Source organism: Dama dama, chromosome 30 (assembly GCF_033118175.1).
Source record: "Dama dama isolate Ldn47 chromosome 30, ASM3311817v1, whole genome shotgun sequence".
Classification (NCBI taxonomy): Eukaryota; Metazoa; Chordata; class Mammalia; order Artiodactyla; family Cervidae; genus Dama; species Dama dama.
The window spans coordinates 25,592,627-25,736,805 of record NC_083710.1 but is presented as its reverse complement, the minus strand read 5'-3'; the positions used below and the strand labels follow the sequence as shown (position 1 = coordinate 25,736,805).

The following is a 144,179-nucleotide window of genomic DNA, read 5'->3' as shown; positions in this document are numbered from 1 at the left end:
CGGTTCCTAGGTGGCAGTTCTGGGAGGAGGTGGGACTGTCCAGTTTGGCTTCCCCAGTCGCATCCTGAGCTCCCTACCAGAGCCCCTCATGCAAACTTCTCTTCAAGTGAGGCCAAGGCCAGAACAGAGGAGAAGGTGGGAGAAGCCCCTGTCTTGCTCCCTGATTGGCTGTACGCTGGGGTGAGGCTGGAAACCACATCCTCAGCCCCCATGTTTGCGGCCACTGACCCAGGGGCCAGCCTGCCCCCAGGGGGGAACATCACCTGAAGATCAACTCTAACTCCAGCAGAACTCAGAGAAGCACAAGTCAAGTTCTTTAAAAAGAACATTTTAAGATTAAAACAACAGAAACACATAAATAGAAATATATGATACCTTCTTGTAAGATTTTTTTTAGGTCATTATTACAATCTTGTGCAGGATAAGCTCCCTGAGTGACGCTGCAGCCACAAATGACCCCACATTTAAAAGAAGCCTACATTTGGTTTCATATTCTACTGTCACCGTCTTGATATTCTTAATCATTTTGGCACAAAGAGCCCCACATTTTCATTCTGCACTGGAAACTACAAATCAGGTATTACAGGTATTATCAACACCTCCACTTTAGAGATAAGGAGACTGAGAGCCAAGCAGGTTAAATGGCTTCGCTAAAGTCACCCTGCTGACGAGCAGCTAACTCCTAAACCAGTATTTGTTCTGATTTATCAATGCAACGTGGTCATCTCTGGTAGCTCAGTGGTAAAGAATCAGCCTGCAATGCAGGAGATGTGGGTTCGACACCTGGGTCAGGAAATTCCCTGGAGAAGGAAATGGCAACCCACTCCAGTATTCTCACCCGGGAAATTTGAGGAGCCCGACGGACTACAGTCCAAAGGGTCGCCAAAGAGTCAGACGCGACTGAAGGATCAAACAGCAACGATAACAATCAATGCAGTACTCACACGGTGAGATGCCTGCCCAGGCCACGACCACGACAGTCCGTCACTGACCCCCACCCTCCCCAGGCCACGACCACGACAGTCCGTCACTGACCCCCACCCTCCCCAGGCCACGACCACGACAGTCCGTCACTGACCCCCACCCTCCCCAGGCCACGACCACGACAGTCCGTCACTGACCCCCACCCTCCCCAGGCCACGACCACGACAGTCCGTCACTGACCCCCACCCTCCCCAGGCCACGACCACGACAGTCCGTCACTGACCCCCACCCTCCCCAGGCCACGACCACGACAGTCCGTCACTGACCCCCACCCTCCCCAGGCCACGACCACGACAGTCCGTCACTGACCCCCACCCTCCCCAGGCCACGACCACGACAGTCCGTCACTGACCCCCACCCTCCCCAGGCCACGACCACGACAGTCCGTCACTGACCCCCACCCTCCCCAGGCCACGACCACGACAGTCCGTCACTGACCCCCACCCTCCCCAGGCCACGACCACGACAGTCCGTCACTGACCCCCACCCTCCCCAGGCCACGACCACGACAGTCCGTCACTGACCCCCACCCTCCCCAGGCCACGACCACGACAGTCCGTCACTGACCCCCACCCTCCCCAGGCCACGACCACGACAGTCCGTCACTGACCCCCACCCTCCCCAGGCCACGACCACGACAGTCCGTCACTGACCCCCACCCTCCCCAGGCCACGACCACGACAGTCCGTCACTGACCCCCACCCTCCCCAGGCCACGACCACGACAGTCCGTCACTGACCCCCACCCTCCCCAGGCCACGACCACGACAGTCCGTCACTGACCCCCACCCTCCCCAGGCCACGACCACGACAGTCCGTCACTGACCCCCACCCTCCCCAGGCCACGACCACGACAGTCCGTCACTGACCCCCACCCTCCCCAGGCCACGACCACGACAGTCCGTCACTGACCCCCACCCTCCCCAGGCCACGACCACGACAGTCCGTCACTGACCCCCACCCTCCCCAGGCCACGACCACGACAGTCCGTCACTGACCCCCACCCTCCCCAGGCCACGACCACGACAGTCCGTCACTGACCCCCACCCTCCCCAGGCCACGACCACGACAGTCCGTCACTGACCCCCACCCTCCCCAGGCCACGACCACGACAGTCCGTCACTGACCCCCACCCTCCCCAGGCCACGACCACGACAGTCCGTCACTGACCCCCACCCTCCCCAGGCCACGACCACGACAGTCCGTCACTGACCCCCACCCTCCCCAGGCCACGACCACGACAGTCCGTCACTGACCCCCACCCTCCCCAGGCCACGACCACGACAGTCCGTCACTGACCCCCACCCTCCCCAGGCCACGACCACGACAGTCCGTCACTGACCCCCACCCTCCCCAGGCCACGACCACGACAGTCCGTCACTGACCCCCACCCTCCCCAGGCCACGACCACGACAGTCCGTCACTGACCCCCACCCTCCCCAGGCCACGACCACGACAGTCCGTCACTGACCCCCACCCTCCCCAGGCCACGACCACGACAGTCCGTCACTGACCCCCACCCTCCCCAGGCCACGACCACGACAGTCCGTCACTGACCCCCACCCTCCCCAGGCCACGACCACGACAGTCCGTCACTGACCCCCACCCTCCCCAGGCCACGACCACGACAGTCCGTCACTGACCCCCACCCTCCCCAGGCCACGACCACGACAGTCCGTCACTGACCCCCACCCTCCCCAGGCCACGACCACGACAGTCCGTCACTGACCCCCACCCTCCCCAGGCCACGACCACGACAGTCCGTCACTGACCCCCACCCTCCCCAGGCCACGACCACGACAGTCCGTCACTGACCCCCACCCTCCCCAGGCCACGACCACGACAGTCCGTCACTGACCCCCACCCTCCCCAGGCCACGACCACGACAGTCCGTCACTGACCCCCACCCTCCCCAGGCCACGACCACGACAGTCCGTCACTGACCCCCACCCTCCCCAGGCCACGACCACGACAGTCCGTCACTGACCCCCACCCTCCCCAGGCCACGACCACGACAGTCCGTCACTGACCCCCACCCTCCCCAGGCCACGACCACGACAGTCCGTCACTGACCCCCACCCTCCCCAGGCCACGACCACGACAGTCCGTCACTGACCCCCACCCTCCCCAGGCCACGACCACGACAGTCCGTCACTGACCCCCACCCTCCCCAGGCCACGACCACGACAGTCCGTCACTGACCCCCACCCTCCCCAGGCCACGACCACGACAGTCCGTCACTGACCCCCACCCTCCCCAGGCCACGACCACGACAGTCCGTCACTGACCCCCACCCTCCCCAGGCCACGACCACGACAGTCCGTCACTGACCCCCACCCTCCCCAGGCCACGACGATGACAGTCCGTCACTGACCCCCACCCTCCCCAGGCCACGACCACGACAGTCCGTCACTGACCCCCACCCTCCCCAGGCCACGACCACGACAGTCCGTCACTGACCCCCACCCTCCCCAGGCCACGACCACGACAGTCCGTCACTGACCCCCACCCTCCCCAGGCCACGACCACGACAGTCCGTCACTGACCCCCACCCTCCCCAGGCCACGACGACGACAGTCCGTCACTGACCCCCACTCTCCCCAGGCCACGACCACGACAGTCCGTCACTGACCCCCACCCTCCCCAGGCCACGACCACGACAGTCCGTCACTGACCCCCACCCTCCCCAGGCCACAACCACGACAGTCCGTCACTGACCCCCACTCTCCCCAGGCCACAACCACGACAGTCCGTCACTGACCCCCACTCTCCCCAGGCCACGACGACGACAGTCCGTCACTGACTCCCACCCTCCCCAGGCCACGACGACGACAGTCCGTCACTGACCCCCACTCTCCCCAGTTCACAGTGACGACAGTCCGTCACTGACCCCCTCTTTCTATGACGAGCCCCTAGGCCTGTTTACACCACCACCTGAGACCACCATCGCCAGCCACACCTGATCCTGGCCCATCTCACTGACTCTCCCAGCATCTGGAACTGGCTCCTCAAGGGGCAGCAGATGGGGGCCAAAGTGGGGGCAGCCAGAGCGACAGTGGGCACAGAGGAACGGCAGGTCCAGGCACAGGGAGATCACAGGAAACAACCTGCACCTCCTCCCTCCCACGCCCCACCGGTGAGACTCCCAGAGAGATCACACGGGAAGGGCTCAGGTGCTGCCATGCAGTCAGGTGACAATAGTCCAGAAACCACAGGAAAAACTGCCTTTGTGACCTCACCTGCTGACCACGGGAGTTACACGAGGATAGCATGTAGTGCTTGTCAACATGTCTTATTCACACGGTTCTTAGTGTGTTTCAGACAACAAAGAATCCTGCTGCCAATGCAGGAGCCCCAGTTTCGATCCCTGGGTCGGGAAGACCCCCTGGAGAAGGAAGTGGCAACCCACTCCAGTATTCTTGCCTGGTAAATCCCATGGACAGAGGAGCCCGGCGGGCAACAGTTCATGGGGTCGCATAAGGGTCGGACACCACTTAGCGACTAAATGGCAACTGTGGCTTAAAATATATGAACTGGTATGGCGCTTACTATGTGCCAGGTACTTGTCTAAGTGTTTTACACAGATCAACCCATTTGATCCTCTTAACAACCTATGAAATAGATAGTATCACCATCCCCATTTTACAGGTAAAGAAACTGAGGCACAGTTATGTACCTCGTGCCTTGTTATGTACCTTGCCCCATGTCACCCAGCTAGTGCATGTTACAGCCAAGATTTGAACCAGTCCGGCTGCAGAATCAAGGTACTTAGGCTGCCCCTCAGAAGTATTATTCTGGCCAGCCTGAAATCAGCAAAGCAACAGGCAATTTTCATGATTATGTTTCATTTTACCTTTTCAGAACACAGTATCTCAGAAGTCTTTACTGTTTGGAACCAATGAGGCTTTTGAGCAGTCAAATGGATTTTACAAACACTGCACACAAATGACTGAATACTCAGTGCCTTGGAGTCTGCTCAACACCTGTTTACTAACACACTCATGCCCACTCACACACACACACACACACACACACTCACACCAATAGGTTTTGTTACCCATTTTCCAAGCAACAATAAATTAGAAAGAAACAAAATTCTACTGCATGCTGACAGCATCAAGAAAATAATACTAGGAGCTTACCAGTATGAGACAGAAACACCCTAAAAGCCATCAGAAGCCTTACCAAGCACCGCAGCTCGGCTTTATGTAATAACATTCGAACAGCCCTAAACTCTGACCCTCCGTCCCAACTTCTTACACAGACAAATACCTTTTTCTCAGTGTTTAAGCTGTTTCAGTGAATCTGAGCAAACTCCGGGAGATAATGAAGGACAGAGGAGCCTGGCAAGCTACAGTTCATTAGGTCAAAGAGTCGGACACAACTTGACAACTGAATAAAAGCTATTTCCAGTGATGCTATCTGTGATTTGTGGCTGAAGGTGTTCTGTTTCCAGGAACAACTGAGATTATTTTTGCTGTATTCACTATACTATATTTAAGAAGGCTTAGGACTATGTAAGACATTTTTTAAAGACCTACATCTAAAATGTCTACAATTTTTTTTTTTTGGCCTTGCCACCTGGCTTTCAAGGTCTTAGTTCCCTGTCCAGGGATTGAATCTGGGCCACAGCAGTGAAAGAGCCAAGTCCTACCCACTGGACTGTCAGGGGATTCTCTAAAATGGCTACAACATTAAAAAAAAAAAAAAAAAAAAATGGACAGCTTAAGTGGGTAGACCAGGGATCAGTCATTTTTATTTCTTGGTTGGAGGGTTGGTTAGTCTGGGGGAAGTGCTTGTTATTTGGGGTTGCATGTATGGCAACATTCTTTTTTAGTTTCTGCTGTCATTGCCTGTCCAAAGGGTCATGGACTCTCTGGTTCAATGCTGCTCCCATACTCCTTTTTTCAGTTGAAGTTTTACTTGAAGATAATTGGATGTGCACATGCAATTGTAATAAATAATACAGAGAGATGCCACATTCCTTGTACCCAGTCTCCCTCGATGGTAACATCACATCTCAACTGGGAGATCGATACTGGCAGAGTCCAGATACTGACAGTTCAATCATCGGGAGGATTCCTCATGAGCACCACCACCATCCCATCAATAACTCCATCCCTGAGCCGTAGTAAATGCTCCAGGCTGCCCCCAGAAAGCAGGCATGACCTTGGACCTGCAGATCCAAGAGAGGGACTCAGCGGAGAGCTGTCAGCCATCATCCCTTGGAGGCCCTGCCTTGCTCCCTTTGAGGACCAATCATACCCCTTCCTACATTAGACACCACTGCACCCTTACCAGGTGGGAGGCAGACAGTCTGATCTCCACAAGATTTTTGCATGATAGAGTGTCAGGTATCCTCGATTTAACCACACAGACTGTGAGTGAGGATGATCGGGCCAGAACTAGAGTCTCCACATCAGAACTGCTTGCCCCATTGGACAGTACATATTTCTTTCTTTTTTCAGTAGGGAAAAAAGCAGGGGGAAATTGTTAATGACAAAGTGAACACCATCTTCAGATACACCTCAGGACCTGGCAGCAAATATCCCATTAAAAGAAGACTGGATCCCCACTTTAGCTTCATATTAAAATCTCTGAGATACACCCTATACAGCAACAATAGCATCTTTGTCGGAGGGGTTTATTCATATGGCTCGATGTAGATTGCAGAAAGTAGCCAAGGTTCATTAGCATCTAGAAATCAGTAGAAGGACTTCCCCGGGGGTCCAGTGGTTAAGACCCTGGGCTTCCGCTGCAGGGGGCAGGGGTTCGATCCCTAGTTGAGGAACTAAGATTCCACAAACTGCACAGTCAAAAAAAAAAAAAATCAGTAGAGTAGATTGAGCAAGAGCTTAGACTTTAGGGTCTGAAACCTTGGGAAATTTTCCCAGCATGGTTACAAATGTACTGTATGAACACAGACTAGTAACTTGTCTTCTACTTGTCTTCATTCCTCATCTATGAAATGAGGGTACCTGACTCACAGAGTGGTGATGACTTAATGGATGAAATAGGGAGCCAAGTGCATGGTGAACACTCAGAACATTAGCCATCTTCATCTCCATCTTCATGATCATCATTATTAACATTACCAGGTACCAGCAACCACAAACTTCCAATCACTTCCTCCATTCAAAGAACTGCCCAAGGCACCGAAGAAGATGTTTCCAGGCTCTCTTAAGGAAGCATGTCTGAGAGACTTAAGAGGTTATTTATCACATATAACAATGAATTTAAATGTTTGCAAAATGACTATCACTATCATCACTTTCATGAACTACAAAGCAAGTTCTCTTCCATCAGCATTAGCTTTTAATCTTATAAATAATTCAAGCTAACTAGTTTTAAAAGCAGATAAGGGACTTCCCTGGTGGTGCAATGGCTAAGAATTTGCCTGCCAATGCAGGGAATACCAGTTCGATCCCTGGTCTGGGAAGATTCCACATGCCACAGAGCAACTAAGCCCGTGCACCACAAGAAGAGAAGCCACTGTGATGGGAAGCCCACTCACCACAACAAAGAGTAGCCCCCTCATGCCACAACTAGAGAAAGTCCTCAAAAAGCAATGAAGACCCAGTGCAACCAAAAATAAACAAACAAACAAATACATGCTTTTTTTAAAAAGCAGGTAAGAACAAAGAAGAGCCCATTTGCCTGGATATCTGTTAGCTCACTACAGGGCTGACGCCAGTTGTTTCTTAGGAGTTGACCCACAACCCCTTTGAATGAGAGGTTTAGAACTACAGTCATCTCACTTCTGCTCCTTTAATGTCAGAGTTCATAAAAGTGATATTATAGCTAAATGGTGGTCCTCATGACCATCAGCTATCACTTTTTAGGGAACTTTCAGTCACTGCTCTGGTCCTTTGTTTTAGGACATCCTCTCTTTTTCCCCCAAACATGGAGTCATGTCAACTAGACTTGCTGACCACCACGCAGCACAGCTCGTATCTCGTAATATAAGAAATATTCCGCCCTGTTGCTACAAGCCATTAAACTTGAAAGTACAGAATAGCATTCGTGTTTCCAGCTTTGGAAGAGGATAAAGCACTGACTTCATGGCCATTTGTCTCAGAAGTTACTCACATTACAGCCCTGGAAACATTCCACTGTTTTGGCCCAACTGGCTTTCTTGAGGGAGGAGTAGGCACTCAGAGCGGAACCACTGTGTCGATTCTCAGGGTTAACCGAGGTGCACTCTGGCTTTGGCATGATTCCCAACAGCTGGTGCTATGGGCCCCAGATTAAGGGTCATTACTGTCTGCTCCTCACCATGCAAACAGCAATGGACCAATTAGGAAGGAGCCACTGGAGGGCTTCATACTTAATAGATGTTTATAAGATTAGTAACAGAGAGTCGTAACATTTCCTTGATGTTCAAAGTACTTCTAACTCACCCAGAGACCCACGAGACAGCCGACCTCGATGTGTTGAAAAGCTGAGTGAAGGGAAAATAGATTTCTTAAGAGACAGAAGGTCTTGGAGCTTAAAATTAACTTACTCCAAACACCCATCCTTGTTCCCAGTCATTCACACAACTCAGCCAACACCAGCTTCCAAAGAATTAACAAGGAGCTGCCAGTTCCTTCTAGGTCATTCTTTGTCAGAACAGAACTCTATAAGGCTCCTATCCAACGTGCAAAACCCTAAGGAGAGGGGCCCTCTCCAGTGTCTTTACCACAGTGTCTTCCCACAAGACTGGCCAGCTCACCATAGATATTTGTGAAATGAGTTGAATTAAGGTAAGCCTCAGACTCCAGGGTGTGGTTTTCTGAGGAATCCCCCAAGTTTTTGAGGAATGGCGGTATGACCTGAACAGCACCAATCACAGCATGACTAGAGATGAAGGTTCAGTTCCACAAACACCCCACCCCTCAGCCCCACCAGGCCCCATTGTTTCCCGAGACCAGAAGTCAAGTACTGAGATGCAGGTTTTCTGGAACACACCTCCCTGGAATTCCCAGCATATGTTGATTCTGTGAGTAATCGGCAGACACTGGCTACCACTATCTGTCATCAGATAATATCCTTTTCCTCCCACTAGCCAACTGGATCATGAACCTGAAATACCCTTAGAAGGATATTTTCATTTCAGTTCGAGGTCTGGCTGCAGCCTCAGCCTGGCAGGCAGGAGGCAAGGTCACCACCCATCCCTCCTGGCTCTGGGAGGTGAAGCACAGACCTCTCATGGTCAGGGCCATGCCAGCCCACATCCACTCGTCACAATGACATCCGCCTTGCTCACCAGCCAACTTCCTCTAAACTCTATTATTTCAAGGTGCTTGGCTTACTCTTGTTCCTGTGGGGTGGCCTGAGTTGGTGACTGTCTTCCACATGTCACAAATGAAAGCTGTGTTTCATTTTCTGTTGTCTGGTATTTCTCATACACTAGCTATATGACCTGGTTTGCCACTTTCTCTTCAAGAATTTCTTTCCTGTGTAGCCACTATGGAAAACAATATGGACGTTCCTTAAAAAATTAAAAATACAGTTACCATATGATCCAGCAATTCCATTTCTGGACATATAGCTGGAGAAAACTCTAATTTGAAACAATACATACACCCCAATGTTCACAGCAGCACTACTTACAATAGTCAAGACATGGAAGCAACCTAAATGTCCATCAACAGATGAATAGATAAAGAAGATGCGGTACATACGTACAGTGGAATACTACTGTCAGAAAAAGAACAAAATAATGCCATCTGCAGCAACATGGATGGACCTAGACACTATCTTACTAAGTGAAGTAAGTCAGACAGAGAAAAACAATATCATATGTGGAATCTAAAATAATGATATAAATGAACTTATTTACAAAACAGAAACAGATTCACAGCCATAGAAAGCAAACTTATGGTTACCAAAGGAGAAAGGGAATTAGCAGATACAATTTACTATATGTAGATAAACAACAAGGTCCAACTGTATGATACAGGGAACTATATTCTATATCTTGTAATAACCTATAATAAAAAATAATATATAATATATATTTACATATATATATATGAGAAGGAAATGGCAACCCATTCCAGTATTCTTGCCTTGAAAATCCCCTGAACAGAGAAGCCTGACGGGCTACAGTCCATGGGGTCACAAAGAGTCGGACATGACTCAAGCAACTTAGCATGCATGCATATGTATATATATATACATACACATGTATACATAACTTAATTGTTGCACACCAAAAACTAACACAACATTGTAAATCAACTATACTTCAATAAAAAATAATCATTTGGAGGAGACTTCCTTGGTGGTCCAGTGGTTAAGAATCTACCTGCCAATTCAGGGGACACAGGTTTGATCCCTGGTCTGAGAAGATCCCACACGCTATGGGGCAACTAAGCTCCTGTGCTGCAACTACTAAAGCCCATGAACCTAGAACCTGTGCTCCGAAACAAGAGAAGCCACCACAGTGAGACGCCTGAGCACCACAACTAGAGAGTAGCCCGTGCTCGATGCAACTTGAGAAAGCCTGCGCACGTCAGTGACGAGCACGCGAACTGCAACAAAAACCCAGCATCAGCCAAAGATAATAGCAAAGATAATATTTTTATAAAGAAAGAGTCTTTCCTGAATGTGATTTCTAAATACTGGTCTCCAATGTGGGGCAGCAGAGGTAGATTTCTCATCAAAAACATTCCACTGGTTCACACTGCTAAAAGAGAGAGGCCCCTTGAATTCTCATGGTCTGCTCCCCTTGGAGTGGGCAAAGTGGGAGGAGAAAGAACTACTCCTGGGGAAGCAGGTGCTCAGAACAGAAGTCCATCCTGCTGGGGTCTAGGGGTGACACCAGATTTGTCCCTCTTCACTAATTAGAGCATCAAGAATCCAAGCATGTATCCATGACTTCTTTTCAAAGATCTTATCTTCTTAATGTCCTACCTCTTTTATTGTGATCTGAAGTGTTTTGTTACAATTCACACATTTAATATCAAAATATTTCTATGGACTCCTTATGCAAATGCATGAAAAATACTTTGTGGTGCATTTATATATAGGTGCTGTATTATCAAGTACATGCTGGATAAGAGAGACTTCTATTTTGACGAGGCATGGATAAGAACTGAATCCTCAATTTAAAATGATAAAGGAATAATTTATCATGACATAGCTTCTGGCTCCTTCCATTTCCAACCCTGATTATCTTCTGTCACCCACATATTTCTAGTGGCAGGTGCCTTAGCACCTGTTCTCCTGAAATGTCAGCTCATGGTGCTGGTAGGGGTCAGTACAGGGGGCACTGGGAGTATTTCTGGAAACCACTCCTAAATCAGAGTGGCCAGAGATACTCAACTCTACACAAGAGTGACTGGGAATCCCATCAATATATGCTTCTGACCCAAACTAAATGCTTACCCTACTCTACTTGCCTTAGTGTGGTCCCTAAAATGCCTGCAGTCACCAATTTAAGAAGTATATGGAGAAGAAGTCTTATGGAAGGTCGAAGTGGTATTAACCAACTAAAATTAATTTCTCTTCGGTGTACAAGTTTTACAAAAACACACGTCCATGGGAATGGACACTTGCCTAGAGCCTTCACACAGCTGTCAAAACAAAGGATTCTGAAGCTGAGACTTGACTACCTTTATGTAAATCCACTCTGGCAGCAACCAATCAGAACAGATGCTGGGTGTAAACAACCAGCTCCGTCATCTGGCACATACTGGAAGAATGAACAGCCCTGAATTCTGACTACTGACATTCATAAATATCCATGGATGATAAATGTCCATAAAGACCTGATTCTCATTCTAACTCATGAAAAGTTCTGGTTTGCTTTCTTTTCTTTTATTAGAAGTCAAGTGGGCCTTAGGAAGCATCACTACGAACAAAGCTAGTGGAGGTGATAGAATTCCAGTTGAGCTATTTCAAATCCTGAAAGATGATGCTGTGAAAGTGCTGTACTCAATATGTCAGCAAATTTGGAAAACTCAGCAGTGGCCACAGGACTGGAAAAGGTTAGTTTTCATTCCAATCCCAAAGAAAGGCAATGCCAAAGAATGCTCAAACTACCACACAATTGCACTCATCTCACACGCTAGTAAAATAATGCTCAAAGTTCTCCAAGCCAGGCTTCAGCAATACGTGAACAGTGACTTCCAGATGTTCAAGCTGGTTTTAGAAAAGGCAGAGGAACCAGAGATCAAATTGCCAACATCTGCTGGATCATCAAAAAAGCAAGAGAGTTCAAGAAAAACATCTATTTCTGCTTTATTGACTATACCAAAGCCTTTGACTGTGTGAATCACAATAAACTGTGGAAAATTCTGAAAGAGATGGGAATACCAGACCACCTGATCTGCCTCTTAAGAAACCTGTATGCAGTTCAGGAAGCAACACTTAGAACTGGACATGGAACAACAGACTGGTTCCAAATAGGAAAAGGAGTACGTCAAGGATGTATATTGTCACCCTGCTTATTTAACTTATATATAGAGTACATTTTGAGAAACGCTGGGCTGGAGGAAGCACAAGCTGGAATCAAGATTGCCAGGAGAAATATCAATAACCTCAGATATGCAGATGACACCACCCTTATGGCAGAAAGTGAAGAAGAACTAAAGGGCCTCTTGATGAAAGTGAAAGAGGAGAGTGAAAAAGTTGACTTAAAGCTCAACATTCAGAAAACTAAGATCATGGCATCCGGTCCCATCACTTCATGGTAAATAGATGGGGAAATAATGGAAGCAGTGGCTAACTTTATTTTTCTGGGCTCCAAAATCACTGCAGATGGTGACTGCAGCCATGAAATTAAAAGACACTTACTCTTTGGAAGGAAAGTTATCACCAACCTAGACAGCCTATTAAAAAGCAGAGACATCACTTTGTCAACAAAGGTCCATCTAGTCAAGGCTATGGTTTTTCCAGTGGTCACGTATGGATGTGAGAGTTGGACTATAAAGAAAGCTGAGCACTGAAGAATTGATGCTTTTGAACTGTGGTTTTGGAAAAGACTCTTGAGAGTCCCTTGGACTGCAAGGACATCCAACCAGTCCATCCTAAAGGAGATCAGTCCTGGGTGTTCACTGGAAGGACTGATGTTGAAGCTGAAACTCCAGTACTTTGGCCACCTGATGCTAAGAGCTGACTCATTTGAAAAGACCCTGATGCTGGGAAAGATAGAAGGCATGAGGAAAAGGGGACGACAGAGGATGAGATGGTTGGATGGCATCACCAACTCAATGGACATGGGTTTGGGTAAACTCCGGAAGCTGGTGATGGACAAGGATACCTGGTGTGCTGTAGTTCATGGGATCAAGAAGAGTTGGACATGACTGAGAGACTGAAATGAACTGAACTGAACTGAACTTTTATTAAACAGCTCATTCTTGCCTTCCTTTAAACTCTCTCATCTTCTGCATTCTTAAGTTCTCATTTTTTTATGATGTTGCAACTTCATCAGGGTAAACTAAACATTTTAAAATATGTGCTGTGATAAGGGGCTTTATAAAGGCAGGATCCAGAACAACAGGTCTCCAAAACAGCTAGGAGAGCTGGAAAAAGAGTAGCTCAAATGAAAAGGCAAAAGAGGCAGATCAGGTAAAGGAGGCTAGGAAGCAATAAATTGATGACCAAACCAACCAACTTATGGGGAGTCCTAGAAGCATTTTCCAAGTCATTGCCAGCCCTCAGATTGGGTCAGGGGCCAGACATGTCTGTTTGTTGGTTTCTGCTCAAGAAGAACGTAAGGCTGTTGAAGGCAAGGGTAGCATCCTTTATCTCATGAATCCAGCATGATACAATCAGATTTATTACTGGGCCAGTGGATGAATGATCCACTGGGATCAAGCAAGGGAAATGGTCCTTGTTTGTTGGTGGTTCAGAGTCACTGGAAACCTTGGCAAGTGTGATTCTGGCAAAGGTGAAGTAGAGGAAATCAGATCAGAGAAATTCCGGAAGAGTGTTGTTTATTAAGGAAGCTCATTGTGCATGCATGCTGCAGGATGTTGGGAGCGAGGGGGGAGGGGAGTGCAGCTGTAAACAGGGCCAAACATCTGGGTTTCATTTTATATAAGAAGGTGTCCAAAAAGAAGGGCTAGGACCCAAAGTAGAGGAGCGAGCTGGGAGGCAGGGGGCAGGGCAGGGAGGTGTCAAGATGAGGGTGACAAAGGGCCTTCTTAAACCATGACTTAATGTGTGTATAATGTAGGGTCCTGGAGCATCTCACATGCCTCTTGGCCCCTTGTGGGAAAGGGCTTACCTCAAGGGCCGTGACACCAGCACAACTGAATGAGTGCCCCAACGAGAATGAGTGACAATGCAGGAGAGACTGTTTAGCCTTCTCCTAGAGGAGGAAAGTGAGGTCATCAGAGATGGAGGAGACGGCAACACTTAACGCCTACAAATAGCAACAGCGGGATTAGATGCTTGAAAAGGTACTGATGGGTAATGAGAAGAATTCTAGCTCAGCCCAATGAATGAACACAATAGTTTTTTCAGACTTTTCTCTCATTAAAAATCATTCGTCCATTTTCTTCATTGTTCTCTAGGATTGCCATCCTCCCATTTCCACTCAGGATTCCTAAACGTGACAAAACTGTTGAAATGGTTAGAACCATGGCCACAAGCAGTGAGATAACATGTTCTGTCACCCAGTCATGTCCTACTCTTTGCGAACCCGTGGCCTGCAGCACGCCAGGCCTCCCTGTCCCTCACCAACTCCCGAAGTTTGCCAAAGCTCATGCCCATTGCATCAGTGATGCCATCCAGCCATCTCATCCTCTGACTCCCTCTTCTCTTTCTGTCCTCAATACTTCTCAGCATCAGGGACTTTTCCAGTGAGTCAGCTGTTCACATCAGATGAGGGAACATTACAACCTAATTAATACCATTTTGAATGTTTACTTTGCTTGAACCTGATCTTTTCCTCACCTTCTACCCCAAAGTTGACAATAGCCTTTCCTAAGATGGGTGAATATTTTACCTAAGTTACTCATAACCTTTAATTTCATCTCCATTAACTGGGTCTCCTTCACCAGCTGTCCCCGTCTATGTTGAGTAACTGTGTTAATGTAACTCTCCAAGGTGCCAGCTTTCCCAGACTAACACAGTGTTGCACGTAAATTGAATGTCTACCCCTCCACTTATTCGGGCACGAGAACCAAAAAGAAGGATGCTCATTTTCTCTTCAATGAGCTTTTTCCACTTTTTTTTCCCCTTTATGCCTATTTGATTCTTTGAGATAAACACAAAGTGAATAGAAATCTAGAAAGAGAGAGAAAAAGAAGTCCATGCTGGAAGGAAAAGATAGAGTCTTTTTCTATTTCATTGGCTGGCAGCAAAGCCTGAAACTCCATCACTACGTTGCCTGGCAACATAGGAAATATTGTTCTGATTAAACAAAAACTATCTGGAGTAAATTCACAATAAAATGGCTGAAAAGCATTATATCATTCTGCATTCCACCATTAAGATATTTGCAGCAGACACCTTGGGATGGTTCACTCACAAGAAAACAAGAACAAATATACTGACATCAGCAAAAGGTCAGGAAATGCACTGAACTGAGGTCAGAAGTCCTGGGCAAGGCTCATAACCATTGGGGGACTTGGTTATTTTGGGTTTTTTTTTCTTCATGTGCCTAAAAAACAAGTGGAATTAATGAACTGTGACATTTCCTGATTCAAAAGGAATAGTAAAAATGGAGAGCATAGTACCCGTCAGTTTTTGGAATGACAGTATTTACTCTACCTGTGTTGGTCAAGAACAAGGATACATGCCTAAAGAGTGAAAGGCATCATTTCACCTTAAGTGAAACCCACAGTGGGGAATGGTTGGTTTCCAATAGGCTACTGATGCTCTGTTATTACAAGAAACTCTCTTAATTTAGAAAAGCAGACGCTTAGCATTATGAAAACTGCTCATCTCATTAAGACAAAAATACCTCCTAGAAATTTCTTCAAGACTATTCTAATGAGCAATCCCAGTGACAAGGAGCTCTGGTGAAGTTAAAGCAAACTGTTTGTGGAAATCACGAATGAATAGATCATAAAGTTCTCCAAACAGAGATGCTGCAGTAGAAAATTAAAAATTCCAGCAACCACGCTTTGAAGAGTACCGTGTTTCAGTTAAGCAGCAGACCCTGGGGACTTCCCTAGTGGTCCAGGGGCTAAGACCCCACTGGATTGGAGCCGGGGGCCAGGATTCGATCCCTGGTCAGGTAACTAGATCCCACACGCTGCAATTATAAGAGCTCCCATGCTGCAATTGTAGATTCTGAATTGCATTCCGCAACAAAGATCGAAGATCCCACATGCCACAGTGAAGACCTAGTGCAGCCAAATAAATAAATAAACAAAATAAAAAGTAAAAAAAGCAGACTCTGGTTTTAAATTTCAACTCTACCACTTGTACTGGGTGAGCTGTTCTTTAAACTCTCTGCCTCTCAGTTTACCCATCCATATGTGGGTGTAAAAGAAATACACACCCCTTTTATGGTTATTGTAGAAATAAAATGAGTTAGTAATGTGTTTAGAATAGTGGCTGACACAGTTAGCTGCTGCTGTTATTTCTGGCCTGAGCCGATGATTGTTCCTAGCAGTGCTGGAGTCGGATGAACATGGATTTCAAACCCAGCACCACTGGTTCTTAGCAAAAGCCCTTCGGGCAAGCTTCTTAACCTCTCGAAGCCTTGGCTTCTTCTTGTGTAAAATGAGAATAATCATAAAGTACCTCCTGAAGGTTTTGTGAAGATTAAATGAGATCATGCTTGTGACAGGCACAATACAATGTAGCTACTGTGAATTATTACTCTCCAGGATTCATCAAGAAATTTCTCTGCAATTTCTTTAACTTCTCATTGGTGCTTTTTGCATGTCATAAAAACTAACAATGTATGCCAAGACATTTCAATGAGAAAAGAATAGTCTTTCAACAAATGATGCTGCAAAAACTGGGTCTTCATATGCAAAAATAAATGAGGTTGTGCCCCTTCCTCACATCATATATAGGAATTGACTCAAAACAGACCAAAGACCAAAAGAGAAGAGTTAGGGACTTCCCTGGAGGGCCAGTGGTTAAGGTTCCACACTCCCGAGACAGGAGGCGCAGGTTTGACCCCTGGTCTGGGAACTAAGATCCCGAGCTCTGCACATCACAGCCAAAAATAAATAAAATAAAAATAGAAGAGTTAAACTATTAAATTCTTAGAAAAAACACAGGCATAAATCTTTGTGGACTCGAATGAGGCAATGGTTTCTTAGCACCAAAAGCGCAAGCAACAAATAACAATTTTTAAATGGACAAATGTAAATCAGACATCATGTAAATCAACAACTTTGGCACTTGAACTGACACCACCAAGAAGGTGAAAAAACAATCCACATAATAGAAGAAAATAATTGCTAATCCTATATCTAATCAGAAGCTTGTATCCAGAATACACAAAGAACTTTTATAATTCGATAATAAAAAGATAAATAACCCAAGTAATACATGAGCAAAAGGTCTAAATAGACACTTCCCCAAAGAAGTTGTACAAATAAATGGTCAGAGAGTACATGGAAGATTCTCAAAATCACCAGACATCAGGGAAATGCAAATCAAAACCACAGTGAGATATCATTTCACACCAAGTAAGATGAATATAATAAAAAAGGAAGAAATAGCAAGTGTTGGTAAGGATGTAGAGAAACTGAAACACTGCTAGTGGGAATGTACAATGCTGCAGCCACTTTGGAAAACAGCCTGACAGTTCCTCCAAATGTTAACATACAACCCAGCAATTCTACTCTTAGTTATACACCCAAGAGATAAAAATATATCCACACAAAAATTTGTACACTGACACATAAAGCAGCATTATTTGTAATAGTCAAAAAATGGAACAGGGAGCTCAAACCCGGTGCTCTGTGACAACCTAGAGGGGTGGGATGGGGTGGGAGGTGGGAGGGAGGTTCAAAAGGGAAGGGACGTACATACACAAGGCTTCTTCATGTTGATGTATGGCAGAAACCGATACAATATTGTAAAGCAATTATCCTTCAATTAAAATAAACAAATAAAATATATAATAATTTAAAAAGTGGAAATTAATGTCCATCAAGTGATGGACATTAGGAAATCAACCCTGAATACTCATTGGAAGGACTGAAGCTGACGCTCCAATACTTTGGCTACCTGATGCAAAGAGCTGTTTCATTGGAAAAGACCCTGCTGCTGGGAAAGGTTGAGGACAGGAGGAGAAGAGGGTGTCAGAGGATGAGATGGTTTGATAGCACCACTTCTGGATTCCAGAGGTAGGAGAGAATACGTTTCTGTTGTTTTAATTCACCGACATTGTGTAGGTACTTAGTTACAGCAGCCCAGAAAATGACCTAAAAGGATGGATCAGGCACCACTGAACCCACAGAAGAAAGATATATCGGGAGACAATTCTCCATACCTCAGGAGAGACCTACCACACCTGTTCTACGTGTCCCAACCACGGGGCCTGACAGGTGAGAGGAAGAAGCAGGACTAGACTTGGGTGAACTTTCCATCGTCACCACTGGCACCTTGAAAAACTGTGGGCATGGATGACTGCCCACTTCTTTTTGTGCTGGGTCGTTCAACTGCCTCCTCGGTGGGCAGAGACCAAAGTCAGGATAAGGGCTATGACTACACGGACTAATGCAGTGGCTAGTAAACTCTTACTGCCATCGATCCCTTGGAGAACGGTGTAATCTAGGGATCTTCTCCCAAGAAATACATGCACATTTCCCCTCAAAGTCGCATAGAGTTTCAGAAACTTCACAGGTCCCCTGAAGCTTTGATCATCTAATTCATCTATATTGAATGACATGGCTAAATTGAAACGTACATAGTACACTTCCCATGGTGGTGAGTAGCTTTGTTTCTGTGTATGAGCACCAAGTACATTGGAGGAGGACACCAAGTCCTTGGCGTCAGACAGGTTTTGAGTCAAATCCCGGCACTCCCTTTCACTAATAAATTGATTTAAACATCCATTGTCTTGTCTGAAAAAGGAGGAGGAGCAATGCCTACCTCCCATAGCTACATGAGAATAAAATAGAAGTAAAGTTACTTACAGACTTCCAGGGGGTCCTGGCCCTCCCCTGAGTAGGGCTTTGCTCTCCTGTAATCATTCAATGGCTGTTGTTGGGTGGCTGTTACCCACAGTGGACTATAAGCTTCTGGAGAGTTTATTCACAACTGTATTCCCAGGGGCTCTGTACTTGTGGAAAGAAAGTTTTGCTCACACAGTGCCTGGTGCATGGCTTGATAAATGGTAGCTCTTATTAACATTTAGCTCATGCTGATAAACACAGGGACGCCTTGCTAGTCAGCTAAAGGTTATCTGCTGAGACTTTTGACCCCAGAAATACACTGAGAAAATAAGTGGACTCCACTGAAAAGGAACAAGGATTGTGTCCTGTGTTGCCATGTCTAATGGCAATGACTCAGAGTCCACCACCCCCACAGTCTACCGGGAGTCAAGCTCCTGTCCCCAGTTCTGGTCCACACAGCAGCCTTGAACCTCAGCCCAATCTGCGAGTACAAATGAACAAGACACCTACTGCTGAGTGGGAGGCTGTATCACCCAGGGTGGGGGGCCTAGCCCTTTCTCAACTAGGTGTTACTTTTGATTTCCTTCAAGTATGATCAAGGTGGGTGAAGTTGGGGGGCTGCTGGAGGCTGTAAGGTGTGGGCTGGCTGAGTCAGTGCTGGTCAAGTTTCCCTTGGGAAATTCCCAGGGGGAGGAGGTGGGGGACACACTATTATCAGCCGGGAAATTAATCAGGCATGACTTCCAGTTCAATGGGTGGATTATAACCTGGATCTAATGACTGAATAGAACATTGGGGTGGAAGTGAAGTACGTAGAATGAAGTCCTTCACCTTGACCCACTCTGTCTGCCAATATTATTTCCCACCTCTCTAGCTCACAAGAAATGTCATTAGCATAAATAAAATGAAATAGTAAAGATACATTTTTAAAAACTGAAAAAGTACTTATGATGTAGACAAGTGAAATATAAGCGAATTGGGTGGATTTTCATGTTGTGTTACTTTTATAAGCTAAAAGACATTTTAAGAAAAATATTACTGAAGAATCTTTATGTACAGCATTATGAACATTATTATTATTAGCCTCCACTTTACACCAAGGAACAGGTTCCCTCATTCTGGGGGATGGAGCTGAAGCCAAAGAATTAGGGTCCTTGGGTAATTTTTATGTTATTAGCCAACTCAAAGAAGCAAAAAAAAAAAAAAAAAAAATACAAGGGGAATGTAACAATTAAAAGATGTCTTAGAGGGACTTCCCTGGTGGTCCAGAGGCTCAGAATCCATGTTCCCAGTGCAGGGGGCCCAGGTTCGATACCTGGTCAGGGAACTAGATCCCACATGCTGCAACTAAGACCCAGCACAGCCAAATAAATAAGCAAATAAGTATTTTTTTTAATGTCTTAGAGACATTTTAAGCTTCCTCTCAAATTCTCATGTTTTAAAGTAACATGTATTTTAAATTCTTAACTCAAGCCCTAAAGAGTGATTGGTAAATAAATTTGCATTAAAGGATCACAGGTTAGAAGTTCCGGGTAATAAGGGGGCCCCAGGAAAGAAATCTCAAGATAAAGACTCTTTCCTCCCAAAGATAAACGTGCAGCGAAATCTTCTCCCACAACATAGCTATGGCTTTCTTGGTTGAGTGGCTTCTGTGACACAAGATAAAGGACTGTCCCCCAGGATGGGAAGACAAACAGCTTTTCATTAATAATGATTTTCTTTTTATCAGACATCAACTATGCATTAGATACTTCCCTGTGTGCATTATTTCTAACCCTCAAAACATGCCCCAGGTTTTCATTTATTTCTTTATTTTCAAAAATTTCAAAAAAATCTGAAAATACTTTCAGATTTTTTAAAATTTTATTTATTTATTTTTGGCTGCACTATTTCATTTTAAATACATTTTATTTATTTCAAATTTATTTTAAATTTTATTTATTTATTTTAAATAAATAAAATAAATTTTATTGATTTATTTATTTACTTTTGTTGCTGCGTGTGGGTTTCTCACTGCAGGGGCTTCTCTTGCTGTGGAGTGTGGGCCCCAGGGCTTGTGGCCCTCAGTAGTTGCGGCTCCCGGGTTCTAGACCCCAGGCTCAGTGGTTGTGGAGCACAGGCTTAGCTGCTCCACAACATGTGGGTTCCTAGTTCCTGGACTAGGGATCGAAACTATGTCCCCTGCACCGGCAGGCAGACTCTCCACCACTGGACTGATAAGGAAGTCCCAAGCCTCAGCTTTTAAATGAGTTTGAGAGGGTACAAAGGATATATGAGCTCAACATGCTTATGCTCATTATACTTAGGAAAGATCATTACATCATGGGAGGTGGCCAGGGTTTGAACCCAGGCCTGCCTGCTCAGTCGGCTTGTCCTTCCTTCAGCCACACTGAGGTGGTTCCCAGTGAGACCCACAGTGGGTGGCACCACCCGCCTTGGAGGATGAGCATCACGAGATGGGGTCCAATCGGGCGTTTTTGTGGTCTGGGCCATGCCTCCTCTCTAAACTAGGACACATACTGCCAGAAATCCAGTATTGAACCAGACAACCCCTGATTTTAGCTTCTCTCCAGTAAAAGGGAAATTTAAAAACCAGACATGAAAAAAAAAATGTTTTAATGTTTTATTATGGAAAATTTCAAATACACACACAAGTCAAGAAAGTGGTAAAAATTAACCCCCCGTACCACCATTGGGTTCCAACTACTATCAACATTTTACCATTCTTACTTCATCTATTCCTCTTATTTTCTGGGGTATTTTAAGACAATCCTAGACCTCATATTATATTACCTGTAAATTTCAGTGGTGGTCCTCATCCATGAAGATTAAAATTCAACGTAACAACAGATCCATTATCATTCCCAAGAAAGAATTACTTAATATTCTTTCTTTCTTTCGGCCATGCTGTGCAGCACGTGAGATCTTAGTTCCCCAACCAGGGATCTAACCCACGCCCCCTGCAGTAGAAGCGCAGAGTCAACCACTAGACCGCCAGGGAAATCCAATATTATTTCTTAATGTATTCTGTTTTCCCCAAACGTCTTCTTACAATTGACTTACTGAATTCAGTCCACACCTTACCAAATCTGCCTGTTTCAGTCCTCTCCAAGTTCTTTTTTGGGGAAAAATATTTCATAAACAAGGAAATCTTACTGTTAGGTGGTCAAAGATGTTCTTTCACAATGAACTCAGGAAGACAGAACTACTCAAGTCAAACAACATTATCTGAGCAGTGTTCTTCACGTTGGTTGTAATTATCTCAGTGTAATCAATCGACTCCTGTCGAGGCTGCAGGCACAGGGTGGATTTTCATTGGAAGGAATAATGTGTGGACCAAGGAGGGAAACAGAATGTGAGTGGAATGAGAAGCGAACCTGGTGATCTCCTGAATAATCTATGCGGTTGTCTGGAAGTAAAAGAACTGTATCTTAAAAATAAATAAATACGTAAATGCAGCACTAATGATCACTGCAAACCATCCATTGGGGGAATTCCCGGCAGTTTAGTGGTTAGGACTCTGCGCTTCCATCGCTGGGGGCCCGGGTTTGATCCCTGGTTGGGAAACTAAGATCCTACAAGCCAGCCATCTGGCCAAAAACAAAAGCAGAAAAACTATTCTTTGAAATGTAGGAATACTTTTTTAAATTAAGAATAAGTTTCATTTAAATTGAAAATGTAAAATATAATTCTGCAAAAAATATAATATATATATAATTCTGGAGTTTTAGACGTTCTTTTACTTATAAAAATAAAGCCATGGCTTTAAAATAATGGTAAAGATAATTCTTCTGAACTTAGCTAACCAGTTTTTCTCATATTCCCAGAGAAGTTACTACATTTTGAAAAGTAAGGTGATGCTATTTTGTCTGATACCTTCTTCTCTGTTTCTATTTCATAAAAGAAAATATTTTAACCTTTTGCATATAATACTTTATAAGTATTAAATAAGACAATGCATGTGGACAAAAAAAAGAAGAATAAATTTTACACTCTCCCTCCTTTAGAAAATAAGGCATCAGTGCTGAAGTCATGTTCATATTTTGTAATTCACATAAGAGAAAGTGAGAACAGATAAATCATGTTACCACTCCCTCTGGCCCTCAGTTTTCTTAGCTTCATGATGGTGGTATCCAGCAGGGAGGTGATGTTTTTCAAAGGACTCTTCCAGTCAACCAACTGGGGTAGAGACTGCCCTTCAACCCTTGAACTTTCTTTCCCCAGGATGCCTGTTGTTTTGGGTTCCAGGGGCTCACAGGTGAGTCCCTCCCCAGAAACTACACTTGACCCAAGTTCACATTCCCTCTCTGGGCATCAACCATGACGATTGTCTAGTTGATGTAGGAGGTATGAAGGTCCAGGCCTCAAGCCTCAACTGAGAAGACTCTAAAGGGCCTTCCTCTTTAAGGAAGGCTGAGAGTTCTGTAAAGAAACCTGAACACCAAAGAACTGATGCTTTTGAACTATGGTACTGAAGAAAACTCTTGAGAGTCCCTTGGACTGCAAGGAGATCCAACCAGTCCATCCTAAAGGAAATCAGTCCTGAATATTCATGGAAGGACTGATGCTGAAGCTGAAACCAATACTTTGGCACCTGATGCAAAGAACTGACTCATTGGAAAAGACCCTGATGCTAGGAAAGATTGAAGGCAGGAAGAGAACAGGGTGTGAGAGGATGAGATGGTTGGATGGCATCACCAACTCGATGGACATGAGTTTGAGTAAACTCCAGGAGTTGGCGATGGACAGGGAGGTCTGGCGTGCTGCAGTCCGTGGAGTCGCAAAGAGTTGGACATGACTGAGCGACTGAACTGGACTGAACTGAGAGTTCTGCTGGACTGTCTTACAGTCCAGCATCTTTTCCTGCTGCGCTACACCCAACAGGTCATACCTGCAAAAGCTCTCCCCAATCTACATCTCCCGCACAAGCCTGAGCATCTGGGTCTATGTCCAGGGAACTGACCCACAAGAGCCTCTGTGACTCCATGACCTGCAGGTCATCAGTTGGGATCCTGTGTGTGCTTCTCAGCCTCTTAAGGCCCAACATGGGCAGGTCAGGTGCAGCGGGGTGAGCAGCCAGAAAGGAGATGGCTCCCTTTTTGAATACAAGAACTCCGAGGCCAGTGAAGCTGAGAAACTACTCTAAGGCCAAGCTGGCAGCCCAAATTCCTCCACAGTCAGATTATTTGCACAATCACCTGCAGTTACAACTGTCATCCTCGATTGTGAACCCAGAAAGAGTTGTTAACAAAACTACCAGGGGATGACAAAGACAATGATATTTCTATGTAATAATCAACACAGCAGCCAGATTGAGCCTTTTAAAACAAAAATCAGAGACTTCCCCAGTGGTCCAGTGGCTATGACTTCACGCTCCCAATGCAGGGGGCCCGAATTGGATCCCTGGTCTGGGAACTAGATCCCACATGCCCCAACTAAGAGTTCATAAGCCACAACTAAAAATACAGCATGCTGCATCAAAGCTCAAAGGTCCCACGAGCTACAAAGACTTGGCACAGCCAATAGACATACAAATAAACATTTTTTTCAAAAAAAGGAAACTGGGGCATATCACCCCAAGCTCAAAACCCTGCAAAGGACAGCTATTCTTCCCATCTCGCTCAGAATATAATCCCACATTCCTACCTTGCACTCTAAAGTCTAACATGAGGCTGATTCCCTCTCTGGCCTCATATCCTACCACCCTTTCCCTTATTCAGTCTGCAACAATGAACACTGGCCTTCTTGCTATTTCCAGAACATTCCAAGACCACTCCTCCCCCAAAGCCTTTGCCTTTGCGGTTCCTTCTGAAGTGCTCTTCCCCTGAATAACTTTGTGGTTCCACCCTCACTTCCCTCAGGTCTCTTATTGAAGGCCACGTTATTAAGGATGCCTTCCTGCCTTTTCCATAGGAGGGTCTTCAAAATAGGGTACCTGCCCCCAGATATACATAAACTTCCAAGGAGCACCTAGGCACTTACATAGTTTTAAGGGAAATACTTTTCAAAGCTTCAAGCTCTTCCTTCATTTTATCCTAAACTGTTTGACTTGATGAAGGTCGAATATCTTACAAGTTCCCTCTTCTTACTTCCTCTTTCAAAAATCCTTCTCCCAGTTTACAAAAGAAATATTTACCTCTTCCTCATCCCAGATCTTATAATGATGCCTTGTCCAATACCTCCAGGTGGCCAGGCGAAGTTTTATTTGGAACGCTGAGGTCTGAGAAAGTGTAAACACTAATAAGTAAATAAAATATCTTCTTGCAGTTCAACTCATTTTAATTCATTGCTTTTAACAAAATGAAAGAAGCTCCTGATAGACTTATTCACTATATTCATCTAAAAATAATTTTTGATGAAAGATCCCCAAGTGATTTTGGCATTTAATTCAGAAGGTATTCAGAGAATTGAGTGACATGCTCTAACAGAATCTTTCCACTCCTATCTACTTACGTATGCAGACAAGATTTCTTAGCACTTACATCTATAAAATCAAAAATAGTAACAGAATTTATATTGAATGTTATATCATTCAAACAGTGTCATATTCAGCCAAGGATATTTGAATTCAAGTTATAGTCTTCATAACTACTAATGATAAAATTTAGAAGTTTAGTTAGAAATGGTGAGAATCAACACTAATGACCCTATAGACATTAAAAGAAATAGAGGAATATTATACAAAATTCTATGGCCACAAGTTTGATAACTTAAATGAAATGGACCAGTTCCTTGGAACACGACAAACTAACAAAATTCACACGAGGATAAATAGATAATCTGGATAGACTCATATCTAGAAAAGAAGTGGAATAATTACTAACCTCCCTAAAAAAAGAAAGCAGCAGGCCGAAATTATTCCCTGATGAGTGCTACCAAACATTTATGGAATAAATTATATCAAATTCCCACATCTCTTCCAGAAAAGAGAAGCAGAGGGAATACTTCCTAACTCATTCTATGAGTCCAGAATTACCCTAATACCAAAACCAGATGAAGATATTATAAGAAAAGAAAACTACTGAGCAGTATCTCTCATGGACACAGTCACAAAAGACCCAAAAAATAATAGCTAATCAAAGCCAACAATATATAAAAAGAACTACCACAATGAGGTGGGATTTCTGAACTGAAAATCTATACTCTTTTACCAGCCTCTTCATACTTCCCCATCCATAGCTCCGGGCAACCACTTTTCTACTCTGTTACCGAGAGTTTGACTTTTGCCATCCCTAGGTTCCACATAGAAGTGACACCATGAACTATTTGCTTTTCTGTGTCTAACTTATTTCACTCAGTAGGATGACCTCCAGTTTCATCCATATTATCACAAATGGCAGAATTTCCTTCTTTTTTAAGCCTGAATGACACTCCAGTGTGTGTATATATTAATATCTATATCACTTTTTCTATATCCATTCATCAATTAACACTGGAGTTGTTTCCATACACTGACTATTGTGAAATAGTGCTGCAATGAACATGGGAATACAGATAGCTCTTCAAGATAATGATTTCATTTTCTTTGGCTATATACCCAGAAGTGGGATTGCTGGATCATATGGTAGTTCTATTTCTAATTTCTTGAGCAACCTCTATAATGTTTACCATAATGGATATAATTCTGGTTTTCATTATCAATAACAGAGTACATCTTTTCTCCACATCCTCACTAGCATTTGTTACATCTCATCTTTTTGATAATAGATAACCTAATAGGTATGAGGTAATATCTCATGGTAATTTTTATTCACATTTCTGAGATTAGTGATGTTGAACACATTTTCATGTACTTATTGACCATTTGTACATCTTTTTTTCTTTGGAAAAAAATGTCTATTTAGGTATTTTGCCATTTTTCACTCAAGTTATTATCATCATCATTATTATTCTCTTGTGTAAATTTATTTTATATTATAAATATCGATCCCTTATTGGATATGTAGTTTACAAATATTTTCCCCTATTCCCTAGGTTGACTTTTCATTTTGCTGATAGTCTCCTTTGCTATGAAGCAGCTTTTTATTGATGTAAACCCATTTGTTTATTAAGACCTACTTTGTGGCCCAACAAATGATCTATCCCAGAGAATGTTCCATGTGCACTTGAGAAGAATGAGCATCCATCTTAGATTTAATGTAAACCCTAGGAAAAATCCAAGCAGATGATTTTGCAGAAAATAACAAGCTGATTCTAAACTTTATACGGAAATGTGAAATATAGTAACCAAAACAGTATTTTAAAAGAAGAAGAAAATTGAAGATTTATATCTCCTGACTTTAATACTGACTAGAAAGTTATATTGATAAGTATGGCTCAGGTGCAAACAATATGATACTATTGTAAAAACAGGAATATAGATGAATGAAGGAGAATTAAGAGTCAAGTCATAAATCTGATTTTTATGGGCAATTGACTTTGAACAAAAATTCCAAGGCAATTCAATGGGGAAAAGATAATCTTTTCAACAACTGGTGCTGGGACAATTGGACACCGACATGTAAAAAGATTAATTTAGACCCTTACTTTACAGCATACACAAAACCCAACCCCAAAATGGATCTAGGGCCCTAACTATAAAAGCTAAAACTGTAAAACTTCTGAAAAAATATAAAAGAAAATCTACATGTCCTTGAAGTGGGCAAAGACTTAGAAATCACACCACAAGTATGGTACATAAAAGAATTATTATATTTGACTTCATCAAAACTAAAACCTTTTGTACTTCAAAAGACACTGTTCAGAAAATGAAAAGCCAAGCCCCAGTCTGGGAGAAAACATTTGCAAATCCTAGATCTGACAAAGGATTTGCATCCAGAATATATAAAGAGCTTATGCAACTCAATAATAAGACAAAACAATGTCTAAAATCAGACAAATTACTTAAATAGACATTTCACCAAAGAAAATATGCAAATAGCCAATAAAAACTTGAAAAGAAGTTCAACATTAGAGAAATGCAAATTAAAACCAAAATGAGAAAGTATTCTACGCCCACTAAAATGGTTATAATCAGAAAGATAGGCTGGGAACAGGGCAAAGCAAGTGTTGGCAAGGATGTGGAGAAACTGGAACCCGCATACATTGCTGGTGGGAGTGTGAAATGGTACAACCATTTTGGAAAATGGTTTCCACACCTAGGTATCTGCCTAAGAGAAAATAAAACATGTTTGTATGAAGACTTGGATGAGATTTTTCATAGCAGCATTATTCACAATGGCCAAAATCTAAAAACAATCCAAATGTCTATAAGCTAGCAAATGGATACATAAAGTGTGTTATATTGCACAATGAAATATTGTCCAGCAATTAAAAGGAACAAGTGACTGATAGAGTGGAGGCAGAAAATATAATTATACAATCAGTTAGGTTCTCAATAAAAAACATTATGCTCTTGAGTTTGAATTGAAAGCAACACCATGAATTAAGATGTATTTTATCTTTAACACTTTTTTCTAGCTTTGTCTACTAAAAAATCCTAGTGAAAAATAAGCTTGTTATTGTTCTTCAGCCATCTCTGACTCTTTAGGATGCCATGGACTATAGCTCACCAGGCTCCTCTGTCCACAGAATTTTCTAGGTAAGAATACTGGAGCAGGTTGCCATTTCCAAGTCCAGGGGATCTTCCTGACCCAGGGACAAAACCTGCATCTCCTGCGTCTCCTGCATTGCAGGCGAATTCTTTCCACTGTGCCGCTTGGGAAGCCAAATGAAAATAAGCTATCCAGAATGCTTGAGGTTCCTAGTGCCCAGACTATGGTCTCTGAATACAATTTTCCACCAAAAAGAATAAGTTCTCCTTGAAGAAATGACTGACTCCAGATCTGTGGCACAAAATGTACCAAATGAGCCTGGAAATTTTTGTCATACCACCGAAAAAAAAAAGAAGAAGCTACCAAAAACTACAAGAGTCACGTCCAAAAGGAAAGAGGTGCCAAGTTGACTAGATTCCAGTGGGCACAAAATGGAACAACTGAGCATCAAAGAGGACAATTACCACAATAAACTGAAATACTTCCAGTAAGTCTGAATCTCTGACTTTATAATGACACTAAAAACAAAACAAAACTCAATGACTATCTTTGAAGGATGCTGGAGAATCAGCTCATTATTTTGAAAAATAATAAAGCAAAAAAAAATTAAGCATCTGTCTTGCCTTTCATATTCAAATTCATTCCTTAGGAGACCGAATGGTTTAAGAGGACAAGCTTATCTTACAGAAGTAATAAAGGCAGAAGGAAAATGAAATTAAAAGCCACCATTTTGCAATTCTAATGAAATAATGGACTTAGGCAATCATTATCAAAGGCTGCTAATGTCAAGAAGAGAGATAAATCACACACCTTGACACCCTGTTGGACGCACACTATCCCATTCATGATATAATTGAGCTAAAGAAAATAATTGTACCTGAACCTAAATGAGTCCCTACACCCAACTTACAGAAAATGCAGAAGGAAAGAATTATGTTAAATAATATCTCAATGATGCAGCTAACAAAACCCATTTCTTCACTTTAAAAAAAAAAAAATTTTAAGCTGATATAAAGGGCAAACCTATATATTAAAAGAGATGTCAAAGACATCACCCAAATAAAACAAAACAAAACAAAGATGACATCTCCCAATCACCATGTATTGGCCCTAATAAAATCATGATGCAAACAAACCATTAAAAATGTTTAAGTGTTTTAGGACTGAACTGAGGTGATGTTTGCACAACTGTACAAATTTACTAAAAATCAAGCTGCACATTTACAATGAGTGAAGTTTACAGTTTGTAAATTATACCTCAATAAAACTGAAAAAAAAAAAGTGTGTCAAACTATCAGGGAAATTTGAACACAAATGGATACTAAAGAATTACTGTTGATTTCTTAAGGTACGATTGTCAAATTGTGGGTGTTGTTTTTTATTTTTTTAAGAGCATCTTTTAAAGATTAATGCTGAAATATTTGCAGGTACAGATAATTCGAAGCATTTGAGTTCAAAACTCTCTGGTGTGTGGTGAATAAGAGCTATAGGTGTTAAATCTGAATATTAATACTATTCTACACTTGTGCCTGTTAGAAGTGTTCTATAATAAAAAGGGTGTGGTATAAAAACTTGATTTGAGAAACAAAAAGGAAAAAAGAAACAATGAGGAAGAGAAAGTCTTTTAATAAAATAGTTTTCTCTTCCTTATTTAGTTTAACTTATCTTTCCACCTTTGATATTAATACAAATGCCTTGTGGGAATGGATGGTATCTAAATAACACTGTAAACCAAGTCCCATATCCTCATAACTACATAAAGTATGGAACTACTGCTACCACCCCCATGCCCGTGGATGTTGCAAGAAAACTGGAAATCAACAACCAATACATGGACATGACCCCACAAATGATGGGTAATGATCTGAATTTGTTTTCATCATGGCTTACAGGCATCCCAATGCCTCACATAGACTTCACATAATTTACTAGGGTCAGGCTGATGAAGTAAGATCCCCAGACCCATTCAATGACTTTTTTTTTTTTTTAAGTACACTAAGTTCCCTACATAAGAACCAAGTTGTGAACTTTCAAAGATGTGAACGTGCCTGTATGCCAGCTATTGTACTGAACTTTTCAAAGTACCGTTTTGTAAGATTAAAGATGTTTTCTTTTTGTTGTATGTGTGTTTGCTTTTTATGTATTATTGGTGTGAAAAGTATTATAAACCTATTATAGTACAGTACCATATAATCAATGGTGTTAGTTGGGTACCTAAGCTAGCTTTGTTCAACTTACAAATTGGATTTAGGAACATGCTCTTAGAATGAAACTCATTCATAGGTATGGGACTTCCTATAAAATACTTCACACTGTTTCCAGAAAGTCAGACCTCTCACATCTATAAGTAACATTATAACAGGAAGATTCTGAGTAGAAGCGAGCTTTCCCCACAAAATTTGGTAAAATAGCCCTGTGGAATATAAAGATCTCACCACAGTTTTGTGTAATGGTTGTTTATTGGTTTATGTAGTTTATTTCAACTGCCCCCTTCTGTTATCTTTTTTTTTTCTTGAATCGTGGATTATTTGTTCCAGAATCATCAGTTCCATGAGTGAGTTCGGGGGGCATCATTCAATCCATAACAGTGTTAGTATGATAAACCTCCCAGGGGCTACACGAGGGGTGGCTTGCATTGAGTCACATCTGTCAGGTATGTAACCTGTTTTTCCATATCTGAACATAAGCATCACTCACCCTGAACACTCAGCCACAGAAAACGGCTAACATTTCTTCTCGACTTATGTGCATTCATGCTCAGCTGTGTCCAACTCTGAGACCCCCATAGACTGTAGCCCGCCAGGCTCCTCTGTCCATGGGATTTTCCAAGCAAGAATACTGGAATGGGTTGCCATTCCCTTCTACAGGGGATCTTCCTGACCCAGGGATCAAACCCGTGTCTCCTGCATCTTCTGCACGGCGGGGAGATTCTTCACCACTGTGCGGTATGGGAAGCCCATTGGATTTATCTGAGTTAGGTAGTAAAGAGCATGGCCTTCACCATTTAGATAGATGGGCTCTTTTTCAACAGGATGGAGTTAATTCTTACCTTTTCTAAGCTTCTGACTCCTCAGTAGGGAAACAGGAATGAAACACCTTCCTCTCAGGGTTATTGAGGGGTGGGGTCAGCGGTGTACAATGAGATAACACAGGGGATGCTTTCAGCGCCATGCCTGGCACAAGTGACATTGTAACCAACACCAGTCACTGTGATCACTCCTAACCGAGACTGGTGGAAGGTGGAATTGGAGATGGACCGTGCAGCCTGTTTCATTGGCAAAAAGTGAAAAATAAAAAAATAAAGCACTTGGGCTGCCGGATGACCTGGCAGGGCACACGTCTGATGAACAGATTTTTCCAGGGATGACTCTGAAATGGCAAAGACGTTTAAGAGAGCTTCAAAGGTCGGCCGCGGTCTCTCGGAGCCCACACAGCCTGTTGACCTCCGGACGGGGGCCCCTGGCGTGATGGAAAGAGCGAGGACTAGGGCGTCTGCATCCTTGGCCGAGCCGTTCACTTTGGCCTCCTCCCTTGAAAACGAAGATGGGAACATCTACCTCCTTAAGAAGGTGAAGAGAAACTCCCACAGGAGGAAGGGTGGGAACTCGAACTGCCAGGGACTGGGGTCCGTACAGGCAGTTCAAGGTCACTGTTATTTATTGAAGCCTCCAACAACCCGGAAAAGAACGCATCATTATCTCATTTCATCAGGGAGGAAAGAAAGACCCGGCTGGGAGAAGGCACAGGCCCAAGGTTACATAACTGTTGTGGGGAGGCGCCAGGATTTGACATTGAGGCTGAGAACAGATTCCAGCCCTTCAACCACCCCTCCCCGAGCCTCCCACTCAGCTCCCCGCCCTGGACACTCCGACCGGGACGTGGTTTTTTAGGTCTATGCTAATCCCTGTAATTTCAAGAATCCCTACCACAGCGACACGAAGGAAGGGGCGGCAGAGGCCCGGCTAATCTCCCTCCCGAGTGCTGCTCCCAACTCTCCATCAAGTTCGTTCCTTCCAGTGTCTGCAGTGAACCCAAGTCAAACCACCAGGCTCCCTGAAGACCCAAGAGATACTTCTTTGGTATCTAGAAGTGAACTCCTGGGAGGAGATCCATGTCAATTCATCTCTTCAGAAAATTAATTCATGGAAGGACTCCTGTCAGCAGTCTCCAGAACTGCATATGCAGAGAACTTAACGAGTTTACTTTCCTAAGAGCTGTCTCATTGCTTGCATTCTTTAAAGCTGAACCTCTGTCTCAAGACCCCAGGGTTAACCTAAGTCCAGAAGTCCCACAGTACCTGATCCACCTCACAGCTGCTAAGCTTTATAGCTGTTGTCAGACTGCTCAAACACAAGCCGAGCCAAACGTCCTCCCAGCCAGCACGGCCCTGCTCCTGAGAGGCATGTGTTATGGTTTCCATCACGCCTGGCCATAAAGTCCCACTTGAGCTTGTCAACCCAGGGAGCCGAGGGACGGCCCGTACCTACCTGGGTGACCCCTGCCTCCTCCCTTGGGACGGGGCTTCTCAGCAGAATGGCCACAGTCACTGGCTGCGATGAGTCACAAGTTCCCCAAATCTGACACCAGTCGGGGAGCAGAGGGAAACGGACAGCAAACAGGCCCAGCGGGGGCTGTCTAGCCGTGACCTAAGAGCCCAGCATATTTCTTCACGAACGTTCATGCCCGAATCCGCCCAGCTTTGAGGGAAGAGTATGTGTGTGGGGGTGGGGGGAGATTGCTCCAGAGACGGAGTGAGAGGAACAGGGCCAAGCCCCAGACATCCCCAGGGGACCTTCAAGATAGTCAACGTACCCACAGAACCTCCCCGACACCCCTGGACTCTGTGACTCTGTCAGGCCAGCAAGCTGGTTCCCAGAACGTGAAACAGTCTGTGAGCAGGAAGGGTCTATGTCACAACGGCGATTCTCCTGGTGCCAAGAGAGAGTCACAGAGCAGACAGGAGCCCAGGACAGAGACCCAGGGCCAGATCTGCTTCCCCAGGGACCCAGGGCTCACAGAACAGATGCTCCTGGGGACAGGAATCCCTGCCCACCTCTCCGCATACACTGGGACTCCCGTCATTCCCACACTGAGGCCTCCACCTCCACAGGGGCTTTGAAATCCACCATCTGTTCCCTCACACCTTAAGTTATTGTCAAAGCAATGGAGACAAGCTCAGACTGCCCCTAACCTCTTCAGCGGGTCAAGACCCCCATGCTCAACCAGAGAGTGTTCTCAGGGACCTCAGCATGGCTTCTGGCCCCCCACCCACCACCGTCTGCCATGGGGGCCTGGCCTCCAGCCGGAACTACCCACTCACCCTTGTCCTGCCCTCTCTTGCCCTTGCATTTTGACCCAGACCTTTTAAAAGCCCATCCACCTTAAAAACCTCACCTGCCCAGCCCATACCTGCATGTCAAAATTCCCCCAGCCTTTAAAACCCAGCCAAATGCTTCTGGCCCAAGAAGGCACCCCTGATTTCCCATCCATGTCCTCCACCTAGGTCCACGCCTCCCACCTGGGGGAAGGTAATTTCATCCCTCCACCCCGGGGGAGATGAACTGTTTCTCTTTATTTACCATTCATCAGTGGACCTTTCTACAGTAATTATTATATGATATTCCATCAGTCATCTCTATTTCCCTCATTCCTTCTGCATTAATTCATTAGGATTTTTCTGTAATGAAGAGTTGTCCCTGGGAGTTCCCTGGCAGGCCAGTGGTTAAGACTCCCACTTTCACTGAAAAGTATGTGTGTTCAATTCCCGATCAGGAAACTAAGATTCCACAAGCACAGCCAAAAAAAAAAGAGTAGTTGTCCTTCCTCCTTACATGTTTATTTCTTTATTTTAGTCATTTATACTTATCAGTATTAACTTGGGGATGCTTATTTTATATAAAAGCTAATATTAGATGTAATTATATTATATATTACAATATAGGATATAGGAGTACATTAAATTCTTTATATGTGCGTGCTAAGTCACTTCAGTCATGCCCAAGTCTTTGCCACCCTGTGGCTCTTCTGTCCATGGGGATTCTCCAGGCAAGAATACTGGATTGGGTTGCCATGCACTCCTTCAGGGAATCTTCCAAACCCAGGGATCAAACCCAGGTCTCCTGCATTGCTGGCGTATTCTTTACCGTTGAGCCACCTGGGAAGCCCCTGTGTTAAATTATATTCAGTATAAATTTATGTAGGGAATTCCCTGGTGGTCCAGTGGCTAGGATTTTGCACTTCCACTGACAAGGGCATGGGTTCCATACCTGGTCAGGGTATTAAGCATGTAAGCACCCACAAGCCACGAAGTGTGGCCAAAACAAATTTTTTAATTAAAAAAAAATTATATACAATGTTTTACCTATAAATTATATTAAACTATGCAAATTAAATATAAATACTATCATGATTTATTTTGTTGCTCAAATTGTTCTAGCTTTAACCATGGGGAACTCATGTGGATTGCTATAATTTGTTTTACTAGATTATAAGTTTTTTGAAGATAAGAATTAAATCTTACTTGTCTTTTTGTTCCCACAGCCCAAACACAACACCATGAATATAGTTGGTTCTCAATAATAATACTTAATATTTATATACATCTTAGGATTTTACTGTTTTCAGATCAATTATCTTAATTTTTACATGGTTAGAAGAATGTATACATGAATAAAGACCAAAGTAATTCATGAACAATTTCTGTGTATATCCAAAAAAGTTACCTAAACTGAACTCACTTAGAAACTCAACTTTTATCTGTCTTTCCCTATTTGCACCTAGAGCTGCTATTAGGCAATATACTTGGTTATTTTAGCTGTGTCCAGCTGTGTCCACTTCTGATGCAGACCAATTCTGTATATGGCTCTTTTGAGTAGATCTTAGGTTGTTTTTGCTGGCATGTTTGTGCTCAAGTCAAGCTGAATTTCCCCTGCCTCCCTGCTCCTCTGAATGATGGTGGTCTACTATGGTACACAGAACACTGAGATAGCTGTCTGAAATGAACAGCATCCTCAGCCATCACTCGCTCTTAATACTGTTCTTAATCGTTGGGCAAAAGCTTCTGGAGTATTATAGCCGGCCATGAACATCTGGTCTCATTTGGCAGGATGGCAATTCAGATCCACGTGGACAGGCTAACATGGAAACATGCTAGTTGCTATCTTCTTGCTACACTGGCTTGTAACAGGCTGCATCATGGTTGAGTGGAAGTGGCTTCAGATGAAAATCCATGTTTCCTAGTTATCAAAAGCAACAAGTCCAGACAAGAACAAGGTGGCGTTCTTAGTCTCATTGACCATATCAGAGGGACAGTCATGAAACACTAGTGATTCTTTTATTCAGGAAGAGCCAGGGGGCCATTTGCTCAGCCTGCTCACTCTAATCTTCATTCCCCCTGGCCTCACCTCCACCATTCCATTCCAACGGAAATGAATCACAGTTGATCAAGACTCCAAAAAGTAGGAACTAACTATCACTGATCATGAAACATACAAGAACACTTCTGTTTCACATTACAAGGACTAGTCATTTCCTTGTGCTCTTAAAGCTATATAGTTTTAAAACTTTTAAAGCTATTGCTATACACCCACAATCTTGTTTCCTGTTGGCATCTGAAAATTTGCCAAACTGATCCAGTTCTGCATCTTGATGTTGAACCATTTAAGTGTTTTTATTTCCTAATATTTCCTGAATGTTTTTGATATATTATTGTTATTAACATCTAGTTAACATTATCATGGACAGAAACATATATTTTGTATTATCATTATTTCAAGCCTTTGAAATTTACTGAGAATTGTTTTATGAACAAGTAATGGGTGACTACCAAGTAAAAGTAGGATGCCCCCAGGATGTACATCTAAACCAAGACACTTCTGAAAGGGAAATAGGATGCTATTAATAATGACAACAGGGTGACTAGCGTAAGTTGAGGCTACCCTGGAGGAACTGGGATGTATCCTCATTGTATGTAAAACAGAATCTCTCCCTTAAAGCAATGCAGGCTGGTAAACCCTTACTGAAGGTATCTGCATCTTTGGGAAAGCCAACAGCAGTCCTCAGTGAAGTTTGCAGGGAAGACAGATGGTCTCATAATGGAGTTAAATGGGCCAAAGGGATAAAAACTGCTGGGTATGTGGAAGACATTTTTGTGGAAGGGACTCAAAGGTAAGGAAACAGAAGGAGGAACGAGCAGTTGAATACACAAGAAATAATCTCGCTCGTCAAAACGAGAAAGAGAGTGCAAACCTCTCTGCCTGGGAACCAGCTGAATGGTGCATCCCAGGACTGCCATGTAGCATAAACTCATTAGTCTTTCAAATGTTAAACACATTCGTCTTTCAAGTCAAACCCAGTTTTAAGTATTCTGTTTAATAATTTCCTTCAAACATCTAGTCACTTAGATCATTTCCTCTTAAAAGACATGAAGCCATAAAGAACGGAAAGTGGGGGTCCTCACCAGGGAAGGTGTTTTCTCTGGGGGTGTTTTTCTATATTTATTTGGGAGCAATTATAGACTTCACCACCTATCCAAGCTGTCTCCAGTTGGTTTCTAGTAGGAAACACCTCTTTGGCAACAAGTCATGATCCAGTATTATTTTTTCCCATTCTACCAAGAAGGAAATGGAGCCTTTGTGAGGGGCAAATGATGTGTTTAAATTTCTGGCTTGAATCAGTAAGCAGCCAGAGTTGAGATTACTCATGCTGTAAGCCACAGCCCTTCTCTTTCAACTTTAATGGGAATAGTCAACATCTTATTATGTGAGTGTTTGTCCCAAGTTCATATTTCTTTCACACAGAGAAAGGCATTTAATGATACAAATCTTTTCAAACCTATAAAATTAAAGGAGCAGGAAAGTCTTTCACATGTCCATAACAGAGACAGTGGCCTGGAAGAAACCCTCAGAAGATCAGAGATGATGAGATAAATCTATTATCTTATGGTAGAAGCCATGAGGATCTCTGAGTAATAATTTCCAGCTCAGAATATCTGATGAGTGAAATACATTGAGTGCTTCCCCCAAAGTGCTCAGCATAGAATGATTATTATTGTTGTTGTTGTAACTATTTAATAAGCAATGACTTCAGCCTAAGGCTGCGGGGAAACTTAAATCTAGTGACGCAAGCAGATTAATAACTCTAGAAACATTGGCATTCCCAGAACTACTCAAGATAATGTCCATGGGACATCCAAAGAGTTGTTTTAAATATACCCTAGCATATGTAAGGTAGATAGCTAATGGGAATCTTCTGTATAATTCAGGGAACTCAAACAATGACTCTGTAACAACCTAGAGGGTGGGATGGGGTAGGAGGTGGGAGGGAGGTTCAGAACAGAGGGGACATGTGTATGCCTGTGGCTGGTTTGTGTTGATGTATGGCAGAGGCCAACACAATATTGTAAAGCAATTATCTTTCAGTTAAAAATAAATTTTAAAAAACCAAATAAACAAAAAGAGTTGTTTCAGGGAAGTCTCTTCATCGAAGGTTTCAGCTGTTGAGTTTAGAAGAGATGATGAAATATCATCATTTTATGACTCTAATGAAATAATAACAATTGTCAATGGCTGCTAACATTATACAAAAGAGAGAAAGTCAAATGCCATATACTTCCAACCCTATATACTCACAGAATACTATGAAATATTCTTCACAAAATTTGAACCTAACTATGATCACGCCTCTAGACCTAAGTATTAGTTTTCAGGATTAACAGGGGATGAGAAATATAATAAACAACCCCACAAAGATATAATCTACAAAATCCAAACCATGGGACACTCTACAAGACAAATAACCCAGTTTCTTCAACAGAATGCAAAAAACAGGGCAGGTGGATTGGGAGGTGGGAGATACATAGCTTAAGAGAGCTTCTCAGAAACATCAAAAATAGCGATATATGAATGTTATTTACATTCAGTTTACATATTAAAATCTGTAAGGAAAAAATATTTGAGAACATACTTGAGAAAATTTGAACATTGTGCTGAGTGGATATTTAATAATACTAAGAACTTTTTAATTCTTTATGTGTGATAATGGTATTGTAGCTATATATTTGTTATTGTTTTAGTTCTTGATTACATATATAAACAATAAAGTGATGAGAAGAAAACATAAGAGAATACAGAAATAGGTAAAGATTTCTTGGTGAACACACAGAAAGCACAAACCATAAAAGAAAAAATGAATATAAAGTGAACTTAAAACTACTACTCATCAAAAGACACTATCAAAAAATAGGTAGCAGGGGTGGGAAGTGGGAGGGCGGTTCAAGAAGGAGGGGACATATATACCTATGGCTAATTCATGTTGATGTATGGCCGAGACCAACAAAATATAATTAAGCAATTATCTGCCAATTAAAAACATAAGCAAATTTAAATTTAAAATGTTTTAAAAAGAAAAAAGTAATTAGTGGATTGGGAGAAAGTATTTACAACACCTATATCTGAAAAGATAGAAAGAAAGAACAAACAACACCTATATCCTTTTTTAAAATAAGGTATCTTTAAACAGACATACACAAAGCAAGGTTATGTATGATTGGTTGAAACACCTATGTCTTATATCCACAATATATAAAGACCTCCTACAACTCAATAATAAAAAGACAAACAATTCAATTTAAAAAATGGGTAAAATATCTGAATAGACACTTTTAAAAGAAGACATACAAAAATGATCATAAGCACATGAAAAAGGTTTCACGATCATTAATCATCAGGGAAATGCAAATTAAAATCACAAGGAGATACCACCAAACATCCTAGAACAGCTAAAATTAAAAAGATGAAAAATACTAAATTCGGGAGAGAATGTGAAACAATCAGAGCTCTTCACACATTGCTGGTGAGAATGCAAAATGGTGACAGTCACTCTGGAAAACCATTTGGCATTTTCTTATAAATGAAAATACAGAATCTGAGAGAGAACATATATAGTCACTTTGCTAACTTAATATTGTAAATCAACTATACTGAAATTTAAAAAGGATAAAACTACAACAAAAAAGGAAAATATATCTATGACCCAGCAATTTCACTCCTAGATATTAATTGCAATGAAAATATATGTACACATAAAAACCTTCTATAAGAATGTTTATAACAGCTTTGTTACAGAAAACAGTCTAGATGTCCATTAACAGAAGAATGGATCTGTACAGTGGGACAGTCCTCAAAATCAGAAGGGTTCAAGTCACGGAAGTAAGCAACAGCCTGCATGAATCTCAGTGTAATACACGGAGTGAAGGAAGCCAGGAGCAGAAAAGTAACGTATAAGAGCCCGTTTATATGAAATTCTAGAATAGGCCTGGTGGCTCAGACGGTAAAGAATCTGCTTGCAATGCAAGAGACCGGTGTTTGATCCCTGGGTCGGAAAGATTTCCTGGAGAAGGAAATAGCAACCCACTCCAGTATTCTTACTTGGATAATTCCGTGGACAGAGGAGCCTGGCAAACTACAGTCCATGGGGGTCACAAAGAGTAGGACATGACTGAACACTTTCACTTTCACTAGAATAGGCAAAAAATAACCAGTAAAAAATAGAAATCAGATCAATGGTTGCTTCTCCATGCAGGGAACTGACTGAAAGGGACAAAACAGGATGGGATGACAAAAAAAACATGCTATTCCCAGATTTGCAGCTGTCCAACTGGCTAATTACACAAGTTCTGAGGATCAGAATGCATGTAAACTATGTGGCAATAAAAATATTTTAAAATGTAAAAGGATTCTAATCTATATAACTATATATATACTTTTTAATATACACGAAATTATATGATATATGGGGTTTTCTTCAAAATAATCCAGAGTCAAGGGTGAGTATACATGAAACAAGTCTGACCATGAGTTGATAACTATTCAACCTGTGTGATGAGTATGTGGAGGTTCATGATACTTTTTATTTTCCCTACTTTTGTTTATGCTTGGAATTTTCCATGATTAAGAGTGAGTAAGAGAAAGAGAAGTGATGGGGATGAGGGAGAGAGAGGTGGAGGCAGGAAGAAGGAAAAATGGATCCAACCACAAGATCCACTTCATAGCACTGAGGATGAAACCGAAGGACTCTATGGGGCTTCTGGGCCTGGAAGTCTTTCTGTTCCCCATTTCTTGTTTGTCGGGAATAGACTCCAGCCTCCATGACCCTTCCTGAGTTCCAAAGGGCAGATTCAAACAGTTGCTAATCAGGGAGCAGAGGGGATGCAGAGACAAGGGAGAAGAAGCCAAGAAAAAATGGTGCTGCCTTGGAGCAGGGTCCTGGTTCCACCTCAAGGGAAAAACATGATATTGTTGGGTTCTTCTACAGAACTAGAACCCACTCTAGTACTAGAGGTCACCTCCTCCCCTCCATACACACACATACAACAAATGGAAGATATTAGCATTCTTCTTTCCAGAGAAGATCAGTTTGACAACCTCAAGAAATTCATCAGGGGACCACCTGAGGCCAGATTATAGAAACCAAAGAAACTCATCAAGAGACCTCCTGAAGCCAGGTTAAAGGGCTACAGGCCCTGCACACACTCTGATCCTTATGAGCAATTCTTGAACCGTTGCTGTAAAACTCCTCACCAAATCTTTCCAGGTTTGGACACAGTTTTGAGAGCATGAGCCCACTGTCTCCCCCTTTACCTGGCAAAGAAGTAAAACTATTCTTTTCTATTTAGCCCAAAACTCTGTTTCCGAGATTCAATTCGGCACCAGTACACAAAGTCCAAGTTTTCAGCATCAAGGACACCTCTGGACATTAACGGGGCTTAACCACAGATATGCCTGTGATGACCCTGAAAAGGTCAAGCTGAATTGGATACAGCTCTTTTTTGCAAGAGAGATTTATATCCTACTTTGGGAGATACTTTACAAACAAAAGAGAACAAATCCAGGCAGCCACGGAGGTGGAGACTTCCCATGATTCTGGAATGTTCCCGTGTCTGGGGCAGAGCTCAGCCTGAGGACACCACCCAAATGAGGCGTCAAGGTGCTATCATCACGGGCGACTGGCCCTGCCCCAGGGCCAAGGCTGTCGCTCCTCACTGGGGTTTGGAACAGAGGCTCTCCACCCCGGAGCGCTCTGCCGGGAGCTGCACAGGCTTGGCCCAGGGGCAAGGCGGTGTCTGCCCAGCCTGGACCACAGCACTCGGTATGGTAAGCTCATCTCAGAGACGGGACAACTGGGTCCAGCTTACGTTCCTTCAAAGCTGTTGCAGGATGACCTGTTTCTCTCACGAAGCTCTTAAAAAATAAAATTAATTGGAAAAAAAAAAAAGCTTCATTTCCAATGGAAAACAGACCCTACACAGACTGGGTTATTTTCCTCAGTCCCGGATGCCCTTAGCTCTGCCATTTGGTCAGTAGGGATCACATTGGCCGTGTTTCCAGTTCGGCCTTTTGGCTGAAGCTGCTTTAATGCCACTCCACAGTGTTACTCAGGTATGGAGCCCAGTGCTGGCAAGAGGCCAGCCCAGACCTGGATTTGCTAGCACCTCGAGGACAAAAAGCCAGTCTGCTCAACTAGTTCACTCGGCATGCCCAGCAGGTTAGGCAGGGGAAAGCTTTTGATGGATGATGGAAATTTTAGAGTTTTAGGACCAGTTATCAGCCCAGTATTTATCTGATTCCAGTAGGCTATATTTTTAAATATTTTATTTATTTTTTCCTATGCTGGGTCTTCACTGCAGCACAGGCTACTCTAGTTGTAGTGCATGGGCTTCTCACGGTGGTGGTTTCTCTTCTTGCAGAGCACAGGCTCTAGGGCACAAGGGCTCAAGAGTTGGAGCTCCCGGGCTCCACAGCACAGGCTCAATAGCTGTGGCGCACGTACTTAGCTGCTCCGTGACATGTGGGATCTTCCCAGACCAGGGATCGAAGCTGTGTCTCCTGCATTGGCAGGCGGATTCTTTACCAGAGCCACCAGGGAAGCCCCAAGTAGCTTACGTTTAAAAGAATACTTAGTGATGCCTATCTGGTGACTACACGTCCAAAGAGGACAAGGGACCGAAAGACTCTCGAAGGAAGACGATAAGCCTGTCTTGTGCACCACACAGGGCATTCCAGTCCTCTGCAGAGGACCGGCTACACCGGTGGTGCTCAGGAGGTGTTTAATTGCTGAATGAATGAATGAATGAGTATCAGTAAAGCAGCACCTCCATAGACGGGTGGTAGTTCTCAAGTTTTAGTGTTCACAGCAATCACCTGGAATAGCTAAAACGCAGATTTCTCAGCCACCACCCCCCACCGCCCAACCCAGCTTATTGCATCTATCAGTTCAGTTCAGTTCAGTTGCTCAGCCGTGCCCGACTCTTTGCAACCCCTTGGACTGCAGCACGCCAGGCCTCCCTGTCCATCACCAAATCCCGGAGCTTACTCAAACTCATGTCCACTGAGTCGGTGATGCCATCCAGCCATCTCATCCTCTGTCTTCCCCTTCTCCTCTCGCCTTCAGTCTTTCCCAGCATCAGGGTCTTTTCAAACGAGTCAGCTCTTCGCATCAGGTGGCCAAAGTATTGGAGTTTCCGCTTCAACATCAGTCCTTCCAAATCTATAGGCATGGTGAGAAACCCAGAAATTTGCATTTTTTTTTACAAATCTTCCCAATTATTCTTTTTTTTTTTAATTAATTAATTTGGCTGTGTCAGGTCTTGATTGCGTCACGTGGAATCTTTCATCATGGCTCGTGGATTTCTCCAATTGTGGCACGCCAGCTCTGAAGCAAGCCCAGGCCCCCTTACTCCATAGCCTGTGGGATCTGTTTCCTGACCAGGGACTGAACCACAGCCCCCACATTGCAAGGCAGATTGTCAACCACTGGACTTCCAGGGAAGTCCCCCTCAAATTATTCTGTTGCCCACGGTTGGTAGTTTACACTTGGAGAAACAACGTGCCTTACTTCAGCAAGTTTCCCCAGGGTCTCTAGGAACTAACTCCACCCAGGGAACATCTTCCCTAGAGTGTGATCCATACAAGTGGGTTTGCTCTGCTCATCTGAATTCAAAGGGAGGCTGAGGAAGAAACTTTGGCAGATGCCAGGTAACCTTTCATGGAAAGTATGACACATGTAAAATGCTACTAAGATCACAAAACCTTTTGAAGAAAAAACCTTTCCCAATAATCCACCCACTTTTCTTAATTATAGTTTTTCCTCCACGAGTCTTAGAACTGCCCTGGAAAATAACGTCGACTCATTCCTCAGAGAAACGCTCAATTTCAACATTTTCTTTGTGCTGGGCAATGACCAGCCTTACCGCTTTCAAACATTCCATATGTGGAACATTCCCTCTCTGGACTCTAGAAGGTGACAGGAGGTGTGCCCCTCACCCACATCGGCAGGAGGCCTGCAGGTGGGGACATGTGAGACAGAGCCAGGCTGCGTCTCATGACAGCCTCTTTGGGACCCAAAGCTGATTCAAACTTCTCTTTCCTCTCAAGAATATTAAGAATGTCTAATCCCAGAGGGAGTATTATTGTCCATAATAAAGACTTGAGTTTTCATTCATCAAATTGATAACACTCTCTTTGACACTCAGATCCAGCAGTAGGGATGATGGCTGGGATTTGAGCCAACTTCTAGAGCAAACTAAGGTAACTCAGACTCCAAAAAGTATTACACAACCAAATGCCCAAGCCTGGAAACATTCCGAAGCCTTTTTTAGTTACCCAGAAATGACAAAGGAAATTATTTACTCCAGGAAGGCTTGCAGATTGGTGTCGCTGAGGGATCCAAGAATGCATTTTTCTGATGTCTTCCTCCCTATTTCTACTCCTGTCAGCAGCCAAGTGACAACAGAATTATTGCTAGTCGTCTATTTTTTTAATCATGTGATTTTCTTACAAAAGACAAGGACAATTGTTGTTTAAAAAAAATAAAAAAGGCCACATGATGGTTACATGAGATTCCATACAGCTGTTAAATGCCTCCAGCCAGTCCAATCCAAGGTTTTGAAAATTATTCACGCTTTTAATGGAATTTCAATTAAGATAGAAAAAAGAAATCAAAAGGGACCTGGAACTTTAAAGATAATACTAATTTAAAATACAGCCCACAGGGCTCTAAGAACTGCTGAGATCTCATAAGATGCATTCTTAAGAATAAATGAAATTTTCTCTTCAGGGAGTGTTCCCTCACAACTTCACAAGTATTTCTAAACAGAATTGTCTGACTTCAGGAAACGTCTCCTTTTTACCAAGCCATTGTTTTGGTAGGTGTGGTGAATTGAGGTAGGAAAAGAACTGTTATCTTGTAAAGGAGAATAATTACCTCCCTTTCAAAATAATATTGTATTTCAAAAAATATTGGAATATTTCAAATTAATTTCAAAAATATTATTTAAAAAGTCAGAATGAAGGGGAAAAAAAGGCACACACCTATTTTATCTATTTCTATTCTGTAGGGGAGAAGTGGAAATAACCCAGTGAGATGACAGGAAGGCAAAGATTACAAATGACAGTGTCTTTCTTGGGTGAGGTTCTGAGAAAACAAATCAGCAACTACCTCGGGGTGACCAACTGTGTCTTTTTTTTTTTTAAATGGAGAAGCTAGGACTGTCCCAGGATTGGCACAACCTAACACCCAGCTCCGAGAAGGCAATGGCAACCCACTCCAGTACTCTTGCCTGGAAAATTCTATGGATGGAGGAGCCTGGTGGGCTATAGTCCATGGGGTCACGAAGAGTCAGACACGACTGAGCGACTTCACTTTCACTTTTCACTTTCATGCATTGGAGAAGGAAATGGCAACCCACTCCAGTGTTCTTGCCTGGAGAATCCCAGGGACGGGGGAGCCTGGTGGGCTGCCGTCTATGGGGTCGCACAGAGTCAGACACGACTGAAGTGACTTAGCAGCAGCAGCAGCTGTTTCTATAGACATGCAACTCCAATGTGTCTGGTACATAGGGCGGGAGAGATGAGAATGCCAAAGAAGGTCAGAAAAGACTGTGTACATTTCAGGCTAACTTACGCTATTCAGACACCAGGCTAACATTCCTTTAGAAGCAAAACCCTCCAGTTAGAGCCGGCTTCTTTCAGTAGGGCTCTTGGTACGTCCACCGTGAAATGAGGACTCTAGGTAAACAGAGAAACTGACATTTCAGTCTCTGTACTGGAAATTTTCAAGGTAGGAAATGAGCAAAAGGGGCCTGAGCCTGGCCCAGGAGCCCTGAGAAGAGCTATGAGGAGAAAGGATTGAGTAGCCCGTGGGGATGACCGGCTGGAAAGAGAGCCAGACGTCCCTTTAAGGCATTTCATCCTTGGTCCCATCCCCTCTCTTGCCTTTGAACTTCCCTTGGTTGAAGAAAGTGAATAGCAGCTCCAGACTTGTCCAAATACCTTGGGCTCCTTGGTCTGCTTTTAATTTGTTGGAATGTTGGCAGGCACAGACTGGCACACCCCAGAGGAATGCCTTTGGCTGTGTCCAGTGGCAAGCACTGGCCAGTTGCTTTAGGCTCACTGGGAGCTTAGTGATGACCCGTGCCAGCCAGGCCTGGTTCTGAACTTCCCTGAGATGGCGAGACGGCTGCCCGGGAAGGACCACTGAGGATGACTATGATGGAGCCAGAGCTAAACACACCACCCACATGCCTGCCTTTGGGAAAGGTGTCCTGAGAGGCATCCAGCCCACCTGTGCAAGGAATGACTCTCACACGAGGGGCCTGAAGGCTAGGAGGAGGTTAAGCTCTCCCTTGTTGACAAGGAAAGGAGGAGAAAGGCATTCCAGACAAAACCTTCCAGTCTGTGAAACAAGTGGAAGCATAAAAGGGCATGGTTGTTGGGTGTGACCGGTACATAGGGCAGAAGCAATGAGAATGCCAAGGAAGGGAGGAAAAGACCGTGTACAGCTGAGGTTAACCTATGCTACTCAGACACTAGGCCAACATTCCTTTAGAAGCCAAATCCTCCAGCCACAGCTGGCTTCTTTCAGGAAGGCTTTTGGTACGTCCACTGTGAAGCGAGGGCTATAGGAAGTAGTTCACTGGAAAACAGTCATTTGCTGATAGGGTGAACATATCATTAACCACCCCAGCACTTGACAAGAGCAGCTAATGATTGTGCTGGGCGCAATTAGCCCAAGCCTGTCTTGGCCAAACCAGAATGTCTGGTCACCATTATTTCTTGAGAACTTTCTGTGTGCCAGGCACCATGACAGGGTCTCAACTCAGGTCATTTGTCTCCCTCAGTAACTCCAGTTGAGTAGGTGTCACTATTTCCATTTGACAAACCATGACGAGCCCCCAGAGCAGAACTGGCACCGTTTTTCTATTTCTTTCCCTACTCCAGAATCTCCCCCTTCCACCCTCTTGTTTAAAAAAAATCCCTGTTGGAGAATTCCCTGTCAGTTCAGTCGTTAGGATTCCATAATTTCATTGCCAAGAACCCAGGTTTGACCCCTGGTCAGGAAACTGAGGTCCCACAAGTGTGGCCAAAAAAAAAGAGTAGTTATCCCTCCTCCTCGCATGTTTATTTATTTTAGTCATTTATACTTATCAGTATTAACTCAAGGATGCTTATTTTATATAAGGTTAATAGTAAATATAATTATACTATATATTACAATGCAGGATATATGATTATGTTAAATTGTTATTGTTCAGTTGCTAAATTGAGTCTGACTCTTTGCGACTTCATGGACTGCAGCACTCCAGGTTTCCTTGTCCTTCACAATCTCCCACAGTTTGCTCAAACTCACGTCCATTAAGTCAGTGATGCCATCCAACTATCTCACCCTCTGTCACTTCCTTCTCCTGGCCTGTCTTTCCCAGCATCAGGGTCATTTGCAGTGAGTCAGCCCCTCGCCTCAGGGGGCCAAAGTATTGGAGCTTCAGCCTCAGCATCAGTCCTTCCAATGAATATTCAGGGTTGATTTCCTTTAGGACTGACCAGTTTGATCTCCTTACTGTCCAAGCTGTCCAGCTGTTGAGAGCTGTCCAGCTCGCGAGTCTTCTTCAGTACCATAATTCAAAAGCATCAATTCTTCAACACTCAGCCTTCTTTCATATTCATTATAAATTAGGTAGGGAATTCCCTGGCAGTCCAGTGCTTAGGACCTCACCCTTTCACTGCCAAGGACCCGGGTTTGATCCCTGGCCAAGGAACAAAGGTCCCACAAGTCATGTGGTGCAGCCAAAAGATTATAACTAAAAAATTGTAAAAATAAAACCTCTGTTGACGCTGAGGGCATTCAGCTATTCCCCTGGGCACCTTTCCTAGGTAGGTACTCTACCTGCCACTTGACTGGTTCCTCCTCCAAATGAAGATTTTGGGCCCTTAAATTTGAGACTTCCTCTCCACCCCGTTCCTGCTATGCCTTTTGTTGGCTCTGAAGTCTATTTTGCACATCCCATGCAATCTTCAGGCTTCCTCTTCCCTGATCTTCTACCACTCTAGGGCCCCATCCTGCTTGTCAATCACTGACTATCGTGACCACACCCTAGACCTCGACACAGCTTCCTGTTCTCTCCTCCCCTCGCTGCCAACCCATGTTCTACATCATCCAAACTGCCAGCCTTTTAATGCCCTCGTTACACCCATCAGTGGTGCGCTGGTCAATGTTTAACATGCTCCATGGGGCAGCAACATATGCTGGCATGTATGTACGTAAGTTTATTATGAGTTTATTGATATAAAAAATACGTAGCACACAAGCATAAAGAATAAAATATACAATAGCCTTGAATGTAAACTCTATTAGGTGAATTGATTTTTGCAGCCAACATATGGTGGTCACGCAGTTCAGCTGGAATTTGACAAATGCACTTGCGTATCAATCCACTCTCTTCTCAAAAAGTTTAACTGACATGGGAATTCCCTGGCGGCCGAGCAGTAAGACTCTGTGCTTTCACTGCCAAGGGCTGGGACCTGATCCCTCGTCAGGGAACAAAGATCCCACAAGCCATGCAGCGTGGCCAAAAGAGAAAAAAACTTAACGGACATGATTTATTGTTAAGTCGTTTCCCAACCTCGTTCCAACTATATTTATTAAACTGAAACTTTGTTCAGCTTCAGCACCAGCAGTGGCAAGAACCCCATCATCAGATATGAGTGCAAATACCTCCAGAGTAGACAAGAGATGAGGACGTGATGAGTTTTGAGTCTTTACTACCTTTTTGTTATTTAATTTTTTTAGCTGCACGGCATGTGGGCTTACTTCCTGGGATCAAACCAACACCCTCTGAATTGGAAGCACAGAGTCTTAACAACTAAGTCCCACTACCTTAGTTTTTCAATGTAACTTATTTAGTAGTAAGTTTCTTTAAGTCAATTGCAAACAACAGTGGTTTCTGAAATCAGCTCACAAGATTCCTGCAAACTTCAGCATCACTTCCCGTGAACTGGCAGTCAGGCTCCAGCACACGACGAGTCCCCCTCAACCTCAGCCTGATCCTCTCTTTTCCTGTCTTAACAGGTCAGCCTGTAAGGGCACCTGGAGTTGGCAGTGTCTGGGTGAATATGACTGAGATGAGGTCAAGGTCAAATTGTCTAAAAATGTCTCTCAATTTTCTGCATATGGGTCCACAGAGGATTTCTTGGGAAACAAATATCTCAACTAGTTTAGACTGCGCACATAGCAGGTTTACAACTTAGTATGTATCAAGTATCTCTGGAGCGACCAAAGAGAGGTTACAGACTCTCCTGGAGTTTGGGTCTGGTAAGATGTCTACCCACTTCCTGCATAAGAGATGGAGGCCCACAGACAGGAATGCAGAAATATGATGGAAATGGACCAAGCAGTCTTTCCGCTTACCCTGCAGGGAGCAATGACTGTGCATAAGCCCACTAAGGAAACAGATCTCCAAGTCCTACCATGACCTATGCTGACACCAGCTCCTACACGGAGGCTTTTCCAGAGAGGGGACGCCATCTGCAGACATTATCTCATCCTCCAAACCTCACGTCACACCTGTGAGGCATGTAGCAGACAGTACCCTCAACTTACCTCACCTGTGGGGAAACTGCTGCCCAAGCATCAGACCAGCTTAGTGCCCTGCCAACACTGTGAGCGTCCCTGCCACCAGCACAGACTGAGTGGGCATCTCTAGTTTGTTCTGGAACCACTTTGCAGACAAAGTGCAAAGCAGACTGCCCTCTGTCCCAACTCATCAGGGAGAGAAATCCGGTTTAAAATGGCCCCGTGAGCCCTGTTCTAAGCAGCTAAGATCATCTCGAGGGAGTGGCAACTGTATCCACAGTAACATTACAGCCCTGAGTGTACCTGCAGAAACTCCAGCAAGTGGGTCACCATCCTAGGCCAAGTTGAAGTTTTATGGGAACTCGAAAGTTGCTTGTCAGGGGCTGGAGCTCATGGAAGGAAGGAGAGGTAAAGAATGACCACCAAGTTCTCATCAAGCTGCCCTCCTTCTTCCTGAAGGATGTAAATCTCTACTTCCCACCCGTGGCTTCCAATGCAAACAAGCCTCACTTTTCGAAGACGTGAATGTGCTAAAAGTACTAAGGCCAAAAAGTTTAGTTCTGCCTTTGAGTTCATGGGTGGGAGAGGCAAGTTGTTCCACTACCAGTCGAGTTGAGGAAAGTTGGCTTCAGAAAGCTGGCCTCAAGCTCCCTTTTTTCCTCCTTTACAGGTGAACTCCTTCCCAGCACAGAGCTCTCTCCTCTCAGGACCATGCTGGCAAGCCAAGGGTCTGCCCAGAGAGCCTCTTCTCCCAGCCACCTGCAAAACTCACAAGGTCTCTCTCCAACTTTCAGAGGCCCATGCCACTCTGTAGCTCCTCTGGTCAAAGGATCCAAGGGCCTGCTCAAGCTCACACCTCGGCTGTCTCCGTCTCAGATCCGGATGACCCACCACCACCCAGGACTACCTAACGGCCAACACAGACCTCCCTTTCCAGTTCCCAGTAACTTCACTTGTCCTCCAGGTAGTTAAACTGGTAAATGTCCTAGGAACCATGTATCTAAGTGATCACCAGGGTGATTTCCTACACCAAAATAACGAAATAGTACATGAGAATAAGGAAGCCTTGCATAAACACGCTCTCATCTTGGAGGTCACGGCCCAGCCCAGCTGCAGGCTCCTAACCCACAAGGTTCGGTGTCTGTGCAACAGTGATACTGCCAAGGCTGCCACTGAGAGCAATACCGCTCTTGGAGAAGTCTCCCGCCTACCTGACCACACCAACCGGTCTAAGTTTAACCAGCACCATCATTGTTTCGGTAGGTCACGGAGAAACAATAGTGAAGGCAAAGTCCTGGCAGTATGGCAGGTTCACAGGTCAAGAAACAATCGTCGCTCTCTGGTCCCAGCAGGCGCCGAGATACTGTCCGAGGAAGGAAGTCTCTCCCTCCATGTTAACCATCCAGCTCCAACCTCGCATCTGTCCCTTCCTGCTGTGTTGCTTCCTCTTATCAACGGACGTGACAACGTGGGAACCGGCCTTAATAAATGACACTTGGATGGTGTGATTTGGGGTACGTGCACGGCGGGTTTTCAAAGGAGCCTGTTGGTGTGTTCTGGCAGAGCAGTCAAGGTGTTTTCCTGCATTTGGACTAGATGGTTGTGTTGTGCTAGCTGCTCAGTCGTGTCCGACTGTTTGCGATCCCATGGACTGTAGCTGGCTAGGCTCCTCTGTCTGTAGAATTCTCCAGGCAAAAATACTGGAGTTGCCATTCCCTTCTCCACTGGATGAGATGAGTGGTTTTCAAAATGATGTGTGCACAAGCCCCAGGTCTGGGAGCAGATGGGGTTATCTGTTCTGCACTCTGGGCTTCTGACTATTGTTATTTTAAAGCAAGGGTTCCAAAGCTGAGAGGGAGGGAGGGAGGGAGGAAGAAGAAGAAGAAGGAAAAAAAACCTGAAAGCTGGACTGATCTTCCAGTGTCCACACAGATAAACACTAGAATGACCTCTCTCCTTTTTCCTACTCCAACTGATATGGACAGTCCCTTGCCTGGGTAAGAGAAGCATGGAAAGCCAGGACTTAATTCTGGTTGTGAGATGCATTTTAACCATTACTAACCTAATCCTGGATGGCTCAGCGGTAAAAAATCCTCTTGCAGTGCAAGAGATGCAGGAGACAACACAGCTTCAATCTCTGGGTCGGGAAGATCCTTGGAGGAGGGCAAGGCAAATCCCAGGGACAGAGCAACCTGGTGAGCTACAGTCCACAGGGTCACAAAGAGCCGGACAGGACTGAACTCACACGCACACACACACAGTCTAATCCTAGTTTATTCCTCAAGCGTTTTCTGAAGAAAAGCAAACATGGAAACCTCCACTCTACAGCCACTGAATGGAAGAACTATCCCCTGCCCCCGCTTCATGTGGCCTTGGGAAGCCAGTGTTCCCACCACACCACCCATCCCCGCTCGGTGACGTCCCAGCCAGGGCCCTCCCCACCTGACCTCCAGGTATTGTTACCTTCAGCTCCGCCTACGTCAGCACGAGCTCTCCCACACCTCGTCATTTCTGTGCTGAAGCCGTGTCAGACACAGACAGACAAAGTGCTCCAGGGTGCTTTGTTATCACGGACCCAACTTGCTCTCCAACCCTCGGGGACTAGAGTTTGGTCCCAGAGAGAGTGTTTCCACCCGCCCCCCTAAAGAAATACCAGATTTGAATAAACCATGGCACTGTGGCTGCCAAGGTTTTAACTCATGTGATAGCTAAACACGAAGGGGGGAAAAAAAAAACAACCTAATAAAGAGCTTACTCTGCACAACTAAAAAAGAATGACACCAAACCATTTAAACATGATTTATGTACATTTATGGCTTTATACAATAATAGCAAAGATTGTTCTTGTGTCTGTAAGTCCATCAGCATCATCAGGCACTTTTCATTGTATTGGAGCGGGAACGGAGGATCTGCACGGGTACTAAACTCGACTGGCCAAGGCTAGGTGAGTCTGTCTGCGTCCAGATGGGATGAACGTGGCCAGGCCTGGCCAGGCTGCCAGGCCGTCACCCCGCTCAGGGAGGAGGCCAAGAGTAATGCTAGGCTGTCTTGTCTGCATAAACCACACTGCGTCTTTTACTGAACGATTACTTGGTAATCATTCAGCTGGGGAGAGGGGTGGGGTGGGGAGATTGGTAACACATATCCAGCAGCTGAATTAAGTCCAAATCATATACTTCGGGGGAACTGTTTCCATTTTGAGTGTCTTTCTCCTCCTTCTTGGGACGTTCCATTGATTTACTGCTCACTGGGATTTTAATTTAGACTTTGTCAGTTTTTCGAAGAAGACCTTTCCAAGTAACACATCTATCACCTAAATATACTCCATACGTCTATATTACGGAAACAATACTTTATATTTAAAATATCTGAATAGCTCTATAATACAATATGCTTTTAATAACAGTACAAACCAGAGGAAATAAATCAAACAAGGCTGCATAGGTGATATCATTTGCACATTTCACAAAGCAATCATGTACAATAACTGATATACTCATTACTCCAGAAAGTCAGTATTCGTACAGAAAAAGAATTACCAGAGGTCACATAATGTTTGTTTTCAAAACCGACAAGGTGCCTTTCACTGAACTTCACTGTACCCTGGAGAGCTACCCAGGATTCCTGTTAAGAATTTCAACACACACACAAAAAAAAAATTTGAAGGGAAAAAAAAAGATATTTACACAGACTCAAGAGGAAGCAACATCTTTTTAAAAGTCACTCTATGAAGTAGTAAGATTTGAACAGTGATTTTTTTTTTTTTTTTTGTAGCTAGTTGCCTCTTCAGTGAACGATGGGCCTGATGAGGCTCAGTGTGTGCTGGTCGGGGGGCAGGAAGTGGTGGTCACAGAGGGGAACACGAGAACTGTGGCCCCAACGAGTCCAAGCGCATGTGCAGGGGGCACCGGTCAGAGGAACCAGGGTTTCTGAAACCAGACCTATTTTGGAGTGGCCAACAATGAAGATGGTTAGAGGGGTGGCTGTTTAATGAATTTTCAAAAGTGTGTAAGTCACTGTGGGAAGCATACAATAGAGCCTGCCTCCTGGAGGAAATCCATCCAGAACACTTGTGTTCTTGTTAAACATGGAGGAAAACCCAAGCCAGTAGAGACACAATTCTTGGGCAACACAAAGCAAGCGTGACGTGGGCTAGGTTCAAAGAAGTCAGAGCGTTCTCAAGAAGGCCAGAGGGACACTTTTGTGCACCTGTTCCCTTCATCGAGCTGACTCTGGGCATTCCACACGACTTGAAAACACTGATGGACTAAATGGGATGCAAAGCCAATTAACTTGGGTCTAATCAGTTACAGATAACTGGAAAATATTACAACATAATGATCAGAATTATAGTTTGGGTTGCTAAAGGGGAAAGAAACTCTCCAATTCTTAACTTATACAATGGCTTTCTAAATAGATCCAAAGGTATAAATTACTGCTGGCTTGTCGGTTTTCAAATTTAGTGCCTGAATTTTTAAGCAAGTGCTATTCTGTTTGGTAGCCATCTGTACTCATGAACACCAAGCACTTTAAAAATCACTCAAGTCCCATTTAAAAATTCCCCCATTCGACCTCACTTTCCACAGTGCACCAAGTAATCTGTAGGACAGAAGGGGACAGAAGGGGATATAATTCTCCAGAAGTACAAAGTCAACTTCTGCCTAGACCAGGAAGAGCACAGTGTTACGAGGGAAAACTTTTGCTGAAGTTCAACTCAAAAAGGTAAAGGTGATCAAAACCCCAGCTTGAGAAAGGAGCACTGTTTTGGAGGTGGGTCTCCCCTTCTGATCTCCAAATACTACGCAGCCTCCCCCCAGGAGTACTTGAAACAAAGTGCATACAGGCACTGATCAGAAAATTCAATGCTGGGTAGGGATGCCTAGTTCACAAGGACAGCAGAAGCAGATGGGATTTCTGTAAAACACATATACAAAAACAAATCAAGTTCTCAACGTGAAACACAAAATGTCCGTAACTATACATCACCCTCCTGCCAAGGTAGGGCCAGAAATGGTGGGTGTGCAAGTACTAATCACAAGGATTTTAAGATTAGTCAGAAAACATCACCAAAGAGCATCCCCAAGTATACAAACCAGTGAAGCATGTATAAAATTAGTACTAGTCCAGTTAGAAATACAAAAGGAAAATCACGGATGCTGCTTCAAATGTCTGGGATTCCACAAATTTACAAGCAGACTATGTAACAAAGGTAGACTCGAGTTTTAAGAAAACATTACAGTTCAGTATCTATTCCAAAAATGATCTCAAGTCCCAACAGTAACATCAAAAATCATTTATATGGAAATTAGAACCATTTAAAGTGTTTGTACAAATTTGCAAATAACAAAATAAACAAACGAAGAAGAAAAAAAATAGAAAAGACCTGTACAAGGCTGGAGTTTAATCTTTTTTTTTTTTTTTCCCCCAAAAGAGTTTTGATAAGTCCATTAATTCAGCAGATGGACAACAGGCTACTGGTTCTCCTGTGAATTATGCGGCGCCGTGAACAGATGCAGAGCTGGTCAGTGGAGCTGTAGAACGGACAGCTTGGTTCTCTGTGATTCATCAGTTCAGCAGAACGCAGGTAGTACAAAACCAAAGTTTAACTTACCAAGGGCATGAGACCATCACAGTATTACAAAAAGAGTATAAACTTTCCTTGGACCAAATGAATATTTAAAAAAAAAAAATGCACACAGATACAATTCTGTAGCTACGGCTTATATGTACAAAAGTTGAGAGCACACCACGATCCAAGTCTTTTCTGCAATTATATGGTGTAGTGAGTTTGGCACTTCATTGTAATGAAATTTCCAATGGCACAGTCCTTATCTACAGCAGCACATAACCTGCAAACATTGGGCAAACATCCTGTACAGGAAAAGTGTCTTCGCTGCCAAGTCTGACGAAAGGAAAAAAGAAATGCGTTTTGTTGGTTTTTTTTTTTTTTTTAAATCAAGAAAACGAAAAGGTAGGGTGAAGGACATCTTTGGACTGCTTGTCTCAGTTCCTGCTGTCAGACAATCTGAAGTACTTTTAAGTGTAGCCTAGGAAAAAACACACACACACACACAAGCATTGAAAACAACCCAATGAAAATCAATTCAACTTAACATATTAGGGTGACAGACATACTTGGGGGAGGGTTGGGCTTTCTCAAACAGCTCTGAAATCATTCAATGGGAGAAAATTCCACTTTAAAAACCCCTTCAGCATTTGATTTGTATCAAATGTATTCATTTATTGAAGAGTTGCTAAGAAGATGTAGCCGTCTGTCAAAAGAAACTCTTTAAAGCCATTAGAGGAAGCTTCCTTATGTTTCAGCTCAGAGGAGAATTTATATGCTGCAAAAAGGGCAGAGAATGAATGATAAAAGATGCCTCTCCACAAGGGGTGGCTGGCTGACATAAAAATGAGAAAGTCCCAACCCTGGAAGATACAAGGCAAGTTACTGGGCTCCTCTCTTTGAGTCCTGTTTTCAGGCCTTTTGGTATCAGGGTGGCTCTTACCTGCTCACTCGCTTGCCCACTCTCAGCCTGACACCCAGCTGTGTGTTGTCGTCTTGACGCTATGCGGGAAGCTTTGGTTGGGCAACACGTTGTCAAAGTTAAAATCCAACGTGTCTCCGTCCATGAGGTCGTTCCGAATGATGGACTCCATGTCACAGTCCAAGCGCTCGATAAACATGCCGTCCAAGTCACTGGGGAGCTTCTCCTGGTGGAGAATGCCCATCCGGCCGTAGCCATTGCAGCTGCTCACCGAGGAATAGCCCCCCAGGGCATTCATCTGCATGGGGTGGGCCAGAGGCACTTGTAAAGCTGTCTTCACCGGGGCCAGGCGGTTCATACCCGAGGTGTGGGGCATGGTGTTTACCGCGTGGGGCAAGGCACGCCCGTTGACTGCAGATGTTGACTGAGCGTGTCCGGGGTGGGTGTGGGAGCTGGGGGTCATCATTTTGTTGTGAGAGGCCTGGCCTCCGTAGGCCGGCATGACGGAGTTGGGGCCCATCAACACGTTCTGGCCGAGCACTCGGCTGTTGGTTTGAGCCACCCCCGGATCGACTGGTGTCATGATGTCGTTGTGCGGAGGAGAGTCGGACGTCAGCAGCTCCTTCAGGAGTCCCGGCGCACAGTACTGGCTCATGCCTCCGTAACTCGATTTGCTGTCCTGCAGCGTCTGCATGGGCATCTGGGGCAGGGGGCTCATGCTGGACTGGCCATACGTGTATTTTTGGTAGTTGGGGCTGGCTGAATTCAGACTGGTGTTTGGCGGCGTGAAGGAGTAGCAGGGCGTCTGCTGCATCATGGTGCCCGGTGAAGACTGGGTGGACACAGTTAATGACGTTGGTGACGAGAGAAGGTTGAGATTATCCAAAAGGTTCTCCATGTTCTCGGGGCTACTGATCTCGGACAGACTGGGCAGAGTAGAAGCCATCTTTGCGGCGGACGGCGGGTACACCATCGAGTGCACGTCCCCGTCTCCCAGGTCGTCCTGCTCGGTCATGATGGGAGAGAGCCTCCCGCTAATGGTACTAGCGTTCGAGCTGGTGCGAGGGCGAAAGGTACTCCAGTTGTCGAAGTCGTCGTTGCTGTGAGAGCCGGGGCTTGCGGGCCACTTGGGAAACTGCGATCCCGGGCTGTCCCCGGCACCCTCCTGGCCAGACTGCAGGGACGCTTTTTTCTTGGCAGCTCGGCCTCGGCTCTTAGCAAACTTGCTGTTGTTGTCCATGGACGCGGCTCTTCTCCTGGGGGACTTCCCACTCTTGCCTCCCTCTGGATTGAGCATCCACCAGGAGCTTTTCCCGGTTCCTTCGTTCTGCACGCGGATGAACTTGCTGTGCAGGGACAGATTATGACGGATTGAATTCTGTAAAGCAAAACACCAGGTCAGAAATACGAACACTGCTCCGGCTGGAAGATCCACCATTCCACATAGACATGTCTCACGTGGAAGACAGGTCATGTTTTCAAAGTTTATGGTACAGATCTGTACCATCACTACACGACTGCTCCAATGAGTAAAGTGGTACTGTATCTTAAAAACAGTTACCTGTATTTTAATTTAACAAGGGGACAGAACTAAACAGGCATCATTATAAACGCTTTCTTTTACATAGCTCTATTGTCCAGGGAAATTATAGGACCTGGTTTTTAAACCACTTAGATCTGCAATGCAAATACCACTCCAGTAACAGAGTACTATCAAAACCGCTATCTGTCCAATTATCCCCCAGAACTACTGCAAGTTCTCTGCGGACAGTGCATGTGCCACTTAACACCAAGTGAGAAGTTTTGTATTATGGGGTCCACGTGATCAACTAACAAGAAAGAAAGGAAGCAGATCATATTCTCAGTTGAAAACTAGTTAAGACCTGGATTCATTTACATTCTTTAAGTCCATTAGGCAGATACAGGTGAATAGAAGGAAAACGAGGTGGTGGTGGTTGTTTTAATTTTAGAAAGCTGAACTACCAAGAAAAAAAAAAAACTTAAATTCATTTAAGTGTTGCTCACGACCCTCTCTTCCCCACTTCTACTCGAGCCAAAATGCTGCCCTGGGAGGGAAGGAGTTGGTGCAAAGGGCAGAGAGCTGGTGTCTTTGACCCACTGAGTACGGCTCCATGACTAAATGTGACAGAAAACCAACTTTGAGCCCCTGGGTAGCTCTGCTACTCACTGGCTACAAACCCTGGGAAGCTGCCTGGCCCCTGCATGCTTTAGCCCCCTTGGCGGCTGGTTCCATGGGTTCAACGACACAAGGCATGCCAGGTGCTCAGCCACGCATCCAACATGGTAAGTGGTCTCTGGAAAGAAGCTGTCAGATCCCACTTTGGCAGGAGGACACAAGGCTCCATCCTTCCTGAGCCCATTCCCCTCCTCCTAGTCACTGGGGTGTGGGTAGGAGCTTAGTGGTATTACAAACACAAACCCGCGCCTCCGAACACCCTGTGACAGGAGCCAAAGACGGCGCAAGCCCCAGCAGAAGCGGTGGGGCCGGGCTGGAAGGGAGGAAGCCCGAGCGTGACCCCTGTCCTGGGGGAAGCGTGAGGCTGCCGGCACCTGGAGAGCCTGCTGTGGGCAAGGAAGGGGGCCTCCTGGGAAGCAGGGAGCATCCCGGCTGGCTCGGCCCCAGCACAGGAGAGGCATGTGGCAGCCTCTCTCTCTGTGCACTCAGCGCGCTCCGTCATCAGGGCCCGGAGCAGGTTCCGGGCGTCCTAGACTCCCAGAGCAGGACTGAGCGCGTGGTCCCCACACCTCTCTGGCTTCCTCTGCCAAGTGGATGCCTGGCTCGGCTGGACGAATCCCCGGGACCCCTGCGGCCCCTTCCCCCCGACCACGAAGCGGCTCTGGCTGGATCTGTGGTCACCCAGAGATGCAGCCACAGCGCCCACATCCTCATCGCCGTGGGACTCAGATGCTTGAGTGCCAGCCGCTGTGCCAGAACAGAGCCTCTGCACGGCAGGACCGGCCAGGGCGCCACGCAAACCTTGAGCTCACCATCTCTCTCGTTTAGGGGAGGCAGAAAACAACCTGAAAAAGAAAAAAAAGATCTCCCTTTCCAAAAAGAGACGCAGAAGTCAGAATGAGGCTGGGCAGTCAAGGCTGAGAAATCGACATTTCCAAACGCCCTTTGACCCTCTGTCCTACATTCCACGCGAGGATTGCAACACGGCAGCCCTGGGACAGCTCCTCGGCCAGGCCCAGGCGAGTGGGGTCGGTCACGGCCCTGGAAGGGGGCTTCCAGGCTGGATGCCAGGCAGGCGTGTACGTGGGTGGCGGGGCAGGGATTCTTCTGTTCCCAAGACTCTGTCCTCTTTCTTCCCACCTACAGACTCTCCCCAAATCCAGACTGGAGCCCCTGAAAGAGGCCGGGAGCTGCATCTCCCTAATATACTATTCCATCCCCGTCAGATTCTCCAAACCCTACAAGGGAAGGTTTCACTGAATCACACACACACACACACACACACACACACACACAAGGCCGGGAGCTGCATCTCCCTAATATCCTATTCCATCCCCGTCAGATTCTCCAAACCCTACAAGGGAAGGTTTCACTGAAACACACACACACACACACACACACACACACACACAGTGCTTTCCTGCTGGCCCACCAACCTACACACACACATGTGTGCACTCCAGCTGGGCCCCCAACCTCTACACACACACAAACAGGGCCCTCCAACCTCTACATCCCTCCTCAAAGAAGCAGGCCTGCTCCTGGGGCCAACCTGGAATGGAGCCTGTACAGGCTGGAAGTCTGGGCATTTTGCACAATATTCCATCATGATTATCTTGTTCTTTAAACACAATAGAAACACAGATAAGCTACGATGGAATCTCTGGAGCAAAGGAAGCTTGACTCCTGTCCCTGTCACATTTGGTTAATGATGAAGGGGGAAGATCTTCCTAGATAGTGGCTTCCTGGCTGTCTGTACAGCCTGGGGGGCGGGGGTGGGGGGGGACACAGCTCTATGATACATATAACTAGGTCAGATCATTTGTAACTGCAACTGGGGGACACTTCGAACAAGACTGCAGAAGCTGTTTAAAGATGGAATCTTTAAAAAGTTTAGGAAGGAAAAAAAAAAGGTCAGGAAGTATTCACTAGCCTGGGCAAGACACACACTGGCTTACTTACTCAGACGTACCAAAAACGGGGGTGGGGGGGAGGCGGCGCGGGGGTGCACATGGGGTGTAAGCAATCCCTTACTTATCAAAACATTATGCTACATATTTTCCTAAGAGGACATTTCAGGTCACTCTTTGAGTAACAGGGCTGTCTCTTAACTTTACCAACAATTAAAAAAATTTTTCCCCAAACAGGAAAAGGTTTGCTGTGCAGGCTGGTTACATAAATTCCTGTTTTTCACATAGCCAGCAGGACACTAAAGAAGCTATGATAATCCAGTGGGAGGAATTGGAGTGGGAGATGCTGAAGAGGTAAAGCCTGAAAAAATACAGGTCACGAGTCATGATGCTGGGCTCCCTGGCGGCTCAGACAGTGAAGAATCTGCCTGCAATGCAGGAGGCCGGGGTTCAATCCCGGGGTCAGGAAGACAGAGGGCAACAGAGGAAGAGATGGTTGGATGGCATCACCGACTCAACGGACGTGAGTGCGAGCACGCTCTGGGAGAGAGTGAAGGAGAGAGCAGGCTGGCGTGCCGTGGTCCATGGGGTCGCAGAGAGTCAGACACAACTGAGCGACTGAACAACATCAATTCATGAAGTGACGCCTGCAAATCCCAGCCGGATGCGGTGGACCCAGCCAGGGTGGGGCAAGCATGGTTACCTGTGACCTGGGCAGAGAGCCACACGCAGCCAGCAGGGCTCTGAGCTGTTCAGTTTTTCAACTGGAAACAAGTATCACGTGAGGAGAGAGGCAGGGTGTGAGGACAGAAGGACTCACGCACTGCAAACCACTCACCCAAATCCCAAGTGTTCGCCCAAGACCACCAGAGAGAAGGAGCCCTCAGCAACTCCCCCTCCACCCGCTGTCATCTCCACTGCATGCGCCCCTTGGCTGCCCGCCCCCCCATCTGTGGACCTGGCCACCCTGAGCGAGGCGGCAAGTCCATGGGGGCAGCGGCACCCTGGACCCGCTGGACCCTAGCCAGGGTGCCCCGGCTTGCTCAACCTGCTCTAGTGGCTGTTTCTAGCTCACGGGTTCATTCCATGCACTCTGCAGACCAGTTTCCACACCTCTTGAAGGGTAAGGGTCTTTTTTTTTTTAATCTCATCTCAAAGCTCCTAGAAGACGCCTTACACACAAGATACATTCAATGAACGGCTGTTGACCAACATCCCAAAAATGTCGCAGGGAAGGTGTCATGCCATCCACCTCTTTTCTCCGTCCATTCGTGCACGGCTCATGCCAAGTAACTTCTATTAACACTGGGGCTGATTTGTGCTGGGCGCAGTGGGCGACGTCACAGAGTCTGCCTTCTGGATGTTTTATGCTCTACCTGGGGAAGGAACCAGGCCACCTAAATGGCCACAGGAAATGTACAAAGGACTGTCCAGGAGCTTTGACATTTTCCTGCCAAAGGTCACCACTCCCACCCCACCCCGCTACTTCTGTCTCAGCCCGTGTCTCTTTCTGAAAGCATTTCCCGAGAACCCCATCCCATTCTGCAGCTAACACGGGGCCTGGTTTGCTCACCACAAGCACAACTCTGCTCTGCCTGGCCCCCACAGCCCTGTGAGCCCCAGGAGCTTGGAGACCTGGGCTGTCTTCTTGGGCACTGTACCCTCACAGCTCCACCGCCGAGGAGAGGAGACACTCAAGCATCTGTTGGATGGACGAACAGATCTTACATTTACAGGCTGTTTTCAAGATTAAATGAGATAACAGACAGATGCCCTTACCTCAACCAATATCAGCCGCTGTTTTGATTAGGATAATGGCTGTATTTCAGCAAATCATCCATATTACAATCATCAGTCTCCTCATTATTCCTTTATAACTACATTATTCTAATAATTAAATTATTCCTTTATAATGAGAATGAGACCACCACCTCTCAGCCACCACTCTTCACCCCAATTTCTGCTGGGCATTCTAAGACTACTCTGGTCTTTGTATTCAACCAAATATAAAACCAGCAAACTTAAAGCTGAATACATCCTGCTCAGGACCCCCTGGGCTTTCGTATTTTACACCTGGATTTTACTCTAGGGCTTACAAACTGCTTTCAACCCATCATGTCTCATTCAATCCTTGGAAGAGTACTGGAAGGCAGGTTATCATCGGCCCCATGTTGAAAATGGGAGCACTGAGGCTCAGAAAATGAATCTCCTGCAAAATGTCTCTGCATGCAACACCACTGCCAGAAAAACCATGTTTTGGCTTCACCATCATTAAGAAGAATCACAAGAACATATTTACTTAAGACTGAGGTTACCTGTGTGCATCCGTGAGGGAGCGGAAATAATTCTGTTTACAAATACTAGTTTAGAAAGCTTGTTTTCTGCCTCAACGGGTAATAAATTTACAAAGTATGATTTGCTTTTCATTCTAACTGGCTACTCGTCGTGGCAGGAAACCAGAGCAGCTGAAGTGTGAATTTCAGATGTGAGTGTTGCCTTGGGGAAAGCGTGTGCAAAGAAGCTGTGGGAACCCACAAGGAGAATGGAAAGGCCCTCAGAGGCCCCACGGCCCAGAACTGCCCATCGCCCTGCAAGAGGGTGGGTGTGAGCAACAGCTGGCCAGCCAGCCAAAGAGAACTTCAAACCCAGACGCTGGGACACATGACTAAATGAACTTGTTGTTCCAGAAATTCTAGAAATTCTTTCAAAAATGCGAGACAAACTAGATTTTTCCCAGAGTGTTTTATCTAATTCCTGTGAACTCTGTCCGTGTGTGCGATGGCTTCGTAGGCTCCCGGCATGGACTTGGCCCCTCCTCCTGCTTCCTTGCTTTTTACACATCCCTTCCTGCACTTCCAAGAGTAAAAACAAACTAAGGAGAAAGTAGGAATAATCTCTGTTCAGCAGAGTTCCCGTCAGAGGTGCTAATAAAACAACAATTCTGTAAAGTAATGCATGTTGCTTGCAAACAGGAGGGAAACGTGACCTTGTTGCCCATCCTTTTTTACAGGTGATGGTGACAGATGTATGTCACCAATCGAAGCATGTACATTCAATTTTAGAAAGTGCTGTAATGGTAGATCTGCTGCGGAGAGCTTGATCTACTACACGCGTGCACGTTAGGCTCCAGCACCCAGTTCTTCTGGAAAGCTGGTTTCACCTCCCCGAAACCCGTCCTTCTTGCCTGCCATCAGTGGCCCCCAGTCTGCACTAGGACCCGCGCTTCCCCAGGAACCTTTGTGGACAGAGGACGCACAGCCTCATTAAACTTATGAGCCGGAAAGTCCTGGGAAGGTCACCTGTCCTCACACCCTTATTTTGTATTAGGGAAAATAGAGTTCGGAAAGATTAAAATGCAGATGGAAAGCTCATTTGCAAAAGGCAGGAACCACGTGGTGCAGGAGCCCTAGAAGAACCGTAAAACCAGAACCAAGGACATGCAATGACTCCCCCAGACCAAACCAATCTCAGCTACACACTCTCCAATGGCTACAGGTGCACGTTTAGCTCCAAAAGCAGCTTTATCTCTGGCTCAAATCATTTCAAAGGAAGGAAAATATGACTACATTACATCAGCTCCTACTAAAAAAAAGCATATGGCAGACCATGCTTGCATGTGAAACAGAACCAAAAAGGCAAGTGCGACATCTCAGGAGAAGTTTCAGGTTTTCGGGAGGCAGTGGGGAGGCGGACTCCGAGGTCGGACCGTGGCTCCTGGTCTGCCCACGTCCTGACGCCCGTGACACAGCACCGCTGTGACACAGGATCGCTGGGGACGGAACAGCATCCTCTCCACGGAGAGCACTCAAAGAATCACCTGGCACAAAGCGGGGAAGTGAAGGTTGGCTATTTTGTGATAGGAAGCAAAGGGATGTATAAACAGGAATTTTTTGGCCATCATGAATGGTTACAACTTGATTAAAAACCATTCATCACAAACTTCCTGTTCAACAAGGCAGCCAGCCTTCCTGAGGCTGTTTCCATGTCCTTGCAACTGAGCTGCGACCCTTCTTTGACAGAGAAATTGTTCTCGCCCCCTAAGAGGACTTTAAAGGTAGAGATCTGGATCGTTTAACTAGCGTGCTTGGTCAGCTTTGGAGGTGATCCCTGTCAGAACCTGTGTCATCCACAAGGTTGTTCAAGGAGAGAGGTGCGCACGCCGGCCCATGAACAGCTTGTATTCGGGATGGCAAATAGGAGAGGACAACTTGCTTCCTCGTCTCTTCCCACACTGGCCAAGGAGGAAGCCTTGCAACAGAGAACCGGGTGATGCTCCACAACTGGCCTGATCTTTAATAAGCTCGTATTTGCCAAAAGCCTCAGTGTTTCAGGGTAAATCTTCAGCCACTAATGTCAGACACTGGGGACTTAAGGAAAAATCTTCGGGATGGAACAGAAATTTTACTTGATGATACTAAAACTATCCCAAGCTCTGGCTTCTCCGAAGGTTGTAATTAAAAAGAGGCACCGTGTTTCCCCATGCTGTGTCCCAAAGGAAAACTGAGTGTCACAGAAAGCTACATTTCATGGAAGGAAGGGCAAAGTCCTTGATTTTCAGGATGTGAAAACCCATACCATGTCATGTCCTGTGTTCTACACACAAGCAGAAACCAGGAACTCCAAGAGGCAAAGCCCCAAACAGCCCAGGTGAGCTCAGAGCCTCAGATGCAGGCATCTCCCGCTATTCCAGATGCCGAGGTAGGTACCTGAACCCCCCTGTCCAGGTACAGTCTCCACAAGAGCGGCTGACGTGGAGCCCTGCTTAAGCAAAGCCTGGAAAACAGAAACTACCTCCCACAGTCACACGCTTGGGCCGGAGGTTGCCATGGGAGCCAACGAGGCCACCTCTCAGGTGAATGTCATCACCCCTGGCTAGTAAGGTCCCAGTGGTGGGTATACAGAGACTAAATTTCATTTAGCTAAAATTCTTTTAAATACCTAAAAAAGGTGGGGGCGGGGGTGTGTGTGTGTGTCAGCTACTAAAGATTTCAAAGTACAGCTGGTTTCTCCTGGGATTAATTTAGTTCCAGTGCGGCAAGCAGGCAGCCCCGGCCCTTTAACCCACTCACTGCTTCCCCAGGGAGGCGCAGAGGCCGGAGGGCACTGCCAAGTCCATGGCGGGGAACCACCGCTCCCCACTGCCTGTCGGCTGACCTGAAGGACCCCTTCCTTTCCGAAAGGTCTTTTTAGTTAACTGCCCAGAATAGGGAGGTTTTGGGGGGGTTTTTTTTTGCTGCTCTTGCCTAATGACTGCTTCTAACACATAAGGCCCTACCAGAACAGAATATTAAGAGGAAACTCATTTGTTGAAGCGATTTTTCCATTTGCCTAATGAAAGTCTTTGTCTATTTTATAGGCCATACCATTTTTCGAATCTGCAATGGCTCCATAAACACGCTGCTTTACAAATGCAATTAACTACCTTACATATTTGGCTACCAGAATGAGGCAAAACAAAATCAAAACCAAAAAACAATACGTTAGGATTTACTTACTCTCTTCTGGTGAGGAACTTAAATCTAGCATACAGTGAAACTTCACATATATATAGCATGAGTTTGATCCATCTTAAATTTTTCTAAAGAGAACTAAGTGAATTTCAAAGTATTTGGTCAAAGTTAATGATGAGCCCATTAAACCTGTTCATGTTAAGTAAATGTTTATCCAAGGTGTGCACCTAAACTGCTTACAAAAACCAACAAAAAGCTTTACAAATGTAAAGGCAATATGCTGAAACTTGGGACAGATTAGAATCTGCAGGATAATATCCCACTGATAGGATGTACTGTCTTTAATTGCCTTTTACCCTAAATATGTTAATATGTTCACTGTCTAGAAAATGCTAAGAAAAGATGAATCCACTGAATGCATAATCTACTTACAAAGAACTGGTATGCATAGTAAACAGAATTACAAAGTACAAAATCTAGGTTTATACGGATTTTTTTTTCTATTTTGGAACTCAAATATGATAAATCTAGACTGCAAAATGAACAGCAAATTGCAATAAAATATGCCACTCTGAATCACACATTATTTGCAATGGAGCATTTTCTTGGTTATATGGAATCTTGAAACCAGCTTTCGGGCCATCATTCTGGCTAAGGAATAAAGCAACAGTGACTTCCTAAGTACACACTGTTGTGGGTCCACCCCAAAAAAATCCTTCAGAGCTTGTCCCAAGTCAAGCAGTTACAAGTATTCACTGACTGACCCAACACGAGCACCAACACTGGGCCATTTACTTTAAGATAAAGCAAAATTCCGCCCACCACGGGAGACTGGGCTGGCCAGAGCGGTCCCCACACCCTGCAGACGGCAGGGATCCACCTCAGTGAACAGACCACAGCCCTACTCCCCACACCTTCCTTCCTTCCTTCCAAAGGCTTCGTCAGCACCAGCAGGATCCACGCCAGTTCAGAGACCCCAAGCTGCTGCTGCTGAGTCGCTTCAGTCGTGCCCGACTCTGTGCGACCCCGTAAGACGGCAGCCCACCAGGCTCCTGTGTCCCTGGGATTCTCCAGGCAAGAACACTGGAGTGGGTTGCCATTTCCTTCTCCAATGCATGCATGCATGCAAAGTTGCTTCAGTCGCGTCTGACTCTGCACGACCCTATGGACAGCAGCCCATCAGGCTCCTCCGTCCACAGGATTCTCCAGGCAAGAACACTGGAATGGGTTGCCATTTCCTTCTCCAAGAGACCACAAGAGAACCCCCAAAACACATCAGAAATGCAGCTTTCAGTTAAGTTACCTAAGTGCCTACACATATAGGTCCCTCGGGGCCTTTCATAATGTGTCCACCCCCAAAGCCGCACCTCCTCGCCAGCACAGCCTGTCCCTACACGAGGCCTGCGCTCGGCTTGAGCAGCATCTGTACAAGGCGCTCCCGCCTCAACGTGGTGCTGCTCTTGTCTGTCACCTCTGCTGTGAACAGCACTGTCACCTCGGAAAACTGTGCAACTGAACAACGAAGAAGCTCGAGAAGCGGTCCCCTCACTTCTGCACGGTCACTGACACTCCACCAGAAGTAACACATTTATTAAGGGATGCCCACAAGGACCCGCAGCTTAAGTCAGCCCTCAGGTCAAGATTAAGGCCAGCTCTGGGAAGATGTGCTCCACCAAGACCTTCCTGGGCTCAGGGGGCTGGAAGGCTCCAAATTGAGTCTGCCCTGGAACCAAATTTAGATGACCTGGGGTCATCCTACCTGAAGAATCTCAGGAACGGGGGAGCCTGGTGGGCTGCCGTCTATGGGGCCGCACAGAGTCAGACACGACTGAAGTGACTTAGCAGGGGACATCCTACTGGGACTTCTGTGGATTCCATTATTTTTGAGCTTAGCCTCAGGATCAGGCTGGTCCATATTCCAGAGAGAAGAGAGAAAGAAAGTGAAGTAGGACAAAGTGAAATGAAAAGTGAAAGTTGCTCAGTCGTGTACAACTCTTTGGGACCCCACTGAGCAACTGAACTGAACTGGACTATACAGTCCATGGAATTCTCCAGGCCAGAATACTGGAGTGGGTAGCCTTTCCCTTCTCCAGGGGATCTTCTCAACCCAGGGATCAAAGCCAGGTCTCCCACATTGCAGGTGGATTCTTTACCAGCTGAACCACAAGGGAAACACAAGTAGGACAAAAAGGATCCCCAATTGAGTGATTGCAAACCTTGCCCATCTGGAAAGCTCTCCTTGTATTAAACCTTTTACTCTCACACTGCAATTTTAACTCATAACCTCTTTAGAAACATGAATGACAAAGACAAGAATTAAAAGCATAAGACTATGTTTACAAATCTCCAAAGACAAAACCTCAGAGCTACTTTTGAATATCATTTTTAGGAGGTGTTGATCTCTTCAAATGCCCTGGCTACACATAACCATTGTTTTGGGTTGAGAAAGCAAGGAGAGAATTTTGTACAGTTAAGCTCTATTTTAAATACTAGAGGGAAATGGAAAAAGAAAGAATGAATAAATGATTATATGAACTGTTTCTTAAGGTGAGTGAAACCAATGAAGAATGAGAACTTCTCGCCTGAGCCCAAAGTCTGTGGTGATACACCTTAAACTCATCTTTGGAACTTTAGTGCTCACTGTTCTCAGTTTTATCACTTTGAATTTTGCCCCAAACGGAACTGTGAATAGCAACCATTGTGGCTGGAATCTTGCACAGGGCACAAATGTTTTGTATCTCTTCTGAGCTACTGCATTCAAGCATACTCTGAACCACTGCTACAATTCACCACAGTATGTTAGTACATTTGGGGTGCCTTTTCTCCACTTTGTTAAAACTATGCATTTGCCAAAATGGTTCAGTATTAGGGTCTTCGCAGAAGAGTAAAGGTTTATACTCATGTCCAAGTTAGGTGATTTCTTCTGCATATGCATCTGAGCCAGGTAGATGACGTCCTATACTTTACCATCATATAACCCAAAGGAGCATGGTGAAAATGTAGTGATAGCACACTGGGAAAACACAGTATTTATTATTTAAAATGTGAAAGATGCTAAAAATTTCCATTTCTAGAAATCTTTGATCATCTAAAACAAAAGCTAGACTTCCTGGATGTTGTTGGGCCCATTATTAGACACCAACCAGTCCATCCTGAAGGAGATAAGTCCTGGGTGTTCACTGGAAGGACTGATGCTGAAGCTGAAACTCCAATTCTTTGGCCACCTCATGCGAAGAGCTGACTCAATGGAAAAGACCCTGATGCAGGGAGGGATTGGGGGCAGGAGGAGAAGGGGACGACAGAGGATGAGATGGCTGGATGGCATCACCAACTCGATGGGCATGAGTCTGAGTAAACTCCAGGAGTTTGTGATGGACAGGGAGGCCTGGCGTGCTGCGATTCATGGGGTCGCAAAGAGTCGGATACGACTGAGCGACTGAACTGAACTGACTGAAACTATGAGCAGTGAGTAAGTCTAATTTCAACTCCTCTCATTTTGTTCTAAACAACAGGTAGTGTCTTTGATATTAGTTTATTTCCTTTTTTTTAAATTACTTGGAAAAGTAATTGAGACAAATTCTGACAACCTAGTTAAGACTGTTAGCGAGATTAGAATTTTAAGTGGGTGAACTAAGTTTGAAACACTCATTCTTCACTGCAGCTCTAACCCCAAAGGTAAGAAGTTTTATATTTTAACCATTTTTAGAGTCCATGATATATTTCTATCAAATAGTTAATGAAGATAGGCCCCAATACATTGGACAATTATTTTGGTCCTCGAAGTAGCCATAAATTAGGCAGCAAGCAGCATGCAATTTTAGAACAAAATATTTTCTTTAAAAGTCTTCAAGGTTGGGTTATTCATATTTTTATTTAATTACATAGACACCCGAGTGTTTCAAAAAGGACCCCAAGGTCAGTCAGGGCTGGAGCAGGACATGTCCAGTCAGCTCTGCCCCAGTGGGTACCGGAGCAGTTTTGCTGTTGGGGGGATGGAGGGGGCCAGGGCACCATGGATCTCACAGGACCAGAATCAGTCATTTTTATTGGAAACACAAACAGAAGATAAACTCTTACCTTCATTTTTATCATTCAAAAGTCCATCCAAAATTAATCAAGATAATCAAGCAAAGCTTAGTTGAAGTGGGTCTACTGCAAACTATTTAAATCCAGACAACCTCAGAAATTAACTTATTTCCATTTCCACATCAGTAACATAAATCAGGGTCTTCTACAATGTCATTGTCATTCAGCAAGTATTTATTGGGCCTCTACTGTATACGCGATAGATACATGGAAAAAGCAAAGTAGCATGCCTCCCAGGCTGACAGCATGGAACGAAAGGTGGCACATGCTCGACACAAGAAGGAAAGACCCTAACCTGGAACTGGGGCGTGAAGAAAGGCAAGAGTCAGACCTTGGGTGAAAGAGAAAGGGGTTCTCAGTGTGAGTGCAGAAACAAGTAAAAGGTCACGGGTATACCATGTAACAGCTTCCCAGGTGGTTGAGTGGTAAAGAATCTGCCTGCCAATGCAGGAGACGTGCGTTCAATCCCTGGTTTGGGAAGATACCCTGGAGAAGGAAATGGCAACCCACTCCGTATTCTTGCCTGGAGAACCCCAAGGACAGAGGAGCCCGGTGGGCTACAGCCCATGAGGTCGCAAGAGTTGGACATGACTTAGCAACTAACCCAGCACCACCAGACTACATAACAAGTTCTAAAACCTGAGAGACCTGGATCCAAATCCAAACCTGAACAATCCTGGGCAAGTGACTTACAATCTAACAGTTAATATTTATCTTACTGAATCACAATACTAAAATGCTCAGTGTATACAAAGTGACCAACACCACAGTATACAGAGAAAAGTTTGTGAAAAGAATTAAAAACATGTCTGGAAGAGAAAGAAGGGGTAAGTGTGGCCATATTTTAGTTCAGACACCGAAAGAGCGGGAAGCAAGATGGGAGGTGACTCTTATTAATAAAAATGAGCTAAAAGCTTGTGCTTTATCCCACATGCAATGCTCAGGAGATCAAGTGAAAAATCGAATAAAGTTATGACACGAAACCTAGAGGAACGAGCCAACCTGCCTTCCCACGAAACAGAAGAGGAGGAGACTGTGTCCCCGCTTGAAAAGCAGATATTAATATTTTTGATTATCCAAAAACTTAAGAATGCGAGGGTACCTGTATTTTTATGTGCACATAAATGTTTGCTGATTAGCAAAAGTGTCTCGGGAAGGTGCTGTCTTTGGTATGGTTCTTCCTCGCCCGAAAGTGTGCCCTTGGTTCAGATCACCCCAACCTCACCACAATCGGAGGCAGCTGCAGCTTGTGTGGAAAGGCTGAGAAGCATCACCTCGAGGACTCCACGCATCTCTCTCTCTAAAGCTGCTGCTGGGCTTTTTCTAATGCTGCTTGGTGGTTCTAAGACTTGTGGCATGATCTCAGAAATATGACTATGTGTTTTTTTTTTTCATAGTCAGAGAAGGGCAGGATACTGGAGCTGGGACCATTTGTTTTGAAAACAAATTCTAAAAGTCGTGAAGTCTGCTGTGTTTTCATATTTTTATCCATCGTTCACAACATTTGGCATACGAACGCCCTTCTTACTCTTTGAGAGGTTTATTTTTGTTTCTTGAGGTCATTGTCTAGGCTCAACCATAACATCTTTCAGGGTGTTTTGAAAGGCTAAAGGGAAATTAAAGGAAATAATGCCCTACAATGTAACCATGGACTGTTCAACATAAACAGGGATAAAGTTGCTACAGATCACTCAGCTATTCAGTACCCTGGTGGGTGCATGTAAGATCCAGGGCCAAGACCAACCCGTGGCTGGACGGCAGTGGTGTGAGGATAAACAGATGGCGTTTTCCCCCCAAACACACTCCCTCGACCACACATCACCTCCATTACTGTGGTGCACACCGCCCCCCCCCCCCCACACACACAAAAGGTCTAAATCTTGGCAACTTAATGTTCAATGGCTATCCAGTCAGAATTTGACTATACAAGTACAGGATTCTGGTTAAAAACCCTACTCTCAGCAGATTCCACCGACCTTTCTTCTCCCACAGCCCAGGGGCCCTGGCCTCCGTCTACATCCCTTCCTTTCTGCTGCTGAGGAACACTTGCTAAGAGAAACACCACACCTTTCGTTATTAACGTCCCATCTATTGCATTGCACTTTCTCCCAACTGTGGCTCCTGGTGGGATCATTTTATTCTCCCCACCAAAACAAACAGAACCGAACTAAGCACTTCCACTGATTCAGAGTTTCTATCTTTTGGATTTTAAAATACTTTATGTGAACTTTCCATCTACATTCAACTCCTGGAACAGCTTAGCTTAGGTGGGGATGAAAGCAGGAAGAAGCTAAGACAGAAAGAAAGAGACCCAGAGAAAGAAAGGAAGGAAGGAGCGGGGGGTGGAGAACAAGGCAGGAGGTGGAGAAGGGGGCAGGGGGAGAGACACGGAGAAAGAAAAGAAAGAAAGAACATCACGTATACTGTCCAAGGATCAGGCCTCAGAAGTTGGACTTGCTTCCTTAGTTTGAGATTTCGGTGCAAAATATTAAATCATTCCTGCTTGGCTGGAACGTCTCTCAAAACAGAAAAGTTCTGCTAAGAAGCTCTGCTTCTCCCAAAGCAGGGGGCTGACTGACGGCTGAGAGGGATGTGGAATCTGCCACTGGCACCCCCACCATGCTCCCCACCCCCGCCCCCGCCCCAATCGAGCGATCTCTTGAGAGCAACAAGAAGCGGCCAAGCTGAATGTTAGATATTAAGGATGAGCTGGGGGAGGGACGGGCTGGGGGAGGGATGCTGACACGCGGCCTCCCTCGGCAAACGGGCCTGGTCAAACACCTGCCAAAAGGCAGCGGCACGCTGCTCTGGGTCCAGGTTTCTGTAGCCGGTCCTTGCCAAACAGAGCAGCTGTCACCCAGGCTACAGTTCATGAATCTTTACCTAACCACCCTGACACCCGGGCCTCGAGCGCTCATCCTGGTGACTGAGATCCTTCCTGCGTTCTGGTTCAAGTCCTGCTCCACACAGCTGCAGCCGAACTGCTGACGATGACAAGGGGACAGACAGGACTCCCCACGGCCAGCCTCTGCCTCCCCCCACCCCCAGGGAGATACTCCAGCCACTGCCCAGGTGGACTCGCCTCCAGCTCTCTCAAAGGTGAGGTTGTCCCTCTCCCCACGGAGGTCCCCTAGGGCACCTCCAGAGTAAACCTGGACAGAGCAGTGCATTCTGGCCCAGCAGAGTGTCTCCAACGTCTGCGCCAAAGAGCAAGGGTTCCTCAACTTACACTGGACTCCCAACTGCAGGGTTTTTAGAGCCTTTAATACGCTAACTTCATGTTCACACACAAAAGCAATGCAAAGCGAAACACAGCACCCTTCATTAACGCAGACCTTTTGTTTGTTTTGTGGGTGTGATCACGTGCACCCCCCACATCTCTGACACTTCCTGACAGACCATGCTGTGAAACCAATATTTAGCGGCAGGCACACACTTTGGGAAACGCTGGTCGGCTGGCAAGACGTGGTCAAGGGAGTGAAGGTCTGGCTCTATCTCCATATGGACGACTCGGACAAACGTCATCTCCTGTGTCTCTCCGCTCTGTCCTAACTCCAGAGAGGAGCTGAGACACGTACAGGGTCTTCAGGAAGCACGCAGAGTACTGCGCAGTCGTGAGGTCTCAGGATCACCAGGCTGGAAGGGCGGGCCACTGAAGGCTGCTGAGCTGCCTCCCAAAGAGCATACCTTTCCCAGGTGCCCGGGGAAGCCCGGGTGCTTGGTGAACCGTGAACCCTCCCTCTCTGAAGGATGCAGGAGACGCAGACTTCCCCGAGCGAGCCAGGGGACTCAAGACTGTGGGTCCCGCACAGACCCCTCGCCCACGACCTCACAATAAGAGCCAACATCAGTATCTTCAATGATACACATGGCAGACTTACCAAGGGGACAGAATGAGCCCACTCTAATTTCAATCCCAAATCCCTCCCACCCTCCTGAACGCTTCCGTGGGAGGAAGGCAGGCAAACACAAGGTACACGAGGAGGAAGAAAGGGAGGAGATGACGGGAGGAGAGTGTGATAGGCCGATCTGCTCAGCAGACAAGGGAACGGAAAAAATGATTTGATTCCTAAGAAGTCTCCTAGGTCAGGAAAACGCACCCCAGCCCCGGCCGTGACACCATACTGGGGAAGAACCATGATGTGAGCAGGGAGCCAGTTTCCAGGGTCGTGGAAACAAGAGTCCAGAGGAGAGGCACCTGCACACCGGCTCTCCTCGTTAGCACACAGTGTTAGCAGCACTACTGCAGAACCAGACTGGGCAAAAGCAGCAGCTAGGACTGGAGGGTTTATTTACACACATTTGACAATGAATGTCCACTATCATGTCCCGGAAGCCTCCAGTGAGTGCTATTTGCAGCTAATATCAATGGTGACCTTCACTGCCAGTTACATGGAATCTGTATGGTCAACTATTTCTTCTACAAGACAATCTCAACGAACATAATGATGTCTCTCAGTGGTGAAGGCAACGGGGATCTTTACTTTCTAGTTGTACATTGTCTTTTTGCTGCTGTTAAAAGAAAGAGCACGTACAACTTTCAAAATCAGAATACAGTTACTTCCTCCAGGGGGTAGACCAAAAAAACTCAGCCTGTTCCTCTTTCATTTGTTCATTCAAAAAAACTGATTTCCTATCAAGTGTCAAGACCTGTATCATACCACACACACACAAATATTTTCATAATCAAATAAAATGAAGTTCACAAACTATATCCTAAGATTTTTTATTTTTTCAGGAAACAATAGCTCTTTCCTTAAGCAGGAAGTAGAAAAAAAACAAGTTCTATACAAAACCAGTCAAATATGGTGGCTGGGCCAAAGAACCTGAGCCTGCTGTCAGACAAAACTAGATTCTAACAACCCAGTCCTGGCATTGAGTGAACATGTGACCTTGGATGAGTCACTTCCAACTCTCCATGCTTCTTTAATCGCCTCATCTGCAAAATGGGGACAGCAGCTGCCACTTCAAAAGAGTTTTCATAAGAATTAATATGAGATAATCACACAAAGCACTTATAAACACAAAATGGCAAGCAAACATCAAGCCTCTGAACACAGGCAAGGCAAATCTCAAGTCACCACCCTGCACAAATGCAAAGAGAACCAAGCACTGGTACTTTTTTTAGGCAAAACACATCCCCAGGCACTGGGTCTTAATGTTGATCCAACCACTATTAGCAGTAGCAACAGACGATGCTGTCACTGGAAGGTGAAAGTCATCCAGGGTATGATCAAGCAAAGTAAGCTCAGCCAGAAGCTCAGAGACACTTCAAGTTGCCAAACTACTCCTTACTTCTTGTCCACACACAGACACGGTGGCTCAGATGGTAAAGAATCTGCCTATAATGCAGGAGACCTAGGTTCGATCTCTGAATCGGGAAAATCCCCTGGAGAAGGGCAAGGCAACTGACTCCAATATTCTTGCCTGGAGAATTCCATGGACAGAAGAGCCTGGCGGGCTACAGTCCATGGGGTTGCAAAGAGTGGCTAACACTTTCACTTTTACACACAGACACACAAGGGTAATGTAGTTAGCGAGACATGGGCACCAACATTCTGAAACCCAGCAGGAGAGGGTGCTGGAAGAAATTGGAAAATCAAATCAAATCAAGCGCTTGGGCATGTCCTCAGAGAATACAGAAAGGCATCTGGGCTTTTCCAGAGTAAAAGAGGTGTCTGGAGTGGACGGAGCACCACGGGACACCTCAGCTGTGTTCTGTGACCCCGTCCTTCATCGTGTATAAATCCTGAGGAGAAACTGCTTGGAGGCATTTTAAAAAAAAAAAGTGAACAAAAATAGAGTCCAACAGCCCTCACACTTGTTGCTGAAACACATTCCTTCACCTTGGAAAGACAGTCAAAAAGAACTTGTGGAGGACTGTCCTCATACAATTGTACAAATTGTGTTTAAATTGGGAAGCCAGCTGCTCCTTGATCAGTCATCCTTTTTATCATCAACAGAACTTTAATTAGCCCCCATCTGCTTCCTGTTTTATACCACAAATTTTAACTTTCACCTGTCTGGAGCCAAACTGCAGTTAACTACACCCACAGTAAATAAAAACACTGAACTTTTCATACAACACTCAATTAATTTTCATTAAGTTGATACTGGGCTATTCAAAATAGTGCCTGATTCAAGTCAACTATTTTCCCATAAATGACAAAGTTCTATACTAAAAATTCAACAGAAACTCTGTCCCACCCACATCTTCTTGCATTTTTTCCATTAAGAAGGTTTTCAAGCTGTCTGGCTTCAATTTCCTGATTTTACTGTTAAGTATGGGGCCATGTCAGGTCATGTAATAACAATGGCTCAATCTCAAAAACACAATGCTGACTTAAAAAAAAAAAAAGTTGCAAAATGATACCTACATTGACAACATTTATATAAATGTAAAAGGGGTGGGGGTGACTATATAGGATTTACGGGCCCTCATACATTAGCCCAGCCAGGGGGCAGGCTTCTCTAAGAAAGCCAACACCCCACCTCCAAAACGATGACTGCCTCTCGGGAGACAGGAAGGCACGGAGCGAGGTAGATGTCATTTGTTAAAACCGCGCGGTGGCGAGTGCAATGTTGTTGTTTAGTTGCTCAGTTGTGCCCAACTCTCTGCAATCCCATGAACTGCAGCCTGCCAGGCTTCTTTGTCCATGGGATTTCCCAGGCAACAACACCGACTATACTAGCCTCTCTGCACTCCTAGATGTTGGGACTATTTCATACAGTTGTACGCCAAAGAGAAAGGGAGGGGGCAGCAGTCAGTAAGTGAAGGCGAGCTGGTATCCTACGCCTTCTGACCCCACTTGAGAGCTAGGATGGCAATGGACACAGCTTGAAAAAGCTCCCCCAAATTCTCATGCCCTCATCCTTTGGAAAGGCTGAGTAACAGTCCACATGTCTCAGGGCAGGGACCCTGCTCACTCATCTAGAAACTGACAGCGCTTACCTACCCAGTCAGGACCTGAGATGTGAGTTTTATCTGAGTTAAATCAATAGACAGCACAAGAGGATTTCTGTGCTGCTATTTCCTATCCCAATAACCAAGCACATCAAGCCAATTTACCTTTCTTGAAGGAGTCTGAAGAGATGATGAATGGTTACCACTCCTGACTAATGACTGGCGACTTCTAGGAAGCATGTTGAAAACTGAAGCCCTAAAGCCCGTGGCTCAGAGGTTGGGATTCAGCAAGTTCAGAGTGGGGCCCAGGGCTCTGTATTTTAAAAAGTCATAGTACTGGGACTTCCCTGGCAGTCCACTGGTTAAGACTTCACCTTCTTACACAGGCAGTGTGGGTTTGATCCCTGGTTGGGGAGCTAAGATCCCACATGTCTCATGGCCAAAAAAAACCCCATAAAACAGAAGCAATATTGTAACAAATTCAATAATGACTTTTAAAATGGTCCACATCAAAAAACTCTTAAAAAAATAAAACAAGTTATAATACTGAGCGTCACCAAGTTTGAGAACACTTGGACTAGCTTCATGTCCAACATTCTTTCAGTTCTAATATTCTAAGAAAATAACTCAACTGTGTCATTCCAAGAGATTCTGATTCAACAGGACGAAAGTGAAGTCCCAGAATACTCTTAACAAGCATCTCATCTGACAGGCAAGTTTGAGAAACACCGTGTTAGTGGTACTTTGCAGTCACTAACACCAAATAATATAAGGCAACTTACTGGTATGATGTTATTTCACAGATAGTTTAAAAAGGATGATTAAAAATATAATTATATGGTTATGGATAAAAGCCAGTATGTTCTAAGATCAAATTTTAAATCACTGTTGTTTTTTTCAGAAAGAAAAACAGAAGCATCATTAGTGAATGAGGACGTGTCAACCTCACCTTTCAATTTCCTGGAATTTTCCTCCCCCACTTTCCTCTTTAATATATAGTATTTCCTTTGGACACACACAGCCAACTTCACAATGGAGTCTTTACAAGATTAGGGCTGCAGATACCAACAGGCCAGCCAGGGACTCTGTGGGAGCAACCCTACTGCAGCCTGACTGCACCCGCTTCCAAGGTTTCTGCTCTGGCTGAGAAAGGATAATCACGCCTTATCAAACGCTGATAGCACCTAAAATTCCTTCTCCGTTCTGACACGCCATCTGACTCCAGAGTGGGGGCAGACACCACATCTGCTCTGGAAATTACCAGTGGAATGTACTTTCATGGGAGCAAAGGTTCTGTTCACAGCTGACCACAGGTCAGGAGAACCTCAGATTAATGCAGAAGAAAAGGAGCTGAAACCCCATCCAGCAAAGTGGATGCAAGCAGCTGCCAGTTTTCAAAGGTTGAAAGCAAAAATCTAGATGACCAAGATATCCAGAAAAGTTCAACGTTATCCTGGCTAGGATGTCACATGGGCTCACTTGGCATCAAACATGTAACTTAGCACATGCTTTTAATAAGTTCACGTATAAGATAAAACCAATCCAAAAAGGGGCTGTGTGCCCAAGGGAAGTGTGGGCCCCCTACTCCCGGTCCACAACCAAAGGCCATGTCTTTCATATATAGAGACATCCACTCCCCACCCCCAACTCCAAGGTGACTTCGACATGAAGGTCTTTTAAGAATAAATGTGGGAAAGCCCTCAAAACTCTGGATAACAATCCATAAAGTAGTGAAATCAATCTAGAGGGTGGAGGCTAGCGATTTTTTTTTTTTAATTAACAAAATAGAAAGCTTTTTTATTTTGTAAAACTCCTGTGTCACGTGTGTACACATGTACACTGAGTCATACTAGAAAATGGATTTCTTACTATGCATCAGGCTAGGGGGAAAAAAATGAGAATGCCACAGAAACAGTAAGAAAGGTACTCCTTCCTAGAGGAACCACTTTCCCTCTCTAGGAAAGGCCTAATAACAGAGCCCACTGAAAAAGAACACGGTTCCATCCCCAGGGCTTCCGGGAGATAATACCCTCAAAACCTTCAGGGAATGCCCACGCAGTGTAGGCAGCAGAAGGGCCTTGTCCCCGATGTCCTGTGAGAGGTGGCTTCCCATCTGGGCCTGGGAAGAATACAGGCAGGGAAAAGGTTGTGTGCTATCGCATTTGACTTCTGGCCGAGCTACTTTCTCAACAAGAGAACAAAACAGGTGCTAAACCTTCATAGGGTGAGATTTCAAAGAAATATTACTTAAGCTTCCATTTTTCCTTCAGGGAGGTGCAGAGTCAGCACAAGAAAACCACGGCTAGGGCAAGCAAGAAAAGTGAATTTAGATTATGTTTACAAGCCAAGGGAAGGAGAAAAGAAGACGCACTGAACAAACCCTCTACTGGAAACATTGCTAAAGTGTTTTGAAACTGAAGATTATACCACCACTTAAGATATTTTTTTCTCCACTATTTTGCCCAGCATATTACAAAACTGCATCTAGGACTGAAATAGCAGATTGCCTCAAGAGCAAATGACAATATTTGTACCAGAAATGTTGGCAACCAGCGGCACAGATGGGTTTCTGCACAGCAATCTTCAAAATGGGGCTCCGAGAATAACTCCACCTACTGCACCAATGCTAAATTGCTGAATCCAAAGTCAGAAGGGCTCATTACTCCATATTTTCTCCACCACCTCCTTCCCAAGCGCACGTGTACCTGCCTGACCTCCTCTGCCTGGGCAGAAGAGCTCAGAACAAAGAAGAAAAAGAGACAAAGAGCAGATTTGAGTGATAAGGTCCCCGGGCCCCAACAGGTGGTGCATGGTCAGTTATCCACAAGCCACAGGATCACGCAAATAATGGAAGCCAAACAGTTATTTACATGAACAGTTTTCATCCTCCCCTTCAAATGCAAGTTTTTTAAACACTGTACCCAAGTTTCATCTCCTCTCCAAGGCTGGGTACCTTGGTCAGATGATGTCATTTTTGTTAGAGAGACTCGAGAACGGAGCAAGGGACCAGAAGAATTACTAGGATGGTCCCAAAGCTGCCCTTCGGCACCTACAGCATAGCTCAGTGGACAAAAACCAAAACTCCTTCAAGTGCCCAAAGGAAACAGCCACCTTTAAACAAAGGAGTTGGCACCTCCACGTCTGCTCTGCCTGCCAACTACGACGTGCTGTTCTCTCCCTCCGTTCCTCTGCAATTTCTACCAAATGGTCTGGAAAGGCAAATTAAACAGAAGTCTTCACTTAAGGAGACATTAATTATGAAACCCATCCAATTAAAGCACTGTCTCTGGCAGTCACCCCATCCTTTCCCTGTCTCTGAAAGTGCCCAGGGGGTTGGCAGTGGAAATGGGTCTCTGCCTCTGCGCTCCGTAGGCTGACCTCCAAGCAAACCAGAGGGCCTTCCGCACAAAAGAGAAGAAACATAACAGACTTTTTTCCAGGTTAGGACAGTGCTTTTCAAGTTACATAATGCAGAGGGCAGAAGACGGCAGCATGTTCCCTGTCCGCACGCGGTCTGAGGTGGGGTGGTGCGGGAGGCCTGCAACCTCACAAAGTAACAAGGGTTAGGGGTTCAGGCAAACAGAAGCCCTACATTTAAACACTTGTTAATTTAATCCTAAAGAAACCAAGAGTGGAGGATTAAGAGAGTGCTAAATCTCCCACCTTCCTCCCCTCAGACAGGCTCTGATGATAATTCCATGCCCTATACTTCTCAGGAAGGTCAGGTATATGTGGAGAAAGGACCTCTCCTTTCATTATTATGTCTTGATTCAGCTAAAGCTGGATAAGCCAAGTGATGTCACAAGTGAAACAAAGTTCTCTGCCTTCCTTTTCATTTTCCAGAGTTATCTAAAATCCAAGTGAAAATGAGGGTGTTAAGCCCTACACAACTGCCACTAGCAGAAGCAAACAATGTTCACAGAATCCCGAAGTCCAGGGGAAAAAACTCTTTTAAGCTTTGGGATGGGATTCCCTGGCAGATCAGATGGTAAAGAATCTGTCTGCAATGCAGGAGACCCGAGTTCGATCCCTGGGTATGAAAGATCCAGAATTTTTGCCTGGAGAATCCCATGGTTAGAGGAGCCTGGCGGGCTACAGTCCATGGGGTCGCAAAGAGTCAGACGTGACTAAACAACTAACACTTTCATCTTATGCTTGAATGAGTATATCAGGTTTGGAGGGGAATTTACTCCAAGACAGAAAGTCACCCAAAGACGACACTGGCTAAAAAGGAGCTAGAGAGTAGTGTGATCATTTCCACCTAACTATCCACTGAATCTCCTCAGGTCACCCTGGGAGAAGGTAGGAGCCTCATCAGAAGCAGTCCTCAACCAAACCTGCTCTAGAGAATTCAGAATCCACAATGAAGGAGCCTCCCTTGGTAAAATAAAAGGCAGGTCCATCACTATCAACAAGACAGGGACTCATAAATGCCATTGGCACCAACAGCCCAGGGGACAATCAGTCAGGACAGATCATCAAGAAAAGACCACAAGAGTACCAGACACTAAAAGAACCCTCCAATATTCCCACCTATTCTCACACACAGTTTCATCCAGTTCTCATTCATTCTAAACAAGAAAAGACTGGCATGAAATTTACATTTTCTTCCCAATCAAGGCCATCCTCACCCACAGCAACATGGAATTTAAAAGAAGAGGGGAAAAAAAAAAAAATTACATAAGCAGTCAGGGTTATTTTTAGAAACAACTTTCATTTCCATTTCAATGTACTTAAAATTCAAAACTTGCTAACAATAGAAAGCAGTTCAGTGTCACTAAAGCCGGAAGCTGCTGCAAAATAAAATATGGTATATTTCAGAGTCAAACTCAAGGATCCCATGTTGTAAAATATTTGGTCTCTGTTACTCTTTCAGCATTCAATTTGTAAAAAGGAAACATGTTCTAGTCTGGTTAATTAACCAGTAACAGAAGTCAAGTCATGAATGCTGCTGCCTCCTAAATAAATCAGAATAGATAAACAGAACCCTCTGAGTTCATTTGGTTTCAGAGCCCACGGTGGCTCCGCCTGGAAGTTAAGAAAGAAGGCATGTGCTCCTGGGTCAGCAGAGGTGTGCAGGAGCGATCCCGTTCCCAGGACGAGGGCAGGCCGCCAGACTCCTGGGGCTGGTCACCGGGGCACGACTGGGCTGACAGCAGAAGCAACAGGTGTCTGAGGGCTGTGTGCAAACAAGGCGAAGATGCAAACACTGGGAACTCAGAGACAGACACAGGTCTCACTCTTCTACCATAATTTGCAATCAACAAGTTTGAGTAAAAGTCTGCAATTCTATCCCTGGCAGCCTCTCTCTGCCTACTGCTCATGGCCCCCACCCAACTCCTCCCAGTAGCGATGGTGTTATTTTACAACCCCTCCGGCAAGTCTGAAAAACGTAACAGATTCGAAAGCCATCCTCTGTCCCGGAAGAGCTATTCCAGCACAGTGGCAGAGAAGAGACTCTCTCGGGTAAGCAAAGAAACCTATTTTCACAAAACAAGGGATTGGATTTGACTAGGAATGGCTAATAAAATCTAAGACAAAGGATGCACACAGAACACCAGAAAGAGGAATTCACACCATGGCCTAGAGGCCGCACATGGGGAAATCTTCTCCTTGTTGAGATGCCCAGGTCTCTTCTTACATAATAACTCCTGGCAGTTACCGTCCCTAAAATAAGCTTTCTTTCCCAAAGAACCATCATCCAAATGTCCACTCTTTCCACAACTAAAGTCACTCAAGTTTGAGAGACGCATTCACCAGTCAATGGTGCAGGATGGAGACAAGACTGCCTTCCATGGGCTCTGCTGGCCAGGCAGCTGGGAAAAGGCACAAAGTGTCCAGCGGGAGGCCACTGAGCTGGCAGCCAAAAAGCCTGGCTCTGCCCAGTGTCACCTGCTGGCCTGGCAACTCAGACCCAGCCCGAACCTTTCAGACTCTTCAAGTAAACTGGAGGCCCCCAAACATCCTTCAGTTCCTGTAGTCGTCCGTGGATCTAAGAAAACTGGGCCCCATTTTGGTAATTCAGCCAACTCTCAGGAAACAGAGGGACCTAAGAAAACCCTACAGGGTGGATGTGAACTACATGCCAAGCTTGGAGATACCATGGTGGGTTCCAGACCACCCCAATAAAGGGAATGTGACAATAAAGTGGGGTGTGCAAATGTTTCGGTTTCCCAGTCCATACAGAAGTTATGCTTACACTATTCTGCAGTCTATTTAAAGTGTGCCATAGCATTATGTCCTCCCTCTCTCTCTCTCTCTCTCTATATATATATATATATATATATACACACACACACCTTCATTTAAAAATAATGTTGTTGAAAAAAATGGTGCCAGTAGACTTGCTCAACACAGGGCTGTCACAAGCCTTGCACTTACGAACACGCACTATCTGTGACGTGCAGGAAAACAAGGTATGCCTGTATCCCAAATGGGAACCTAGCCAGCTTTCTAAAATGCAGAAACTCCAAACCGGAACTAGTGAAATGTGAAGATGAGGCCAAAACAGCACAAACCCAGAAAATTCAACAGACAGAACTGAGTTTTCCATCCTCTCTGCACAGGTTAATCCCAGTAGTCTCAGAGTCTCAATTTGTTACGATGGCTCAGACTGGCTGTGAATGGAAGTGCGATGAGGATGGGGAGACACGATGAAATGCCTAAGCCAGTTTTAATAACACATCCAGAACTGAACTAATGCCTTCTGTGCGGATTTTTTTTTTTTTTTTTTAAGAAAATCAAATTGCTCTGGGGAGAGCAGTGGGCTTAATGTTAACTAAACGTTTTGCCTGGCACATGACAATTTTTCATTTAGCATTCCACTTCACAAGCTGCCCAGCAAAATCCTCTTTTACTTAACATCCACTCCTCCGCTCTTCCTTTTATTCCCTTCTGGTTCTCAAGGTGGTGTGTGTATGTGTGTGTTAACTGCTCGGTCGTGTCCGACTCTTTGCGACCCCAAGGCCCGCCAGGTTCCTTTGTCCATGGAATTCTCCAGGCCAGAATACTGGAGTGGGTAGCCATTCCCTTCTCCAGGGGATCTTCTCTGGAGATCGAACCTGGGTCTCCTGCATTGCAGGCAGATTCTTTACCATCTGCGCCACCAGGGAGGCCCCTTTCGAAGTGTTAGGTATTGCTAAAAACACCATGTGTAGGTTCTAGAGCTCTGTAGGGCTGGAGCATGACTAATGGAGACAGGATGAGAGTCCCAGGCAGAGAGGGTAACCACTCAGTGGGTTCGTCAGAAGTCCATCATTTCTGCTCTGCAAATCCACTGAGAATCAGAGAGGTCCTTCTGCCAACAAGCATGGAGGAGGGAAGGGAGCACGAAGAAGTTCAAGAGGGAACGCAGACTCTGGAAGAGGGTGGGTTGGCCCCCTGGTGCTGAGGGATGGCGGTGATGTAGACAGATTCCTTGACTCTCCCAGTTTCTGGACACAGAGCATTATGACTAGGTCCAGACATGGTCCAGCAGACCGTGGCTCACATGGAGAAGGTAAGCATCTCAAAAAGAAGAAACCATCCATGGCACTGAGCTGCAGCCACACTGGGCAGAGCTGCCAACTGGATGGCGGTGAAAGAACTGTGAGCAACCGAAGTCCCAGAACCAGCCAGGGGTAGACGGGCTGAGGAAGCAAGTACTGACTCGTCCTTCCCCAACAGGCCAACAGGGGAGAGCACCCACAACTGCTGAGCATGACAGAGAGCAGAGAGCAAGCCAGAAGAAATTTGCAGTTGTTGTTGCTGCTCAGCTGCTGAGTCACGTCCGACTCTTTTCTACCCCATGGACTGCAGAACACCAGGCTTCCCTGTCCTTCCCTCTCTCTCTGAGCTTGCTCAAAGTCACGTCCATTGGGTCAGTGATGCCATCCAACTATCTCATTCTCTTGTCCCCTTCTCTTTACGCCCTCAATTTTTCCCAGCCTCAGGGTCTTTTCCAAGGAGTCGGCTCTTCGCATTAGGTGGTCAAAGTATTGGAGCTTCGGCATCAGTTCTTCCAATGAATACTCAGGGTTGATTTCCCTTAGGGTTGACTGGTTTGATTTCCTCACAAGAGTCTTCTCCAACACCACAGCTGCCAATTATCAATTCTTCAGTACTCAGTCTTCTTTATGATCCAACTCTCACATCCATACATGACTAATGGAAAAACCATAGTTTGACTATATGAAACTTTGGCAGAAAAGTGATGTCTCTGCTTTTTAATATGCTGTCTAGGTTTGCCATGGTTTTCCTTCCAAGGAGCAAGTGTCTTTCAATTTCATGGCTGCAGTCACTGTCCGCAATGGTTTTACAGCCCAAGAAAATAAAATCTGTCACTGTTTCCACTGGTTGCTCTAGCTGAGTAATATTGTTAAAGCTTTGCAAGTAGATTAAATGCAACAAATCATAAGGCTGAATTCTCACACACTGGCATCTTCACGTGTCAACATTCCATGTCTACACACGCGTCACTCTTCTCAGCTGGATATATCACAGTGTGCAATCCCCATCTCATTTCATCATCATGCCACTCTCATCTCCTCTTCCAACAGCTCTCAGGTTACTAAACTGCAGACAAATTAATTTAAGGACGTGTGAACCTGCCACTGCTTTAAAAATAAATAAATAAACTTTTGCATTAAAAATCAAAACTCTGGACACAGGGCCAGTTGCTTCCTGCCCACTGCACAACTTGCTTTGTGAATTAAGCCTACAATGTCTTCCAGGGAGTTATCTTAAATGCTTAAAAGCAGCAGATCAATCTGTATTTCAAAGATCCAGAACAAAGAACAGTCTCTTTTTGAATAGCTGTAAAAGCAGAGAAGCAGCAAGACTAAACCAGAAGAGCGCCCGATGACTACATTCCTCCTCGGGAACATTTTCTGAATAGCTCCAATTCTACAACTGGAACTGCAGCATCAGGTGACCCCTGCCTTGGATGTAAGCTCCCAGGACTAAAGCTCAGTCTGACCCTGTCTTTCTGCAGTGCTCAGCACAGTTGGGAAACCAAACTTCTAATAACTGAGGAGGTTCTAAGTTACTCCATCCTTCCTTCCGATTTCAATGGTCTTAATTTCTATTTTCCAATTCTTTGTATTACTTTACTACTTAGCAGGGATGGCAGGTCCTTACTGTCTTGCCATGAAATATTAAATGTAAGGGGCATTTCGAGGTCTCATATTATTAAACATAATAAAAAGGCACATGGCTTATGATATTAACAATATAGTAATACACAATCACTTCACAACAGTTATGTTTATAAAACTTAACACTAATATTAAAAATATCTACAATGCCTCAAGAATAGGAGGCATTTTGAATGAGATCATTTAAAATCAAAGACTCCATTTAAAATCAAAGACTCGAGGAGGAGAGGTACTGAACCTTGGATCACACACATAATATAATCATTAGAAAAGAGTTCACTTTCAGGGTCTCAAGCCCTAGTGTTCTATCACTCCAAGAAGCTACTGTTTTCTACCTACATGATATGAAAAAGCTTTTATACAGACTGCAAAGAAAAGCTATTACTACAGGACAGTGTGCTCTAAAAATATATTTCAAGTTCAGATGTGCACTCTGGTAATAAATACAAACTACTGAACACCCCAACCTGGGATATCACAGGTGAAGAAAAGTGAAAAAATTTAGCTTTCTGTTTATTTCTTCAAACGGCAATTTATTATATGAAGAATCCTCCAGCTTCCAGTAAAATCTACCCAATATAACAAGAATTCAGGACTCTGGATCCTTCTTTGCTCCTTAATTAGATGTTTCATAGGCTTCCAAGAGAAACTCAACAACTGGCCCTGAGATCATCTGCACGTAGCCAGACAACATGAGCCGCCCCGTCACCATCCTAGAGCACTGCCTAATGAGGTTCCCTTAAACAAGCCTCACTTGACAACAAGCCACAATTTAGTTAAACACTGGAGTGATCTGAGATTTCCTGATTCCTCTGAATTTGGAGAGGATGTAGGGAACCCCCCTCCCTAAAAACGGAGGAATAGAGAGATAAGATTTCATGCAGGGGCATCTTCTGTTTGAAGGGCCCCCAAGAGAAAGAGCGCTGCATCGTTACCAAGTGAGCAGTGATATACACTCGCATGCATTCACGAGCTCGCCCCCCAGTCCCTGGCAGTATATAGACAGTGCACAAAAACCCCACGCTAGTCACCTCTATGCTGCTTTGGAGTTTAAGCAGGTCCGTGAACGTGGGAGGAGCAGAGTAGGAGGCAGGGCACTCAGGAGAGCAGGGAGGAAGAGCAGAAGGAAGGGGTGTCGGAAGCACGCGCAGCAGCAGCCCCGGGCCAGGAAAGAGCTGGCTGGAGAGGGTGGAGATGGGCTGGTAAAGGTCTCTGGCATGTCAGAATCCCAAGGCTTCATTTCAGGGGTGAGGAAACAGGCAGTAGTCACAAAGCCAGTAAGCAACAGGACTCATCCCGGGCTGCTCAAGTCTCCCTGCTGGAGAAGTCAAGATGCGTGGACAACAAAGGAAGACGAGCAAACCACATGGTGTGGAATAGCTTTCTACCTGTTCACCTCACACTCCCCTCCAAGGAAGAGCATAAGATGAAGGCAGTAAAAAGCTGTGCCCCAGGAGGAGGGGCTGTCTGGACCATACAGTTGGTCACTGGGCATCTATCTTCAGTGGTACCTCCAAGAGAGAGATTCATAATTGGGTTGTGGTTGCTATACTCTTAAGAGACCAAGATCAAATCCTCTCCCCAAATAAAGGAACACCCTAGTAACTCTGGGGCTTCCCTGGTGGGTCAGATGGTAAAGAATCCGCCTGCAAAGTGGAAGACCCGGGTTCGATCCTGGGTTGGGAAGATCCCCTAGAGGAGGGCATGGCAACCCACTCCAGCGTTCTTGTCTGGAGAATTCCATGGACAGAGGAGCCTGGTGGGCTACAGCCCATGGGGTCGTGAAGAGTTGGGCAGGACTGTGCTTATAACACTCTCACTTTCACTAGGAACTCTGAATTACAAACAGAGAAAACTGAGATGGCGTAATCAAGAGGTTTAATAAAGGTCAGGCTTTGCTACAAATGGCAAAATGCCCCTTGGGTGCTAAACAGCTGGACTTAAGAGTTCTGTTCTTTAGGGCCTGGCTCCAAAAATATGAGATTATATTCTTGAAACAGGCTTTGTAGAGAAGAGAAAAATCTCCATTCAACAAGCTTAACCATTAACTTTAGGGTGGGGTGGGCGGGGGGGGGGGGGGTGGAGTACCATAAAATCCAGTGCTTCTCATATTAACATGCACAGGAATCGCCAGGGATTTTGTCAAAATGCAGATTCTGATTCCGCAGGCCTAGGGTCAGGCCTGAGATTCTAACAAGCTCCTGGGTGATACTGACGTCACTGGCCCCGTCCATGAACCATACGTCAAGCAGCAAGGCCATAAAACAACAAGAGGTACGAAAACCACATTTCAACGAATGTTTATCTCACAACTCGGACTGCTGGCTACCAAACAGTGACATGTGAGTCTTTCTCCTTCTGATGAGTGATAGGCTCTGCAGAAATGTCAACACAACTTCTCGGGGTGGGGAGATGTTTCAAGTCCAACAAGTATACACAAAAGCATTCGGCACAGGGCACTGTGATTATTTAATACAAGAGAATTTGCTCTGGGTTTGCTGGTGGCGGGGAGGGGATCATAGTCTGTGTGTTTGTCATACAAGAAACAGAGAGTAAAGGCTGGAGACACAGAATCTGGTTTAAGTCCTCCTGGGTGGTCAAACGGACCATGTGTTCATTTGCATGAAAGCTAATCTCCCCCAGTTGCACTCAGAACGGACCCTGCTTTACTTCCCAGGAGTCCCACGGCTTCTGTGGTGACAGCCCTCAGGAGAGCCTGAGCTCACACCAGGGAGGGGGCTACTCTCACCCAGGCATTTCTAGAACACCTGACCCCACTTCTTTCCATGGTCTCATGCGCCTTAGTGGAAATGTAAAGCTTTCTGAAGACTGTCTTACAGTCTTTGCGGGATATGCCACACCTGAGGAATCCAATTTTTAAAAGTAGCCTTTAGGAAGCAAAGTAGCTTTGGAGATCTGAGATTTGGAGATCTGATCCAAATCCCTGACCGTGATGAGTTACATGACCTTGGGTAAATTATTCAAAGCTTTCTGTTTCCTCGACTATAAAATGAGGACGACAGCCACCTAGGGAGGTTTCAGTGAGCTCAGGCACCAGTGGCCAGCCTGGTGAGGTCCAGTGGCAGGAGGACCACCAGGGCCACCTTCTCCAGCTGAGCCAGGCAATCCCAATCTGCGCTGTAATAAACACACACATCTCTGGGGGGCTCTCCTCTCAGCGAGCTTATGCCCCAAGCCAGCAACATGAGTAAGTCACACCCACTTTTTAAACATCACGGAGAGCTCCAGATTCCTCTGTGCTCATCTAAGCACTGTGGTACGGTAGGACGGAAGACTGTAGTATTTATTGTCCCCAGTGCCACCTTCCCCTTGCATCCTCACCCTGTCGGAAGATAGCTCAGCACCCCAAAGTGGAAGAAGAGAGCCTGTCCTCTCACCCCGTCTCCCCACCATGTCCTCCCTGAGCCAACAGCAACTGGTCTACCCAGCGGGGTGTGAGAAGGGACGACCACCTTTCCCCGCCAGTTCAGCACTGACCACACGGGAAGGCTACTCACGATAGCAAGACCCTGGCAGACCATGATTTACAAATAAGTGCGTGGGATTAATGCTTTAAAGAAAAGAAATTAATGCTTTAAAGAAAGCCAAAGAATTGATGCTTTTGAGCTGTGGGGTTGGAGAAGACTCTTGAGAGTCCCCTGGACTGCAAGGAGATCCGACCAATCCATCCTAAAGGAGATCAGTCCTGAACATTCATTGGAAGGACTGGTGCTGAAGCTGAAACTCTAATACTTTGGCCACCTGATGCGAAGAACTGATTCATTTGAAAAGACCCGAATGCTGGCAAAGATGGAAGGCGGGAGGAGAAGGGGACGACAGAAGATGAGATGGTTGACTGGCATCACCGACTCCATGGACATGGGGTTTTAGTAGGCTCCAGGAGTTGGTGATGGACAGGGAAGCCTGGTGTGCTTCAGTCCACGGTGTTGCAAAGGGTCGGACACAACTGAGCGACTGAACTAAATTGATCTGAATGCTTTAAAGTCCACAGTATTCCAACATATATTATCTCACTCAAACCCAACAGTAACCCTGTGAAGTATTTAGAACTGCTCTTCTTATTACCATCGTGACAGATAAAGGCTTACAAAGAGTGAGAAATGAGACAAGTTCATGGCCACCTTCTCTCATTCTCTTAAGAGAGAGGTCTCCCCAGGAAGATGGTGGGGAGGACATTCCAGAACCATCTGCGTCACTCAGTTGCACACATCCTTCTGACAGAGACCGCTGGAGCCCACTCTATCAGCCTGAGCTGCGCCCGCTCTAGGTTATCAGGCTCAGTATAAACCGCAGCTCACCAGCTGCGGGCCCTTAATCATAGCCTGAGGTCTCGCGCACTGGAATGTAAATGGCAACGCTGAGTCAAGGGTGAAGCTGAAACCCTACATTTTCCCTTGGAGCAGGAAGGGCCCTGCTCTGTGAAGAACCTTCCCTTGAGCTCGGGATTCAGAGCCGAGCAGAAACAGCTAGCTGCACAGGCAAGAGGACAGCGCGAGGGCCTGTTCACCAGCGTGAGAGCTGCGTTTCCCCTCCCTCTGCCCACACACCCGTCCCGGGCTGAAAGGGCCTTTTCAAAGGCATTGGAGGTGCTAGAACATCTCCGCTAAGTAATTTAATAATGAGCGTCTGGTACTTGAGTCCCAAACAGAAAGGAATGTGCCCGGGAACTGGCCGGCGAGTCACATTCCTCCTGTCACCCTGCAGCAGCGGGCGGGTGGGTGGGTGGGTGGGCGGCGGCCGTGCTGAGGACAAGCCTTCTGACAGCTCCGCTTGCCCAACATCAAAGGGCCAGGTCGTGTCTTCAATTTGTAACTTGGGACGTTTTTTCTCAGTTGCAGATCACAGGCTGACAGAGGTTACAGGCTGACGGGGTAATAAAATCATCATGTAGCGAGTCAAGAAAATGACAAGCCAAAGGAAACAGCGGGATAAAAGAGGAGAAGGGGATGGAAATCTACCACACGAGAGGCAGAGCACCAAGCAGCGAAGCTGGCTCTTCAAATGGCACAGGGCACAGTGGTGGTGATTCTGCCAAGTATTGTTCGCGGAACAGAGTCACAAACGGGCAAGGGCTGTGTCCTACTGGTGATTTTTATTTTTTTTTTTTTAAAGGAAGAGCATTCACAAATGATTCCAAGTTATTTCTCATTTTCATCCCCCCCGGAAAATTCTGGTTGAATTCACAGTCATTTCCACTGATTACAACATTATTTGCCAGAGGAAACAAAAATAAATGCATGAAATCAACCAGTCTTGCCCACTAGTATTAAAAAAAAAAATCATATAACACCAGAACTTTAAAAGACGAGTCAATACTTTTTTGAATGGATTCTTTCAGGAATATTTACACAAACATGGTTCACATGGTCACTATCCACCCAAATGTGAGGAGTGGTTTTCATGGGCTAAGCTGTTCCTGTTTGGCCCTTTATAGTGTCACCTCCCTAAACCTGAATATGCCTCTGACTCTGTGCTAGTTAAAGTGTGGTTTGGGGACCAGCAGCTTCATCCAGGCGCTGGTTACAAATGCAGGATCTCGCCTGTGCCCCAGACCTAATGAGTCAGAACTATGTTTGAACAAGATCCTGGTGATTCATATATACATTAAAGTTTGCTAACCACCATCTCAAAAGATGTTTTATTATTTAAAAATCATTTAAACCCATTTTAACAGCCCTGCTAAGGAAGTCTTCCTTACACGGAGTTGTAATTTGCCCTCCCATATGTCCCATTTATAGATGCTTCCTGGTAACTAGAATACTCTTGGGCAAAGAATTCCAATCTTAAGCCTGTTGTGTGAAATACTTTTAAAATATACTCAAAGTTCTTTTTGTTTCTGTGTGCAGTGCATGAGAGAAGAAAAATCTCTAAATTCACTCTAAGCTATCCATGACACACCATACTGCCGCTATTCCTATTGAGGATCGAAAAAGTACCCAATAAACAAAAATAAAAGCAGGTATCCACATTAAATAAGCAGTATCAACTGCGCAATAAACACAGCAATTCAAGTGAAAAAGGTACCCCAACTGTCTCCAAGACAAAATTATTTGCAAAATTCGTCTTGCTGGGGAATATCTGCTATACAATTCAGAGTGAAAAAGACAGCTTTTGTTTCCCCTACATGTCCATCTCTGCCCTTAGCATTTTCAACACTACTGAATTTAAGCTATATCACAGCCTTGTAAGATGGATACCATTTTAAGTCTATGTTTTATTGATTTTTTAACTTACATACAGGCGAGCACTGCAATCTGCTGTGTACAGCTCAGTGAGTTTTTACAACTGAACACCCTCAGGTAACCACCACCCCAGCCATTCCCAGCATCAGGCTCCCAGCCGCATCCAGTCGGCAGCCCCTTCCCCACAGGTTAATCACTCATCTGGCTTCTAGCAGATACACTAGTTTTGATTATTTACTGAAAATCATATAAATAGAACTGGACAGACGTCACCTTTCGAGCCTGGCTTCCTTCCTTGAACAAGTCTAGAAGAATCTACCTAGTGTGGCTAGGGAAGGGGAATGACTTGCTGGGGGAACAGAGTGAGCAAAATAACTAGGAGGGAGGAGAATGCCCTGGAGCATGAAAGCGGAGACTGGTAGAGGAGTTTGTAGGAAGGAAGTTGGAAAGGTGGGCCTATTGGATGGTGGGTGGCCTTGGATGCCAATAGAGAGTGTGCAAGTGTTTGAAGGGGCGATTGATGTAATTAATGATAAAACTAAAGTGACATGTCAAGGAATCTGATGTCACAGGTTGCCCAGAGGCGAGTGAAGGAGGAGGAAACTGGAGGCAGTAAGCCCAGTGTGGGGACCCAGGTACGAGATGGTAATGACCACAGCGGAGGGGAGCGAGGAGACAGTCCAAGGGAGCTTCCGCTGTGGAGGCTGGAGTTGATGGGAGGAGTTTTCTCCATGGCTCCAGGATGAGACTTCTTTCAGTCCAGTGAGTGCTAGGTGCTACTCAAACAATAAAGAAGTCAGGAGGGGAAACCAGCTTTAGGGAGGAAAACACCCTAGGTTTAAGGCCACTTGGTCACACAGCTGGCTGACAAATGCGACTAAAGCTCAGGAGGAAAGATCCTAAGATGTCGTGTAGGAGGTGATCAACAAGAGAGCAAGAATTAAATGCTGTCCAGAAACCACGAGTTTGAATCAAGGCAGCTGAAGCCAATGAGAAGAGAGGACCACCACAAACAGTGTGAGTACAGGACGGCACCCTGGGGAAGACTCACAGCAAAGAGGAAAAAGGAGTGTGCAAAACAAGGACAGCAACAGGGCAGGGGTAGTATAAAAACCTGAAAGATGGTTAGAATATATTTAGCAGCAATTACCACAACAACACTGCATTTAAAGACTCTTTTTCTCAAGTATTTGTTGTTGTTCAGTTGTGTCCGACTCTTTGCAACCCCATGGACGGCAGCAGGCCAGGCTTCCCTGTCCTTCACCATCTCCCAGAGTTTCTCAGGTATAACCACTGTAAATCCTGAAACCAGATTCTCTAAGAAAACGCAAGGTGATTCAGAAGCTTCATTAACTCTTTCTAGCATCTTCAAGGTATTACTTTGCAAATTACTGTCTGGGTATGCTAAACTTAGTAAATTACTGTTTGGGTGAACTAAATAGTAGCCTAGCGCTCTGAAAGAGTTAATGGGGCTTTCAAACTGTCTAATTTACTCCTGAGGTGCTCGTCACACTTAGAACTCTAACTCCGACTTACATATCACCAAGGATGATTAAATCCACTAAAAAACTGGGCATTCGCATTTCAGTCCAAATTGAAGCTAACAGATTTTTTTATTTAGGCTTCCTAGTCATCATAACAACCAAAGTTCAGATGATTAACAACCAAATAGTGGTCTTTCATCAAGAAAATCCACTACAAATAAAAGCTGAAAAGCGACAGGAAAACAGAAAAACGCAGATCAATGTCTGCAAGGTGATGGTGTGTGGAAGCAGGAGCCAAAGGTGGGTCTGGTCTGGGTATATTAAAATCAACCCACAGGCATGGGTCACAGCTCACTGCCCCCGCCTTCCTTCTCTGCACTCATCTTCCCCCTTTCACCAGATGAAAACTGCTAAATCTGTTTGTTAAAGCCCAGTCTTTCGGAAATAGTAAGTTAAAATTCCTAAGAGCAGGTTTGTTTCTTTCTCTAAATGATGACAATAGATAACATAAAAGGAAGAATTCAGCTTTGGATCTAAAGCTTAATTTTTATCTGCTCAAATCACTTTCAGTTATGTTGCTAATGACAGCATTTTATGTTATTCACTGAATGAACTTACTTTATTAATCAGAAGCAAGTTAGCAAGTTTATAGATAGCATTAAGCAGAGATTTTTTAAAGATATTGCATGGAAAAGAAAAGCGGAGTATTACTAAAACATTGTTTTCTTTCATTAAAGAAATATGGCTCTTTTCCCTATTCTTTCAAATGTCTTTTATGATGTTTTTTTAAATTATAAATACAAAGTCGAATTACTTCACATCAAGTCTTCAAGCAAATCTGAACAAATCAATCTTTTGAGCTGCCCAAACACACTGAACACTGACACTTCACTAAAATGTGATTCTGAAATTCCCATTAAAATTCGCAGTGGTTGGATGGCTATTTTGTCAGACTGTCACTTTTTGGCACATGTTTTCAAAGCTGTTATTCTTGCTTTGCTATATAGAGCAATAACTAGTCATATCTTTATAAAAACACAGTTTTATCATTAACATCTTCATTTGAAAACTAGCTTGAAACAGAAGTATCACCAAAGACCCTCAGTTCAGACCAGTTATGAAATCTGAAATTAGTACCATGCTTTCAATTATTAGAGATTTTAAAGAAACAAGGTAATTGGAACCCTATAGAGGTACATATATTACTGTAATATATGTAATATACAAAATTTCATTATATGGCTCTCAGAGCACACAGAACAACAACACAGACCTTAGCAAAAAAGTTCTGTCCCATCATGGTAGGAACAAAGTAAATAAAGTTTTTTCAAACTTTTTTTTTTAAAAATTAAGTGCAAATCAAATGACCGACCTATGCCTCAAGTACAGGCAGGTTCGCTTCCTCTCTCAAACTCTCTGAAGATGAACCCGAGCAAAGGAACAGAGCCATGCACAGTCAAGGGACGGTGAGTCTCACACACTCTCTGGCACTGGTCATCTGCAAAGCCCTAAGCCTGCTGCACACAGAGGAATTTTCATAAGGAGTAGGTATGCGAGAGAAATAAAAGCTTTCAAAGGAAATCTGAAAAGCCTTCCTTCTCCTTCTCCCCAGTCTACCTCTTGAAGGACAAATAAAGAAAAACAATTTTTAACTTTTCAAAGCATAAAATTCATTAACACAGATCCCTAAGAGATTAAATGTGGAGGATGGGGGACAATGTATAACCAATGTCAAGTGTAAAAGAGAATGAAGTCCATACAAGCAATACAAACAATTATTTCAAACACCAAAGGAGTGAAAGTCACTCAGTCGTGTCCAACTCTTTGGGACCCCATACAGTTCATGGAGTTCTCCAGGCCAGAACACTGGAGTGAGTAGCCTTTCCCTTCTCCAGGGAATCTTCCCGGGATTGAACCCAGGTCTCCTGCATTGCAGGCGGATTCTTTACCGGCACCACTGGGAGAGACGTGCTAAATTTCGTGCTAAGTCTATTCAGTGGTGTCCAACTCTTTGCAACCCTATGGACTGTAGCCCGTCAGGCTCCTCTGTCCATGGGGTTCTCCAGGCAAGAATACTGGAGTGGGTAGCCATTCCCTTCTCCAGGGGATCTTTCCAGCCCAGGGGCCAAACCCACATCTCCTGAGGCTCCTGCATTGCAGTAGGATTCTTTACCGCTGAGTCACTAGGGAAGCAATGGAGAGACTTACCTTCAATCACTAATAGAACTTTTTTAATGCCATTGTTTTTCTAACAAAATCTTTGAATTCCGGGGGGGGGGGGGGGGGGGGGGGTACAACTTGTTTTAATTTCATCCTAAACAGTACATTCCATCTAGCAAGCATCATTTATTTACACAGCCCCTAACACACCACCTTTGGCTACTAATTGGCAATCAATCCTTTTTCAGGATTTGTACCAGAGATTCGGGAGTAGATTAACAATCTATTCTTTTCAGTTGACACAAGTAAAGATGAACCCAAATGCAAAAACAAAACCAAAAAACCATACTATGAAGCTCACCTACTCGATGAGCAGATCTTCTTTCTACACCTTACTCACACTACCATAAAACTGGTACAGAGGTCAAGGTCCCAGGCTAGAGGCAGTTCTGTGTGGGATGAGTAAGGGATGAATGTGAACACTCCACCCACAAGTACCCAGCACACGCTCACCCACACACTGCCTCAGTCACTCAGTAGCTACACCACTGTTAGGGCTTTTTCCCTAGTTTTAACTGAAGGCATTGGCAATAATCCTTCAAGTCTCTTTCAAAGTCTTACCACGCCTGGGCCTTTTATTTGCATTTCAGACTTTTCCTAGCACATTCCTTTTTTTTTTTTTTTTTTAATAAATGGGTTCAGCAATTAACCCACAAATTAATTGTATTTCCGTACGCTAACAGTAAACATGCAGAAACCAAAAATTTAAACACAATACCATTTATAATAGTTCCAAAGAAAATGAATTATTATATACACACTTAACAAAATTCACTCAGGATTTGTTTTTGCTGAAAATTACAAAATGCTGATAAAAGTAGCACATTCCTGAGATGATCTATCATTCCAACACAAGGTAATGAAGAAAAGCAAAAGATATCCCTAACAATGTGGCTTTTGGTGGTCAAAGTTTTTAATACCACAGGTTAAAATACATTTGTCACCCAATACAATCCCAGATCAAAACCAGAGTTGGCCAATTAATTTTTAAAAGGGAACATTAAAGTGCACAATTTGTTAAAATTGATATACAGGCCTTAAACATTAAGCTTAAAATAAATACATGCAGATGTGCGAGGTGAGGCAAAATCTTTCCTTTGAGACAGTCCCCATCTTCCTTATAAACCCACAATACACTGTCACCAAAGGTTTACAACACTGATTTCTTTAAAGTGGCTTCCCTCATGGCTCAGATGGTAAAGAACCTGCCTGCAATGTGGAAGACCTGGGTTTGATCCCTGGGTTGGGAAGATCCCCTGGAGAAGGGCATGGCAACAGACTCCAGTATTCTTGCCTGGAGAATCCAATGGACAGAGGAGCCTGGTGGGCTACAGTCCGTGGGGTCACAAAGAGTCGGACATGACTGAGTGACTAAGCACAGCAAAGTGGCGGAATCTACCAGACCACTGCAGAGCAATCTAACTACAGAATTCTTCATGCTTTCCCCCTTATTTTTCATAGGGTCTGACCATACCTGATTTATCAGCAATTTATTTCCAAAGTACCCAACTCAGTTTTCCTAAAGATGATTATTTCAATTCATATTTAAAGGATTCATTTAATGTTTAACTACTTTTATTATTAATTGGGAAAGTGATACAACAACATAAACATGTCTGATAAAACACTAATGAGTTTCAAGAAAAATGAGACCAAGCTGGTATACTAGAGGGCAGCATGAGCAGCCAGAGGAAGGGTATATTTCACGAGGGAATGGAGAGCACGGGTTCACGCGTGTGTTGCTCAAGCACCAGTTGACCACGAGGCCTGCTCCTGCATATGCTGGCATTACCACCAAATTGCACACGTTTTTTTGTGCATCCAACTCTTTGCGGACCCACAGGCTGTAGCCTTCCAGGCTCCCCTATCCCTGAGATTCTCCAGGCAAAGATACTGAAGTGAGTTGCCATTTCCTTGCACTTCAGAGAGGATCTTTCCAACCTAGGGGTCGAATCCCCGTCTCCTGCATTGGCAGGCAGATTCTTTACCACTGAGCCACCAGGGAATTCCCCTGTCACCAAAGTGGACCACAGACATTTATCTGCCAGATAGGGGTAAAGACAGGGAAGAATATGGGTTTTTTTTTTAAGGCTCAATATATGCTGAATATGACTGAATTAATCTGAAATGTTTCACTTCCATTAAAAAAAAAAAATACTTGCCACCCAAGAAGCACTAATATTAACAGATTAAATGTGTAAGAGTTGAATGTTACTTGTTCCTACAAGTCCATCTTCTGGAAAATCTGAATAGTGATACTATATATGTATGTGCATGTATGTACATGCTAATTAATGTGCACATACGGCTGCATGTAACTCAATTATCTCACAATTAGCTTGGTGCCAGGTAATTTTTTTTTTTAACTCTCCTGGAGTTGACATCCATGGTATGGTCTTTAGGGAGCTCTCGTGGCACAGTTCTCTTCCTTCATGCTGTCTGTATTAGAACTGACTCAGCGCCCTTTAGCCCAGCGTCACCCTGGGACTAGGCAAGACGTGCCAGCGTGGACGAAAGACGACAGATACACACTCAATGCTGCAGACACTGACGGGGAATGCCACTTAATCACCGCCAGCCTTCCTCTGCTGGAAACGTTCTTCTTCAGAAATGTCCTAACAGGCAATGTGGCTCTACACCACACAGCTCTGTATTCACTCACATACTTGTAAATATCACTATCATCCCTAAAAACTGGCCTATGTAGAACAAAAAGCCACCTACTACCAGGTTAAGATGTGATCCCCGCCCCCTCCCGGACAGAAACCCAAAGTGTATTTACTTAAGAGAGCAAAACAGCTGTATGTTAACTCTTTCTTTCTAAAATCCAGCTGGTTCCTATTGGATGCGAACACTTTCTCCTGGTTCTTAAGCTGCTTCAGGAATGCAGTTTCTGCTATGAATAATCACATTTATTAAACACCATAGAAACTGAAGCCTCTGTTTCCAAAATTTAAAAACTGCTAAGTATTTCTTTATTTATTCAAAAAAAAAAAAAAAACTGGGTTGTAATGTTCTATGTCACTTACTCCAGAAAAGTATGATTCTTTTTTAAACAAGACTTAGCATTTTTAAAAAACTTTGAAATGGACATGCTGAATCTGTAACAGTAAAGGAACTGACATTCCCAAGAAAAATAAGTATGCTCAGTTATATCAAAGTCCTTTTAATACAATTTAAACAGACAAAATTGGTAACTCAAAATTTCCAACAGTAATTAATATATATTTTTCTTGATAAACTATAATTCAGTCCTTATTTTTAATAAGCAAAACCACACACTATAGGGAAAAAAGTCAATACTGAATGAAAGCCAGTTACTGGTATATGACTACAGGAGCAAATAACTAAATAGAAAAATAAAACTCTTAATAACATGTGATCATATCACGTTATTCCTTGATCAAGTGGTTATTTTCCAGGATAATTCCAGTCTGTTCTCAGATGCTCAGACACAAATCCAAGCAATCGTAACTGGCACTTAAAAAAATTAATTAACAGCATTATTGTCAGCAATAATACGTATGAAATAGTCCCTTCTCAACAGCTCTTGACTCTCAATTACAAATGACGGGGACAGGACAAGGCCCCCACTTTGGCATGATCTCCAGGAACCCACCTCCAGCTACACGGCACTTCCCAATTCCCTTAACATACAGGCTCTCCCCCACCAACAGCCCCGTGTTCAGGCCGCTCCCCGCCCCCCGCCCCCCGCCACCTCCTCCCTGCTTGGCCCAGAAGCGGGGTCAGACTGCTGAAATTCAACCCGCACTTCTTCTCGGGCGTGGGCCATACTCCTCCTGGCGCTTCCAACCCCTGAAGCCCCAGTCTTCCCTGTCACATTTCTCTCGGGTCACTTGCCCTTAACACCTGTGCCGTCAGTAGTTATCTAAGCCCTGACCAGGTGTGACCTCTTAAGGCAGAAGTTGTATCATCATTGGCTTCACAAGGCGAAGGAATAATACCCCTGGTGCTCCATGGAGGGGCAGGCTGGCAAAACCAACCAACCAGTGTGTGGAAGAACGCCGCGAGTTACACCAACTGTGCTGTCAACACGAACCACTCAGAGATGCCTCTTACTATCAGCTGACAAGTACTTAAGGCTAGCAAGTATGAGCCTAATAATCTAGATGTACGTGGACCAAGCAATAAAAACATCCACAAATTGGAGACAACATCGAAAGACATTCTGACTCGACGCTGTGGTGGAATTTTCTGAAAGGCATGTTCTGCTTAACCAACACACCGTGAGAACAGCTCTTCTTCCAGGTGTAAGGCGGTGAGATGGAGCACACCTTAAAAACTGAAGATCAAAGAACAGCCATTACTATAGTGAACAAGGTGTTTTCAAACACCCCAAGGAGACGTTTTAACCAAACTGCGGTGGTATCAGCCTTCAACCCTGAGACTCCACCACACCCATCCTGTCACCTGAAGCTACTATCTAGCCTACAACAGCTGATTTCTAGGCTGGGCGACACTTCAAAAGCAGTACACCAGCTCCTATCAGCAGAGAAGAAGGTTTTCATCGATTGCACATCATGTTCTCTATTTCTTGGAAGGACGGCGGGATGAGGCGGGGTGCCAGCAGGGGTGGAGGAAGACAGTGCAGGCAGATGTCCCAGGAGACTCTCCCATCAGGTGGCCCCTGCCCCTGCAGCCTCCCCACCCACGAAACTTCCTCACGGCCACTCCTAGGCCCACTTTCTATAAAAGCCCATCTGCTCACATCCCTGACCCTGCTTCAAACCCCCCTGGCTTCCTTTTTCCACCAGATAAGGATCAAGTTCATGTAAGCCTCTCAGACCTGACCCCGCCTGCCTTTGCAGCCTTGTTTCACCCTGAATCTCCCTTCAGACTTTCTACTTGGACTCCAAAATGTACTGTGTCCTTTCATGCTTCCCGGAGGCTCTCAAGAGAAAGCGCTTATGTTCCTCCCCAGGGACAGCTCCCTCTCCCTTCTGACTGGAGGAAGGGCACCGCTCTCTCCTGTTTTCTTGGCCTGCACCCTGAGTGCTTTGCAAAATGCACGACGACAGAATAAGGAGTCCAAGAGTACGTGACGTCTGAGCACTGGTGTGGTCCTAGGACCACGGTAACATTCCCAACGCCCTGAGGCGGGCAACTGTCCATCCTAGTCATACAAAGGAGCACCAGAAAGCCTGTGCTCTCTTCTCAAAGACACTTTTAGGCTACCCCTCACTAATTTCCCATTTGAGACGTCTTTCCTCCATCCATTTGTTTCGAATGTGCGCTACTACAGGGGAGGCACTGCACCAGACACTACAAAGGAATGAATGGATGAAGGACAGACAGACAGAAAAGGCACTGTCTCCACTCTCAGGGAACTGAGTGCCTCCCGGGGGATTCTATAACCCCTCAGCACAGCAGTCAGTAACTATTTCACATTTTTACCACAGTACACATAGACAGTAAGCCTCTACACATTCAGTGCCTTTATTCTTATCCACTATTTAACCTCCTTTCCCTACTAAAGTCACCCTCTTACGCTCGGATGTTTCCCAAGTTTTACACCCTTATGACACATGGCAACATAAAGGTGGACTGGAGGTGCCAATAAATGAAACCTGCAGTTATAGACAGGGAATGAAATCTCAATTCTAGTGGTGCAGAGAACTACAGGGACTTGCCCAACATCTTCATTTTACAGAACAAGCGGCCCAAGACAGGAGACAAATTACCCAACTGCCTGGGGTCTTCCAACAGATTACAGCTAAACCTGACTTAGAATCGAGACTTCCTGTCTCAGCTCCATTCTTTTTCCCTCAACCGACAGTAACATGTCCCCTGTGATACGTTAGATTCAGACCACAGTCACAGGAAAAGCTGAACTGGTGTTTCTTGGAGGCAGAGGAAAGGACAAAAGCCAGAGGCAACCAAGTAGCACCAAAGAATCTGCCTTCAGCTGCCAGCATTATTCGAATTTGTGGTAGACAGAATCACTGGTCCCAATTGCTCCAATGTGGTTACTCTCATGGCCCCTTGCTCAAGTGTTCGTCTCTACTCCTTGATTTCAGGCTTGGCCGTGTGGCTTATTTTAGCCAGCAGGGGCAAGGAATGAACTTGTGAAGTAAGGCTCCCCTCTTGTGCATCTGACATCATCCCAAGAAGAATTTACCCCAGACAGTCACTTACCTGCCAGCCGGGGCCCCAGAGTGAGCAGCAGAGTGAGCTGCCCAAGACAACTTCACACAGGTGAGTGAGATGCAGAACAATACATGCTTACCGGTGGACAGCTCTGAGATGTCTGGGTGGTTTGTTACGCAGTGAAAGCTGACTGATACAATGTCTTATTCATCCTCAAGCCAAAAATGCTTACTTCTGGTTATCTGTCACTGTTGCATCCCCTCAGAGTATCCGCATGCTGTCAATGTAGAAACTGATTTTACTCTCTTTTACTTCCATTTTGCTAATTTCTTGAGACCATCTCTTATTTGAATTATCTTCAGAAAAGAATCTTGTATCCAAATTAAAGTGTTATCTCCGAGTGCTTCACTGATTCTTGTGATAGGTATTATGTAAGTGGAAGAAAAATGTATCCTTTCAGCACAATCTCATGACATGCCTTGTCTCCCTTTAAAGCAGTAAGATTTGTCACGATCACTATTAATTTAATAAAACGTAATTTTCAGCTCATTGATAGATCCTACAGAGAGATGGGACAGGAATACATGTATCTTTTGGTGCAGGTACTAAAAAAAATTTCAAGGCTGCTTTAAAGCCCTCACCCGGAATAAATGCTAAAAACACCAACTTAAAAATATATATGTATTTTTTAAAGGTCCTCTAAATCAGGGTAACATTAAACAATGACATTCAATGTAAATGTCCTTTGATTTAGCCATTTTCTGATTTCAGCACATACCCTGATGTTATTAAAACTACTCCAATTTCATTATCATTTGTAATTTTTGAAGCTCAGTAGACTTGAAATAGAATTACATTTGGATGACAAAAGCCATTATGCAAGAGAGTCATCTGGAGGGTAGAACACCACACTGGGAATCTAGGAATCTACAGCTTATTTCCTCTTCTGCTTGCCATGACAAGGTTAATTTGTTTCCTCTACTCTTTTTACTGTCCTGCAAAATGAAAAGGATATTATTTCTTCTGAAAGGACATAATTTCCACTTTATGTATACACATATAACATGTGTAATATATTCACATACTACGTATGCACAGTATTACACACCTGGAATACAGACAGAACTGTTGTGAGCCCACTGACGGGACACCACAGGTGTGAGGGTGTCTACCTTTGACTGTCAAAGCACTTGATGCTCTTAGGAAAGAGAAGGCTAGTTTGTCCATGTTGGACTGCAGAGAGTTAACTAGAATTTGACCAGGAAGCCAAAACTAAACATTCCTTCTTGTTCTGGAACCAACACCAGTAGAACAGCACTATCTTCAAGGAAGACTGGATTTGTATATATCAATCTGATGTCTAAGGACAGCCTGCAGGAGAGAAAAAAAAATCCTCAAGGGTTCTTAACCTGGAGCCTATGGATAGAATTCACGGGATTTAGGAAAACTTAGGTGGGGGCGGAGCGGGGGCAGGGGAGAGACATACATTTTGATATTTACTAACCAATCATTGAAATTTAGCATTTCTTTCAATTATGGAAAGAGCAGTGCAACACAGTATTAGCAGTACCTGTGACTGTGACACCAATGGAAATAGATCTGTCAAAAATTCAAAAGACTTTTTTTTACTTGTGATGAGTAATTACCTAAAAATTATGGTGCCTTGCCACTAAATCCTGTTATTTTAATGTATTGATAAAGAAGCACATGTCTTAACGAGTGACAATTCTGATAACTGTATTTGCTATAACTGGTTTTCTTTGCCATCACATGCATTGCATCCACCTACCACATCCCTCACTCCCTAGTCTTCATGCACGAAGGAGCCCAGGGCAGGGAGGAAGACAAGCACTCTGGGGAGGAGAGAGGAGATAACGACCTATATATGTGTCTATAGCAGCGAAATTAAAAAATGGTAATTATGATGAGGCATCTGTCTGTTTGGCACCATCTAAAACCGGCAAGCAATAATTGTACAACAAGGGGGTGTTTAGTGTGTGAGGTTTAGGACATTGTGCCAGAAAACCTGAAGCGTCCAAGTTGTAAAACACTGTAATAAGCAGGTAATCCTAGGCCCAGCGTCCCAAGTTTCTGCCCTAACCTGTTCCTTATGATTATGATTTTAAAACATCCCCGTGTCAGCAGGTTCACTGTGAGTCAGACCTGAAATAATAAATGGCTTATTTTCCATCCTGATGGAGGAAATACATCACGGCTCATTGTGGCTCACTTAACAGGCTGTTTTTACAGGAAAATGTAAAAATAACTAAGTCATTCTGCCTGACCACTGTTAACTTTTTTAATTAACAAAGCTCTTTACTACATCCACTTTAAAAAGAAAAAGCATGTTTTCAATATAAGTTGCAAAAACAATACCTCACAAACATCTAGAAGGAAAAATAACATAAACATTCAGAAAGAAAATAAGTTTTTGACTAACAAATACCCCGGTGGGCCAAGACAACCAATCAGATGCATTCACTTCATCAAGATAAAGTGTTGCTTATTTAAACTGTCAACCACGTGATAATGCTATTAAATGACAGTCAAAATCTCTCACCACCATTTGCTAAGACTGCCAGGTTTTCGAAAACTACATTTATTTATACACAAATATAGAGACACATTCCAGAACCCAAAGTCTCAGCCATTGCACCCTCTCAACTAGAAGCTGATGGAAAGGTGACATCGTCACCAAAGATGAATGCTTCTTCAATGACATCTATGCTGCAAGCAGACTGCCAAACCCATCATGTCTGTGGATAAAGTAACTACAGTGAGTGAGCAGTATGTTCTACGAACAATGAGCTGATTTTGTCCTGCATTTCAACACTTTCTGTGTGACCTTACAGAGTTCTAGAGACCACTGATGCCACCGCTTCAGAATGTCATCTTGTTTGCTACCCAAAACTCTGCAAGAGTAGTTCAGTACATTTGGGGGAAGAAGAAAAAAAGACATTGTCACTGCAGCCAACATGAGGTACAAACAGTGTGTATTTCAGGATCTGACCAAATGAATGAGAATTACATATGAAGTACTCGTAACACATCTGAAGACAAAATGAATTCACAGCTCTGCTGACTTATTACAAGGAGAGCGTTAACTTTCATTCCATCTCCTTGAAATGGTGCTGAGAGGCAGAAAAACCTGTTGGGAGCTCCCACTGACTTACCTGCCCATTCCCTTCTCACCTGTGTCCCTGAGCAGGGATGGGGGAGTGGGGAAAGAAGGCATGAAGGCAAAGAGCAGAAGCTTCATTTCAGCATGTTGTTGATCCCAATTTCAAATAAGAGTTTTATTAATAAAAGGCAGAAACTCTACATACAGTCCATCACAAGCCCTTCCGTCACTCTCCTCCCATCACAGCTGTAGTGTTATCAACAATTTAAAGAAAAAAAAAAAATCCTAAGAACTAAGGGTCTAGCTTTTGCCCTGCCTTCTGCAGCAATTACCAAGGGCAGGGTCCTTAGGTTTTATAGAGGCTTAGCGGGAAAAAAGCCTTGCGTTCAGACACTCCAATTCTCCCTGTTCTGTTTATTAGCTGTCTCACTGCAGAGACTGATAAAATCTGGCTTCACCACCTCTCCCACGGGGTCCCGTAAAGTTCACATGGGATAGACCATGGCAGGCACACAGCATGTCACACACTCAAATATCAAGAAATCACGCCATTTACCAGGGGAAAAATGTTACACAGGCTCCATGAATCTGTAAAATAAAGTATCAGGATGATACCTAAGGTTTTCAAACTTCAGGGAAAAATAAGAGAAGGGGTTTTTTTTTTTTTTTTTTCTTTTTTTGACCACACCGTGTGGCTTGTGGGATCTTAATTCCCCAACCAAAAACTGAACCTGGGCCCTCAGCAGTGAAAGCTCAGAGTCCTAACCACTGGACCGCCAGGGAACTCCCCAGAAGGAATTCTTGATAGATGTATCTGCTGTGTTACACATACACACACAAACAAGTGCAAGCATACTTAACAAAATGCCTTTCAAAAAGAAGGCTGACCCTACAATTTCTACAGCCAAGAATTGTTAAACTCCCAGGCACAAAATTTCTTGTTCATTTTAAGTCAATTCCATGACTGGTTTATCAACCAGTCTAGAATTTTAATGTCAACTTTTTAAAAAAGAAAATGACCCATAGACTCTGCTTTCCCTTTTCCCATATTCCTTTTATCATAAACATAAAGGCGAAGAACTAAACTTCTGCTAGCCACAATTTTCACAAACCTCCTATATGATCTCAAGCATTTGAACCTTGAGATCTTGCCTAAAAAGAACATTTAATGGGAATAAACTCTTATTTCCCCACCAGGATTATTACTAGGTCAATGAAACACAGCCAAGTATAAGAGTCCTCTTCTGGGGGACGGGGGGCCTGGGCATGTGTGTTGGGGGCAGGGTCTGTGTGCAGAACAGCTGTGAGAAGGAAGAGACAGCAAAAAGGTCAGTGGCCTGCCACCTCTCTCTTTCTGAGGCACACAAGGATGTGACATGCTGACATGTGGTTAGCAAGAGGCCTCTCCTCCCTTTATGATCTGCTTCTCTACCCCATCCCCAATCTAAATCAATTTTTATTTTCAGTTAAAAAAAAAAAAAAAACTTGCCACACACAGAGGGACTTTAAGTCTGAGACTGTAATCACATCAAAGTCTGGAACTTCAAAGATGCAGTTCCCACGGCAACAGCAGCTCGGCTCCCCTCTGCAGCGCGAGTGGTACTGTGCAGGCCTGCGTCTCTGATCGAAGACCCTGATGAGTGTGTGGGCAGCGGGGCCACGACACACGCACTGTGAATCTGGGTTTCCTGACCCTTGCTTGGCTGAGCTGAGGCGGGTGATTATGGGGCGTGAGCATCTGCATTTGAAACAGGTCCCCAAAGAGGAAGCACATTCAGGTCACTTGAACAAACACGAGCGCGAGTCACACCAGAACCATCTGACGGCCTGCCCCTTCTGTAGTACAGTCTTCCGGTCCCGTGACCAGGACCGATGCGACAGCTTTGACAGCATTTAAAGTTGGACCCTCATGGCTTGTACCATGAAATGGCTCGTTTTTCTAAGAGTCTTGACAGACAGAAGGGAAAGTAAATCAAGTAAAATCAGAAGGAGAAAAAAAACTAGCATGTGACCCAGCCATCTGAACTACTCGTGGTTACCTTGCCTCTACCAAGCAACATAGTGGTTTCCAAAGGTATTTTCCAGCAATTCTACTTCCTGATTTCAGTAGCCACTGTTTCAGGAATAAGAACAAAATTCAACACAGAGGCAAATGTTGGAAAAGCCCCAGGGAACTGACTCGGCCCAGTGGTTATGGGCAAGTTCACCCGGCCATGCCAAGATGCTTCCCAAAGCCCAAGTGTTTGCTGTAGGCTTGGTCCCCATCTGAGTTTAGGCGGGTTCCATCTCCTTTGGTGGCTGGAAATTTTGAGGCCAGATACATTCAACTACCAGGAAATGACACGAGATAAATCCACTTTAGGAAGGCAAGAGCACTGATGGGAATATGACCCTCTGTTTTACAGCATGATCCTGCAATGTGATGGCACCGCACTTGGTTCATCTGAAAATGATACCCAGGAAGTAGCCTAAGTCACTCAAGGTCACTGAAACTGTAAAAGACCTGTAAAAGACCAGTCAGTCTGGTCCACCTCATTTTGCAAACAGAAAACTAAGGGACAGAGGCGACACATCTTCAGGAAGAGGGCTTTCTTCCTGAGAGCGAGGCTAGACGATCTTTGGTGTTGCGCTGTCCGTGGGGGACACACAGGCCCTGGGCCCTGCAGAGGGAGGAGGGCAGGCGCCGCAGCGCTCCTCTTACCTGGTGGCCAGCCTCCCAACCACCTCGACCATTCGGAAAGCGTTTCTACTATTCAAGCAACTGTGAGTCAGAGAAGCCAGGGCAGAAGGAAAAGGACGGCAGTACTAAGCCACAGGGCACAGAGACCATCTGAGACCCTCATCCAGCACCTGCTGGGTCTAAATAACTTCAGTATAAAATAAGGTCAGTTATTTAGCACACTCTATTATCCAGGTTCTCCTGAGGCCTCACTCGATCCTATGTAGAGGACCATTTTCAAGGAGCTGGGGGACCAAAGAATGCACAGCTGAGAAGAGGTGCTTCAGTAGCCCCGGAGGACACGAAGACACAGGCGGGAAGTGAAACAGTGGATGTTCCCAGTGACCACCCCAGTCACACAGTCAGGCAGAGAGCATATGGTGACATCAGAGGTAGAGGGAAAGTACGTTCCTACGGCAAATGGTTGCTGGGCACGGACACGTCCTGGGTTCAAAGGAACAAACAAAACACACAGGCGATGCTTGTCCTTGTGGAGCCTGGGCGCTGCAGGGGAGATGGACAGAGTAAACGCAGTGGGTCAGGTAGCAATAAATGCTATGAGGGAAAATAAAGTGGGGGTGGAGGCGGCTATAATTATCAGCAGAGTGGTCAGGAAAGGTCACACGGAAAAGGTGGCATCTGAGCAAAGGAGGCGAGGTGAAGGAAATCAACTATTCAGACACTGGGAAGAGAGCGTTCCAAGCAGAGGGGAAGGACGGCACCAAGGCCCTGAGGCAGAAGGATGCCTGGCCTGCAGGAAGGTCAGTGTGACCAGAGGGACATGAAGGAGGAAATGAGTTCAGAGAAATGACTGGGGGTCAGGCTGGGGGAGGAACACTGGAGGAACCTGGGCTTGCACACTAGAGGGGTGGGGGGGTTTAAAAGAGGGGTTGTGAGCAGAGGACTACCCTGGGCCTGCTGGGAAGGGAAGCAAAGCAGAGCAATTCTCTGCTCACAAGCTCCCCCTGCCCAACCCCCCGGGGCTCCTTCCATGTGCAAGCCAAGGTTCCTACAGTGTTCCAGAAACCAGTAGGTGCCATGCCTGTCAAACTTACATTATCTGCATTTCTAGATATTCCATCCAGAGTAATTCAAGACTTAAGGACAGCAGAAGTACATGTACATATACCAACTCATAACAAACACTCTTCGCACTTCCAGTCTCCTGAGAGTGGTGTTTCATGCTACAGGATTAGATTTTGGTGGGTGACTTTCCTAAACTGGGTGATGAGGCAGAGAGAAGAGTGACTGTCATTTTATTGAAGAGCAGAGTGACAACTGAGAAACGAGCAGGAGCTTTAAAACCAAAAGCCTTGGAGACAGACAGACCTGGATTTGATTCCAGGCTGTCCTTTTCATTAACGATGTCATCTACCTAAAATAGCTAAGCCTTGATTTCCACTTGGAAGAAGGGGAACGGCAACATTACCTACCTTATATGGGTGGAATAAGAACTAGAATCGCACTCAGAATAAGTAGTGCTCAGGAAAATGCAGCTATCTCATTAGCTTGTCTTGATTTTTACTTCTACTGCCATTCCAGAAGTAGAAAGCAGTACAAAAACAGAGTTGGCTGCACTCCTTAAAGTCCTGAGAGATTGGTGGTTCTCTATATATGTGTGAGGCTCCTTAAAAGAGACTTGATGGATTAATAGTACTCTTTAGCATTATATAATTATTTGTATATAGTATTAAATATGATTTGTATAATTTCTCCTAATTAAAAGGCTTGGCATCTCTCTTATGTAATGGCCCATATTCCAGCAAAGATTTATCCTTCATTTTAAAATCTCAAACACACAACTGTGGTTAAGAGTTAGACTTACGGAAGGGATTTTTATTCAAAACAAAACCTTTGATTGAACTGGCTGAGTCTCAAAATGACACCCCGAGATAGCACTCCTTGGGGGATCCATGGCCAGGTCACCTATGGAGTTTCCTTCATTTTTGGCAGAAGGCAAATCTGCTTTTACCAAGTCCAAGATACGTAAACAAAAGTTATCAACCTTTCGTCAATTCCACATTAACTCTACTTTTCCCTAACCCATTTCCTCAACTGTGAATATGGTTAAATAGCAGGTAGTTACTTCAGGACTGCTGTGATGATTAAAGAAAGTAATTAAGTTGTATGCCAGGCAGAGTGATGAAAAACAAAAAGTGAGCTATTTGCTGTTATTACTAATATTACTCCTGTTTTTGTCCATTCTGCAAGAATTCCTAGAGCTGTAAGTAAGCATAGAGGAGGAAGGGAGTTCCTTGTCCAGATAGGCGACTCCTTGGGGCATTATCTACTTGGATGGTTAGAATCACAGATCCAAGTCTATGCCAATCATCTCTTAGGGCTCGAGTGGGCTAATGGTTAACACATTTATACAGTCAAATTCTCAGCTGAAAAAATACCTTTTATCAAGAATATCACTTAATCAAAACAAAACAACCTAATTTGCATTAATTTACCTTTCCACTAATCCTCCAATGAGAGAGTTAAAAAACAATAGGTAAAGGAGAAGAGGAACAATGGAAACGGGAAACTAACTGGCTTCTGAAAACTAACACAACCTTTATATTGAAATATATTTCCCCAACTATCAAAAATCTGACCATAAAACATTAACCCACTGGAAGACCACTCTATGAACACAGGCTTTCTTAAGTGGTACTGGGCATCATGTGGGACATTCATCCTTACTGGTGCTTACTTGTTAACAAAGCTTTTCTTACACCATGTGTATATCTATCGCACGATGAACCAGCAAACCCGCCAATGACAAGCAGCGAAATAAGATAAGTGAAAATCAACAGAAGAATTAATTTACACAGACAAATTAGAATGCTGGGCTAAAAAGTCAAGATAAAATTGAAAGTTCAACAGAGTTGTTAAAAAAAAAGACATGAGATAGGATATTCCTTATATGTGGAATCTGAAAAAATGGTACAGATGAGCTAGCTTATTTACAAAACACCAAACTAAAATAAATAAAACCCTGGTGGCCCAGTGGTTGAGACCCAAACTTTCACTGCTAAGGGTGCAGGTTCAATCCCTGGTCAGGGACCTAAAATCTCACAAGCCATGTGATATGTCCAAAGGATACATAATAAAATAAAAATTTTAAAACTGAGCCATTTATGTAAAAAACAAACTTATGGTTACTGGGGGGAAAGGTTTAAACTGGCTGATATACACACACTACTGTTTATAAGATAAACAATAAGGACCTCTGTATGGAACAAGAAATTCTACTCAATAACCTGTACTCACCAACCTAAAAAAGACTAGATACATGTGTACGTGTAACTGATTCACTTTGCTTTACACCAGAAACTAACACAACAGTGTAATCAACTATACTCCAGTACAAATTTTAAAAGATGTGAGAAACTGGGGGGAAATATGTTTGGAGGTAGTCAGAGAAATGTCTGCGGACTGTAGGCTTCAGACGAAGCAGCAGAGTGATACAGATCCTGAATAAGCTGTTAAAAGATATAACCTGCAGAAACAAAGTACAGTTTTCAGATCATAGGAAAGTCCCATGTGCTCAGAAGAGGCCATGTAACAGCTAGAGGACAGGTGAGCTCTTTATTATCACTTAAAATGCACACGAGAGTACCTGTCAAAAAGAGATCAGAGGCCAGTTCTGCAAACTCGGGTCAAAGAAGTCCTTACCTCTGGAGACAGAAAGGGACTAGGCGACCCTCTCCAGGAGATGTTGAGAGGGGATGCGACCCAGTCTCAGCTCTGAAATCATGCACCTGGTAACTGCTGCCGTATCACAGCCTGAGAGCACCATCAACAAGAAATAGATCAGTAATGTGATCAAAGCCATCAGCAGCTAATACTGCTGCTTTTAACACCAGACCACTCATTAAGCTCCTAAAACCACAAAGAAACGATGGACCTCAGGAGCTTCCCCAAAACTTACCAGAACCCACAGCAGTGCTTTGCTTTATAACATCTAAAATTGCACTGAAGAAGAACAATAGCCAAATACCACTTACCGGGTTTCTCCCACCCTATCCTACCACTGATAAACTTCTAGCACTGATTCATATTGTATTATGAGGATGGTACTCTGACTGAAGGAGAGGGTGGGTAACCATCTCGTTGTAAATTAAATGGGGGTTAGCCAGGCAAATGGCGGGAGGACACTGTGTATGAGTTTCAGTTCGGTTTAGTTGCTTGGTCGTGACTGACTCTTTGTGACCCCGTGGACTGCAGCACACCAGGCTCTCTGTCCATCACCAACTCCCAGAGCTTGCTCAAACTCATGCCCATCCAGTTGGTGATACCATCCAACCATCTCATCCTCTGTCGTCCCCTTCTCCTCCTGCCTTCAATCTTTGTCAGCATCAGGGACTTTTCCAATGAGTCAGTTCTTCACATCAGGTGGCCAAAGAACTGATAGCCCATTTGATAAAGAATCCGCCTGCAATGCAGGAGACCGTGGTTCGATTCCGAGGTCAGGAAGACCTGCTGAAGAAGGGATAGGCTACCCACTCTAGCATTCTTGGGCTTCCCCTGTGGCTCAGCTGGTAAAGAATCCGCCTGCAATGTGGGAGACTTGGATTTGATCCCTGGGTTGGGAAGATCCCCTGGAGAAGAGAATACCCACTCCAGTATTCTGGCCTAGAGAATCCCATGGACTCTATAGTCCATGGGTTCGCAAAGTGTGTATGAGTTTAATACTTTTTAAAACTTACCAACTCCACTGGAAATATTTTTTGGAATATTTTAAAGTGTATGGAATCACCCATTCTCCCAATCTCCTTGTAAACGTAAAAAGGAAGATATGATTACAACTTTCAGTGAGATTGTTTCAATAAAGGAAATAACTATCTCACTGAGTATGCCTAACAGTTTTTCATGTATATAACAAAGAATATTTCTGGCATTTCATTAGTTAGAAATTTTAATAATACCAGTATCAGCAGCAAATATTTGTGTCTATATTCTAAAGTCCCTTGCCAAACAATTATAAAACATGGATTTAAATGCTATTTGAAAAATAACAAAAAGTCTAGTAACAAAGGTTTTGATTGGATATATTTAAGTCAGAATTCATGAAAGTATTACTTATTGTGATAAAGTGGATTGTTAGCACAGACAAAATTGATTAAAGCTTTAATGCAATAGAATTACCACGGCGAACTGAAAGAAACACAAAACACAGTAAATTAATCCCACTTAAGCAAACAAACAAAAGGACTTCCCTGGTGGCTTAGAGGGTAAAGCATCTGCCCACAATGTGGGAGACCCGGGTTCGATCCCTGGGTCAGGAAGATCCCCTGGAGAAGGAAATGGCAACCCACTCCAGTCCTCTTGCTTGGAAAATCTCATGGATGGAGAAGCGTGATAGGCTACAGTCCATGGGGGTCACAAAGAGTCAGACACGACTGAGCAACTTCACTAAGCAAACAAAAGCGGGAGGGGGAATACAAGCATTGCCACAGACCATCATATACGTGGCATGTCGATAAACTCTTTATTACGACCTAGAACTAAGGTGACAAGGCACAAATGTACTTACGGTTAAGTACAAAATGTGTCATCTGAAGACTCTCACTCACAGGTCTCCTTCCTACTTATGCAAGATAAAATAAACGTGGCGTCAGCAATCTATACTGCTTGTAGTCCCCAGTGCTAACGGATCACTTCTCCAACAAACACAGCAAACTCTGACTACTGCTCAGTTAAGTATCCAGTTTCCCACCATTAATGCTCAGGATGGAAGAGTAGAAATCCAAGTGTGGCCTAACAGAGAATTTGAGTTTAGAACTGATGCTTCCAAACTGTGGTGCTAGAGAAGACTCTTGAGAGTCCCTTGGGTTGTGAGATGAAACCAGTCAATCCTAAAGGAAATCAACCCTCAATATTTATTGGAAGGACAGATGCTGAAGCTCCAAAACTCTGGCCACCTGATGCAAAGAGTCAACTCACTGGAAAAAACCCGGATGCTGGGAAAGATTGAGGACAAGAGGAAAAGGGGACGACGGAGGATGAGATGGTTAGATGGCCTCACCGACTCAATGGACAAAAATCTGAGCAAACTTCAGGAGAGAATGAAGGACAGAGAAGCCTGCTGCAGACCATGGGGTCACAAAGAGTTGGGCTCGACTTAGCAACTGAACAACAACATAATACTTAAATCTACATCAACTAAGGCTCAATTTAAAAGTCTAATTTTCCACAAAGAAAGAGAACATGGTTATATGATCTTGTGATAATTCCACATAAGGCAACTGCCTCTTTAAAATATTTTCGGTGCAAATTAAAGGAAAATACAGCTCATGATAGGTAATTATATGGGCACCAAACTTCCAACTACCATCTGAAGACAAGTCTTCACATGAACACCATCAAAAGCAATCCAGGACATGAGAGATTATCATCTCTATTTTAGAGATGTGGAAACAAACATGAGTGTCTAAATGACAAACGTGACCAAGGACCAGGGCGAAAAGCTTTTTCCATCTTTATTACTCTTTATTTTAAAACCTAAGACTATTTTAGAAAATACCTGGTTCTACGTGTTCTATTCAGATATAATAATAGAAAAATCTTAGCCAGTAGATAGTCCAATAGCAAGATGCATTTTAAACAAATCACACCCTTAAAACATTGTAAAAACTCTGAAGAAAATGATATTTCCAAGTCTCCTGACAAAGGAACCAAGGAAAATCACTGATTTTAGGCATTACCACAGACTAATGTAAGTGATAAACATTTTACCAAATGGAAAACCTAACAGTTTCTAAAGCTGTCCTGTCAGGGAGAGATGATCTGCCCCACACCCTGCAATGTTCTTTGCATTACAAGGATTATAAAAATAACTCTTTGTCAGTTAAGATTGCTAAATTTTCCAGACTCTACTATATGGAAGATCCAGAGGTAATGCCTTGCACTTAAGTGAACTATTACACACGCATAGAAATGATAACTAGACTACACAGGCTACATAACAAAACTGTCAACTCCACCTATGCCTCTCTCCATTCAAAGTCCATCCTTAAAGTGAGGCTCTGCATATGGTCTCTGCTGGAAATCTTGGCCTACTTTCACTTGCGGGGCCATGAACTACCCTAAAACTTGGTACACTAGACTCAGCCCAAGAAGACACCAGCCTTGACTCCTTAAAGCTAAGAAGACAAACTTCTCTCCACCTAAGGCTGAAGAGCTACCAGCTACCAACCTGTGCCCAAGGGTGACTTCACTGCACGGGCCCTTCATGCAAATAACTTAGATCTGGCCACAGGCCCTAAAGCTCCTAAGATTTCGCAATCTCTTTCTAAACTGGAGGTGTCACGGTGTCCATCAAGTATGCAGAAATGAATAGATACACCTTGGGGACATAAAAGTGCCTTTCCAGTTTTTCTTTTACTTCTCTCCCCGCCTCTTTCGTTATTTCACTTCTCGACCACGAGCCTTTCCGGGACACTGCAATGTGCTCTGCTCTCATCCAGGGCCATCTACAGCCAAGTAATTTCGTCAGTATCTCCTCCCCCTACTTGGCCTCTCAGAGCCAAGCAACAAGACCACTACTCTCAAGCCGCTCTGCCTCCCCCATGCATCTCACACCTGTTCATCCTCCCCAAGTCCAGAGGATCCTATTTCCCCACCTGCTCAAAACCCTCTGACACTCTATAAAAGTTGTACTTTTCCAAATTGTCAATCGCCTAAAAGATGAAAAATGAGGAACTGTTCAAATCCAAGGAGACTCAAGAAGGTGCTGCTTAAGTGCATATGTGCTCCTGCACTGGACCTGTACCATGAGAAAAAGAAGCCATGACTAAAGACATCATTGGGAAGCTGACAAAGCTGGAACACAGAATAAAAAAACAGGATAAAAAAGGCTGTACAACGGATACTAAAAAGCTTACACTTATTCTTTGAAAATATACACTGCAACATTAAGGAATAAAGCGACACCATTTATCAGCTACTCCTTTTAATTAATTTTTTAATTGGAGTATAGTTGATTTACAATCTGTTAGTGTCTGCTATACAGCAAAGTGAGTCAGTTATACATATATAAATATCCATTCTTTATATAAGCCACTCTTGAATAAACTGGGGGGAAATGTGTGTCTACTATATAAATTCACACACATTCATGCATATATACGGGACTTCCTGGGTTTTTCCAGCAGTCATGTACGGATGTGAGAGCTGAACCATTAAGAAGGCTGGATGCCAAAGAACTGATGCTTTTGAGTTGTGGTGCTGGAGAAGACTCTGAGAGTCCCCTGGACAGCAAGGAAATCAAACCAGTCAATCCTAAAGGAACTCAACCCTGAATATTCACTGAAAGGACTGATGCTGAAGCTCCAATACTTTGGCCACCTGATGCAAAGAGTTGACTCAATGGAAAAGATCCTGATGCTGGGAATGACTGATGGCAAGAAGAAAAACGGGCAGCAGAGGATGAGATGGTTGGATGGCATCACTGACTCAATGGACACGAGTTTGAGCAAACTCCGGGAGATACAGTGAAGGACAGGGAAGCCTGGCGTGCTACAGTTTCCAGGGAGACAAAGAGTTGGACACAACTTAGCAACTGAACAACGACATCAAATGCTTATATACATCAGAATGCAAGCAAATGTGGCAGATGTTAAAAACTGGTAAATCTGGGTAAAGGGTGTGCAGAAGTTCTTTATGCTATTCTTTAAACTTATCCTTTGAGGGGACACACAAGGAAACTTCGCAGTGATGGGTATGTTCATTATCTTGACTGTGGTAAAGTTTCATAAGTGCATATATGTGTCAAAACTCATCGAGGAGCACAGTAAATACATGCAACAGATGAATGTCAGTTATGCCTCAATGAAGCAGCTTCTTAAAAACATGTATGCACAGCCCTTTGAGGGTTTCACTCTTCGTGAGCTCTCTGACAAAAGCATCTCAACACACCTTGCACCGTGTGGCCCTCCCGTCCCTTTTCTGCACTTTTCACCCTTCCTTCCCACAGTCCTGAAGAACTCACTGTGCTGTCTGAGCTTGCCTTCTTCCCTCTTTTTGTTCATTCTTCTACTACTTCCTGGAAAAGGGGGAGTAGAACTTGAACTTACATGGCCTAGACTCAACTCTCATCTGTATCCAGTCACACACTCAGTTGGGAGCCCAGCTCCTAGCCTGAGAAATGGGGATTAAGACCACCTACAGTCCAGACACAGACGGGGGACTGGTCCAGTGGCTGAGGTTCCAGCTGAGTGAGGTGGAGAGATGAGAGAGCTCTACAGACGGAGACAATACACAACAGTGTCCAGGGTCATCACCTCCACACATTTGAAGCCTGCAGGCTCAACTCTCTTCCCCACGTCTTCTCCCAGGCACCTGCTCTGAAACAGACTCAACTCTCCCCTGAATTCACACAGCACTACAGAGACACTCAGTGAGGCCACCCAAGGTCGGCCAGGTTCATCACAAGTGCACGCCGTGAATAAGGCCCCCCTATCTCAATTCCCAAGTGTAACAGCCTCATCTTGATGTGTCCTCCTTTCACATCGGAAGAGCACAGTACCTCAATGCAATAATCATACTGAGCTACAATGATTAGATCCTGATCACTGAAGGAGCTCAACCAATAAATGGCAATGAATAATTGTAACAGTAAGTTCTGAACTGCCTACACCTTCATTCACAACGGGAGGATGTACAAAGTGGCTGGATGTGGGGCCGACCCACCCACCCGTGGCCCCCTGTTCTCAGACTGAGTTGTGAGCCTTGGCTAAAGCCTGCGAGGAGACCACAGATCCAGTTTCCCTGTGGCCATCTGGTTCCACCTGGCCCTTCTGAGGCACTGAGTTCTGTAAGAGGAAGCTATAAATGATGGGACTCTGACAAATATGCACTGGTGGAGTGAGTACACATCATTCAGAAAGCAGGGGACCTAGAAGGCGGATGGGAACTGGTGGTCAGGAAGCCTATGAAAGAACAAGGAGCCGAGTTAAGGCCTCTCTCAAGCTCAGCACTCAAGCTCATCAGCATGTGGAGTGATCGGAACCTCTAGCTACATCACATTTAGGATTTTTAACTCACTGCTCACTACACTAAAAACACTGGTATCTTCTACCTTCCTATCACCATAAGGTAAGGGAAGAAGGTTTAAAGTGTAATTACCTAGACCAGGAACCCCAGACTGGCCAAAACACTAGGCATTTTGTTCTAGGAATTCAAGTACTGTTAATTTCAACAGCAAGAGGAACCAAAACCCAGAGAATCTGATTATACAGAAAATCTGCATGTAGTATATACACAGACAAGCCAGGGGAATCCTCCAAAACAGCCTGGGCCAGTTTTATCTTTGTTCTTACTGAAGAGCAAAAATGATCAGTCAGCACTGGAAAAACCAAGAAAGGCTTGTCATTTAATGGTTGGTCTGGTAACCAAGAAAAGGGACTAAAACAATCTATTCATACCCGAGAAGTCCCGTGAAGGCTACACGCCTTGGCAACAGCACTATGTCCTTTTCTTGGGTTAAGTCTTCTGTATTTGTTAGAAGGGAGGGAAGCTGCCTTGAGGTGTAACACCAAGATTCCTCCTGGGCCCACTCTGCTGGAAGGTGGTTCAGAAGGAGAGAGGAAGAACAGAAGAGATGATGCCTCCACACAGGTGTGACTTCCGAAGCCCCGAGAGGCTTGCTGAAGTGTGGGGGGATTTTCTGCCTGACATAAATGATGCTGCGGGGGTAGATGAGAGGAAGAATGAATCCATTATGATGAATAAAAAAAAAAAATGAAGAGGATACAAAAATAATCACTACCGAAGTCATCACTCCAGAGTTCTCAATCCTGTGGGGCTGAGAGGCCAGGCCTGGGGAGCCGCTGCAGGTGGGAGTCACGCTGTGGCAGAGGAGGGCTCCCCACCAACACCTTTAAGCTCCAGCTTTGCAACACAACCCGAGTGGACCTCACAACTGGAGGGTAAGTTTAGCACACACCATTCCGTAAAACAGAATGTGACCTCACGGTACACACCAACATTAACTCCAAAGGGATCAAAGACCTTAATGGAAGAGCTAATGCTATTCAACTCTTAGAAGGAAATGGAAATGGAAATCTCTGTAACCTTGATTTAGGCAATGGGCTTTTTCTTTTTTTTATATTTATTTATGTATTTGGCTGCACCAGGTCTGCTTGCATCATACGGTATCTTCGTTGTGGCGTGCAGATGGTCTAGCTGGGGCAGGCGGGCTCCAGGGCACATGGGCTCAGTGGCTGCAGCCAGGAGGCTGACTTTAGTCGCTCTGCATCATGTGGATCTTAGTTCCCCAATCAGGGATCGCACCTGAGTCCCCTGCATTGCAAGGTGGGTTCTTAACCACTGGACCGCTAGGGAAGTCCCAGACAATGGATTCTTAGACAAAAGCACGAGCAACAAAAGAAAAACATAAATAAATTGGGCTTCATATAAATCTAAAATGTGTGTATTTGAAAAACACCACCACCATTTTCTACACCCATGTTCCTAGCAGCATTACTCACAATAACCAAAAACTGGAAGCAATTCAAGTATCCACTGACAGATGAATGGATAAACCAGTGTGGTACATACATAGAAGGAGATATTAGCCTTAAAAAGGAAGACAATTCTGTTCTACACAACAGTCTCTGTTTGAAAACGTTATACTAGGTGGAAAAAGGCCAGTCACAAAAGGACAACATCACATGAATCCTTTCATGAGGCACCTAGTACCTAGAGTAGTCAAATTCAGAGACAGAAAGGAGAACGGTGGTTGCCAGGGAACAAGGCTGGAGGGTATGGGGAGTTACTATTTAATGCATCAAGAATTTTTATCTGGCAAAATGAAAAGAATTCTGGAGATGTATAGTGGTGATGGTCGCACATTACGACAGCACTTAAAGCCACTGAACTACAAACTTCAGAATGAATTCAGATGGAAAATTTATGTGGATTTTACCACAATTTTTTAAAGTAGAAGAAAAAAAAATACCATACCACCACCAAGAAAGTGCAAAAGCAATCCACAGAATAGGAGAAATTATTTGCAAATCATATATGATAAAGGATTTATATCTAGAATATATAAAGAACTCTTAAATCTCAATAATAGAAAACATAAATAACACAACTTTTAAATGGATACAGAATCCAGGGAGTTCCCTGGTGGCCTAGTGGTTAGGATTCAGCGCTTTCACTGCTGTGACCAGGGTTCAATCCCTAGTCTGGAACTGAGATCTTACAGGCCACGTGGTAAGGTCAAAGGAAGAACAAAAACCTGGAATTCTTCAGGCAAGAATACTGGAGTGGGTTGCCATTCCCTTTGATGATCCCCTGGAGAAGGAAATGGCAACTCACTCCAGTATTCTTGCCTGAAGAATTCCACGGACAGAGAAACCTGACCGGCTACAGTTCACGGCGTCACAAAGAGTCAGACATGACTGATGATTAACGCTTTTAAAAAAATAATAAGTAAGTAAAGAATCTGAATAGAAATTTCTCCAAATAAGATATGCAAATGGCCATTAAGATGCTCAACATCATCAGCCATCAGAAAACTGGAAAACAAAGGCACAATGAGGTACCACTTCATATCCAGAAGGATGTCTAAAATAAAAAAGTAATAATGTCCAGCGTTGCCAAGGATATGGAGAAATTAGAAGCCTCACACAGTCCCGGTAGAAATATAAACTGATGCAGCCACTTTAGAAAAGCCCAGCAGTTCTTCAAAGGCTAAACACTGAGTTACCATATGACCCAGCTATTCCACTCCTCAGTATATATCCAATCCAAGGGAAATAAAAAGGTATGTCCACACACCAAAAACATTACACATGAGTGGTCCCAGAGCAACATTATTCGCAACAGTTTAAAGGCTGAAACAACCTAAATGCTCATTAACTGATAAAATGTAGTTTATTCATACAGTGGAATACTATTTGGCAATAAAAAAAGGAATGAAGTACATACTACAAAATGGGTGAATCTTGAAAATGTCATGCTAAGTGAAAACCAGTCACAAAAGATTGCGTATTATATACGAAATGGTCAGAATGGGCAAATCCATAAAGACAGAAAGCAGATGAACAGTCAGTAGCCTAGGGGTGTGTAGGGGGCACAAGTGTAGGGGGCAATGGAGAGTGATCAGACATGGTGACAGGTTTCTTTTGGGAGTGATGAAAATGGTCCACGGTTGACTGTGGTGATGGCTGCACAATTCTATGAATATACTAAAGATACTGAATTTTACTATTTAAATGGGCTAACTGTACAGTATGTGAATGATATCTCAATGAAGCCACTATGAAAAAATATAAATGTGAATGTCTATCCATGCCTTACCTAAAAGATACCGAGACACAGTAACTCTCTGAATGGCAAAGGAGAAAAGTCACCAGTCTCCTTAAAAATCAACCAGAGGAACTCAAACTACTGGCCCAGGCACACCTCATCAGTAGACGTGCCTGCTACATGTACTGTGCCCAGCATCCAAGGTCATCCGAATAAAGTGGCAAGGCACTATACCCAAGCACCTCGCTCACCATTCAGGTTGGAAGCGTACTCATGAGAGGCTCCTTTACAGTCTAGGACTTGACAGCAACTCCTGAACGTCAAACTGTCTGCCCACATGACAGACAGGTACGACAGCACACCAAGGTGTGATATTCCATAGCTATGACTTAACAGCATAAGATATAGAAGGCTCACTCTTCTAATTAAACTGCCCATGATAAAGTCACCTCAGACTTCCCAATGGCACCACAAAGTCTCGCCTTGTGTTGGGGAAATCTTCAGGAGAAGACTCAACAGCATAACTGGTTCATGTCTACGTGAGTACATATTTAATTATGTGGCTATATAAGCAGCAACAAATCTCACTTAAGACATAAAAAAAGTCCCATGTTCAATAAAATGAATATAAACTTAAGAAGTTGCAGTAAAAAACATATAATTTGTAAGTGACTGAATATCATCACTAAGAAAAGTGGCTCTGGTCTTATTTTTTTTTTAAAAAGTACAATTTCAACATCACTTTAACATCATTCACTAAAATCTACGCCTCTAAACATACCTCACAACACTTGTGAGTCATAACCAACCTTAAAGGGCATCTGGCATTGTTCTACATGCTTGAAATGAAATATTAGACATCAGAAATGTTTATTATTACAGAAGAGCCTTTCAATCAAGAAATCGTAAGGCCTACTTCCACATTAACTAACCAGAAAGAGTTTAGAAAAATATTGCTTCCCATTCATCCTGCTTATTCAATTTTTCCTAAGAAGATAATAGGGAGTGAATTCAAGGTAATATTTTTCTTTAGGCTATGTATAACTTTACAGAACCACTACATTGCAAGCTTCTCTTAATATTAAAAAAGAAAAAAATGTAATTACTTCTAATAAAAAGCCTTTTAACCCAGAAGAGCAACTTTTAAAGACTTAATTACAGTTTAATATTACAGCACACTGGACTGAGGAGGAGACACTTTATACATTGCCAGGGTTGTTTAAAAAGAAAAATCACCATGGCCAGTTTTGTTTTTAGTCAGCTTCATAATTCGCTTGTCAGGCGCTAGTGAAATTTTTGTAATCAGGTTTATAATCCTTAAACAAATATCTTGTTAAGACTAAAATGAAACGGAATCCTGCCAGAGAATTTGTATATAAAAAATCTTAAAGAAGACGTCATGTCGGGGCGATTCCCTGAACTAGATTTCTCACCTCTAACCACTGCCCTCTGCAACTGGGCAGGGCTGGTCCCTTGGGTAGGCAGGGCCTCTGGCCGACGGCCAGCCACACCCTGAGGAGGGAAATGGCTTTACAGAGCACTTCACTCTCCACTGGGGGCCCACCCCGCCCGGTCACGGGGTCTAAGACAGTCCTAGCCACCGAGATGCAGGGCACTCTAACTGCTGCGCCCTCCCTGGGGACGCAATATGTGCATTTCACAGGCCCAGAGGAGCACATGTCTGCAGGAAAAAGCTGTAGGGCCCATCCTACCTCTGCCACAACAAATGATACAATCTCAGGCAAAGTTCTCCTAACTCTCGGGGTCTCCTGATGATAACCCTTACCTTGGAAAGTTGCTGAGAGAACCAAACAACATCTCATAACAAAGCTAGCACAGTTCCTGTCATGAGGTACAAGCTGAATAAATGACAGTGATTATTAACTCCGACATTCCTTGAACAATGACTGTGCCAGGCACTGGTTTTTTAAGCACTTTACACATATTAACTAACACGGTTCTCAAAACAACCCTCAATCATTATTATCCCGACTTATAGATGAGAAAACTGCAGTCAAGAGGTTATGAATTTCACCCACCAGTCAGGTAATCTGGATTCAAAAATCAACAGAAGGAATATTTCCAATTTGATGGTTATCAGCCCGTCAAGTAGTGATGGTACATGCAACAGCTATTGGATCCTAGTGTAAAAAGCTTACAACAGGGACCTCTCTGGAGGTCCACCTGCCAATGCAGGGGACATGGGTTTGATCCCTGGTCCAGGAAGATTTCACATTCAGAGAAGTGACTACGCCCGTGCTCCTAGAGCCTGGGCTCTGCAACAAGAGGAGCCACTGCAGTGAGAAGGCTGTGCTTCGCAACTCAAGAGCAGCCCCCACTCACCGAAACCAGAGAAAGCCTGCACGCAGCAACGAAGACCCCGCACAGCCAAAACTAAAATAAATAAATTTTTATAAAAAGCTTCCAACAGGCCCACACCGGATTTCACCCTTGACCCAGATGTTCCTACCTATCAAACTTTACCTCAAAAAAGTCAGCCTCATCCTTCCTGCTTTCTGTTATGTTCTAGTCCATGCTAAATAATAGCTGCCATTTATAAAAGACACTTGTACATGCCAAACACTGCACTAGAGTATTTCACACTTTATTGCATTCTCTTAACAACTTAAAAGAGAGTTCAGTTCAATTCACTCACTCAATCGTGTCCGACTCTTTGTGACCCCTTGGACTGCAGCACGCCAGACCTCCCTGTCCATCACCAACTCCCGAAGCTTACTCAAACTCATGTCCATTGAGTTGGTGATGCCATTCAACCATCCATCCTCTGTCATCTGCTTCTCCTCCTGCCTTTAATCTTTCCCAGCATCAGGGTCTTTTCAAATGAGTCAGCTCTTCCCATCAGGTGGCCAAAGTACTTGAGTTTCAGCTTCAGCATCAGTCCTTCCAATGAATATTCAGGAATGACTTCCTTTAGGATGGACTGGTTGGATCTCCTTGCAGTCCAAGGGACTCTCAAGAGTCTTCTCCAACACCACAGTTAAAAAGCATCAATTCTTCGGTGCTCAGCTTTCTTTATAGTCCAACTCTCACATCCAGACATGACTACTGGAAAAACCATAGTTTTGACTAGATGGACCTTTGTTGTGAGCCGAGGAAGGGGGCCGTGCAGGAGAGGGGAGCACCACCAACTCCCACCACACATCCGTGCACGGGGACCAGCCCTGGGCGGGGCGCTCTGCCACCACACACTCGGGGGCACCTAGGACTTCAGAAGGCAGACACTGTCCTCAAGAAAACTCACTCCCTCTTAGACAGTACTGAAAACAACTGAAGCAAACTTTATATTCACACCGGACAGAGGGAGGAAGAAGTTCTGAAGTCACTTAATAAAACAACAAATGAGGCTTCCTCGGTGGCACAGTGGTCAAGAATCCACCTGTCAATGCAGGAGACTGAGGAAACACAAGTTTGATCCCCAGGTCGGGAAAATTCCCTGGAGGAGGAAATGGCAGCCCACTCCAGTATTCTTGCCTGGAGAATCCCAAGGACAGAGGAGCCTGACGGGCTACAGACCATGGGGTCGCAAAGAGTCTGACACGACTGAGCATACACAACAACAATAAACAACAAATAATGAGATTTTAGGGCAGGAAAAAAATAAAGGGGAATTTTACATAGAACAAGGCTTCCCAACCTCAGCAATACTGAGGCGTGAAGCTGGATGATGCTCTGCGGGAGGGCTGGCCTGGGTGCCGCTGGATGTTCAGCGGCAACCATGGTCTTTCCCCTCTGGGTGCTAGCAGCCCCACCCCCAATTGTGACGACCAAAAAAACCCCCAAATTGCCAAATATTCTTTGGCGGGGGGGGGGTGCACGCGCAAATCCCTCGCAGTTGAGAACCACTGACCTACTCTTTTTTGTCCGGAATGCAGAAATACAGACATGCCTCGGACACAATGCAGGTTCCATTCCAGACCACCGAGATAAAGCACACACGCAGTACAGTGGGTCACACGCACCTCTGGGTTTCCTGGTGCATGTAAGTCACGTTTACACTGTTGTTACTGCTGTTCAGTCGCTAAGTCGTGTCCAACTCTTTTCGACGCCATGGACTGCAGCACACCAGGCTTCCCTGTCCTTCACTATCTCCCAGAGTTTGCTCAGACTCATGTCCATTGAGTCGGTGGTGCCATCCATCCATCTCGTCCTCTGTTTATTAAGTGCGCAACAGCATTACGTCTCAGGAAATATATACATACCTTCATTTAAAAATGCAAACCGTCATCTGAGCCTTCAGTGAGTTGTAATCTGTTTGCAATGGTAACATCACAGATCACTGATCACCATAACAAATACAATAATGAATATGTTTGAAATATTGCAATAATTGCCAAAATATAACAGAGATACAAAGGGAGCAAATGCTGTTGGGAAAATGGCATCAAGAGACTTCCTCAACACATGGTTACCACAAACTTTCAATTTGTTTTTGTCATAAAAAAAAAAAAAAAGGCAGTATCAGCAAAACACAATAAAGAGAAGTGCAATAAAATGAGGTAAGGCTGAACTTAGAATATTTTCCTTCCTCTCCTCAATCTGAAAAATCTCTCCAGATAAAACAGATAAGAGGACAAGGGAGACAGTAACATTTGTCTTCTTACATAGCAACCCCAATCTCTTAGCCTTCACAACAATCCCAGGATGCAGTATTCTCATTTTACAGATAAGGAAACCTACACCTAATGTTAACCTGCCCAAAGTTCTGCTAAGTTCAACACGCCTGAATGGATCTGTGACAATACTCCAGGTTCTAAAAGCTACTGCTATTGCTTCTCGGCCTTTCGGGTAAGATCAAGTGTAAACATTACTGCTCCAAGGGGTCCTTTTACTTAGGTAAAGAGAAATTCCATTACCTAAATAAAATAAATATTAATAACTTTCTATAAAACCCCATACTAAATTAAATGGCACAAATCCTGTCCATCTATTAGGAACTACTTGTTCAGGAAAAACCTAACACGCTACCACTTCACCCAAGAAATACACACAAAAGCAGATGGGAGAAATAATTGCTGTGGGTTGATGCCATTTTTCAAGACTGTATGAGAAAGGTAGGGGGGAATGAACACCACTTGGAAGGAGGATCCGAAATTAAGCTTTATCTATCTCTGAAGCACGGATACCATATCCTCCAAACCACAATCCTCTGGCCAAGCAGCTCCCAACGCAGAGGACTTTCTCTCGACGAAGGGCATCCCAGAGTTATACAGACCAACTGAGATGACCTAGTAAGGTCCCAGCTGTGGGATGGAAACAGGGCCAACTGGTAAAGAAGGCTGACTAGCACCTTATTAAAGTTTGGGTGACAGGTCAGGTAAGAATTTGCCTTATCCTCATCCCTTAAATGAGGGCTCGATAGCCTTCCTGATGCGTAAGCTCGGCCCAAACACAAGTCTTTTCTGTCCAAGTGGATCAGTATTTGTTCTTTGTTAACCCCACAGCATCACCAGGCCAAGCCCATCTTCCCCGTGCAGGAAGTGCTCTTTCTCCCAGGCAGTGTGCAGATGGAGTAACAGAGCCCACACAACACCCCAGCACCCACCAGGCCATCTGGAGAGGAAAACAGGGGCCAAAAACTCCTTCCTGGCACACTCCGAACCATGATTGGGTCACCGGGTCACTTCTCCCAACCCTTCATTAATCACCACCACAAATGCATGCCTTTCCCTCCTCAGAGGACCAGAAAGCTCACTACCCCAAAGGCATACTATACCGGAGGACTCTTTCATCTCTGAGAGTCTAGTTAACTAACTGGACAAGCTAGCAACATTTCTGTCTTAGGGTTGTCACTGTGTGTATTAACTGCTTGGATGCAGAAAATTAACTGATCACCTCATCCATTAATTTTATCTTATTTCCAACTTAAAGTCCTAGTTTTCCTCCAAGACCCCAAACATAATCATTCTCTCTGATACAGCAAAGTGAAGTGGTTAAGAGTCTGAGATCTACAATAAAAACCCACCAGTATCTTGGTTCTCTCACTTACTGTGTGACACTGGGCTGTTTATGCCTCAGGTTCCTCACCTAAAAAATAGGAACAGTCAATTTTTATAAATTATCTTTGTTCAACACTTGGTATTGTCATATTTACAGTGTTTGTCAATATGTAGGGTTTTAAATAGTATATTACAGTTTTAATTAGTTTTCCAGTTACTGATCAACTGGGTCATCTTTTAAGGTACTAATTGGTCATCTGCTTTTCTCTCTTCTATAAATTGCCTATTCATACCCAGTGTTTATTTTGGGGAGAGTTGTTTGACATTTTCTTATTGATTTGTGGGAGTATTTTTAATATTCTGGATAATAATCCAATATGCCTTTTACTACATAGAATACTTCAATTCTGACATAATAAAATGCATCAATCCTTTTAAAAAATGGGGATAGCAATGCTAGCTACTACCTTTTATGTTTATGTGATTGCTTGCCTGAATCCAATATCCTCTAGAGGAGGAGGAAGAGGAGGGATGGAAAATCTCAAACTTCATTTTCATTTCAAAAACCTTAATGCTTCTAATAAAGGCAGGTGTTGCTTAAAATTTTAAAAGGCAAAATATAAAGGCAAAAAATAAATTACCCATGTTTATACAATTTAAATACAACCCACCTGTAGTATCTGGGGATATTTCCTTCCAGACATTTCACACAATTGGAAATTGAAACTGAAAGATATCTCATACAGTTGAACAAATTTACATACAATTTTACTCTCTGCTTTTTCACACTGCCAGCTATTTTCCTGTACTATCAGAGGTTCTTCCAACACACAAAACCAGTCTCCAGAGCACCCTTATTAAACTTGCTACAGAATTACTAGGGAAGTTTAGGAAAGAAAGGTCTAGTTAGCCATTTTAGCTTTCTTTGGCTCTACTCTGTTTTTTTATCTAAACATACTTTTATATAATCAAGACGTCCAGAAACAAAATATGAAAGCCCCAGACTCTCAGCTACTCTGAATCTCAAGTCCAAGTACTTCGGCTAATGCAGAAACGTGTAATATGGCCTAACTGCCTAGCTCCCTGCTCCGAGCACCTCAACGTGCCCCACAAGTACTCCCCAGTGCTGCCCTTAGCTCCATTTTACAGATAAAGAAGCTAATACAGCAGAAATGTGACTTGTCCAAATATGAATTATCTGTTTACCCCTCTAGAAACAAAACCCAGGACCTCCTCTACCAGTCACTGAAAAATCACAGATCTGGACTAGGCTGATGAGGGCATCAGGAAAAGCAAATGCCAGAGGGAATTCTGACGGCTCTGTAGTGACCCCAACACCGAATCTCAAACACCTTGGTGGTCTACGGGCATCCTCCCAGGGGTGTAAGGAGAGACATGTAAGTGTGTTTTGTAGACACTGGCCGGCCAATTATTCCCAACAATCTGTGATCAAAACAGGACGAATGTTCCTCTCTTGCCTCAGCTCATCCCAGGCGGAGGCAGGTAAGGAAGCCTCCAGGTGGACTGACGAGGAGTGAGGACTCGACTGCTCTGAACAGAAAGGGCAACGGTACTGACTAGGAGGACCGAGGAAAGGACGGTGACAAGGGCGAGCATCAAATCCGAAGGACACAGACACGCGCCCGTGATGTAAGAACGTCTGTATGCACATAGTACTGGCTCAGGAGCTTCTGAGGTGATTTACAGGAAATTCCCGTCCTTAGTATTAGAGATCTCAACTCCATAAAGCCTGGTTGCTGCTGCTGCTGCTAAGTCACTTCAGTCATGTCCGACTCTGTGTGATCCCATAGACAGCAGCCCACCAGGCTCCCCCGTCCCTGGGATTCTCTGGAGTGAGTTGCCATTTCCTTCTCCAATGCGTGAAAGTGAAAAGTGAAAGTGAAGTCACTCAGTCGTGTCCGACTCTTAGCCACCCCATGGACTGCAGCCTACCAGGCTCCTCCGTCCATGGGATTTTCCAGGCAAGAGTACTGGAGTGGAGTGCCATTGCCTTCTCCGATAAAGCCCGCTTTGCCTGGGTCAAATCTCTGCAATTAACAGGGGCAGCATTCTCTCTCCTCATTAAAAAAACAAAAACCACACAACCCTGAGATTTTAACTGCTTTTACTAATGTAGACACCTCTCCAGTCTGCAGTCTCATATTCTCTAGGCCCGAAGTTGAAATTTAAAACTTCAGAATGTGAAATCAACCAACACCACCCATTTCAAAAATCAATCATTTCCACATTTAACATGGATGGAGCAGGAAGGTTACAGAATTTGCTAAGCCAGATTCTGGCTAGAGACAAAGTTCAAGATTCACCACTGAAAAGCAAGAGGACACACTGGAGCTCAGTAAAAACAGCTGATGGCAATATACACCTAGCACAACGCTGATATGGCTAGGATTACTCATCTTGCACTTTGGTGTGGTCCTCCCTTCCAAAAGTCAAACACAGGTTGACTACACATCTCAGAACGGGATGGATGCAGCAGTGCTGGAAGTCACATCTATACATTCAGACTATCCCACATCCAAAACGCTCTTCCCTTCCCTTCCCCTGATTACTTATCAGCACAAACTGTAGTTTAAAAAAAAATCAAGACAGGCAGACTAACAAGCTTTTAGCATAAAAGGCTAAAATACACTGAGTTGCTTCCATTAAGTTTATTCCCCTCAGTTACTTGCCTCCTTGCAGATCTCCTCTTCACAGGTCTGGCTTAACGTGGGGCTCCTACTTCATTCATTTGAGACACAGGACCACTGTCCTCCAAACCCTGATGAGAACCCAACACAGGCCTCCTAGCCCTGTTCTCTTACCTCTCTTCTATGTCAATGGGAGACACAGCATCTGAAAGTTAGCACGGGCTTTCTCTCCAGCCACCCGACCAGAAGCGCGCTGTCCTGGGACAAGGGCACTGCCAGCGCCGCTGTGTACTATACTGGTTCGATGTTTTGACAACGTGTACAAATCTTAAGTCCTTGGAAGTGTTTACTAAGGAGTTGGGACGGGTTAGCTGGGAAAAATAATTATGGGAAATGGCTTCAGATACATGAAGGGGAAATAAAGTTAGCTGATTCAATGAAGCTCCCAAGTCCAGACCCAGGAGCAAACCGGGGGCTAGGAGGAGGGGAATTATACATCAACACAGAGGCTCAATACAGAAATAAACTTTTTAGCACTGTGGGTGGTAGGGATTCTCAAAATTTCCAAGTGACCAACCAGAGGCTCACACACCAAGCAGTGCTTTTAAAATTTATTCAACTAAAAACTTCATGATTCCGCATACCTTCTCTTACACAAAGCTCAGTAAACTTTAAAGGCCTTGAGCCAAAAGTCAAGAACGAGGAGATAAATAGGAATCGCAACTCTTTAAGGTAACCTCTATATAGACAACTCCTTGTTGTCTGTTTCAGACACAAATCTCCTTGTAAATACTTCTGAATGGGATCAGATCTATTAATGATTTAGTGATCATTTCCAATGGCAGTCGTAAGTACCATCAGGTTGCTGGAACCAGCAATAAACTTTAAGCAAAGGTCTCACCTGATTTTCATTAATAAGCTGGAAAAATGTATTCAAAACAAATGAGAAGGCTGAAATGAGAAGGAAAGCAAAGAGGTGATGAAAAAAGAATGGGGGGTGGTGATGATCAAAAGCAGAACTATTTTAAAATACAAGCATGTGGATGTGTGCCCTCAAAAAGCTCAGAGGGCTGCACGAGGCATTCTTCATTTAGTGCATAACTGAAAACAAAATAGAGTCCCTACATGGAACATTGTTAACTAACCCACCCTGGGTATTGACCTTAGGTGGGGAATGAGAAAATTAAATGGCAGGCCTATTGGTGGGTTATCGGGAGGTAGGGATACTTTGATTTTCTGCTCAAAGTGCTCACAGCAAAAGGTGACTTTTAAAAAGAAAATACTGTAAAACTGACTGCAACAGTTTCTCTCCACTTCATCAAGTTTCAGAAGCTAACATTTCATGACAATTCAAAGGGGATAATTTTTGATGTCAGTTTTGACTACATTCAGGAAACATAATCACACAGGTAAGCTTTTAGTCAGTAGCAGCCAACACTCCCCTCCTCGGGGAGAGGGGCAAATACGTCCCCCCTTTGCAGTTGATGGCAAACTTAGGACTGGTAAAGACATCACAAAAAGACAAGCATTTTAGTTCTCTTTGCCATGTGTACATGGATGAAAGAAGAGTTCATAGACCCTAAAATGTCGAGCTCGTCAAAAATTTAAATCCAGATCAGAGAAAATAAAACTAAATATGAGTATAGCATTTTCTCAGTATTTGGCACTACTTTCGTAGGCTCAGACTCCTAATAAAAAGCATGCCAAGTGTACCACACCCAGAAGAGAAAACTAATACCCTCTTTGTGCCATCCAATTTTGCTTTTTTCCTGTCTTCCTCCACCTCTGATTGAAAGAGCCAAAATGCATACTCCCACACTATCACAGGAAACAAAGCCAGGGAATTCCATCTAAAGTGAAGGATGTCAAATTGCCAAGCACGCCAAGCAGTATGTCAAAGGCCATGCCTCGTGTTCGACCACACAAAAATACTACTAAATATATCTATTGCCAGAATGAGTTGCTGTAAATCCAAAAGCTGTAACCTGGTGAAAAAAGGCAGAAGGGACATTAAACTCAAAAGGGTTTAAGCCTACAGGGGGGAGCTGTCCCGGCTGACTTTCAAGTTTATTTGCACAATAAATGTGGTCTGACAAGTCATTACACTCTTCTCGGCGGGCCCGTGAGCCAGCAGTGTGTCCCTCGCAGGGCTGCAGAAAGGTGGCTGCTGGCTGGTTTCAAGCCTGAGGAACAAGACAACAGCCCAGGGGAGCAGGGACAGCTCATCAACAGAGGTGAGCTTTTCTGCAAAAGGCAGGTGGAGGACTTGAAACTCTGCTTAATAAAATTCAATGTCATTTTTCTCAGTGAGTCCCTCAGCAAGCCACCCAGAAAGGAGTTTAATGGGGCACATGATTTAAGGGGTGGGGGGCTATCTCCATTTTCAATCCCAGGGGTGGATTCACAGAGTTAAGGATCACAAAGACTTTAGTCATGAATCCCTCTGAAATGGTTTAAGTTTTCCTGTTATCCTTCATTACTTCTTCCTCCCAGCGCTCTTTTAAGAGTGATTTGAAACACAAATGGAGGTGGGGAGTGTAAATGAGGCATAATTGGCGGCCCTGAGTTGTCAATTGCAGTGCAATCGATCTCCGCTCTAAGACTTCCAGAACTGAATGTGTTTTCCCTTTTCTCTTCTTGGCTTTTACACATAAATACAGGCAGAGGTAATGGGTAGTCTAAGGACACAGCCATCAACAGCTTGTCTTTGATTAAAATGTCTCCATAATTTCATCACAAAAGAAATTAAGCAGGAATTCCTTCTAGGAACACATTCAGCATTTCAAGTGACTCAAGATAGTTTACACTATTCAATGGGAGCACATGGCACAATAATCAGTATTTTTAATTTTTTTCATAGAAATATAATTTAGAAGGCATGCAATCAGAAAGTAGTAAGGTCCAACACTGACTGACTTCAAACACGCACCCTCCTATTGTTTGTGGAGAAAAAAACCACTCAGCATAAATATGAGCTGCCTCCATATCAATATCAATATCAATATTCCCTCCATTTTATTCTCTATCCCCTACCCTTCAGCTCAAAATAAAGCAATCACACCAAGGAATGCAAGGCACAAACTTAATATTCAAACTACTTACCAAATGGCTTGTAACTCAACTCGGCTGAACAGATTAATTTAATACTGACTAGAGTCAGACACCACAGTGAGAAATTCAGGCTGAAAAGACCATGAAGGAAGGTAGCCTCTGAAAGGATGGTGACAGACAGGGAGACTAGCCCTCCAGCACAAGGACCCACCTAAACACTGAAGCGTGGCCAGAGGAATTCTGGAAGCTTCTGACAGCATATCATGCTTCTAAAATTTTATTTAATAAAGTGCCTTCTGCATTAAAAAAAAAATGTTCTTGGTACAATTCGTTATCAAACGTATCAAAATGGCATTTCAAGAAATATAGAGCACTTTAAGGAAACACCTCAAGAATACTGGAATATAATATTACAGGGCTACAACAGAGCAGGGGGATCACAAGTACTCATTACAGAAACAAAAAAAAAAGAGAATGTAAACTGCATCAAAATGTGCCTCATTACAGGAATTTCTAACTCTAGAAAATTTCTTTCTTTGGCATTAATTTTTTAATTATCCCATGTATTTCAGAAGATAATAAAAACAACAATAGAAACCATTATAGTGACCCTCTTCTAAAACAGGTCACCAAATACTGTGCTTAACATCAGCGTTCCATCATAACCTGAAAGTCTACACATTAATGCAAATGCATATAATAAACATAAACCCAGGCCCTACATTAAGTAATTCTACTCCAGGAATTCTAAAGGGTTCAGGAAATCACTTTGGGTAACAAGAGCTGGCGTACAGGAATCTTTCACATTCAGTGGATGCAAATGTCACAATGGGCTACCAAAGAGAAAGTTAAATTCCAAAAGGCTGAGGGAGAGAGACCAATACAGTCGCACAGATTAGAGAACTCTTAGTCCTGAGGGTCCACAGGACTCTTTCATATTCACTGCATGTAAATTTCATGATGGCATGAAGAAAAAAAGATTACATTCAAGTTTAGAGAGGTGCAGCCAGCTAGGTTATCAGGTATACAAACTACGTCAGCTGATATTTACAAGTTCAGCAAGTTCCCCTTGGCTACCTCCCCCTCCGACCCCTTCAAGGCTGGCCTTGCGGAGCAGACAGGTGATGCAACGCCTGCCTTTAAGGTGGCTGGGCGTCTCAAGTATTCAAATCACAGTAGTGGCGGGCTGAGACCTGACAAGGAACCCTCGCTGGTGTGACAAATTGATGATCCTGCAAATTAAACATTATAAAGAACATCTCAAATGCACCTATCTCGCTGCAACCCTACACTAAGGAATAACTGCAAAAATTCATGTCAAAATAGGAGTGAAATGAAATCCACTGTCTTAAGAATCTGCCAAAATAAGACCCTCTGGCTAAACCATATGCAAACCATTTCCTTCTACCTTGCTTCCAAACAACCAAACTGTCTGAGGTATGATATATATTTACTTCTATAGACCATTTCCAGATATTTATGTGGTTATTTTATTTTTTTAGCTTTGAAGGACACACAATATTAACAAGTCTAGGAATTAACATAATTCAATTTTTTCTCTCTCCAAATTGGACTTGAAATTCAAATGCACTTCTTTTCAGGTAGACCCTCTTCACTCTTAACCCTCAGCATCACTACAAACATACTGCTACCTCATTCTGTGGGCAGGCACTTCTCATTCAGACAAGAGAGGTCTTCCCTCAAGCCACCTACATGGCAGGCTTCTGAGGCATGATACTGGTGGAGGAAAGTACTTATTTTTTAATTAAAATAGGAACACTGATATGGGAGGGAGGCACTGCAAAGAGGCAAAGCTAAGTGCCTCCTCCTCCTCTTCCTCCTTCCTTCAGAAGGCAGGCCCCTGTCTTGGCTTGAGTCCAAATAAGAGGGAGTTAATCATGCTCTTTGAGACTTTTTTACTTCAGGTATAAAACACAACCACTGAGGTCCCCTCCCCCGTCCTGAAATCAGGTTCCTTTAGCTACTTTCAAATTTTTAACTCAGCAAACCAATAATGTAGGCCCCTCACTAGCAGTGCAAAGGCAAGCTGTGTAACAATTCAGGGTCACAGGCGCAAACAGAAAAACATTTCTTCTCAAACCCTGACTGTGCATGCCTGCTTTGCAACAAGTCCTGTCCAACTCTTTGCAACCCTGTGGACTGCAGCGCGCAGGCTCCTCTGTCCAGGGATTCCCAAGCAAGAATACTGGAGTGGGTTGTTATTTCCTACTCCAGGGGATCTGCCCAACCCCGGGATTGAACCCATATCTCCTGCATTGGCAGGCGGGTTCTTTACCACTGAGCCACCTGGTCCTGATTGTTATCAAGTCTCCAATTTAATAAAAGGAAAGATTCACAAAACCATGACCCATTTGCTAGATTCAGAAAGAAAGGCAATTGAGAAATAGCCTTCATCAAAATAGCCTTCATTAGACATCATCAAATGAAGGAAAAACCAATGGACACAGGCCACCGCCTCTTCCCACCCTCTTTCTCAGGACAGCTTTGCTTTTAAACAGGTGAGCTGGGCAGCATCTCCAGAGCTGTTAAGATCATGGGGTTTAGTACTAGATCAGGTCTGTCACTTCAGCCACACAAAGAATAATGCTACAATTAAGACAAATATCATCTAGGGAAGAAAATTAATCAATGCAAAAAAAAAGACTTTCTTTTTAGGTCAAAGACCAACGCAGAGATTATTATAGAACCAAGTCATGGTCAAAAAGGTGGCAGCCTGGGCATCTCCATGCATGTGGCTGGCGAGGGTTGGAGAAGAGCAGGACCTGTCGGAGGCAAGAGCACATGCCAGGTCACAGGCACACTCCCATGGGCCACGTGCTTTGGAGGTGACATTCTCTTCTCAAAAGATGGTAGTGCCACCCACAATCTTTAAGAACTGAAGAACTCATATGACTTGGTGTCAGCAGGAACGGGCCACCGTGGAAGAAATGACCTGTCAACCCACAGACCTCCCCAATGACTTCTAACTCTGCCCAGAGGGAGATGTTTTACCTCTCTCTCTCTGCTTATGGAATGAAAGACCAAAGACCTGGCCAGCAATTTTCACCCTCACTCAATCTGCAGAAGTTGAGACGGGGAAAACAATTAAGACTGACCAGTCATTTCTTAGTTTCTTTTGACTAGATGACCCGGACATCGTTAGCAACCACACAAGAGGGATGACCTGGTGTGCTGTGAAAGCTACTTCATCCAGGTGAGTGGTAACTTACTCATTTAACAAAACCTCACAGTGGTGACCTATGTGGTCTATTTTTGCATCACTGTCCCCCTCCCAGCAGCAGGGTATCTTCTGAATAAAGTGCTGTCTGCTACTATAGATATAAACACACAAGAAAAACAGCTTCCTACATTTCTTCAACACCTGTCATTTCTAAAATTGCTTATAAGTTTTAATATATCTGTATGTCTGCCTTTTGATATGCCAGAGTTTTTACGGTATAAACCTTTTAGTTCACCAAAAGGCTAGTCAGATTCACTTCAAGTATTCTGAATTCATGCAGTTATGTCTACCTTCCTGACATCAATTTTGGGTTAAGTCTGTCTAAATTTAACCTCCTCTGGATCTGTTGAAACACCTTCTTATAACCTACTTCATACTGTACTTGGGTTAGTGGATAAAGATATAATATAATGAAAAAGTTATTAAGGATATCTGACATTTAAACTGTAAAGCAACATAACTTTCACTCATAATTGCTGTAGGTTTATGTAAAGACTGATAACTTCAAGATTTCTCATTAAAAAACAAAAAACAAAAAACTAATAATTACACCCAATCATCTTTCTTTGAATCACTCTGTCCCCAGGATACTGGGCATGAAAGTTGATTTTAAAGAACCAAGTAAAAAGCTAAACATTTTATAAACCTCTACTAGTCACATTAAGTCGATTCTGTTCCACGCATTACCAAATTCTATACATCAGTTTTAAATCAAATGCAGCACACTGTCTTCAAATCGCATTCCATGGGCCTCTATATTTACAGGAGAGCATGTTTCTGAGAAATTGTATTTAGAAAACTAAAAATGTAAGCCTATTTTCACAATTTCTTATATTACAAAAACAAAGATACAATCTCATAGAAAAAATTGGTTTATATTATTTTTATAATGTATATAAAGTCCAAGTTCAGTCTGACAGTAGACTCTGCTTCCCATACTTTTCAAACCTTCCCTGTGTGCAGCCTATAGCCATCTCACAGAGAAACTGTGCTTCCCTATTTTCACGCCCTTATGAAGGCCAACCCATCATTCCAAAAATAAATTTTAAAAACAAGGATTGATGGGAAGATGGATGTGCCAACAGACAAATATATGATAAAGCAAGTACAATAAAATGAAACAAGTAGAAACTAGATGATAGGTAGACGAGTGTTCAGTAGAGAATATTTTATAATGAAATTTTGGGAGAATAACATTCCATTTTCAAGGTCCACCTCAATGACCAACCCAGAACTCCACTTTTCTCAAAGGCACTTAACCATGCTAGCATGTATCACAATATTACATGTCACATCTAACCTCCCTACAGGATCCACATCTGAATCATTTTTTTATCAATCAAATGCCTCTAATATAACTTACACACAATAACCATTCAACAAATGGGAAGAAAATACTTTGACTACAGACTGAAAATAATCAGTTCTTTGTACTAATAAAAATGTCCTGATGTATTACATGAGAATAACTGCAGATTTAGCTTTCCAATTTTATTGGGCCTAATACCAAAACTAATTCACTTTTCTTTCTTTTGGTTACAGCAAAGCTACATGAGGACCGGTGGGAGGGGTTGGGCGGGGAGAGGTGACCCAAATGCCTTCCAAGTGGCAAGAATAACTCAACCCAAGACTCAGTACTTTCAGCACTTAGCCCACAAGTCCATAAACCATCGACAGACTGAGTCGAGTAAACTGGGATGCCAGTGGAAAAAGAAAAAAAAAAGTTGGTTGTTTTTTTTAAAAGAAAAGGTTGAACCATATGAAATCACCAATGTACAAATAAGCATTTTCATGTTTCTTGTGTTCTATCTAAGACTACAAAAAAAAAAAGGTAGTAATTGTCTTCTAAGACTTTCTGTGCCACTGACTTGAATATTGTTGGTCCTTATTGGTAATTAACCAAAATAAGGAGGATCCATCAACACTTGAGTACATTTGTACATTTGTACACAGAGTATCCATTGAAATAACAAGCCTTTACCCCTCAGACACACCAAAATAAACAATTTCAAGTTCATCTGGTCCTCTCTGGTTCACAACTGAGTAACAATCTACCAACTTAAGACCTCTATGTACACCAGGGCAGGTGGGGGACTGGGCAAGTCTTTGCAAACTGTTACTATGAAGGCACACCTTGAACTGCAGAAGCAGGGCTGGATCTGCTCCTTCAACGTGGAGCACAACTATGCAAACTCCTCTGCTCTCTCCCACACCATGGGGCTTACACAGCCTTTCTAAGAGGATCCCAGGAAGCCCGAAAGTTATGGCACACAAAGACCAAAAAAAAAAAAACCAGCAGAGTCAATTCCCATGATGCCAGGGTACTGGGTCATTTCCAAGGGCAGAGGGTGCCAGAAAAATACAAACAGTTCAGGCTTCCCAAAGAAATTCCATGCTAATACAGACGTTCTCTTAGAAAGTCACCCAGAACTGCAGTTTAGGAGCTTGAATCAAGAGGTTAGAGAACAAGGGCAAGCAAAACGTTGGGGCCGCCCCATCAGGGATTCTAAGCAACCACTGAGTATTCACTTCTCCCTCCCCATTTCATGTGGGGGGGGAGGTGCTCAGTGGCTCAGTCACATCCAACTCTTTGCAACACTATGGACTATAGCCCGCCAGGCTTCTCTGTCCATGGGATTCTCCAAGCAAGAATACTGGAGTGGGTTGCCATGCCCTCCTCCAGGGGATCTTCCAGATCCAGGGATTGAAACCACATTTTTTGCACTGGCAGGCAGATTCTTTGCCACCGCACCACCTCGGAAGCAAGCACTTAAAAGATCCCCTCACAGTGCATGATAGCTGGCAATACTTCTGTCCATTGCCAATGCCATAGCCTTTCAGTAACTGGGGGGTGTGTGTGTGTGTAGAATCTCAACAAACGTTAACATTTTTTAAAGTATACATGAGACATGAGAATTTAAAATGCCTTCTTTCCAGTATTCACATGTTTGTCACTTTAAAAAAAAAAGCTGAATATCATTCAAAAATAGAAGCCACCCCTCCTGCCGCATCTCCCCAAGGATTTACCAGAAGACCGAAAGTAAAATAAAAATGAAGCTCTTATGAGGGGCAATTAAGTATTCACATTTGACATCTATTTGGGAACTTCTGAACAAAACATCTGAGCCACAGACATGTTCACATCAGGCCCACATAACTTTCAGCCTATAGCAAATAAGACATCACACTTCGCTGCATTAGCCCCTTTCCCAACTCTCTTTCCTCATGCTCCTTTCCTCAGACACATATATTGAGATTTTCGCCTGACTGTAAAAAACGTTTTCTTTAAGGTTAATTTCAATAATGCTCACAAGATTCTGTCAAATATAACTGTGCAGTAAGAAAGCAGCCGTCAAACCTGCCATGGAATCTCTGTGGCTAAATTACTCACCTGCAGATTGAAAGCCCTCAGAATAGAATAGATAAGAATTTTTAAACACTATGAGAAAATGCACCATCAGGTCACAGACCAAATTAAGGAAACTTCATTCCAAAATGAAGACTATCTCAGGTAGCTCATAGTAAAACAATTTTAACAACTGTTAAGACTTACTGTTGAAGTAAGCTATTAACCTATATTAAGTGTTCCAAATAATTTCAAAACAAAAACAAAACACAGAGCCAGAACTCACAATATTACTTCCCAAGCTCTAGAAAACTTTCTGTATGGGAAGAGAAAAAAAAAAAAAAACAGATCATAGAAATGAAGTTTCACTATTTATAAATACTGTACATGGTTTAAAAGATCCCGGGTTTTCCAAAAGTCTCAGCTTCCACTTTGTGTGTAGCCTTATGACAGCTCTAAGCAGTATTCAAACAAGTATAGAGAAGATTTTGCATACCATTCCTACAAATACAAATGCATATCCCACAAATACAACCAGTCTTTAAGGAACTAAAAGTTTCTGAACTTTTCAACAGCTTTCCAACTATTCTGTCCTATGCAACTCACTTTCAAATTCTCAGGCAGGCCTCAGGAAGTAAAGCACAACAAACTGTATTTAATTAAATATTCAATCTAATTCCCTACAGTAAATCACAGGAAATAACTTAGTTCCAAAGCAGCCTCTCCTAAAGCAGTCAAGTTTGGGTTGATTTGCATTTTAGAATTGAATTTTTTTTTCAAGCTAAAAGTCATAGTAAAATTTCTACTTTTTATGAATCTTTAAAACACAGTGAGTCTTTCAGATCTGAGAGTGAAACTTGGTTTTAACAAGTAACTCATTTTTATGAAAACTCCAACCAGAAGATGAGTTATGAGTTAGAAAACACTTCAGGTTGTTTCTTTTCTTCTTAAAATACCCTTTTACTCAAAGTGAAAATGCACTTGCTGTAATCTGACTTGCACCAACTGACTGATACACCTGAAACATTTCCTCAGTTGAGAATGGCAGCATGCTCCCTCCCAAAGCCCCAGGAGGTTTCTACTGGGAACTGCTACTGCTGGGAGCCACCACTGGGCCTCTAATTCTGGACCAATAATTCTTACTAACATTTAACAGATCTTCCAGCTCTAAGCAGTACATTTTCTTTAATTATAATTGCACTTGGGAAAAAAATTAAAACAAGAAAGAACCTAATATAAATGGCTTGAGTGGGTGATTTTAGCCTTAGAATCTTTTATTTTTAAAGCACTTAAAAAAAAAATAAAAACATTTAAGCTATATTCCTAGTTTAAGAATGTCTTAAGGCCACATGAGAGGCGAAACTAAAAATAATTCCCAAACTTTGCCTTCCCCTATCTTCAAAGAGAGGCACTCCAACAAGCTGAAGTAGGCTGTATCCATTTCCAAGGACATGCAAAAACGGTGTTAAGTACACATTGTACTCTGAATGATTAAAAAAAAAAGGTTTTTTTAATAGCAAATGCTTTATAAAAGCTCAAACAGAATTAATAAATACTTAAATTCAAATGTTAAAGTAAAAGTGAATTTGGCAGACACCCTCTATTTTCTAACTTAAAAGAATATACACCGCGCATAAAGTACGGAGGCTCTTTACCTTTTAGAAGCACTTGGTAAAATGGCATGTAATACCTAGTAATGAATGAGATTATATGTGAGGCTTTTACTCTAAAAAGCACTTCGGAAGAAATAAGATCCTGGCTCCTTCTCCACGAGTTTCAATACGATGTGATTAACTTAACCTTTCCGACACACATTAACCACTGGGATGACACTGTATGTAAAACAACCTTGGTGTAACAAGTGCGCAGCAAAGAAAATTACTATGCTGTACAGTCCAGATGAGGGGTGAGGAGGAGTCTGGCTCAACTACAGAACCTTGACATCCATCCTTCTACCTGTGACACTGAGCAACTGCCAGATTCTGGAAGCCGTAGGGCGGACGGAAGGCCGGTCAGCCTCCCCTGAGCCCGCCCTCCTGAGCACCCCAGGGCCTTCTCCACCTCGGTGGAGGGATGGACCTGCCCCCTCCAGGATCTCTCCAGATGGGTATCTGTCTGTCTCTCTCAGAAAGACAAAAAGGGCCAGAGGCACTTCATCTACAGGGTCTCCATCGAGGCAGGAGGTCCCTCCGGTTCCCTAGATTCGAACCTCCACTCTAACTTCCCCCAAAATACTGGTCTCAAAGCCCCCTGCCTTGCCTCTCGGATCTGCACCTCCGTACTAAGATGGAAAAGCAACAGAGGACACATTTTCCCAACCCCGGTCATCCAGGGGAGCCTCTCTGTGCCTAATTAAAGGCCTTGAGCCTAGGGCGAGGCCAAGTTTGCGGGGCACTTCCTGGCGCGGAAAAGCGCTGGCCTCGCCGCCCCGCGGCCGGGGCCAGGCAGCGCGCGCGGCCAGAACGCGCTGGCCCTTTAAAGGCGCAAGCTTCCTGCGCCCGCGGCCCCTCCCTCGCCGTCGCCAGCTCCCGCCCCCGCCAAGGGTCACACTTGAACTTTAGCTCGCCTCGCGCGGCCGGGCGCCGGCGCTCCGCCGGCGGTGGCCGCCCCTTCGCACGTGTCGGAGGCGCTACCTCTGGCTGGGCGCGCCCGGCCCCCGGCACTCGAGGCCACTTCCAAACGCAATCAAAACAAAACAAAATGCACGCGGGCCTCCCGAAACTGCGCGGTCGGCCCCACGGGCCTCCCGGCTGGCGCCCTGCCGTTCCCCTCCACCTGCAGCTCCGTTCCCGAGCGGCGGGGCTCTGAGGCCCCCATCGCCGCGCCCTCCTCCGCCCCGCGCGGCGGAAACGGCTCCGCGGGGCGTCCCGGGGCTTGGGGGTGGGGGACGCCCGCCGCGTGGGCAGCGGGGAGCCGCCCTCACCCCCGATGTCCTGGGGGATGGGGAGCGGGAATATGAGCAGCGGCTGGAGTCCGAGCGAGCCGAGGGGGAACAGCTCCCAGTGGACCCCCCGCCCCACCCCTCTCTTTCACGGGCGAACTTTTCTGGCCGCTTGGAGGTCCACTTCTTGGCGTCCGTTTCCTCACCCGCTCTGGTCCCAGCGAGCCCCTTCCCGGTCCCGCTCCAACTCTCACTAGAGCGCGCGCGCACACCCTCAGTCCTGTCCCCCCACCCTCGACGGGTCCCGGGCAAGCCCACGACCCACCTCTGCCACTCTCGCCATCACCCTGCACGCGCTGCCCGCATGCCTTGCACTTTCAGGCCAAGCGAACTTGCACCGGCGAGAGCTCCCCCCCCCCCCCGCCCGCCCCCATCCTCCTCCTCAGCCCCGCCGCGACCTCAGGCGGAGGCCGGCGCCCCTGGACACCCACCCGCCCCTCCCGCTTCGGCCGTGCGCCCGAAGGCCGCTCACCTTCCAGCCCGCCGAGCTGTTGCTGTCCCCCTTATCCTTGAAGTAGGGCACGCTCTTCACCATCCACTCGTAGATCTGCGACAGCGTGAGTCGCTTCTCGGCCGAGCTCTCGATGGCCTTGGTGATGAGGTCGGCGTAGGACAGGTTGCCCCACGCGTTGCGGCGGGACGAGCTGCTCTTGCGCGGCTGCCCCGCGAGCGGCCCGCCGGCGGCGGCCGCGGCGGCGGCGGGAGGCACGGGCGGGTGCTGCGACAGCGGGCCGGGCGGCGGGGGCTGCGGCGGCGCCTGGTGCAGGCAGCCCGCCTCCGGGCCCTGGAAGTCGCCGCACAGACCCCCGGTGGCGGCAGCTGCGGCCGCTGCGGCCGCCGCCGCCACCGCCGCCGCCGCGGCCGCCGCTACGGAGCCGGGCGCCTGCTGGAAGTCCCCGCTCTCCTCCAGCAGGCTCAGGTTGCTCATGAAGTCGGTGTTGACAGCGCCCGCCGAGGCCGAGGGCAGGCCCGCGGCGCCGTCGGGGTTCGCCGCCGCGCCGCCCGACGGCGCCGGGCTGGAGGTAGCCGAGTTGGACTGGCTAAACTCCGGCCGGGGCAGCGGCCAGGTGCACGAGCGCGGCCGGGGCAGCGGCTCGAAGTCCGGGTCGATCTCCACCACCTGGGGCGCTTCGGCCATGGTGACCCCCCCACCCTTCCCCCAGCCGCGGGACTTGCCCAGAAGTGAGAAAAGCGCAGCACCGGGCAGGGGGGGGCGCCGAGGGGAGAGAGGGCGCCGAGAGCCGGTCCGAGATCTGCGGGAAGGGGTGAGGTCGGTGCAGCGAGCGGACGGAAACCGGGAGGGAGGCGCGGCGGCGGCGGAGTGGAAGCGCGAGCTCAGAACTTAACTTCACGGCTCCGTCCGCATCTAGGCGCCTCCGGGTCCGCTGCACTGACTGGACGGCAGGCCAGAGTCGTCGGGGCCCCGACAGCGCTGGCGTCGCGCTCCCCGCCGAACGAAGGGCGAACGGACGGACGCCGCGGGCCGCTCGCTCTCCCCGGGCGGGCGCGACCGCGGCGCTGCTGCCTGTTGAATGCGGCGGCGGCGGCAGCTGCAGCGACTACGCGACCGCCCCGACTTACGGGATCTGCCGCCGCCCCCCGCCGGCGGCGGCGGCGGCGCGCGCGCCGGCCCGCCCCTGACGGACGGCCCCCGCAACCAATGAGAGTGCGGCGGCAGCGCCCGGGCCGCCAATGGGCGCCGGCCTGGGCGGGGCTCAGTTTTCCACGGGGAGGCGGCAGTGGGTTGGTGGGGGTAGTGGGGTGTTTTTCTATTTCACATGAACACTCTCCCTCGCTCGCTCGCTCTCTCTTTTTTTTTTTTTTGGCTCTCTGTTATTATTTTCTGGTAGTTCTCGAGTGTTTCTGTGAGTCTCTCGCCCTCTCAGTGTTTTGATTGCTAGGAGGCAAACCAACGTGGAGGCGGCGGCGACACTTTGTTTACTACTGAGGAGCCCAGCCGAGTACTCGGGAAGCCCGAGTGGAACGAGCCGCCCGCTTCGCCTCGACCTGCGCTCCGGAGCCCGAAGCTGGGCCGAGCGGGGGCCGGGGACGCTCGGCGCTCAGGGGGCCGCCGGGTGGGTGGGTGGGCAGGCGGAGGCGGCCTCGTCGGAGTTCTGCTCACTCGCCCCCTCTCGACTCCGCCCACGATTTCTCTGCAGAGAAACGTGGGCAAGTCGGTGGGTTTTGTTTTTGTTTGGTTTAGTTGGTTTTTGTTTTTTTTTTTTTTTTTTCCTTTCCCTACAATGTGTAGAGTCTCCGGCCCCGGGCGCGGGCCGC

The 144,179-nt window shown here is 44.7% G+C and overlaps 1 protein-coding gene across 1 annotated transcript; it reads right to left on the bottom strand.

Moving 5' to 3' along the window:
* Window positions 1-52,240: 52,240 nt before the first annotated feature.
* Window positions 52,241-143,440, bottom strand: FOXO1 (forkhead box O1). Its single transcript, XM_061133044.1, has 3 exons — window positions 142,375-143,440; window positions 55,956-57,312; window positions 52,241-55,493 (listed from the first exon to the last, which is right to left on the bottom strand). The coding sequence occupies exons 1-2, from the start codon at window positions 143,038-143,040 to the stop codon at window positions 55,978-55,980; spliced, it is 2,001 nt and encodes a 666-aa protein (XP_060989027.1). The 5' UTR covers window positions 143,041-143,440; the 3' UTR covers window positions 52,241-55,493; window positions 55,956-55,977.
* Between the last annotated feature and the right edge of the window lie 739 nt (window positions 143,441-144,179).

Bases quoted from the DNA above. Each gene is read 5' to 3' on its own strand.
- FOXO1 (XM_061133044.1), bottom strand. From the start codon at position 143,040: ATGGCCGAAGCGCCCCAGGTGGTGGAGATCGACCCGGACTTCGAGCCG. The intron at 57,313-142,374 runs GTGAGCGGCCTT...TTTGCTTTACAG, and splicing joins ACAGCTCGGCGGGCTGGAAG to AATTCAATCCGTCATAATCT.